This window comes from Gorilla gorilla, chromosome 8 (genome assembly GCF_029281585.2).
Source record: "Gorilla gorilla gorilla isolate KB3781 chromosome 8, NHGRI_mGorGor1-v2.1_pri, whole genome shotgun sequence".
In the NCBI taxonomy this organism is placed as follows: domain Eukaryota; kingdom Metazoa; phylum Chordata; class Mammalia; order Primates; family Hominidae; genus Gorilla; species Gorilla gorilla.
The window spans coordinates 112,712,040-112,855,282 of record NC_073232.2 but is presented as its reverse complement, the minus strand read 5'-3'; the positions used below and the strand labels follow the sequence as shown (position 1 = coordinate 112,855,282).

General features: G+C 44.9%; 4 protein-coding genes across 4 annotated transcripts; 2 read left to right on the top strand and 2 right to left on the bottom strand.

The window, feature by feature from the left end:
* Positions 1-48,303: 48,303 nt before the first annotated feature.
* HIF1AN (hypoxia inducible factor 1 subunit alpha inhibitor) lies at positions 48,304-63,532 on the bottom strand. The gene is made up of 8 exons (XM_004049950.5): positions 62,166-63,532; positions 61,639-61,889; positions 57,520-57,668; positions 53,225-53,370; positions 52,256-52,362; positions 51,723-51,786; positions 51,054-51,164; positions 48,304-50,209 (listed from the first exon to the last, which is right to left on the bottom strand). The coding sequence occupies exons 1-8, from the start codon at positions 62,340-62,342 to the stop codon at positions 50,165-50,167; spliced, it is 1,050 nt and encodes a 349-aa protein (XP_004049998.3). The 5' UTR covers positions 62,343-63,532; the 3' UTR covers positions 48,304-50,164.
* Positions 63,533-68,443: 4,911 nt separating this feature from the next.
* NDUFB8 (NADH:ubiquinone oxidoreductase subunit B8) lies at positions 68,444-74,373 on the top strand. The gene is made up of 5 exons (NM_001279724.1): positions 68,444-68,528; positions 68,789-68,915; positions 71,226-71,325; positions 71,746-71,901; positions 74,281-74,373. The coding sequence occupies exons 1-5, from the start codon at positions 68,444-68,446 to the stop codon at positions 74,371-74,373; spliced, it is 561 nt and encodes a 186-aa protein (NP_001266653.1).
* Positions 74,374-78,287: 3,914 nt separating this feature from the next.
* On the top strand, positions 78,288-111,587 carry SEC31B (SEC31 homolog B, COPII coat complex component). Its single transcript, XM_063710421.1, is given in 26 exon segments — positions 78,288-78,880; positions 81,258-81,344; positions 81,992-82,115; positions 88,708-88,903; positions 89,117-89,212; positions 90,180-90,323; positions 90,664-90,806; positions 91,810-91,909; positions 92,029-92,190; positions 92,736-92,870; positions 95,754-95,984; positions 98,645-98,719; positions 98,985-99,083; positions 99,441-99,540; positions 100,039-100,217; positions 100,453-100,579; positions 100,970-101,115; positions 101,819-101,992; positions 102,707-102,868; positions 107,355-107,532; positions 107,913-108,227; positions 108,474-108,532; positions 108,839-108,985; positions 109,263-109,379; positions 110,140-110,211; positions 110,443-111,587. Coding segments are annotated over 25 exon segments (3,540 nt in total). The 5' UTR covers positions 78,288-78,880; positions 81,258-81,265; the 3' UTR covers positions 110,623-111,587.
* Positions 111,588-112,789: 1,202 nt separating this feature from the next.
* Positions 112,790-135,114, bottom strand: WNT8B (Wnt family member 8B). Its single transcript, XM_004049949.5, has 6 exons — positions 135,047-135,114; positions 119,164-119,197; positions 118,237-118,375; positions 117,109-117,234; positions 116,180-116,322; positions 112,790-115,963 (listed from the first exon to the last, which is right to left on the bottom strand). The coding sequence occupies exons 1-6, from the start codon at positions 135,112-135,114 to the stop codon at positions 115,418-115,420; spliced, it is 1,056 nt and encodes a 351-aa protein (XP_004049997.1). The 3' UTR covers positions 112,790-115,417.
* Between the last annotated feature and the right edge of the window lie 8,129 nt (positions 135,115-143,243).

The window sequence follows — 143,243 nt, the reverse complement described above, 5'->3', positions numbered from 1 at the left end:
AGACCTTGGGAAAGTTATGGAACTTCATTAAGCTTCAGTTTCCTTATCTATAAAACAGGATGATCCTACTCTCTTCAGGTAATGATTAATTTAGATATATATAGAAGCCAGCCTGGGCAACATGGCAAAACCTAGTCTCTACAAAAAAATACAAAAAAAAAAATTAGCCAGGCTGGTAGTATGTACTCGTATTCCCAGCTACCCAGGAGGCTAAGGTGGGAAGATTGCTTGAGTCTGGGAGGTCAAGGGTACAGTGAGCTGTGATAACAACACTGCATTCCAGCCTGGGCAACAGAATGAGACCTAGTCTCAAAAGAAAAAAAAAAAAAAGCCAGATTTGTGGCTCACATCACATCTGTAATCTCAGCACTTTGGGAGGGCAAGGCAGGTGGATTGCTTGAGCCCAGGACTTCAAAACCAGCCTGGGCAACAGAGTGAGACTCCGTCTCAAAAGCAAACAAACAAACAAACAAAAACAAAACAAAAACAGCCTGGGCAATATGGTGAGACCCCATCTCTACAAAAAATACAAAAATTAGCTGGGCATGGTGGTGCATGCCTATAGTCCTAGCTACTTGGGAGGCTGAGGTAGGAGGATTGTTTGAGCCCAGGAGGTCAAGGCTGCAGTGAGCCAAGATTGCACCACTGCACTCCAGCCTAGGTGAGAGAGCGAGACCCCATCTCTCTTTTTTTTTTTTTTAAGATACATATAGAAGCATTTAGTATGGTGCCTGGCACAGACTAAGCACTCAATAAGTTTTAGTTATTATTATTGATATTATTAAAATAGAACTTTTAAAACAACCTGCACATACCTGGCTCACTGGCTTAAGTGACACCATCAATCCTCTGTTACACATACTGACTTAACACTTGTGGCTTATCAAACGTTCATGGGCTGGGACGCCGTGCGCTTGTGCTCCCCCATTTGGTTGAATTCCATGCGTACTCAGAGTCTTTTTTTTTTTTTTTGAGACGGAGTCTCGCTCTGCCGCCCAGGCTGGAGTGCAGTGGCACGATCTCCGCTCACTGCAAGCTCCGCCTCCCAGGTTCATGCCATTCTCCTGACTCAGCCTCCCGAGTAGCTGGGGCTACAGGCGCCCGCCACCGCGACCGGCTGATTTTTTGTATTTTTAGTAGAGACCGGGTTTCACCGTGGTAGCCAGGATGGTCTCGATTTCCTGATCTCGTGATCCGCCCGCCTCGGCCTCCCAAAGTGCTGGGATTACAGGCTTGAGCCACTGCGCCCGACCAGAGTCATTTGTTTTTAACGCAGCCTGTTTATGCCAGCTGCACATACTATTCTTATCTAATTTAACTAAATGTTACATAAACCAATAAAATACAAGTGCAAAACTAATGTTGCTGTTTGGAAAGATTCCATAACACCAAGTTGCTTAAAGTTTTTGTTATCAAATTATGTATTGGTGAGACAACTGGAAAAGATGAGGAACAATCATAAAAAAAAACCTAGGAATTTCACTCATATTGGTTCTCAAATACTTTCCAATTCCCAACCAATGTTAAAGAAATCAAAGCTGAAAATGGCAGTCAGCACATTCTGGGTGTAGCTCATTAAAGAAAGATGAGGCTGGGTGTGATGACTCATGCCGGTAATCCCAGCACTTTGGGAGGCTGAGGCAGGTGGATCACCTGAGGTCAGGAGTTCGAGACCAGCCTGGCCAACATGGTGAAACCTCGTCTCTACTAAAAATACAAAAATTAGCCAGCTATGGTGGCGGGCACCTGTCATCCCAGCTACTTGGGAGGCTGAGGCAGGAGAATCACTTGAACCCGGCAGGCAGAGGTTACAGTGAGCCCAGATCGCGCCACTGCACTCCAGCCTGGGCGACAAAGTCAGACTCTGTCAAAAAAAAAAAAAAAAGAGAGAGAGAGAGACGAAAGAAAGAAAGGGAGGAAGGAAGGAAGGGAGGAAGGGAGAAAGAGAGGGAGGGAGGGAGGGAGGGAGAAAGAGACAGAGACAGAGAGAGAAAGAAAGAGAGAGAGAAAAGAAAGATGATGGTGAAATGTCAATCAGTGCGTCCATACACAAAGAAAGGTCTTGGTCCTACATGAACAAAGTGGACAGCAAATATTCCTTTATTTGTTTTAAGTTAAAATAAAAAAAAAATTTATGGTATGTAAAGGCAAACTGTGAAGTGGCCCCAGCCCTCCAGAAACGTAGGGTTTAGAGAGGGAAACTGATAAGAAAGTTATTGATCTTACTGGATTATAATGGAGGTTAATGGGACAGAGGGGAGGGGATGCCTAACTAGAGCAATGGCTGTAGAGGATTCCTGGATGGGCTGGTCTCTAAACTGGCTCTGCTCTCCCTCACATCTATCCCACAGCTCCTTTCAAATCTTCCTGCAGCATAAAAACTGAAGACTTGCCTTCTAGCTTTGTCCAATGGCCCCCTTAATTTCAGATCCCCCCCCACCGCCTCTTTTTTTTAAAGACAGTGTCTCTTTCTTTCACCCAGGCTGGGGTGCAATGGCACAAACACGGCTCACTGCAGCCTCTACCTCCTGGGCTCAAGTGATCCTTTTGCCTCGGCCTCCCATATAGCTGGGACCACAGGCATACACCACCACCCCTGGCTAATTTTGTTATATTTATTTATTTATTTGTTTGTTTGTTTATTTGTTTTTGTAGAGATGTGGTCTCACTTTTTTGCCCAGGCTGGTCTTGAACTCCTGGTCTCAAGCAATCCTCCTGCCTTGGCCTCCCAGAATGCTGAGATTACAGGTGTAATCTCATGCCTGTAATCTTATGCCCACATCCCAGTATTGACATAATCTCCAAGAGTGTTAGAGGGGAAATAGCTGTTTTCCCTGGCATTAAAGGGGAGCCTCAAAGATCACAGAATGCTTTTGGGAATTTCCATACATGCATTTACTTCAACCTTTTTTGATTCTTTTTTTGTTTGTTTTGTTTTTTTGAGATAGAATCTTGCTCTGTCTCCCAAGCTGGAGTGCAGTGGTGCGATCTCGGCTCACTGCAACTTCTGCCTCCTGGATTCAAGTCATTCTCCTACCTCAGCCTCCCAAGTAGCTGGGATTACAGGCATGCATCACCATGCCCAGCTCATTTCTGTATTTTGGTAGAGACGGAGTTTCACCATGTTGGCCAGACTGGTCTTGAACTCCTTGCCTCAAGTGATCCACATGCTTCAGCCTCCCAAAGTGTTTGGATTACAGGTGTGAGCCACCATGCCCAGCCTTTTTGATTCTTGATATACTATTTCAGCTGTGCTCCATCTCTCAGGGTGAGGTCTATGAAGAACTTGTGCAAAACAAGTTGTACTAATTTTCTTTTATTGTTTCTTAAAATTAATCTTTCTATTTTGAGGCAATTTTAGATTCATGTGCAGTTGCAGGAAATAAAACAATACCCTTTGCACAGTTTCACCTGCCTAATGGTAACATCTTACAAAACTGGAGCACAGTATCACAAGCAGGATATTGACATCAATAACAGCCAAAGTACAGAACATTTCGATCACCACTGGGATCATTCCTGTTGCCAATTTGTAGCCACACCTTCTTCTGCCTAGCCCTCACTCCCTTCGTAGCCACTGGCAACCACTAATCTGTTCTCCATTTTTATAATTTTGTCATTTCAAGAATATCATATAAATGAAGCCATACAATATGTAACCTTTTTTATTTTTTATTTTTTGATAAAAAAATAAAATCCCACTCTGTCACCCAGGCTGGAGTGCAGTGACGCCATCTCGGCTCACTGCAACCTTAACCTGGGTTCAAGCAATTCTGGTGCCTCAGTCTCCCAAGCAGCTGGGACTACAGGTGCACACCACTACAACCGGATAGTTTTTTGTATTTTTAGTAGAGACGGGGTTTCGTCATGTTGCCCAGACTGGTCTCAAACTCCTGACATCAAGTGATCCGCCTGCCTCGGCCTCCCAAAGTGCTGAGATTAAAGGTGTGAGCCACCGCGCCCAGCCAGTGTGTAACCTTCTGAGACTGGCTTTTTTCACTCAGCATAATTCTCTGGAGAATCTAGGTCGAGGTCACTGCATGTACTATTACTTCATTCTTCTTTATTACTGGGTAGTATTCCTTGGCATGGATGTACCACCATGCACCATTCACCCACTGAGGGATATCAGGATTGTTTCCGGTTTGGGGTTATGATTAATAAAGCTGCTATGAACAATTGTGTACAGGTTTTGTGAGGACATCATTATAAACATCCAGGAGTACACTTGCTGGATCCCATGATAAGTGTATGTTTAATTTTTTTAAGAAACTGCCAAACTATTTTCCAAAGTGACTATACCATTTGACATCCCCACCAGCGACGTGTCAGTGACCATCCCTGCATTCTTGCCAGCATTTGGGATTGTCACTTACATTTTTTTTTCTGTTTTTAAGAGATGGGGTCTTGCTATATTGTCCAGGCTAGAGTGCAGTGGCTATTCATAGGTACAATCCCACTACCAACAGGTGTGTATGATATCTCACTGGGTTTTTTAAAAAAATTATCCTAATGGCTAATTTTTCTGAACACCTTTTCGTGTGATTATTTGCCATATGTATATATCCTCTTCAGAGAAATGTCTCTTCATGTCTTTTGCCCATCTTCTAATTGGTTTATTGGTTTTTGTTTTGTTTTTACTGTTGAGTTTTAAATGGTCTTTTTAAATTTATTTATTTATTTATTTATTTATTTATTTATTTTGAGAGAGAGTCTCACTCTGTTGCCCAGGCTGGAGTGCAGTGGGCGTGATCATGGCTCACTTCCACCTCCACCTCCCGGGCTCAAGCAATCCTCCCACCTCAGCCTCCCAAGTAGCTGGAACTACAGGTATGCACCACTAGGCTTGGCTAATTTTTTCAATTTTTTGTAGATATGAGGTCTCACTATATTGCCCCGGCTGGTCTCAGGCAATTCACCCACCTCAGCCTCCCAGTGTGTTGGGATTACAGGTGTGAGCCACTGTGCCTGGTCTAAATATTCTTTATATATTCTAGATATTAGTCCTTTGTTGGACATGTGGTTTGCTAATATTTCATCTCAGTCTCTAGTTTGTCTTTTCATCCTCTTAACAGAGTCTTTCATAGAGCTAAAATATTAAAATTGATAAAGTCCAATATATCAATTTTTCCTTATATGGATCATGCTTTTATTTTAAAAAAATTTATTTTAAAAATTTTATTTTAAAAAATTTAATATCTTTTTTTTTTTTTTTTTTTAGAGACAGGGTCTCACAGTGTTGACAAGGCTGGTCTCAAACTCCTGACCTCAAGCAATCCTCCCACCTCGGTTTCCCTAAGCACTAGGATTACACGTATAAACCACCATGCCCAGTTTCTGGCTCATACTTGTGGTGTCAAGTCTAAGAATTCTTTGCCTAGTTCTAGATTCTGATGATTTTTGCCTATGTTCTTTACTGAATGTTTTATAATTTTATATTTTACATTTGTGCACTTGAGTCTGTGATTCAATTTTTTTGTTGCTGTTTGGTTTTTGTTTGTTTGTTTTGAGACAGAGTTTTGCTCTGTCACCAGGCTGGAGTACAGTGGTGCGGTCTCGGCTCACTGCAACCTCCGACTCCCTGGTTCAAGCAATTCTCCTGCCTCAGCCTCCTGAGTAGCTGGGGTTACAGGCATGTGCCACCATGCTCAGCTAATTTTTGTATTTTTAGTAGAGACGTGGTTTCACCATGTTGACCAGGATGGTCTTGATCTCCTGACCTCATGATCTGCCCACCTTGCCTTCACACAGTGTCGGGATTACAGGCATGAGCCACCGCGCCCAGCCTGTGATTCATTTCAAGTTAAACTGTGAATAAGGTGTGAGACCTTAGGTTGAGGTTTTTTTCCTTTTTTTGGTGGGGGTGGGGGCAGGGGGTAGCTACAGATATCCACTTGCTCCAGAGCCATTTGTTGAAAAGACCATCTTTCTTCCATTGAGTTATTTTTGTACTTTTGCCAAAAATCAGCTGGGCATATTTGTGTGGCTGTATTTCTGGATTCTCTATTCTGTTTCATTAATCTATGTGTATATTCCTCTACCAATCTCTTGGTTACTATAGCTTTATCCTTCTTTTTCAAAATTGTTTTTAGCTATTTTAGCTCCTTTGCCTTTAACAGATAAATTTTAGGATAATCTTATCTATATTTGCAAAACATCTTGCTGTGATTTTCACAGGAATTTTGTTAGACCTGTATATCAACTTGGGAAGAATCAACATCTTATTGTATTGAGTCTTCCAATTTTTTTTTTTTTTTTTTTGAGACAGCGTCTCACTCTGTCACCCAGGCTGGAGTGCAGTGGCATGATCATGGCTCACTGCAGCCTGGAACTCTTGGGCTGTGGAGAGATGATCTTTCCACTTCAGCCTCCTGAGTAGCTATGACTGCAGGTGCGCATCACCATGCCTGACTAATTTTTTTGTATTTTTTGTAGAGATGGAGTTTCGCCATGTTGCCCAAGCTGGTCTCCAACTCCAGGACTAAAGCGATCTGCCTGCCTCAGATTCCCAAAGTGCTGAGATTACAGGAGTGAGCCACCACACTTGGCTAAGTCTTCCAATCTGTAAATATGGTATGTCTCTTCATTTATTTATTGGATCTTCTTTTATTTATTTCATCAGCATTTTGCAGTTTTCAGTATACAAGTTCTGCATGTTTTGTTGTATTTACATGTGAGTATTTTATTTTACTTTTAGTGATTGTAAATAGTGTTTCATTTTTAATTTCAGTGTCCATCTGTTCATTGCTAGTATGTAGAAATACAATCAATGTTTTTGCGTATTTATCTTGTATTCTTCAACCTTGCTGAACTCACTTTTTAGTTCTAGAACTTTTTTTGTAGATTCCTTTGGATTTTCTCAGCAGAAAAGAATGTCTTCTTTTCTGATCTGTATGCTTTTTTTTTTTTTTTTTTTAACAGAATCTTGCCAGGCTGGAGTCCAGTGACATGTTCTCAGCCCACTGCAACATCCACCTCCCAAGTTCAAGCGATTCTCGTGCCTGTCTCCCGAGTAGCTAGGACTAGAGACATTTGCCATCACGCCTGGCTAATTTTTGTATTTTTGGTAGAGACAGTGTTTTGCCATGTTGGCCAGGTTGGTCTTGAATTCCTGGCCTCAAGTGATCTACTCGCCTCGGCCTCCCCAAGTACTGAAATTACAGGTGTGAGCCACTGTGCCTGGCCTGATCTGTATGCTTTTTATTTCCTTTTCTTGTATTATGGCACCGGTTTAGATATTCCAATTTGATTTTGTCAAATGCTTTTTCTGCATCAACTGATATGATTATGTGATTCTTCTTCTTTAGTCTGTTAATAGGGTAAAGTACATTAGTTGATTTTTGAATATTGGATCAGCCTTTCATCCTTGGAATAAACTCCAACTACTCATGGTATCTAATTTTTATTATATATTGCTGGGTTCTATTTGCTAGTATTTTCTTGAGTGTTTCTACATTTATTTTCATGAAGAATATTGGTCTGTAATTTTCTTTTTTTTCTTTTTTTATACCATCTTTGATGATGGGTAATATTAGTTTCATAAAATTAATTGGAAAGTGTTCCCTCTTCTTATATTTTCTGGAAGAGATTACATAATGTTGTTCCTTCTTCTTTAAACATTTGTTAGAATTCTCCAGTAAAACCATATAGGCCTGAAGATTTCCTTTTTGGGGAGTTTTTAAATTATGAATTCAATTTCCTTAATAGAGGGCTATTCAAATTATCTATTTCCTGTTGGGGGAGTTGGGGTAGTTTGTATTTTTAAAGAAGTTTGTCCAGTTCATCTAAATTGTCAATATTTATATGTGTAGTTTTTCATAGTATTCCATTATCCATTTGATGTCTGCAGGGTCTGTAGTGATATCTCTTGTTTTATTCTCGATATGGGTAATTTGTGTCTTCATTCTTTATTTCTTTGTCAGTCTTGCTAGAGGATTATTAGTTTTATTGATCTTCCAAAGAACTAGCTCTTTGTTTCACTGATTTTCTCTATCATTTTCACATTTCTAGTTTTGTTGGCTTTTGCTCTTTTCTTTATTGTTTCCTTCCTCCACTTGCTTTGGATTTCCTTTGCTCTTCTTTTTCTAGATTCATGAAGTAGAAGCTTAGATGGTTGATTTGAAATTTTCTTCTTTTCTAATGCATAAATTTGGTGCTATAAATTTTCCTGTCACCACTGCTTTAGCTATGACTCACAAATTTTAAGATGTTGTATTATCATTTTTGTTCAGTTTGGTGTATCTTTGTGACTACCTCTTTGACCCATGGATTATTTACAAGTGTGTTGTTTTGTTTCCAAGTGTTTGAAGATTTTCTTGCAATCTTTCTATTATCAATTCAATTTTTTAAAAATTCCATTTGTGGTCAAAGAACACACTCTATATGATTTCAATTCTTTTAAATTTGCTGAGTTTGTTTAATGGCTCAGCATATGCTCTATCTTGGCATATGTCCTATGGGCACTTGGAAAAAATGTGTATTTTGCTGTTGTTGAATGGAGTGCTTTATAAATGTCAATGAGACCCTAATAGTTGATGGTATTGTTGAGTTATTTTGGTTTTCTATCTATTTAGTTCTATCAATTGTTGAGGGTGTGTTGAAGTCCTCAACTATGTATTTGTCTGTTTCTTCCTTCAGTTCTATCAGGTTTTGCTTCACATATTTTGCAACTCTGTTGCTTGGTGCATAGACATTTAGGATTGTTGTGTCTTCTTGATGGATTGACACTGTTATAATTACATCACATCCCTCTCCATCTGAGATAATTTTCTTTGCTCTAAGGTAGACCTTATCTGATATTAATGTAGCCATTCCTATTTTGATTCACATTTGTATGATATATCTTTTTCCACCCTTTTTCTTTCAGTCTGCTTATATAGTTATACTTGAAGTGAGTTTCTTATAGGCAGCATATAGTTGGATCATAAATATCAATCAATTCTGCCAAGCTATGTTTTTTAGTTTATGTACATAGGCCATTTATATTTAATGTAATTATCAATATGTTAGGGCCTAAGTCTGACACTTTATTTTTTGTTTGTTGTTATTTCTGTTTTTTATTCGTTTTCCTTTTCCTGCCTTTCTGGGGTAACTTGAACATATTTTAGAATTCTACTTTTATTTTTCTGTATTGTTTTTGAGTGTATCACTTCGTATAGCTTTTGTAACATATATATATATATAGCTTATCACAGTCTATTGGTCATTATAATTTTACCAGTTCAAGTGAATTGTAGAAACTTTATCTCCCTTTACATCCCTTTATCCTCATCTATTTATAATTTCTTACATATTGCCCCTACATACATCAGATAGTGTTATAATTTTTGCTTCAATAGTCAAACACAATTTAGAAAATTTAAGAGGAGAAGGAAAGTTTATTGTATTTATCCGGTTTTAGCTTACTGTGTTCTTTCTTCCTTCCTGACGTTCCAATATTTTTTTTAATCATTTCCTTTCTATTTAGAAAACTTCCTTTAGCCATTATTTAGGGTGAATCTGCTGGTAATGCATTCTCTTAGTTTTCCTTCATCTGAGAATGTCTTCATTTTCCCCTCATTTCCCTTTTTTTCTTTCTAATGGATGAACCTACATGGATTCGTCATTATCACCCAAAGTCCATCATTTACATTAGGGTTCAGTCTTAGTATTGTGCATTCTATGGGCTTGAAGAAATATATAATGACATGTATCTACCATTATAGTATCATATAGAGTATTTTCACTGCCCTCAAAATCCTCTGTGGTCTGCCTATTTATCCCTCCCTCCCCCAAACCCTTGGCAACCAGTGATCTTTTTACTCTTTCCACAGACTTGCCTTTTCCAGAATGTCATATAGTTGAAATTTCATAGTATGTAGCCTTTTCAAACTGACTTCTTTCACTTAGTAATATGCATTTAAGTTTTCTTCATATCTTTTCATAGCTTGATCAATTATTTCTTTTCAGTGCTGAATAATATTTCATTGTCTAGATGTACCACAGGTTATCCATTCACCTACTGAAGTACATCTTGTTTACTTCCAAGTTTTCTCAACTATGAATAAAACTGCCATAAACATTTGATATAGGTTTTTGTGCATTTCAACTCCTTTGGGTACACAGCAAGGAATGTGATTGCTGGATTGTATGGTATTGGTGTGTTCAATTTTGTAAGAAACTGCCAAACTATCTTCCAAAGTGGCTCTATCCCCTTCATTTCTGAAAGATATTTTTGCTGAATATTTTAGGTTGACTGTTCTTTTATTTCAGAAAAATGTGTCACCACTGTGTTCTTCTGGCCTCTATGGTTTCTGATGAGAAATCCACTATCGTTAAAATTGTCTTTTTCCTGTAGGTAAGGTGTCATTTCATTTTAGCTGCTTTCAAGACATTTTTCTGCATCTTCATTGTCAGAAGTTGGACAAGATGGTCTTAGGACAGATTTGCATTTGTCTTGTTTGGGATTCACACAACTTCTTGAATCTATTGATTCATATCTTTTGCCAAATTTGGGGAAATTTTGCCATTCTTTCTTTGAGTCCTTTTTCAGCCCTGCTCTCTTTCTCATTTCTTCTGAAACTCCAATGGCACAACTGTTAGATCTTTTATCATAGTCCTGCAGTCTATTTTCAGTGTATTTTCTCTCTGTTGTCCAGATATGGTAATTTATATTGTTCCATTTTCCAGTTTTCTGGTTCTTTCTTCTTTCCTTTTCATTCTGCTTTTGAGTCCATCCATCGAAGTTTTTACTTCTGTTATTATATTTTTCAATTTAATGTTTCTATTGTTTATCCATTATATATTCTGTTTATTTGATGAGACTCTTTTTTCATTTGTTTCAAAGGTGTTCATAATTGTTTTATAAGCATTTTTGTGGTGATTGTTTTAAAATGTTTGTCAGATAATTCTAACATCTTTGGCATCTATTGATTGTCTTTTTCCATTCATTTTGAGATCTTCCTGGTTCTTGGTATGATGAGTGATTTTTAATTGAAACTTGGATGTTTTGGGTATGTTATGAGACTCTTGATCTTATTTAAACTTTCTTTTTTAGCTGGGTTCCTCTGACATTGCTCTAGCAGGTGAGGGGGCTGATCACAGTAGGGTAGAAGTTCAGATTTCCCATTTGACCTCTCTTCTTGCTGCTGCTGGTCAGAGGTAGGAGTTCCAGCTCCCAATCAATGTCTCCACTGATACCTCCCTGGCTGCGAGGGATAGCAGTGCCTTGTTACTGCTACCCATATGGCCTCCATTGACACCAAGGGTGTGTGTGTAAATTCCTGACTCTACTAGGCCTCCTCGGTGATGTAGAGGAAGGGGTGCCTCATCACTGCTGGGTGGGGTAGAGTACAGGCTTCTCACATGGTCTCCACTGACTTTTGTTCCCACAAGCAGAGATGAACATCCAGGCTCTCTACTTGGCCTTCCCTGAATACCCTGCAGGGAGCTGGCATGCCTTACTACAGCCTGGTGAGGGCAGAAGTTAAGGCTCACCACTTAATCACTCAGCCTTTGCTGGCCTGAATGGGGATGGGGCTACAGGTTTTTCTGTGGTGTTTGACTGGAGTAGAGTGGTTATTGTCTAAAAATACTCTCTCTAGGCTACCCACTTTCTAGCCCTTTGACTACAGAGAGAAGGCTTTTTGTTGAGGCTTTTATTTTGCAGGGGTGGGGTGGGGTCTGTACTCAGCATTTCCAGGTTGCTGGCTTATTTTGCTCCAAGTCTGGGATACATGAGGTGAGGCGAAAACAAAATCCAGGAAACTCACCACCATGTTGTTCCTTAGATTCCAGGGTCTCTGGCTGGTCTGCCTTCTTCTCTACATGTTTCAGAGTCTTCTTGTGTTTGCTTTATACATATTGTCCAGGGTTTTTAGTGGTACTTAGTGGAAAGACTAGAGAAAGTATGTCTACTCCATCTTCCCAGGATGGAAACCTCTTTTTGATCATTTTCATGCCAATCATTCTGCTGATCCTTCAGGACATAGCAGGCACTGTGTAGGCTCTGCAGGGTGAGCAGAAATAAACAGGTCATGGCTCCTGTAAGCCAGGACCTCACTACTCAGTGGGACAGACAGCTGTGTCTCATATAGCTTGACACTCGATCACAATTAAGAGCATGGCTTCAATCAGACAGGACTGAGTCCCAATTCCAGCTCTGACACTTTCAAGCTCTGTGACCCTGAATAAGTTAGTTAATCCCTCCGAACTTCAGTCTCCTAACTTACAAAATATGGGAGAGATTAGTCCAATTTCTTTAAGTTTTTCTTTTTCTTTCTTCTTTTTTTTTTTTTTTAGACGGATTCTCACTCTGTCGCCAGGCCAGAGTGCAGAAGCACGATCTCGGCTCTCTGAAACCTCCGCCTCCCGGGTTCAAGTGATTCTCCTGCTTCAGCCTCCTGAGTAGCTGGGACTACAGGCATGCACCACCACACCTGGCTAATTTGTGTATTTTTAGTAGAGATGGGGTTTCACCATGTTGGCCAGGATGGTCTCGATCTCTTGACCTCATGATCTGCCTGCCTCAGCTGCCCAAAGTGCGGGATTACAGGCATGAGCCACCACGTGTGGCCCGATTAGTGCAATTTCATAGATTGTTGGTGGATTAAATTAAATGAAATAGTGCATTTAAATCACTTTGCATGGTGTCAGCACATGGCAAGTGCTTAGTAAATATTAGTTGTTGCTCTTAAAAGGCAGGCTGGGCCAACTGTAATAATTTTTTTTCAGCCTTGTCCATTACAGACAGAGGTGTCCCCGTGACTTACTTTGTGCTTACTGCTTCTCTTTTCTCTTTAATCAATTGTGGGAACTTTTTCCACCTGTCTCTTTAGAGGGGTTAAGATGAATGGGTACACAGGATGAGGGGCAAAAGAATGTTCACTTTCTGCTTTTATTCATTCATTCCTTTATTTATTCATGCATTACTGCATCAAATCGTTATAGAACACTAACCCTGTGCTTGGCACCATAAGGAGAACTGAAAATCTAGCTAAATAGGCAGCAAAGTAATGATAATTCTGACAGACTCTAAGTCCCAAGAAGGATACAATCAAAATACTCTGAGCTCAGAAAGAGGAGAAATCACATTTGAGTGGAAGAATCAAGGAAGGATTCTTGGAGAAAGGGGCATCTGAGTTGCACTTCAATAGATAGACATGGAGAATGGGCATGAGATGAGCAAAAACTTAGGGACAGAAAAGCAAAAGTTGTCTCCTTAGAAAACAAATAGTGAAGTTTGGCTACATGTGTATTTGTAAGGGATAGAATGAGAAGAGGCTGGAAAGTATGCTGGGGCTACTATTTAGAGCTTTGGATATAAGGTGTATAAGTCAGGATTAGAGTTGACTACAAGCAGTCAAATTACAATAGCTTAGACACATAAGGATTTATGTTTCTCTGGTATAATAAGTTCAGACTTTGACAATCTGGGATTCGTGTGGCAGTTCTACTGTCACCAGGAACCCAGACTCTGTAGATCCTCAGCAAGTGCTTCCATCTTTAAGGCTGGCCCATAGTCCAAGATGGAGCTGGAGCTCCAGCGCACCAGGCAGGCAGGAAAAAGAAAGGAAAGACAGGCAATCTATCCAACTATCTACCTTCTTTATGGAACTTTTAAAGAATCCTCCAGGAAGTGGTACCTAACAACTTATATTTATATTTTATTGGCTGGAACTTAACCACATGGGCACTTATCTGCAAGGGATGCTGAGAAATAAAGTTCTTAAAAATCTGGGCATATTGCTTTAGATAAGATATGAGTTCTATTACCAAAGATGAAAAGGAGAATGGATACTGAATTGGCAACTGGAAAGTTCTGCAAAATCAGAGTAAGGAGTTTAGACTTAATTCAGTAGGAAGTGGGAGCCCTGTGGTGGATTGTTTAGCAGAAGACAGGTACGATGCAAATTGTTGACTTGAAAGATTAGTCTTGGAGTGTGGAAAACAGATTGCAGTAGAAAGATTAGAGGCAGAGAGATCAGTTAGAAGGCAATGTTACTGGTCAAGGGGGGAAGTGATGAAGATATGCAATAGAAAGTGAAAGGGACAGAGGGGAGACATATTTCAGGAGTGTATTATTAGATTGGCAGCTGATTGGATGTGAGTGTTAAAGTAAACCGTAGATTGATTTTTCAATGGAAAACTTCAAACAGTTGACCAATGGACATGGAATTGAATGGTAGGGCCATTTCTGGAAAGAGGGAAATCAGTAGAAGAGCTTATTTGAGGCAAGGCGATGAGCTTGGTTTGGAACAAAAGGCTTAGGCAAAACATTTATGTCAATGGTCCTCAAAATGTGGTCCCCAGACAAACAGCATCAACATCACCTGGGGATTTGTTAAAAATGAAAATTCATAGATTAGATGCGAGTCCTACTGAATCAGAAACTGTGAGGTTAGGGCCCAGCAATCAGTGTGTTTTAACAAATACAGATTGTATATCCATACATTAAAGCAATAAACAATAGGATATTAAATAGAGATGTTTAAAACATTTCATTTACAACAGCATCAAAAATATTGAATATTGGCCAGGCACAGTGGCTCAGGCCTGTAATCCCAGCACTTTGGGATGCCAAGGCGGGTGGGTCACTTGAGCTCAGGAGTTCCAGACCAGCCTGGCCAACATGGTGAAACCCTGTCTCTACTGAAAATACAAAAATTAGCTGGGTGTGGTGGCAGGTGCCTGTAATCCCAACTACTCAGGAGGCTGAGACAAGAGAATCACTTGAGCCTAGGAGGCAGAGGTTGCAGTGAGCCAAGAATGGGCCACTGCACTCCAGCCTGGGTGACAGTACAAGACTCTGTCTCAAAAAAAGAAAAAATTAAATATTTAGGGATTAATTTAATCAATAATGTACAAGACCAGTATCCTGAAAACCATAAAACATTGCTGAGAGAAAGTAAAAGAAGACCCAAATAAATGGAGAAATATGTTCATGCATTGGAAGACTCAATATTGTTAAGGTGCTGATAATCGCTAAATTGATCTACAGATTCAATGCAATCTCAAAATCCCAGCAGGCTTTTTTTTTTATTTGTAGAACTTGACAAATGGATTCTAAAGTGTATATGGAAATGCAAAAACAACTTTGAAAAATAAAGTTGGAAGGCTTACATTACCTAATTTTAAGATTATAGAGATACTGCAGTGCCGTATGATATTGGTATGAAGACAGAAAAAACAGATCAGTGAAACAGAATAGAGTCCAGAAATAAAATCACACATAGATGATCAATTGATTCTTGAAAAAGCACCAAGGCAATTCAATGAAGAAAGGATAGTCTTTTCAACAAATGATGCTGGAACAACTGAATACACACGTGCAAACACACACACACACAAATAAACCTCAACCCTTACCTCACACTGTATACTAAAATTAACTAGAAAAGTATCATAGACCTAATATAAGAGCTTAAACCATTAAACTTCTATAGGAAAACATAGGAGAAAATCTTAGCGATGGGTTTCGCAAAGATTTCTTAAATGTGACCCCAGGCTGGGTGCAGTGGCTCACATCTGTAATCCCAGCACTTTGGGAAGCTGAGGCAGGTCGATCACTTGAGGCCAGGAGTTTGAGACCAGCCTGGCCAACATGGGGAAACCCTACCTCTACTAAAAATACCAAAAAAAAAAAAAAAAAAAGCCAGATGTGGTGGCGCACACCTGTAGTTCCAGCTACCTAGGAGGCTGAGGCAGGAGAATCGCTTGAACCTGGGAGGCAGTGACTGCAGTGAGCCAAGATCACACCAATGCACTCCAGCCTGGGTGACAGAGTGAGACTGTGTCTCAAAAAAAAAAAAAAAGAAAGAAAAGTGACCCCAAAAAGCACACACCTAAAAAAAAATCAATAAATTGGATTTAAATTTGAAAATGTTTGCTCTTCAAAAGATATTGTTTTAAAAAATGAAAAGGTGGCTGAGCACAATGGCTCACACTTATAATCCCAGCATTTTGGGAGGCCGAAGTGGGTGGATCATTTGAGGTCAGGAGTTTGAGACCAGCCTGGCCAAGAAGGTGAAAACTCATCTCTACCAAAAATATAAAAATTAGCTGGGGGTGGTGGCACATGCCTATAGTCCCAACTACTCAGGAGGCTGAAGCAAGAGAATCACTTGAACCCAGGAGGCGGAGGTTGCTGTGAGCTGAGATTATGCCACTGCACTCCAGCCTGGGCAACAGAGGGAACTCTGTCAAAAAAAAGAAAGAAAGAAAGAAAGAAAAGGTAAGCCACATACAGGGAGAAATTATTTGCAAAACATATATCCAATGAAGCACTTGTGTTCTAGAATACATAAGGAACACATTTAAAAAGTACAAAGACAATCCAACTTTTTAAATAAGCGAAAGATATGAATAGATACTTAACCTAAGAAGACAATGAATGGCAAATAAGCACCTGAAAAGCTACTCAATATTATTGCTCATTAGGAAAATGCAAAGTAAAAGATATACCACTACATCCCCACTAGAATGGCTGAAGTTTAAGACTGACCATACTAGATGTTGACAAGAATGTGGAGCAATTGAAATTTCATACACTGCTGGTAAGTGTGTAAATGGTACAACCAGTTTGGAAAACAGTCTTGCAGATCCTCATAGAGTTAAACATATACTGACTATATGACCTAGTCATTCCCCTCCCAAGAGAAATAAAAGCACAAAGATTTTGACATGAATATTCTTAGCAGCTTTATTTGTAATAGCCCCAAACTGGAAACAACTCAAGTGTCCATCAACAGGTGAACAGGAATACAAATTGTTGTATATTCATACAATAGATAACTACTTAGTAATAAAAAGGAATGAACTATTGATACATGCAACAATGTGGATTAATCTCAAAATAACTATACTGAATAGAATAAGCCAGAAACAATAAATAGTATATGTAGGATTCCATTTACATAAAATCCTAGAAAATATAAATTAACGTATAGTGACAGAAACAGGTTAATGGTTGCCTGGAGATGGGTTTGGATGTTGAGGGGAGGAAAGAAGGGATTACAAATGAGAACAAGGAGATTCCGAGGGGATGGTGGTAGTGTTCACTATTTGGATTGTGGTGTTGTTTTCATGGATGAATTCATATGTCAAAACTTATCAAATTGCTTATTTTAAAGATATGCAGTTCATTATATATCAATGATATGTTAATAATGCTGTAAAAAATACTCCCTGACCCTGCCCCAGGTCTACTGAATCACTCTGTGGTTAGGGCCCAGCAATCTGTGTTTTGACAAACACTCCAGGTGATTCTGATACACAGTAAAGTCTGAGAACTGCTAACTCCCAGCAGGTGGTTGAAATAAGGCTCTGGACTAGAGTACAAACTTGAGAGTTACCTGGTTGGAGGTCAAAGGTTGAAGTTGTAGGAAGACGGGATTTAGAGAGTAAAGAACAGAAAGCAAGAGGTGGAGACTTAGAGAACACCTCCACCTCAACCTCATGATTCCTCATCTTACACATAAAGAAACAGAGGCCCAGTGGGGGTAAGTGATGTACCCAAGGTCAGAGGACTGGTAGGCACTCCAAGTTTGAAAGCACATTCTTCACTTGGAATCCATGAACCAACTGGGCAGGTCCATGGTGGGTCTTGCGGGTTCTGTGAAACTCCTAAAGTCACGTGCAGACTGGGTAAGAATGTGATGTATTTTCTGAGCAAGTGTCCATTATCTACAATGGCATCTCCAAGAGGGCCAGGATCTAAAAAGATTATGAACTTCTGCTCAGAGGTCAGCTGTGTTTATTTTTCCCTAAGTTTCTTGATTCACACCTTCCCATATTCTCAGCCACCCATCTTCCTATCATACATCTTCTTCCAGAACATAGTTTCACTCTCTCTCTGCTGACTGACCAGTCTGCAAACCAGGGAACTTGCTTCATGGTCTCAACATAGATCATTCATTCACTCCCCAAGCAACTGCTGATCACCAGTTCTACACTGGCACAGGGGAAAGGCAGATGAAGATCCTCCTTTGAAGGAGCTTACAGACCAGTAGAGGAGATAGGGCAGGAACAGAGATAAAAGGCAGCCTGTGGCCAGAAATGTGAGAGAAGGAGCACAAGTAAAGGTCATTTGGGAAGACCGCATTTGGACTACTTGCAACATGGACCCCTGGGAATCTCTCTATCCACAGGTCTGTCCATTCAGAAATGGGCAACCTTCAGCTTCAGCTTCATTCTTCAAACTGTCACAACCTGCCTACCACCAACTACTTTGATGAAGTGCTCATCTCAAAGTCAGCTACCAGGAAACTCTTGCCCTCTTTAGCAGACTCTGCCACCTTTCTCTTTCTTGCTTTCTGTAGTGTTGAGCCGTGCTGGCTGGCACCTCCTCAGGTCTCCTCCTTCCCTTGGCTTTCATGCCAACAGCAGTTCCAGGTCTCCTCCTCTTCTCTAGGGACTCTTCTATTTCACTCACATGCCCCCTTAATGACTGTGTTGTCACAGCTCCATCCACAGCCCACACCCCCTCCTTCCCACACACTCACCCTGGTGACCTCATCCAGGCCCAGGGCTCCCTTGACCACACTGGCACTTCTTTTTTCCATTCGGACCTCAGAGGTCAGCTTGGAATATCTGCATCTCCTGCTGGAAGTTCCTCAAGAATCTCAATCTCAACTCATCTACAATGAACTCACCAAATGTCCCTGCCCCAAATCTATTTGTGTATTCCCAGAGGCAGCCACCCAAACTGGAAACCCGGGGGTCATTGTGAATGCCATCTTTTCATCACCCCTTTCATCTAAGCAATCGCTAAGTCTTGTGAGTTTTCCCTCTTGAGAGCTTTTCAACTGGCCTCATCTACTGCTTCTGCCTTAGCTGTGGCCTTCATTTTCTCTGCAGTACCCAGCAGTAGGCTTCAAACTCTGCCTTCCAGTGGTCTCCTCTAGCCCCAGTCCAGTCTGTTACAGTGAATAATAGTAACGAATCTTCACTAAGGGTGTTTTCACATGCCAGCCTGACCTATACAATCTCACTTCATTCTTGCAACAACCCTAAGAGGCAGGCACTATTATTATTCCCATTTCACAGATGAGGCGATCAAGGCACAGAGAGGTTAAGTAAGTTGTTAGCAACACAGCTAGTAAGTAAGTGGCAGTGCCAGGATTATTCCATAATGCAAATCTTAATTATGTCATATATTGTCCTAAAATCCTTTATGGGCTCCCCGTCCCCTTAATACAACGACTCAAATTCTTTAGCCCAGCAGACCTATCCACCTCTCCTGTGCCATCTTTACCTCTGGGTTTTAGTACATACTGGTCTTTCTGCCAGAAACTCCCTTTTCTCTCTGTCTCCCCTCCTGACTTTTTGTGGCCTGTGTAACCCCTACTCATTCTTCTAACCTCAGCCCAGGCATTGTCTCACACTGAAACCTTCTTTGATGCTCTGCTCTCTCCAGTTTGGGTCGGTGCCTGTGGTGAACACTACAACGTGCCACTCAGATCCCCTTCAGTGAGGGACTTATCACCAGTTGCTCAGAGGGCTAGCAGACAGGCCTCAGCTGTCAGCTCCCATAGGAGAATGGCTTCAGCGGAAGAAAGCTCCTGGCCCAAGGTTATACCCACTTCCTGGGCCCACCCTTATCCCTGACCCATCAGCGTCAGAGTATAAAAGCTGAGCCCTCAGGCCACAACTTGGGAAAAAGCTGAAGGGCCATTCCAGCTCCAGAGTAACCCAGAGGGCAGGTCTTGGCCCAACCTGACTCCCTCCTCTCCCTTCCTCAGGTTCTTATCTCCAGAGCTCCCTGCACATTAATCTCCATCTCAGAATCTGCTTCCTTGTGAAGCCCCCAGTGCTCATGTCCCCCCAGCTAGGCTCTGAGCTCCCTGCAGACTCTGATAAAGGGCTGGGGTGCTACCGGAGAAAGGCGCAGTCCCCCATGAGCCCTAGCCCCAGGGGTAGCTCTTTAAACATGGGGCAATACATGACAAAACTTCTGCCTTCATCGATTCACCTGCTCACAGCTTCTTAATCAGATAATTCATCTCCAGGTGGCCTTGGACTTCCTGGCCCCAGGTGAGTCATTAATTTGGTGACTCTTGCTGTCCTCCAGTACTCCCAAGCCACACCCCCAGTAACCCCCAAACTAGACCATGAGGCCAGAGCCTTGAATCTGTGAGGTTTCAACACCCTGTCACACACCGGGACCACTCTGAAAACAAGTTACTCACACTAACACCACTTTCAGCTGTGATAGTACGAACACCCAAAGCATGAGCACTCTCGGACTTCACATCCTTGAATTCCAAATTCCAAATCCCAATCCCTGATCCTCACATCAAAGAAACAGCGCTGTGTCTTAGAAAAGGCATGACTTTAGAAGCAAATGAATCCGAGTTCAATTCCTGGATCTTCCCCTTATTGGCGGAGACCTTGGGTAAGAAACTTTAGATACCTGGCTCGGCATGGTGGCTCACACCTGTAATCCTAGCACTTTGGAAGGCTGAGGCGGGCGGATCACCTGAGGTGAGGAGTTCAGGACCAGCCTGACCAACATGGTGAAACCCCATCTACTAAAAATACAAAAATTAGCCAGGCATAGTGGCGCACATCTGTTGTCCCAGCTATTTGGGAGGCAGAGGTTGCAGTGAGCCAAGATCGGGCCACTGCATTCCAGCCTGAGCAACAGAGCAAGACTCTGCTTCAAAAACAAAAAGAAAGAAAGAAAGAAAGGAACTTTAACTACCTGAAGCCTTCATCTCCTCATCTGTGGAAGAGATGCCATGACAATCCCTTCTCATGAGGATTTGGTTTGTTTTTCATTAAGATACCATCTGTAAGACCCTCAGCACACAGAGGCCACTTGGTACCTGTTAGCTCTTTTCCTCTAAACTTGAGAATCCTGAGTCTACAGAGCCAAAATAATAATAAAATGGTAACTCTTGCTTGTATAGTACTGACTTTATGCCAGGGATTGTTCTAAGCAGTCTATTCTAACTCAGTCCTCAACAATCCTGCAAAGTACATACTAGTATTAACCTCATTTTGCACTTGAGGAAATGGGACACAGAGAAGTTAAGTAGAATGTAGCCTTGAGAGCCACATTCAAGGAGCTGTCTAGGGGTCAAGACCCTGAGGAAGCATCATTTACGGGTCTCAAAGGTCTGCTAAACATCAGCTGAAAGCCTGTCCAGGGAGCTGAAGAAGGGGAAGAATGGGAGCCTGGAGCAAGAGGAATATTTGTGAATCACAGGACTCAGTAGTTTGCCCAAGGGCACGCAGCTAGAAAGAGGTCGAATTAGAACTTGGGCAGTCTGGCTCCAGAGTCTGTTATCTAGGTGTGGAAGGGCCTCATCTGTGAAATGGGATCACCTCCTCTGTAAATGGGAATAATAATAGTGCCTGCCTCTTAGGGTTGTTGTAAGAACGAAGTGAGATTGTATAGGTCAGGCTGGCATGTGATAAGTCCTCAGTGAAGATCCACTACTGTAATTTACTATACCCTGCACATAGTAGGTTATAAGGAAACTTGTTGATGTTGAGGAGGAGGAGGAGGATGAAGGGCAGGGCAGGGGAGGAAGGAAGATGCCACTGTCTAGGCAGGTAATGAAGAAGGTTGAGGGAACAGGTTGGGGCCATGACCCAAAGGACACTCCAGGGCTTGCTTGGACACACTGGGGCCCAGGGGAGTGTGGAACTCAGAATATGAAAGAGTCTTGGGGGTGAGCTGTCCACGAGCCCGGAGGAGCCTCGAACTCTGACCAAGGCAGGGTGGAAAGCACAAGACATGGCCATGAACTTGGTACTGATGTCAACCTTGGTTGCCGGCAGGTCAGTATGCAAGCATAAAAGGGCGTGTTTGGTGCCTGTGGGTCTGAGTTGGAGCCTCTTGTAGGGGCATCAAGGAAGACTTCTTGGAACAGGTGACTTCTAAACGTGGCTTTAAAAGCTGTATTAATATAATGTGGATGGTGGTGAAGCAGGAAGCTGCTAGCTGTCAGGGAAGGTGGCCAGTCTTGAAGGTCTTGTGGGGGTGGGAGTAGTGGAATTGGAAGGGGTGAGTGGGGCCCATATGGTGCAGAGCTTGGAATGCCACACGGAACCATCTTTGCCAGTGGGGCACTTGCTTGGAACAATGCTTCAGAAAGAATAGCCAGGCAACAGGAGATGGGGGGCAAAGATGAGGAGGGAAGCCATAACAGCCAGGAGGAATACATCCTGGGGTCACCCTTTGCCTGCATGCTTGTGAAGTCATCTCCTACATTCCCCTGGTCCCCTGACAGATTGATTATCCTGGTTGAAAGGAGAAGGGGACCATCAAAGAATCATTGGTCCCTCGGGGTTTCGTGTTCTCCGAAAGCACGTAACTCTCATCATCTTGCTGCAGTGTAAGTGGGACCTGGAGATGGACAGTGCAGGGAGAGTGCTGATGGCATGGAGAGAAGGCGGAGTTAGAGGAGGAAAGCAAGCCCAAATACATGGCGTACAGTGCCTATCCTATGAATATTTCTTGATCAACTGACTAAGAGAAAGACAGAAACACCCAAAGAGAGATACATACAAAGGGAAGAAGAAAAAGAGAAGATTCCTCCAGAAGAGGAATGTGTCTTATTTCTCATTTGTCTCCCATGGCACCAGCCAGTGCCTTGTACAGAGTAAAAGCTTGATATTTATTTGTTGAATTGAGAGACTCAGAGATTCATAAAGTGGCCAACAACTGAGATGAACACAAAAACGGGGAGAGCCAAGTTTTTTTGTGGGGGGTTGGTGGTCCTCCCTGCCCTTGCGGCCATCTGTTTGCCATCATTTCCATGCCCCATAACAAAAATGTAAGTCCCGGCCGGCGCAGTGGCTCATGCTTATAATCCCAGCACTTTGGGAGGCCAAAGTGGGTGGATCACCTGAGATCAGGAGTTCCAGACCATCCTGGCCAATATGGTGAAATCCTGTCTTTACTAAAAATACAAAAATTAGCTGGGTGCAGTGGCAGGTGCCTGTAATCCCAGCTACTCAGGAGGCTGAGGCAGGAGAATTGCTTGAACCCGGGAGACAGAGGTTGCAGTAAGCCAAGATCGTGCCACTGCACTCCAGCCTGGCAACAGAGCGAGGCTCCATCGCAAAAAAAAAAAAAAAAAAAAAAAAAAAAAAAAAAAAAAAAAAAGCAAGTCCAAAGGCTGGACTCAAGCCTGAAAAGTGAACAGGTCTCAAAAATGACTTACTTCAGAGGTATAACCCCAGGTCCTTGGAATCCTGGCAGGAAGGAAGAGGGGGTGGTCAGGAAAAGAACCCTAGGCCAGGACTTAGTTGATGGATTTGGGGGAAAGACTGTTTGAGCTCGCCGGGCATGGGGTAGGGGGTGGAAGGAGGTACTCTGCCTTCCCATGGTTCCCAGCCTCTCCCCTCATCATCCCAAACCCAGGCCCTGCTCAGAGGCAGCCTGTGACACACAAGTAAATGCCTTATTATGGGAGGCAGAGCTGAGCCATGCGTATGGGGACTCTTAGAGACAGAAGCAGGTAGATGGGGGAGGAGGAGGCAGAGAGGGAGGGTAGGGGAGAGGGAAAAGGAAAATAGAGGGGAAGAGGCAGAGAAGGGGGCAGAGAGAGGAGAGAGAGAGGAAGGGACAGAGACAGAGACACAGAGAGAGAATGTTTTTCCCAAACTAGAAAATCACATAGTCAATACAAACAAGTATGTAACAGGTGCTAAACATAAACATCAGGGGCTCAGAGTCTGATGATCTTTCCAACTGTCAGCTCCTCAGTTTACCTGTTTATCTCTCTGATTAATGTGGCCCCATGGCATCACCAGCACCTAGATTCCTTTCACATCTCTTCTCTGTCATCCTTGGCATGTCAGCTTTTGAACTCAGGCTGAACCTCAGGGTGTCAAAAAGGCTGGAGCAACTCAACACATTACATCTTCACATAGCAAAGTCGAGAATCCAGAAGGAGGAAAGGGGCACATCCCTTCCATCTATCCTTTTTTAAGACTGCGGTAAAATTTCCCAAAAGGCTTCGTAATAGACTACCTCCCACATATCGATGGTCAGAATTGTATCATAGGCCAGGCGTGCTGGCTCACACCTGTAATCCCAGCAATTTGGGAGGCCGAGGCAGGTGGATCACCTGAGGTCGGGAGTTCAAGACCAGCCTGACCAACATGGAGAAACCGTGTTTCTACTAAAAATACAAAATTAGCTGGGTGTGGTGGTGCATGCCTGTAATCCCAGCTACTCAGGAGGCTGAGGCAGGAGAATCACTTGAACCCGGGAGGCAGAGGTTGCGGTGAGCCAAGATCGCACCATTGCACTACAGCCTGAGCAACGAGAGCAAAACTTTGTATAAAAAAAAAAAAGTTGTATCATATGTCCATTCCCAAATCATCCATCCAAGATGAATGGAGTTACCATGATTTTCCTAGAACAATTAAGAGTCACCTGTTGGACAAGTGAAGGGTTTAACTTTCTCCAAAGCACTGGACTTCAAACCCACGAAAGTGGGTTCCTTAACAAAGAACGATGGAATGTGGGGCCTGGCTGCGGAGTAGGCCATCAGCAGAGCTGGCTCCATTCTGTGTCCTGAGCTATGCATCCATCTTCTCTGTGCAACCAGCTGTCCATCTGTTTGTCTATTGATTTGTCTGCCTGTCTGTTGGTCTATCTCTCAGTCACTCCTCAGGACTGTCTGCCTGCCTGCCTATTCATGACAGTCTGTGTGTCTATCTGTACATCTATTTATCTATGTCTCTATTTGTCTTTTGGTCTATCTAGAAATAAATATATCCACCAGTTGGTGTCTTTCGTCAGTATGCCTATCTGTCGCTATCTATCCATCTTGAGTTTCCGTCCACTACTGCCCTTCTCTCCCTTACCTGTCCCATGTTTAACAAGTGGACAGGTCTTTTGTTTCCTTCCCCCTCCCCATGCCGGCCACACAGAATGGTCTGAAATAACTCATGAAACTCATTACCTTAGACAGAGCACAGACCACAGGGCCCCTCATAGCAACAGCGATGGCAGCAAGTTGGCCAGAGTTACTATGTCTCACCTTCCCAGGCCCCACCCAGAGGCTGAGCTGCCACGGTCTCTACCAGTGATCAGGCCCTCCTATACCTGAGATCCCTGAGGGTTTCTATTCATTCATTCATGCTTGGATAAATATTGATTGAGTACTATGTGCCAAGCCCTTTGTTAAGTGATGGGGATACGGAAGTGAATAGGACAGGCATGATCCCCCCATGCGTGTGCACACACAAGTCCTCAAATATACATTTGCAGACATACACTGCCGCGTCAGGTACTGCCAGCCTCTGCAAACATTTGTTGATCCTAGTATGTGGATGGCACTTAAGCCAGCGTCGTTCAAAAGCACATCTTACACACACACAAACACACACATACACACAGTGTTTAGTGCCCTGAGGCCCCCATACGAGGGCACAGGATTCCTTATTTCTGTTCCCACATCTACTCTTTTTTTTGGGGGGGGGGGAGGGAATCTCACTCTGTCACCCAGGCTGGAGTGCAGTGGCACGATCTCTGCTCACTGCAGCCTCTGCCTCCCAGGTTCAAGTGATCCTCCTGCCTCAGCCTCCCGAGTAGCTGGAACTACAAGCACATGCCACCATGCCCAGCTTATTGTTGTATTTTCAGTAGAGACGGGGTTTCACCATGTCGGCCAGGCTGGTCTCAAACTCTTGACCTTGTGATCCACCCACCTCGGCCTCCCAAAGTGCTGGGACTACAGGCGTGAGCCACTGCGCCTGACCTTTTTTTTTTTTCTGAGACAGAGTTTTGCTCTTGTCACCCAGGCTGGAGTGCAGTGGCACGATCTTGGCTCACTGCAACCTCCACCTCCTGGGTTCAAGCAATTCTCCTGCCTCAGCCTCCCGAGTAGTTGGAATTACAGGCCCCCGCCACGATGCCCAGCTAATTTTTGTATTTTCAGTAGAGACGGGGTTTCACCATGTTGGCAAGGCTGGTCTCGAACTCCTGGTCTCAGGTGATCCACCCTCCTTGGCCTCCCAAAGTGCTGGGATTACAGGTGTGAGCCACTGCACCCAGCCCCACGTCTTCTCGACTCCCTGCATGACCTTGAGTAATCATTTCTTGACCATACAGTGTTCCCTTGTACAAAATGGGGCACACCTGGCCCAGGGATCAACCCCCCGACTCATTCCCCTGGACTACTCAATTCACATTCCTTTACAGCATAGAAGTTGCTTCCAAACTGTCTCTCACCGTGAACATGTCTCTCTCCTTCCTCCTATCTCTGACCACCTGCTTCCTTCATGTCTCCAGAGGTTCTCCTCTGACAGTGCTCCTGGTTCTCTTTCCCTTTGGAGTATCTGGGAATGGGTCTCTGTCTTTGTATGGTGTTTCAGTGTGAATATTGAGTGGCATAAGGGTAGAGTGCTTGAGTTCGTGTCTGAGTATACGTTTGAGCTGCTGCGTATTTGTATGTGTGTCTGCTGCGGGTCTCTGTGTGTTTTTATCCAAGTGTGCACACACACGCGCGCTCGGCTCCCCTAATATGCTGAACGGGCCATTACGCCTCTTGCATGCGGGGCTGGGGGTGGATGGGTGGGGGGGCAGAGGGAGGCAGCAGGATTCTGTAAGAACATTAAATCCCAAATAAAGTAGAAAATATTTTTTAAAATTACCGACTTCCCGTTTTCTCCGAAATGGAGTGAAACGAGGCTGGTCCCGAGGTGGGGGCTCCATAGGGCCAGCCACTGGAAAGGGGCAGCGCTTTATTTTTTATTTTTGTAATAAGAGGAACTGAATTAGAAAAAACGGGGAAGGAAGAGCAGAGTCAGATTGTTAAAGGATTCAATGAGCTGTGGCCAATGTATTCGAAAGGTGCTTAAGGCAGCAGAGCCGCTCACCAAACACACACACACACACACACGCTGTCACACACAGTCACACACAGCCACACACAGCCACACCAAGGCACCACACATGCCATCACACTCACAACACTGAGACAAAGGCACATTCAGTCACACTCATGTTGGGACACACACAGGGCACAAAGACACACCAACCCCATCCCCACACATCCCTCACAGAGCCAGCACACACTCCATCTCAGTCTCCAGGGCAACTCGGATGTACCCCAAGAGACACAAAGGAATCCAGTGCAAATAGTTACACACAATGATAAGGACACAGACATTCACAAGCACACAAAGACTGACACTCACCACTTCCGGATCCACACCAATATATCCACATAATTCAATACAACTGCCAAACACACATCTACACACCTGTCCACTCACGATGGACTCACAGCAAACAGAGCTCACACTAACAGCCTTGTCCTCTCACCCAGACACCCACTGTGACTGACCCACAAAGAGCCCCAGGCCCCCAGACACATCCACATCATCACACACAGTCACCCAACACACCCGCATTCAATTATTAACAACAACATTGCATACTTAGAGACTTACAGTCAGACATTTCCACCGACTGAAGACTCACACTCATCCTGTGAAACAGACACCCTTATCTTGACTTAGAGACAAGCAACACAGCACAGGGCGGATAAAGGACCTACCCGAAGCCGAACATGAACAGCAGGCCAAGCCAGGGCCCAGTCTCTTGCTTTACCATTTCAATTCCCACACACAGAGAGCTGAATACACACGCACACACACACACACACACATACATACTGCCTTGCTCATTCTTAGGCACTCGGCCTCACATGCATTAATTTACGCACGTCCAGTCCACACCCTGGACAGTAATACACACACACACAGCCATCCCTTTCTACGTCCCTTCTGCTTTTCTGTTTCCCCAGCTGCTGCCCTATCCTGCCTGTCCAAGACAGACTGAGCTAAGGTGACGTTTTAGTGGGAGAGGGAGGTGGCATGGCCCAGGCTCTTCCTCTCAGTTACACCTACGCGTGCCTCTCGCCCCACCAAAAAAACCCACTTCTAGCAGCTGACCCGGCCCGCTCCTCCAGGGCCTGGGAAAGGTGAGCTCTTGATTCCCTCGCCCCACTCCTCCCACACATTCTAACCAAGGGGACATTAAAAAGTGCTGACAGGGCCAGGAGAGGCCACCTGCCTGCCCGCCAGCCGGGACACTTTCATCTCGGCCGCCTCCCGCCGCAGCCGCCCGCCCTGGCCTTCCCTCCCCCAAGTCCCTCTTTATTAATCTGGCCCCGTCTGGCCAGCCCTGGCCCCCCAGGTTGCCCCCATCTCCCCTCTAGCTCTGCGGGGGAGGTTCCTGCTCTCCAACATCCCATGCAGAGAGGCTCCACTGCCTGCATTAATCATCCCAGGGGCCATGAAGAGCGCCCCCAACAGTCCGGGGGGAGCTCATTCGGCTCTGGATTTACAGCAGGAGATGGGGTCTCCGGTGCCACCCACAGACGCTTCACACCCACCAAGTGTCACCCGGTCAGGGCACACATGCTGACAGTCGTACACTCACACTGCACAGTAACACACACAACCACACACCACCTCAGCCACGTGATGCTGTCATATCAAGTCACACACAAAACTCACTATGACAGTCACACGTAATGACACCTACAACAGACTTACACCAACAACCATACAAGAACACAGCTACCCATGTGGTCAGTCACTTAGAGCACATGGTTAATACATTCACACACGACACAATTCACCAACGTTGCACACACAGACACACAATCACTCATGATGTTCGTTGCCCATAATGATAATTTGACAGTATCTGCTTCATAGCGGCACTTAATAACTTAATATTTATTGAATGATACAGTGGCAATACATTCACAGACTAAGATACACACATATGTACCTTAGAGCTGAAATAGATACAGCACTAAAAGTGGAAACAAGCCCTGCTAAGAATGTCCCAAGCAGAACGTGACTAGTCAGAGAAGCAGACCAAAGAAGGAGACAGAATGAAAGGAACCCACCTCCGTCAGGGTTGGGGACAGGGCATTCAGTTACCCTTTGCAACTGGAGACATCTTTTTGAAACACAAATCTAATCCTAGAATAAAGCCCCAGCACTACTTAACAGCCTGCACAGCCCATCTGGTATGTGGCCCCTGCCTGCCCATCTGGCCATGGCTCCTGGAGCTCTAGCCACACCAGCCTTCTCTCACCCCTTCACCCCATCTCACTCCCTGCTGCCACAGGGGCTTTGCATGTGCTGCTGCTGGATCTGTTGGAACACTCTTCTCTCTTCTCCTAGTTTACCTTTAGCTTTCAGCTGTGGGTTACTTTCTAACTAAGTTAAATCCCCCATTAATGAGCCCTCTTTATCATACCATTGATCTCTCCTTTGTGGCACTTCTCACACATGAAGTTTTTCAGTCCCTACCACTAGACTGAGAGCCCTGTGAGGGCAGACAGTGTCTGTTTTTGCTTCCCATTGACTCCTAGGACTTGTACCTAATAGTCTTAAGGGCAGACTGTGTACTGGGCACATAGTAGGTGCTCAGTAAATATCTGCTGTGTGAATGAATGAAAAACACAAATTACATTTTTAAAAAACACTACAGGGAGAGCTTGGCTGGATGTTAATAAGTCCTAGAATGCTAGAATTGGGAATTTGGGGAATCCTGAGTTTTTGCTCCTGCTGTGTGACCTTGGGAGAGTCCCTTCACTTCTCTGGGCCTTTCTCATATGTAAGTGAAGAAATTGGGCTTTCAGAATGTGCTCCGTGGAGCTCTAAGGGTTCTCAGGAGTGTCTAGGGCTGCTATGGGTAAAGGTTAGAGCAAGGGTAAATTTCAGCCAACGTATTTCTGCTTTTCTCTCTCTCTCTCTCTCTCTCTCTCTCTCTCTCTCTGTGTGTGTGTGTGTGTGTGTGTGTGTGTGTGTGTGTGTGTGTGTGTGTGTGTACATTCAGAATTGAAGGTTCTAAGGTTAAAAATATCCTTGGAAACTCCTGGACTAGGTGAGCTCTAGTTCCCTTACAGAATATTACAATGCAATAGAGGCAAAAATGGTTCCCAGTCAGATAGCAGAGCACGAGCCGCTTTTTATCTGCAAAGTTATCTAAGTGGACTCCATATCTGCAGACTCAACCGAGGAAAGGAGCAATAAGAATTGAATAAGCCCAATTGGAGGAGGATTCCTAGAGGAGAGGAGTTTTCAACATCCCATGCAGATTCCTAACTCCGGTGACAGACTCAAAGAGACCAGGGAGCTGGTGGGGGAGGGAGTCGGGGCGCCACTTCTCAGAAGGGACTGTGATCAAAGCAACAGCCAAGAAAAGCCTAGTTGGGCCTGAATAGCAGTGGCAGATGATGACTGGGGGAAGTGGGAGATGCAGGGTGGCCCACACACTGTTTGAAAGCCCATATGCACTGAGGATGGCAAATAGGAAAAACTCTAAAGTCAGGTCACCTTAGGGGAGCAGAGCTTTCTCCTAGGGAAGGGAATGCTGAGGGCAGAGGAGGCAGGGAATCCCCTGGAGCCAGATGAGTGAGGACACAGGCTATTTTTCTCCATGTTCCTTGAGGCCAGGGCAGAGGAAATAGCCTCAAATTAGGGGTCAAGTGTGTGTGTTGCAGGGAGGTGGAAGTCAGAGAATAGAGCCTGGAGAAATCCACTACTTTGGACCTGAGGTTGGCTGAGGTTGGGGGTGGTTCCCTGTGAACCCTAGTTCAGGGAAACGCTCTTCTTCTGCTCCCTTCCCCTCTGCAGGCCTCAGTGTTTCCGCACCCCACCACCGCCCCGCTCTCATGTACACACCCCCTTCAACTTGCCTCCTGAACCACGGCTCGGTCCACTCTCCTTGAACTCCCAAATTCCTCCCGCCCCTGAGTCATCTTCACCCTCAGCAGCTCCACTGTTCCTGGCTTCCACCCTGCTACTCTGCCAGCTCCTAGGCCTCTTCCCTGCAGCCAGCAGCGCTGGCAATGCCCTCTCCTAGTTCTCCAACCTCTCGCTGACTCTCCCAGCAGCTCTCTCCTCACTCCCTCGCTATGCAGAAGGGGCCCAGCCAGGCTTAGGATGCAGGTTTCCAGTGCTTTACCCCTCCGCTTTTTCCTATGACAAATTCGTCTGCAAGCAAGACTTCAAATTAAACTAGCAACCCCATAGGAATGACCCTCCAAGGGGCCCTATTTTATATGTGTATTGAGTGTCAGGGGTACTCAATAGATGTGGAAAAATGACTCCCAAATTGGTACTTCAGTCCTAACTTCCAACTGGCATCTCTAGCCCCTCACTAGACAGCTCCCAGACTCCCCAGCATCACCTGAAATTCACTGTGATCACCTTGAGTCCCCGACCAGCCCATCTCTCCCAGAATTCCTTCCCAGGTCATGCACCTGCTAGGGCCAGCCCAGCCCACTCACCACTCCTTCATCTTCACACGGAGTTTTCCTTCAAATGTGCCTCAGTGTGGTCTTTTATCTACATGCTCCAACCCCAAACCCCAGACCAGCCCAGGTGTCTTTACCGCCTTAGGGGTTGTTTCCAATCCCCAAATGGGCCCCCTTTTTATCCCTCTCTAACCCAACCTCTTCCCTGGCTGCATGAGTGATCTCCCCAAATACATCATGTCCCTCATCCAGAACCCCATGGCTCTCCATTGCCCCTGCTTACTGTCCAGATCCCTCAGCCTGCCTCACCCCCACCCTCCCCTCCAGGAAGCCTTGCCCCCTCCTAAGTCTGATTCTTTCCAGCCCCTCACAGACCTCCAAGCTCATTTCCATACCTTTTGCAGCTGCTCCAATAGCTGGAGCTGCAACTCTTCTGAGGAGTTAAATCCCAAGCACCCTTTCCAGCTGAACTTCTCCACACTCTCAACTGGGTATGAATGACCGCTTTTAACACTCCTGGCTCCTGCCACCAAAAGTCAGTAACTCCCTGCTGCCCCACCCCATTGCTCCCTCTCCCTACCCCCACAAAAAAAGTCAGTAGTTCCTCCAGGCCACTGTTACAGCAAAAATGTCCCTTGTTGAGAACCACTGGTTGGATGCTACTCTCTTGCCTTTCCCCATGGGACCTTCTCTAAATGACTAATATGCCTCAGGACTTTCTTTCACCTGCCTGTAAGTCCTTAGCTTCTGGCTGGAGGCTGTAAGGAGTGATGATGATGAGGAGGAGGAGGAGGAAGAGGATGCTGGCAATGGCAGCACCCTCTTAAGCAGCACTTTCTATGTACTAGACACTGTTTTTTTTTTCAAATCCTCTACATATATTCATTCATTATCATTACAACCATATGAGATAGTGTTACTATTATCCCTGTTTTTCAGATGAGAAAATTGAGGGAGAAATTAAGTAACTTGCCCAAGGTCACCTACCTAGTAAGTAGCTGATGAAAAAGCATAGCAGAAAGTCAGACTTTGGAGCCACTTCTCAGAAGGGACTGTTATCAAAGCAACAGAAAAAAAGCCTTTCGAAAACCAACTGTCACCAACTGGCTGTGTGACCTTGGCCAAGTTACTTCCCTTCTCTGAACCTCAATTTCCTAATTTGTAAAATGATAAAACAGTACCTAGTTCGCGGTGGTTTAGAAAGGACTCGTGAATATAGAACACTCCTTGGCATGAAGCAAGCACTCCCTTTCTGTACCTCCTCCTGTCCTTCCCTCCACTCAGAGCCTACCTCAGATACTTAAAAATCATGACAATGACAATGCCTCACATTTGAACTCAGGCTCTTGAGTCCAGGGTCCAGGCTCTTGACCCCACACACTGCATGGCTGCCCATACTCGTCTATCGGGCCCTCCTGGGCCAGGCTCTGGCAGTTGTCCCTCCTTTCCCCATGGAGGCCCCTCACTGTCCTCATCGTGTCCTGGCCCCTAGGCCCCTCAGCCTGGCACTGAGCCTATCATTTGTAATCAGGTCAGACCATGGCTTGCTTACTCCATCCTGCCCCAAGATGCAGCATCAGCTTTACCCAAGGCAAATCCCAGCCCAGCTGCACTGCACCTCCGCCCTACCAGGCAGTACATCACAAGCCTAGATTGCTCCTTTGACTCCCAAGCAAATTCTTCACAACAGCACTTCCACCCCTCCCTCTGTGTCCGTCCAGCCCAGCCTCACCCTGGCCACCCTTACCTGAAGAAGCCAACTTCAACCTTTACTCTTACTTTTAGGAGATCAAAACCTGGGTCCAGGTTGAACCCCATGACTTCCCCTCCTTCTCCCCATTTCTCTGAGGCTTCAACCTCCTGCAGGCCCTGTCCCCCCTTCCCTCTGGAACTCAGCTCCTTCAAGTGTCTGCTCTCTCTGGTAGCTTCCATCTCCCCCTCTCCAGTGGCCCCTTCTCCTATGTCCTCTGTTTACAGATTTGCTCCTCTTCCCCTGGCTAAAAAAGCGTTGCTGCAGTTTTCTTTTCAAAACCCCAACCTGTCTCCAGTCCTCTGTGTACTTCTCAACAGATAACCTATAGCAGTTTACACTTGCTATGCCCCCATTTCCTCTCCACCAACTCACCCTCTAACCCCTACCATTCTGCTGACCTCTTCATCCCCAAATCTAATGACCTTCACTAGGGCCTCACTCCTGTCTCCTGCACTCAAACCCCTCTTAAGAGGTGACCCTGGTTCCCACCCCTCCTGTGTCCTTCTTCCTCCCTCCCTCTCACTGAACTCCACCCTCAGTTCCACTCCTATTTACCTGGGAAATGACTCTCAGGCATGTTCACACCTACCCCCCACAAACCCTCTTTTCTCTCCTTTTCTGCTTGGGTGTTCTCATCTGCCTAATCCTCACTACCTCTATGAAGCTGAGCCCAACCCTGTTTCTTTCCCCTGGGTTCCAGCCTCATACCTCCTGTTGTTGCCAGATACTTTCTGTTGCAGCCAGACCCCTCTGCCCTATGCGCTCACTGTGCTCCAACAATGGTCAGAGCTGTCCTCTTCATCTCTTCACTGCCCTCCAAACCTCAGGAAATTCAGGCCTCTGTAGCTTTGCTCCCCTGAAGACCAACATGTCACAGTGTTCCATCCATATATACATATTTTGGAGACAGAGTCTTGCTCTGTTGCCCAGGCTGGAGTGCAGTGGTGCAATCTTGGCTCACTGCAACCTCCACCTCCTGGGTTCAAGCAATTCTCGTGCCCCAGCCTCCCAAGTAGCTGGGATTACAGGCATGCATCACCACACCTAGCTAATTTTTGTATTTTCAGTAGAGACAGGGTTTCACCATGCTGGCCAGGCTGGTCTCAAACTCCTGGCCACAAGTGATCTGCCTGCCTTGGCTTCCCAAAGTGCTGGGATTACAGGTGTGAGCCACCACACCCGGCCCCAATATATTTTTTCTTCATTTTCATAAATTCATAATCAGGGGGAAAAACACAAAAGATAAATTTTCCCCATTTAAAGATGCAGCTCTAGCTTCCCTCCTTCAAGGGGCCTTCTTTTATAGGCTCCTACCCACCTCTGAGCTCCCAGGTGTTCACCATCAAAGCTCACCACCCACCGCTTGACTCTGCTGTGTCTCTCCCTTCTCTAGGCAATGCACAAGTCCTGTCTCCACACCAGGTACTGGGATCCTCAGAGGCTTACGAAGCTCGGCCTTCACTTAAGGTGTCTACTCTCCAAGACCAAGCTGGGGAAGACAGCATCAGATGGTTTGTAAGTTCTCTTCCAGCTCCAATATTCAAGGATTTGGAATTTGAGGGTTCCTTCTATAATGTTCCTCTGGGAAAGTCTTCAGAGTGTCTTCAGTTAGCAGATATCCACATGTTTGTGAGCTGCTGACAAGAGTGCCCCTCTTTTGGGGAGTTGAGGCCCAAGAGAAACCAAGAGGATCATAAGATACTGTGTGTGGATGTAGGGGTGAGGGAAGTGTCCTGGAGACGAACTCCCTTGAAAATCTCCAATATGCTAACACACACACACACACACACACACACACACACACACACACACACACTGTTCACCTAAACCGATCATAAGATACTGTGTGTGGATGTAGGGGTGAGGGAAGTGTCCTGGAGACGAACTCCCTTGAAAATCTCCAATATGCTAACACACACACACACACACACACACACACACACACACACACACACACACACACACACACACACACACACTCTGTTCACCTAAACCCCCTGGAGGCAGAAACGTTCCCCTAGAAGCTCTTAAGGAGCATCCTCTTCCCCTCTTTCTCCAAAAAAGGGAATAGTCGGTATCCTGGGGCTCAGTGCCTCACCACAAACCACAAAGCATGGCTGCCCCCATGGGGCTTCACTGAGCATGGCAGCCTCCATTACACGTCCTCCTGCCCCCATCAGGACAGAACCAACCTCCATCTCCAGCTCTCCAAGAAAAGGCCAACGTTCCTCCAGTTCTTTCCCCTCTCCCACTCCTCCCAGTAGGCTGAGTCCACTCCCTGCAGCAATCCATCACCCTCAACACGCCCGTCCACCCACACCCCCACCTCCCCGCTCCTGAGCGGCACCCACACACATGGACGGTCTTCGGTTCATCTCGCCCTAGGTCTCCAACGCCCATCTGGAGCTTCCAGGGTGCGCCCGGATCCCAGCCCCGGCCGCCTCCTCCCGCCACCCGGGCCAGAGCTGCCTGAAGAGCAAGCCAGTGTCCTCGGCAGCCCCGCCCCGGGCTCTGAGGACGAGATCTCATCCCTAAACGAGGTCAGAGGACCACGGACCTCAGACTCACCTGGGAAACTGGTCACGAATACAAATTCCTGGGCCCCATCCAGAACTGCCGAATTATTCTGGCGGTGGAACCCGAAACCCGCCCTGCCTGCAGCCCCTCCGGCGAGCCCGAAACGGTACAGACCCAGGGCCCCGTCCGACGCCCGACCCCTCGCCCCAGTGCCCCCGAACGTGGCCGCCACTCTGCTTTGAACAGCGAAGGAACTCGAGACAGAGCCAAGCTGGGCTGCGGCCAGCCCACGGCCAGTCGGTGGAAGGTCGGGGGCCCCAGGCTCTTGCGCGGCCCCACAGACCCTTGCGTCAGAAGAGTGGCCCCCCGCGCCATGGGCTCCGCGGCCAGGAGGCCACGTGCGACGTCGCTCAGGCCGGAACACGTGGCTCCAGCAGAAGCCACATCTGGATTCTACGCGTGCTGGGCTGCGAGCGAGGTTCTTCCACACCACAGGCGTCTTCTTGCCACCCAGGAGACCTGGGCCGGCAGCTTCCCTGCAGTGCGGGGCCCACGGGCTCCCCGCAGTGGGGAGTGCGAGAAACGCATCTGCGACCTCGCCGCGCACTCCGCTTCCGCCATTGGCTCAGGATCCCTGCGTGGAGCGAGGGCGCCACGCTGCGACTGCAGCAGGGACGGCACGTCCCAGGGGAGGGCGCGGGAAATATGGTGCGTGAGGTCCCAATTTCCAGGTTCCCTCCCACCTCAATGACTCGTTTTATAGCCGCCCCCTCAGGCTGACCTCTACCCTAGACCCCGTCTAACTAATCGCTAATCCCCTGACCTCAGGAAGGCCAAGGATGAGAGTCACAGGCCAATGCCTCTGTGCAGCCATAGGAAGTGAGGAAATGCAGACCCCAAATTTTCCCCTAAATCCTAGAAATATGCTCCAGATAAAAGTCTTTGCCTGGGTTCAGATTATAGACTCCTGTCCTTCATTCCAGAAATTTCAGCACCATAGAATCACTGGCAAGTCTCGGACAGTATTCAGGCCCACTGCCATGGTGGCTTCCTATCAAAAATATTCTCATTTGTCACTGACCTTAGCAGGGGAAAAGACCTCAGAATTGGACCCAGTGCTCAGAGGTGGCCTGACCATCTCAGAAAGCAGTGGAGTAACACCTCCCTTGATCTGGCTGCTCCGTTTGGTTAATGCAATTCATGGCTGTGTTAGGATTTTAGCAGTCACATCACACAGTTGACTCATATTGAGCTTGCAGTCAACTAAACCCCCCAGGTCTTTTCTTCATGAACTGCTGTCAAGCTGGGCCAGCCCCCACAACCGGTACTTATGTCATTGATTTTGTTTTAGCCTAAGTGCAGGACTCTACATTTATCCCTGTTAAGTTTAATCTTGTTGGTTCCAGCCCAGTGTTCCAGCCTGTTGAAATCGTTTTGAATCCTGACTCTTTCATGCAAAGTATTAACTGCCCCTCCTAGCTCTATCACCTGCAAACTTGATGAGCCTGCTGCTTCGGTCAGTTGTCAATAAAAATGTCAGAGAGGACACAGGCCCAGACTGAGCCCTAAGGCATACTGCTGGAGACTTCCCTCTAGTCTAGGCTGACATGGATCCATTAATCAACCCTCACTGGGTCTGACTGTTTCACCAAGCTTCCTAGCCATTTGGTTCAGATGCTTCTGCCACAACTAGATAACATGAGAGGCTTTGTCAGAAATTTGTCAAAGGCTTTTTTGGAAATTTCTCTTGCCCAGGCTGTGGCCCCCACATCAAGCTTAGGCCTTCTTTCTACCCTCCACACCCCACCATCATTTGTTTGCTCGTAACTTTAGGGGATTATATTTCCAGTGGTGCCCCCTCCTGCATGACTTAATATTTCTGAGCTTCAGGATCACCTTGGGTGTGCCTTTGCTATTTCATATCCCATCATCCTATGCCTCCTCTGAGACCTCATTCTCTTAAATTCTCTCTCCTGCCACCTTCTCTGCCTATAAATGTGCAGTGGCCTCCCTTGCCTAAAAAAGCCCTCTACTAGCTGCCTCCTTAAACTGTGGTTGGCTTCTGCCTCTGTCCTTCTTTTGAAAATCCAAACACTTCCAAACTCACCTTTCATGTCTCCTAAACCTTGAGCAATCTGGGCTGCCAATCTCTCAGCTGAGCAACCATTTTGCCCAAGCAGTGGACAGTGATGGTGGAGATGGAAGCAGAAGATTCACAACCACATCACAAAGATCAGATATGGTGGCTGCATAAAGCAGAGAGCCCAGGACCCCTCACAGACCAAAGTCAGGCTGCGGTCAAACTAGGCAGGTGACCAGAATGTTCAAAAGGACTGAGACATGAGGTCAGAGCCTAGGCAAAGTGCCTGGTCACAAACAAGAGCAGTGAACACTGAGAAGCCTGAGCCTGGGGACTTCTTACACAGTTGCTATAGGGGTTGGAATCAGTCCTGGAGCCAGGTCAGCTGGGAAGACAGCCTGGCTGGAGGGGGGAATGATGTCAACAGAGAGAGGTAGGGCCTACACTTTTCCTAAGCCCTTATTCTAGGCTGCCCAGCATCAGTTGTTAGCAACTCCAGAGTGCCTCAAGTTCAGGGCCATACCCTCAAATATCTATGTGGGCCAGACAGGTCACGTGAGTGAGATCTAGGGTACAACAGTGAAGAGTGGAGATTGACAAACTGAAAGGAACACAGCCAAGGGGGCAGTTGCTCTTCAGCTCCAGCCAACTGCTGTCACATGGGAAAGGCGATTTCATTACTGCCAGATCTGATTTTCCAAAGAGAGAAATCTTTTTAGGTGCAAGTTTCTGATCTTTAATGTTGTCAATTTTTTAAAACTTTCAAAAACTTGTATTGGCCAAACAAAACCATGTCTGTGGCCCTGACTGGACTAGCGGTGGCCATCTTTTAACGGCTGCTAGTTACGTGGTACTTGTAGAGGCTAAGTGACTTGGGTATGTGGTAATATTACATTTAGAACCCACTCTCTGAGTTTCTTAATGTCAATGAGAGTGACTTTGGGTTATATAGAAACAATTTATATTCATAAATTACTTTGGTTAAAAAATATATTCAAGGCCAGGCACAGTGGCTTATGCCTGTAATCCCAGAACTTTGGGAGGCTGAGGCAGGACTGCTTGAGCCCAGGTGTTCGAGATCCGCCTGGGCAATAAAGTGAGGCCCCTGTCTCTACAAAAAATAAAAAATTAGCCAGGTGTGGTGGCATGTGCCTGTGATCCCAGCTACATGGGAGGCTGAGGCAGGAGGATCACTTGAGTCCAGGAGGTTGAGGCTGCAGTGAGCCATGCTTGCCCCACTGCACTCCAGCCTGCGTCAAAAAGCAATGCCCTGTCTCAAAAAAGAGCAAACTATTCACCTCTTCAAAGTTACATATCCAAAATCCTATCTCTTTTCTAAGCTTTTAAGTCCTGCTAACAAATCTTATTATTTTGGTTATAAAACAAAAAAGTTTAATGTTTGATCCAACTTACATTTAACTAAACTCATTTAAACACTTAAATGGCATTTATATGATTAATGTATTTGATTTCCTTAAGTACTTAATTTATCTGACCAAGACAAAACCTGATCAAGTACTTGTATTTCCAATAAATTAAGTTTATAAATACAGGAAATCTTAAGTCGTTCTAAATGTTCTAAAACTACAGAGAGACTTAGCAATGATTGTACCACTGTACTCCAGCCTGGGCAACAGAGTGAGACTCCGTCTCAAAAAAAAAAAAAAAAAAAAAAGAAACTTAGCAAAATTTCAACTTAAAATTCGAGTATAAATACACACTTTTTAGTTGGCATTACAAAGCAAACCTGTTACTCTCACAAATGCTCTTCCATATGTCAAGGACTTAAAATACAAACTGCATAGATCCTTACAGCAAATAGTAATGATATGGGGGTTTGATGTTTTTAAACACACCTGTTCTTCATCCTAAGTCCTCCATCATTAAAAGATGCACACCTACCAAGGAAACAACTGATGCCACTGCATGTATTTTGGAGGTTATCTTCTCAGATGACTGAGATTGCAGAACAACCAGATATGTTGGTTGGGCCACTGACTAGACTGTGAAAGGACCCAGAAAGCGCTATTTGTGGCCTCATAAAGCCCTATCACATGGCCTCCATTACATAAAAAGGCAGTCAGTCAGCTCACATCCCTGAGTTTGACGCTATTCAGGGCCTAACTGCACTTTCTCACAGAAGTCTAGAATCCCATCTAGGCTGTCAGATACCTTGTCTCAGTGGCAAATTTCCTTGGCTGTCAAAACACAAAATGTCTTCTCATCTTGATGATTTTTGCTTTTTATTTCTAGGTGAACCACCGCTCTTAAGAGTGTTTGTTTTTTCAAGAGATGGGGTGTCACTATGCTGCCTAGGCTGATCTCAAACTCCTGGCCTCAAGCCTCCTCCTGACTCAAGCCTCCCAAAGTGTTGGGATTACAAGTGTGCACCACCGTGCCTAGCAACTCTTAAGTTTTTCAGATGAAACCTGGTTGAATGCAGGATTGCTCTAACAACTTTGACTTCTGGTCACAATTCCTAAGGTTCTCCTGACAGAATGCTGGCCTCCTCACCCTTAGTTCAGGGTCTTGTCCTCCGCTCCTCATTGCCTATCATCGTTTAGCTTTCCCCTCTAGAACACCCATCTTCTTTCTTGAGACTCTCACCTCTTAGCATCACCCTTTCTGCACCACACCCCCATGCCAACGATTCCCAGAGGTCCCTACTCCATCTCCAGTACTGTGGAGTCCTGCTCCCTTCTCCATGATTCTTCCCCATTCACACTCATGCTCCCTCTTACAGAACTGATCTCTCCTCAGAAAAGGGAAATCTGATGTTACTTGTTCACACTAAGACATGCACAGTTGAGTCCTCCTGTTTATGCTGGGTAAACGATGCTTCCTAAGAAGAAATGGAGGAAAAGAAACTAACATTTATTGAGCACTTACTAGGCACTAAGCTCTGAATTAACTGTTTCACTTGAGTTGTCTCATTCATTCTCAATAGCCACATAAGAGGACCTATTAAGAAATCCAGGGCCAGGTGTGGTAGCTCGCACCTGTAATCCCAGCACTTTGGGAGGCCAAGGCGGGCAGATCACCTGAGGTCGGGAGTTTGAGACCAACCTGACCAACATGGAGAAACCCCATCTCTACTAAAAATACAAAATTAGCCAGGCATGGTGGTGCACGCCTGAGTCCCAGCTGCTCGGGAGGCTGAGGCAGGAGAATTGCTTGAACCTGGAGGGGGTGGAGATTGCGGTGAGCCAAGATCACGCCACTGCACTCCAGCCTGGGCAACAAGAGCGAAAACTCCATCTCAAAAAAACAAACAAAATCTCCCGAAACCCCCACTCCCAATATCTCAACAACCAGCATTTATATAGTGCTCAGTTTACATAGTATTTCCACACACATTGGCAGGTCGTCATATTATTAACCAATTTTTTTAAATGAGGGGACCAAAGCATGGCAAGATGAACACCCCCAAAGGCACCCAGCCTGTGCAAAGTCCACTGACATTCTCACTTAGGTTCACTGGCCAGAAGCTTGTGTTCTCTCCACTCAGCCACACTGTGTCCTCCACAGACATCCTCCTGCCCCATTTCCTTTATTCTTCTGGGAATCAGATGGCAACCCAGAACCAAGGTCTCTGTTCCTGTTCCTCAAGACCCTGCCCTATTAAACCCTTTCTGTCCCCAGCCCAGCACTTCATGGACTTTCAGTCCCTTCCACAACTTTATCTTTTCCATCTTGCTTTTCCTGCTCCAGTCATCTCTTCTGTGATTTCACTTCAAGCACCATTATCTTGAGAGTCAGAGTAGGATCAGAAAAGCCTTGCTGCTGTAGTTTCTCTCCAGACACTAAGGAAACACTTTTCAGAGACACTTGGTCTTCATAATAAAACATTTTCCTGAGTGCTTGAGCCGGGTGTTTTAAAAACATTATCATGAGCCCTTATAACAATGCTACAAGTTATGTGCTATTTCCTACCCCTCACAGAGGAAGAGGTTGAGACCCAGAGACACTGACTTACCTAAGGTTAGAATTAGCAAGTGGCAAATGGTGATTCAAACCCAGGAGTCACCTCCAAAGCCTCTGTTCTTGTCAGTGCATCACACAAACCCTTGTGAGAACAATGACCATGCAGACTGTAGGTGGGGTTTTGTTCAAATAATATGATCAAAAATTCACAATTCAAAAACTTGGAGGCAACGTTCTTAAATCCATGGTCCTACCTCTAGACTAGCAAGGCAGACTCTGTGACAATCTCTACCCATCAGTAACCTCTGACTCTTACTAGCATGGCAGCCTCTGTGACAATCTCGTCTCCTGCATCCTTGCGCACATCCCAGGGTCTCCTTCTTGCCTTCTGACTGTGCTGCTGGCTCATACAAACCTTCAATGCCTCTTTAGGAACTGTCCTTTTATCTCCTTGGGGAGCAGCAGCTCCAATGTCTTATTTTCACCCAGTATGTTTCAGGTATTTTTAGTATTGTTAAAAATATTTTTGGAAGGTCATTCCCCACTGATGGCATAGGTGATAGTATCCTTGTAAGCATCAGAGGTTACTGACAGGGGTAGGAACTGGTAACACGAGCATGAGTTGACACTTATACCTCTGCTCTGCTCAGGAGCTGACAACTAGATATGCCCTGAGACTAGAAACAGGAACTTAGTCAGAAAGCTAGATGGGGAAGAGAGGTAAAGACTGAGAGACACAGAAAGACTGAGCCCTTGCTATGGACCGGTCATTCTGCTAAGCCTTACCCTGACAATGTAAATGATGTCTTCCCCATACATATAAACAAGTCAAGTTTCGGGCAGTTTTGTCATTTGCCCAAAGTCATGCAGAATGGCAGATCCAGGTATGCAGACTCCACTCTCAACCACTACACTATATTGCACTATATATATTCAACAGGTAATAAAAACCTGGCCCAAGCTTAGCTTAGATAATGGGTTAAGGAGCACAGCTTTCCTGATAGTTCTGACCTCAATGACCAAGTGAATAGGTTTTAAGTAAACGGAATAAAACAGCAAAATTAGCTAGAGCCAAAGAGAAGGTTTCCAAGGCCCAGAGCCAGTTATCTAGAAGGAAAGACGTGACTGCAAGGTGACTACAGAATGGCCTGTAGCCCAGAGGGATGGGTTGGCACAAGCTAAAGAGGTATCTTCTTCACCCACAAGGCTAGGGACCAGGGTCTGAGGCAAGAGGATCTGAGTATTTATAGAGAACTGCAGGGAGACTTGGCTTATAGTGAGGAGGAGAGGTGGCTGGGGGTGGGGATAGATCCAAGAGATTAATGGGATCATGATGTGGAAAGGGCTGAGAATTCCAGCCAGCCATAATACATCTCAGGCTGAAGTCTGAGTAGCTTGATTCAACATTTCTTCCAAGTAGGGTCTGGCAGGGTGGCTCCAGAGGCCAGAACACAAATGAGAACGGTGGAGGGCTACAAATAAGCAAGTCCAATCTACGTCCACTCCAGGACAAATCTGAGCCAGCAACCAAGACTTTCAGATTTCTGTGACTAACCAAAGGGTTTTCTTCTTGGGATCTACTGTCTCACCCATTCCCTGGAGTAAGGTATGACAAAACCCTTAGGCATTGGGAAGCAGTGTTTGTTTTGGACTGCTGGACTGGAAGAAAGAGAAGCTAAGGGGGAAACCCCCCAACCCCTGGTTAATTATTCATCTTCCACATATCAGCTTGGACTTACCACTTTCTGCAGGAAGCCTACCATAAAAAACTGGACATGGTGCAATGCTTCTCCTCTATACACCATAATTCTAACTGCCTGCCTGTCTCCCCTGCTGATCTGAGAGCACCACACGGGGACGAACTAATACAGTGCCTGGAACAGAAGTGTTCAACAAATGGTAGCTATTAACATCCCACTCATATTTTTCTGAATTTTGATTGCCCTTCTCCCCTAGAACAATCTTAACATACTCATAATTTTTTTTTTTTTTTTTGAGAGGGAGTCTCACTGTAGTCACCCAGGCTGGAGTGCAATGACGTGATCTCAGCTCACTGCAACCTCCGCCTCCCAGGTTCAAGTGATTCTCCTGTCTCAGCCTCCCGAGTAGCTGGGATTACAGGTACCCACCACCACATCTGGCTAATTTTTGTATTTTTAGTAGAGACAGGGTTTCACCATGTTGGCCAGGATAGTCTCAAACTTCTGACCTCAGGTGATCCACCCACCTCAGCCTCCCAAAGTGCTGGGATTACAGGCGTGAGGTAATCCTCCCAGGTGTCTGGTCCATATTTGTAATTTTTAAAAAATTATTTTCAAAAAAAATTATTAAGAGAAGGGGTCTCACTATGCTGCCCAGGTTGGTTCGAACTCCTGGGCTCAAGTGATCCTCCTGCCTCAGCCTCCCGAAGTGCTGGGATTACAGGCGTGAGACACCACACCTGGCCAACACTTATATAATTTAAATACATGGAAAGGCATGGACTAAAATTGAATCAAGAGGGGCCTGATTTGACTGCTATTGCATTTCATGGTGTGAGGAGACAACAGCTTCTCCAGGTGTAATAAGGACTCATTCGGCTCCATGGCCTCTCACACAGTGCAAGGGGAGCTCAGACCTGAAACCTTCTCACCCAAGGCCCTGGGCTGGTAGTACAGCAGTAAAGTCTGGCTGCCCAGGCAGAAGAGGCATAAGACACTTCCTGTTTCTCTTCCTCTAGGGTGAGTTTAGGTACTAGACTCTTCTGTCTACCCTCAACTCAATATGGTTTATCTGAGGTGTTTCTCGTTTTTCCCTATGCTTTTCTTGAGAGAGAAAGAACCACTGGAAATCTGTTTAGAGATCACTGAAACCAAGTTTCTGAATATATCACATAATAAATATAACCACCACCACCACAGCCATTTATTAAGTGCTTGCCAGGCACTGTGCTAAAGCTTTACAAACATTGTTTCAGTTATTCCAACAACCCTGAGGTAGATATTTTCAACATGCCTCCCTCCACCCATGTTATTATAGTTGAGGAAACTGAGGCTCAGAGAGGTTAAGTAAATCAACCAAGGTCAAACCCAGCTGGTAAGTAGTGAAGCTAGAAATTCAAACCAACTATATGTGACTCCAAAATCCATGCCTTTAAACACTATCCTAGATTGTTTACCATTGAAAGTTAAAGGACATATGCTCCTTCCCAAAATATGAGAATAGATTTTAAGTGGGAAAGCAGAGGGGAGCCCATATGTAAATTCTTTAATCAGCTATGGGACTCAAACTCTTGGAGGAGTGAAGAGATAGTCTGGGTATAAGCTGACCACTAGGTCCTCTCATCTCTCCAGCTGCCAGGGCCTTTCTCATTAAGATCTCTACTCCTGACATCTGACTACGCAATATACTGTTTCCCTTTCAGCAACCACTGGGATGCAGAGGTCAGGCACATTTGGTGACACAGAGCCAAAGACACCTCAGAGAAATTAGGAGATACTCAAGTCCACCACCCCTGAACTACTGGTCCCTAAGGCACACAGATGCATTTAGATGGAAACCCTCCATGAAGGGGACATGTTCCACGTCATGTTTGATGCCCATCACCACCCTGCAAAGGGGATATTGGTATCTCCTTCTGACAGCTCAGTTCTTCCGCACCGGCTTCCCGGGCCTGACACCATTCTCAGAAAGTCTCCTCAGCAACCCCTGCACCTCTCCCCTCAACTGGCCCTTGTAGGTGCCCACCCCTAACCCACCTCTGGAGGCCTCACTGACCACACGCCCCCAGGCCTCAAGACTTCCCGTTTCTGAGGTTGTGCCCAACAGAAATGCCCTCAAAGTGCTCAGCAAGGTTCCATTCATCCATGACCTATGAGGATTAAACCAAGATGGCTGAAGACAAGCAGAAGGGGCTACCACAGTGAGACAAGCTGAACCAGGATGTACAGAACTGACAATGGAAGGGCAAGAACACACAGCAGACACAAAACAAGAGGACTAGCCATGGGCAAAATAAACAGAGCTGTCAAAAATCAGAAAAGGGAGATGGCCCTAAGATGATCAGGGATGACCAGAGAGAGGGATCCTAAAGACAAGTCTATTCAACACTTGCAGCCATGGAGTTTCTGAGGGAAGGACAACTGTTTAGGAAAAAGGGTCTTGGTAAGGAGGCCGCTGGAGAGACTAGGCAGGAGACAGCTGAATAAGGGAAACTGCAGGCAGCTCTGGAGAGGGAGGCTGGAACATCCCTTTAGAGCCAACAGTTTGAGAAGACATCAGAGAAGTATGCAGGCAGTGGAAGACAAGCAGCTGAAGGTCTCAAAGGGGAGTAAGACACCAGCTGAAAGGCCAGACTCTGGAGCCCTGAGCTACTTCTAGGCATACCTCATCATCTACCCCATCTGGGTGAAACTGGTCCCTGAGGGTCATTCCCTGCAGCCCCTGCTAAATTCTGTACCAGATTTTGAAGAGTGGAAGACCCAGAGGTAGGGAACCTACTGAGAGGCGAGACACAGCCCCATTTTTGGGAAGTTCCCATTCTGAAAGAGAGAACCACCAACCCGCATTCCTTCATCCTTGAGGGATCCTCTCATCTAAGGCACTCACTGCATTCAAGTCACAAAACTGAGGAAGAAATACTAGTATAAATTAATACTGTCCTTGAAGTTTGAAAGGACAGCAGAATATGAGAAGTAACACAGAGACATGGGAAGAGCCAAGGTGGGCTGCTCCACACCTGAAGACTCATCCTATTACTGAACCTCAGCACTGTTTACACATCTGGCCTCAGAGGCCTCAGAGCCCCTCCACACAGCCACAGCTGCACTGATGTGAGGTTGTGGGGACATCAACGTTGCTAGGAAGCGTAGAGTAGCGAGGCCCTCTCGGGGGAGCCCAGAGGCTTACAAGGAGCCTGGGTAGAGCTTTGCTCTCTACTGGTTTCCTCCTCTCTCAACAGTCCCTAATCTTGTCCACACAGGGTGCACGATATACATGTGTGGCCTTATAACCTCTGGTTGCTTCATGTAATTTCTTCCCCAACTAAGCAGAAGCTCCTGGGATTTGATAAGGATCAGATTTTCCTCACGCCCTACAGTGCTGGAATGTAACAAGTACTTGTCACAGGTGGGCTATCAGGGGTGTTGACTATTACAAAAACTTTTTCCACAAATGGCAAACACATGTCAAAACGTTTCCACTGTTATTCTTTGCCTTATAGCTTGTACCTGACACTTATCTATTTCTATCTTTGTTGGCTCATGCCCAAAGATGTCTGTTCCTATATCCATCTCAGGCTGGCGACTGGGTCCCTAGTCTTTGTTAAGAAATACAAGCTCTGCCCACTTGTGGCAATACTGAGAGGATGTAGCCCAGGAGTCTCTGGGGGCAGAGGGAGGGAGTGTCTCCCCATACTGGGCTGGCCCACTGATAAGGATCCTTCCCCTCTCTGTCTCCTAACAGATTCAGATTAATGATCGCTCATTCCTAATTGTCAAATTTCTTTTCCTTCATCCTGTGTCTAATCACCAGTGACAGAAACCATTACGCAAATGAGAGCAGACGACTTCCCCCAACTGTTCACGTTGGTAAAAACCTTGTAATTTAGAGCTCTGATTTGTAGGGGAAGCTGGTCTCCCCCAGGCATCCTGGGCATCTGCTCAACTGATGCCCAGAACAGCCCCTCCTCCAACCCCAGAACTCCAACCCCCAACAAATATTTGACTTTACAAAACACTAGTTTTCTCTGTACTTGCTGGTGTGAATAGATGAGCCTGCAGCGTGGCTGACCTCTATACAGGCCCAAACCCCCACCTTCACTTGCTGTATGTGTGTGTCCCACGCTGCCAGCTAGGATAGAGATAAACAACTACAGCAGAAATGTTTCCTCTGTGGCAAGCAGAATTTGAGCCTAAACATCCCTCAAAAGGTAATCAAAGGGGAAAAACCTCATCTTTTCCTTGGGGGGAAGCAGCAGCTGAATATGAACCAAGACCCTTAGTGCCATCTAGAACTACAGCTTCAGTTCAATAGATGCAAAAGCATGCCGGGAGGAGTTATGGGTCCTATTCAAGGACACATAAGTAATGCAATTAGAGATAGAAGTCAGTTCCCCCCACAGCTTCTTCTAGCACTAATTCATAATATGGCTTCCCAGGCAGTTTTTCCAAGACGTTGTTAGCAGGAGCCCAGAAGAACTTTCACCCTGAGCTGTATATTCTGCACCATCTTGGGCTGGGTCTGCCTTCAGATACTGCCCAGTGGGGTGATATCTTAAGGACAGAACCTGTGGTACAAGGAGGGAGGTAAGGAAGGAAAATCAACATAGTTTGGTGGAAAGGAAGGAGCAAGGGGTTTGCAGCCAAACAGTGCTAAGTTACAACTGATTGTCACTAATCACCTAATCTCTCTGAGCCCATTTATTCATCTGTAAGTGAGAATACCTACCTTGCAGGATAGTGAGGAACAAAGAGAAAAGCACTAGGCACGTATCAGGTGTCTAAAAATCAGGCATCACTCTTGTGTTACCCAAGGGTCAAGGCCAATCCTGTGAAGTTTCCAAGATTAGCCTTCTCCCTCCCACCCCTCAGCCACCTTAGTGAGACCTGTGTCAGCAAATAACTCAGCAAGGACCAGCTGAGTGCATGCCTCCTTGACACATCACCCACATCTTTGAGCGCTGAGCGAGGAATACAGCAGACCTGCTGAGGAGAACGAAAATAATCTACTATCTTTCCAAGTGTGACTGTGGCCAAGTTTTTCCTCCACTCCTGTGCTCCTCTTTCCCGAAAGAAGTGGAGAGATAGAGATCACTGCAATCACATTTCCCAGCATTGACTATATTTGAAAGAGCTACACTTGAGAAGGTACCATGTCTTCACATCCACACTGCATCAGAGAACCCCAGAATGGGGTATTAAAAATAAACACCCCTCCCCAAAAAACGCACTCAGGCATGCACACACATCCACACGCATCCTCTCAGTTCATCAGTGCACTATAACTGAGCTTCGAGGGTGAGAGCCAGAGCTCAGATGCTGGAAGTAAACCTTTGGCAAAAAAAAAAAAAAAAAAGAAAAGAAAACCAGAGACCTTCCAACTCCTCTTCCCTTCCAGAGAGAAGGTGATGAAGACAGGAGCAGAGGTGAGGAGACACAGGGCCACCACATTGCCCAATCCCAGGGACCCCACTCCCACTGAATAGATGTGAATGATGGCCCTTCAAGTTGTGCAATCACAGCTGCCCACCTGTAAGCTGCAGCCCTGAGAGGGGTTCCCATGAGTAGCTCCTAACAGAAAAGGAAATTCGACTTCCATGCTCTACCAGTTGCCCTGACTATTGAGGGTGTTGTGGCACATTACAACGGGGTCTGGCAGACAAGCTGGCTTTAAGACGCAAGCCTATGTGTTTGCCCGTGCCCTGAGGTGGATCACAGGTAGGTGAATGAGCTGCCTGGGCTTGACCCCATTTCATCTACTCAGCCAGGAAGCTCAGCAGGAATAAAGGATATGGCCTGGGCAGGGAGCATCATAGGGCCTGGAGGCTCTAGCCAGTTAGCCTCGGGCAGACTGCAGTGAGACCTGGCCAACATATGATGGCTAAAATCCAAGTGTAAAAGCTTAGGATAGGTCAGGCAGTACTTCCCGGGGGCTCACACTGTACTGTCCCACTGGAAAAGGTAAGCAGTGGAGAACCTTGGTAAGTAGGGAGGCTGGCCAGTGTGGATACACACACACACACACACACACACACACACACACACACACACACACACAGAGGCTTGCACCCCTAGTGTGGATACGCACACACAGACACACACACACAAACACACAGAGGCTTGCACCCCTAGAACCTAGAGAAGCCACAGCTAGGAGAACTCCCTTGGTACCCAGCATAGGGGCAAGAGCTGGTGCTGAAAGAGAGAAACTGTATGTGTCTCTAATTTGGAACTTATGCACAATCATTGGTTCTTATGTCCCAAGGTCCTTTTATGTATGGCTTGAGCTTGTAGGCCCAGTTGGAACCCTATCTAATCCTCTCTCACAGGAAGGCTATCTAGGCTCTCAAAGGCAAGCCTCCCCTCTCTTTCACCCCATTAGAGTCCCAGTAGCCATTCCCATACCGCCTAGAGCTTGACTACGCAAAAACTGTCAGGAGGCAGACTGACCTAATGATCAGACTAGCTCTGGCCCTGCAGCCCAGATGCAGTGGGGAGTCCAAGAGCATCTCATCTCTCTCTCAGGCTGAGGCACTGAGGTTGCAGGAGATAGGGCTGAGAGCCGGAAGTGACAGCCTGACCCAGAAGGAACAGGGAACAGATACACACATGCGTGTGCATGCACACACACGCACACATTCCAAAGTTGACAGACTAACATACATACAGACATGATGACAACCAAAAGCTGGGACTCCACACACTGAATGCAGGACTTTAGGCGGGGGGCAGAGAGAGAAGGTGCTGGGGCACAAGAGGCAAGGGTATGAAGTCCCTCCAAATAGGAGTGGAGTGCCAACTGCCCTGCCTCGCTCCAAACACCTGCCTCCTGGGCCATGGCAAGAGTCCAGTCCATTAAGTGCAGCGTGCAATACTAGCGCTTGGAGTCTCCTGTCCTCATCAATGAAGCGGTGTGGACGGGATAGCAGTCACCTGGCAGGAGGCCTTGACCCCTGGCAGGCTAGTTGTATCGGCCCTTGATCATTGTGTTCAACAAGGGCCCCACCTGTAAAGAAACATGAGGAGCCAATCAGAACTGGCTGTTCCCTGGCCCTGGAATTGGACAGGGTGTGTCTGGAGACATCAGATGTCCAGCCAAGGACAGAGACGATGTTTTCATACAATCTTGTGAATCCTCTAATCACCTATCTTCCTGAAGGTCAACCCAGTATTCTGGGACATAGCCTTTCCCTCAGGGGTCCATCTTGTACTATTATTCTTCTCTCGCACAACACCCTGTCTCTTACCATAATCTGCCCCAAACGGACAGACATGGTCAGAGAAGCTAATAATCCCCGAACACCCAAGAGTGCCTGCATGTTTCTCCAGGATGTTAACTGCCTCCATATCCTCAAAAAATGATCACCTGCAACTGGGGCTGATGCTATCTCCCAACACCACAGGTGTCTGTGGATGCTGAGGTTACCTCCAAGAGGCAAGCAAGAACCCTACAAATACAAACCTCCCCCATTTACCCAATGGGCCACTGGCACACCTGCATGGGAAGCAGGTCTCTCAACATTACCTACAGCAGCCCTGGCACAGCTGGGAAAGTGCAAGGAGATGCGTTAGTGCTCGCTTCCTGTTCCAGAAGAATCCCCTCAGGGGGTCCCCAGATGGTACATAATACCCATGGGGAACATTACTACTAGCATGGAACTAATTATAATTGATCTGCCAGTCAAGCCCAGCTATCACCAGAAAACAAGAATTTTTCTGAACATACCCATAACCTCTATGGAGAGAGATGACACCAGATACTGAAACACAGAAGCTGTAAAGAATGTCGCTCTGATCCTGACTTTCCTTGGTCAACCCACCCACTGAGCCACCTTGGGGCAGTCACATACCTCTTGTGGGTTCCCCAAGGCCTCTCCAAGCATCTTCTCAATGTTTCTCATTATGGCCACTTTCTGATGAGCTTTGAGAGGATATTCAATTCTCTTAGGGGTGGGAGCCCCCTACAAAGGAAGCAGTAGCTCAGGAAATGCCTTTAGCAGCAGGCGTCAGTGTCACTCTACTGTTCTTAGTACCATCCTCCCTTCTAAGAAACCCAATTCTTGCCGGGCACGGTGGCTCAGGCCTGTAATCCCAGCACTTTGGGAGGCCGAGGTGGGTGGATCACTTGAGGTCAGGAGTTTGAGACCAGCCTGGCCAACATGGTGAAACCCCATCTCTACTAAAAATACAAAAATTAGCCAGGCATGGTGGTGTGTGCCTATAATCCCAACTACTCGGGAGGCTGAGGCAGGAGAATCACTTGAACCCGGGAGGCAGAAGTTGCAGTGAGCCGAGATCACGCCACTGCACTCCAGCCTGGGGAATAGAGCAAGACTCTGTCTCAAAAAATATATTTAAAAAAAAGAAACCCAATTCAATCCTGTCCCTTTCATCTCCCCAGACACCTGACAATCACTTCCAGGGATAGTCAACCATCCCATCCAAAATCATTTATTATACCTACCTCACCCAAGAGCCAGTTCCATCTGGAAAAAACAAAAAAAGCAAACCATATTCACCTTATACCAGAAGTTCACAGTGATGGTAATCCCCCCATTTAGTAATGACTCTATGTGATGCCACCTGCAAGAAAACAAACAGGCTCCTGTTTACTACTGATACTTTTAGCGGGGGCGGAGGGGCGAGGTGCGGGGGGGCGGCAGGGTTGGGCTGAAAAACTAGGTGGAGTCCAGTTATGGAAAATAGTGAAGACAATATCTTTACACTCATCCTGTGGAAAAAAACACACACTTGGGGGTTAGAGGTACTGGTGTTCAGTCTCTAAATACCAAAGAGCCAAGAACAGTTTTTCTAGGCTCAAGCCTCTGGAATCTCTTTGGACTTGAAGAACTGTCATCCTGTCCTAGAGACAGGGCTATCATTCCCCCCACTATCCCCCACAGGTTCAGTACGCTCATGTCTGGATATGCCAACCTTCCTATAGACCACATAAAACCAATCATGCCATAACTCAGAAGCGACACAGACAAGGCTTTCCAGGGAATGGAAAAGAAAGCTCCCAAAAAGCCCCCAGCCCTAGCCCCCTTCTCACCAGTACATTGGGATATAAAGAACATCACCAGGGCCAACCACTGTTTCGTAACCAACCACATTTTGGAAATTAGGGAACCTCTCGTAGTCGGGATTGTCAAAGTCCACCTAAGAGGTTCAAGAGAAAGAAAAAAAATATCAGTCAATCACCAAATCTTCACCAGTAAAACTACTATACGCCAGTTTGGCAGTAAAAACAAACAAACAAACAAACAAAAAAAACCAAAAAAACGATGCCTTAAAAAAAAGTCTTTGGAATTTATATCCAGCAGAAGATATAATGCACATTAAACCCTGAGAGAGAACAATATAAGACAGTCCGCATTTGAATGTTAAGTGATAAAGAATCCTAGGCTTCAGTGCTCCTGAGGTCAGATGACCTACTCCACAGCTGAGGATATGAGGAATTAGGAATTATCCTCCACCTAAACCTTCAGAAACCTTTCCCAAAAACATATTCTAACCAGCAAAGACTCCCACATGAAGTAGCTAGACAGCTTTCTGAAGAAAGGAAAGGATATCTTTGGCTGGCCACAGTTAACCACATACCTCACTTAGATCCAGGAAATACATTAAACAACATAGCTCAGTTTTATTCACCCTTCTTATCAAAAAGAAATAGCATCCATGACAAAAGCAAACAATGATTAAATCCAATGGAGACATACACATTTTGTTCCATAAACTTATAAGCCAATCAAACAGAGTAACCAGAGTCCATCAGCATCAATGACAGTGTCTGTCCTGAGAATTAGCTCTGTTGGGCTAGTTATACTTACAAACATCTGGTGGCCACTCCAGGGAGCCTGGAATATGTGAGCTACAATGAAATTACCCTCTTCGTGGGTTAAGGCAAGAACAGCCTGTAATCCGAACCTGGCATATCACTACGGGGAAGGGGAAAGACATTCCAGCCTAGGCATTACTAGAATCTAGAGTTCTATACCCTTCTCAGACCACACAAGCTCACCTGGCTCTGTCTGTCACATGGGTGATGAACAGGGTATGGGTAGAGGCACTCGAACTGATCCGGAGGGAATAAGATGCATCGTTTGTAACCTTTTATCTGAGCAAAAAAGTTCTGCTGCTCATCATAGTGAGCAGGTGTCACATTTCCTGTAAGAAGAAAGGTATTTTCTTATGCAGAGCAGTGGTTCTATTGCACAAGCTGGAATACAGGACCCAGTGCTAAAGAGAAACCCAGCCTGCTCTCCCAGCTAAGAGTTCCAAATCAAAATTTAGGCAGAATCAGGGAAATTCCAATTACAACTCTCAGAAAATTAGGTGTTAAGCTTGTATGGTAATAACTCTAGCAAACATCACTGGTTAAGGGTCCACTATCAGCTAAGTCAACTTCCCTAAATGAAGGCTGCTACCCTTACTGGAAGCAAGAGCACATCAAAATGATCCTCAAAAATCAGGTAGGGTAATCAACTGTGTATACCATGTACTCTTCTTGACTACAGCAGGAATTCAAGGGAAGCAAAACAGAAATGACTGGTATCAACAACATATACATGAGGAGTTAACCAGTCATTCTAAGTTGTATGATTATGTAGCTCTGTATTTATTTTGGGTAGCTCTGTGGAACTCAAAGATTCTCAACCTTTCCTCCCACTTCAATACACCTAACGAATGCAATACTTGTTTTTTTAAGAGATGGGGTTTCACCACGTTGCCCAGGCTGGTCTCCAACTTCTGGGCTCAAGTGACCTGTCCACCTCAGCCTCCCAAAGTGTTAGCATTACAGGCGTGAGCCACCACATCTAGCCAAGACAACACTTCTTAAAGCAACATTGGGGCTCACTGGTGCAAGTGATTTTCATTGGAGGAAAGAATATCAAATGACTGAAGAGAGTGCTGTATAATTTAAATATGGCACATTATTTTAAATGCCACCTTGAATTAGTTGTGCCCTAGTGTATGTTCCATCTACTCCTTTATAACTAGGACCACATCTGTTGTTTGGCCTTTGCACAGTCCATGAGTTGAACACACACTTTTGCAGGGCATGGAATTTAGACAATCTTCCCCAGCTCTGTCTGGGTATGCCAAGACAGATGCTTTCTTAAGTGATGAGAGTCCACGTGCATCCTCAAAGGAGACTTGCTCTCTCATCTCTACCTGAGGGATCCACTTCCATGCACCCTACCACAGGAAACGCAGGCAACAGAAAGACATAAGAGTCAAGTAAACTGCCGGGTGCAGTGGCTCACGCCTGTAATGCCAGCACTTTGGGAGGCCGAGGCGGGCGGATCATGAGGTCAGGAGATCGAGACCATCCTGGCTAACACAGTGAAACCCCGTCTCTACTATAAAAAAATTAGCCGGGCGTGGTGGCGGGCGCCTATAGTCCCAGCTACTTGGGAGGCTGAGGCAGAAGAATGGTGTGAACCGGAAGGCAGAGCTTGCAGTGAGCTGAGATCACGCCACTGCACTCCAGTCTGGGCGACAGAGCGAGACTCTGTCTCAAAAAAAAGAGTCAAGTAAACCAGAACTGGCTCTTTCTTGGCAGGTCAACCAAGAGTTGGTTTCAAAGGGGCAGGTAAGACCAGCCACAGTGGCTCACGTCTGTAATCCCAACACTTCAGGGGGCCAAGGTGAGAGGATCACTTAGGGGGCCAAGGTGAGAGGGGGCCAGGAGTTCGAGACCAGTCTGGGCAACATAGGGAGACCCCCATCTCTACAGAAAAATACTTTAAAAATTAGCCAAGCATGGTGGCTTATGCCTGTAGTCCTAGCTACTTGGAAGGCTGAGGTGGGAGGATCGTTTGAGACTGGGAGGTCAAGGCTGCAGTGAGCCCTGATCATGCCACTGCACACCAGCATGGGTGACAGAGCGAGACACTGTCTCAATAAAAAACAAAAACAAAAACAAAAAAAGAGGCAGGTGGTGTCAATTCACAAGCCACATGGCTGGAAATCTTTATTAGTACCAGCAGCAAAGGATCCAAATCTGAAGAGCAGACAATCAAACGAGAAGAAACCAAGGAGCTAAGTGGTGAATGACAATAAATAACTTCTCTGTTTCCTTGTTCAACCCAGGTTATTCACCATTTACTAAGTACCTACCATGGGCCTGGCATTGAGCTACTGCGAGAAATAAAAATAAGAATGAGACAATGACCCTGCCTCATAAAAAGCTCTCATTCTCCTGAGTGGAGTTTAAGGGCCTCTCCTTTCATTCAAAAGAAAAAAAAAAAAAAAACCAAAAAAACACATTCACATATTTATTAGCGTATGCATAAATTTCTCTAGCAGAAAACACAAGCAACTAATAATATGCAGTACCTCCAGGGAGGAAATTGGGAGGCTAAGAGACAGGGGTGGTTATCACTATGTACCTATTTACACCTTTTGAATTTGAACTCCATGAATGTATTATCTATTTAAAAGATAAAGTTGAATTTGCCAGGCGTGGTGGCTCACGCCTGTAATCCCAGCACTTTGGGAGGCCGGGGCAGGTGGATCACGAGGTCAGGAGATCGAGACCATCCTGGCTAACACAGTGAAACCCCATCTCTACTAAAAGTACAAAAAAAATTAGCCAGGTGTGGTGGCAGGCGCCTGTAGTCCCAGCTACTTGGGAGGCTGAGGTGGGAGAATGGCGTGAACCTGGGAGGCGGAGCTTGTAGTGAGCCGAGATCGCGCCACTGCACTCCAGCCTGGGCGACAGAGACTGTCTCAAAAAATAAAAATAAAAATAATAAAGTTGATTTACACTAAAAAAAAAGTTTCTCCTCTTTCACAGGGATAAAAATTGTCTGAATATAGACAGATCTAGTAGAGAAAAGTGGTACAGTCATGTGCCACATGATGACATTTTAGTCGACAACAGATTGCATCTACGATAGTGCTCCCATAAGATTATAATGGAGCAGCCCTATACAGGTATACCGTTTTTTATCTTTTTTTTTTTTTGGCAATAAAAAAATTCCCAAACTACCATTTTTTAACCTTTATATATTTTTTTCTTTTGTCACCTTTTTCCTGCAGTATTTGATACCGTACTTTTACTATACCTTTTCTATATTTAGGTATGTTTAGATACACAAATACCATTGTGTTAGAACTGACTATAATATTCAGCACAGTAATATGCTAACACCATGTAGTACATGGTTTAGTCAGAGGCTACACCATATAGCCTAGGCATATAGCAGGCTACACAATCTAGGTTTGTGTAACTATACTCTATGGTGTTTGCACAATGATGAAGTCACCTAACAACACATTTCTCAGAACATATCCCTGACATTAAGCATCACATGCCTGTATTTCAGAGAGGTCCCTAATATCTCAGTATACACCCTCACATAACAGCTGAGGAAGGGAAAAGGGAACTTTTTAGAATACACGAAACTAGCTTAAAGACTCGACATAAGCCGGGTATGGTGGCACACGCCTGTAGTGCCAGCTACTTGGGAGCTAAAGCAGGAGAATCACTTGAACACGGGAGGCGGAAGTTGCAGTGAGCCGAGACCACACAACTGCACTCCAGCCTGAGCAACAGAGTGAGACTCTGTCTCAAAAAAACAAAACAACAACAACAAAAAAAAACAGACTCGACATACATTATTTCATTTAATCTTCACAACTTCACAACTATTTACAAGACATTATCATGTTTCATTTCTTTCCATTTTTCTTTTTTTAAGCGATAGGATCTCACTCTGTTGCCCAGGCTGCAGTGCAGTGGTGCAATCATAGTTCACTGCAGCCTCAAACTTCTGGCCTCAAGCAATCCTCCTGCCTTGGCCTCCCAAAGTGCTGGGATTACAAGTATGAGCTACCATGCCTGGCCCTATTATGTTTCTTTTTCTTTCTTTTGAGACAGAGTCTTGCTCTGTCGCCAGGCTGGAGTGCAGTGGCGTGATCTTGGCTCACTGCAACCTCCACCGCCTGGGTTCAAGCAATTCCCCTCTCTCAGCCTCCCAAGTAGCTGGGACTACAGGCACGCACCACCATGCCCAGCTGATTTGTTTTCTTTGTATTTTAGTAGAGACAGGGTTTCATGATGTTGGCCGGGATGGTCTCCATCTCCTGACCTCATCATCCACCCACCTTGGCCTCCCAAACTGCTGGGATTACAGGCGTGAGCCACGGCATCCAGCCCCTATTATGTTTCTTTTAGAGCTGAGTAGGCTGAGGCTTAAGAAAGTGAAGTGGCTTGTTCAAAGTCATGGAGCTAATAAGCGGTGAAGACAGGATTAGAAATCAGGTTCATATGACTCCAAGCCATGCTGCTTTTGAAAGATTTCTTACCTTCCATGCCAATGAGCAGCAGGTTAGAGGTAAGCTGCCCCCAGCCACGCTTTCCCTGTTGCTTATTAATCCAGTTCCAGTTAAAACCCAAGAAGTCCATGACAATCTTCCTGCCCACAGTGTCATTGAGCGTTTGCTGCAGATACAACCTATGTTCCCCAAGAAGAAAATCCTATTAGTGCATGCACACACAGCCCCTGGCATGGCCTCTCCACATCTGAAAATCCAAGCCCAAATCCATACCAGCATCTCCCACAGAGAACAGATGTAGTCAGGCAAATTTTAGCCAACATGGATTCTCATACAACTGAATTCTTACTTATCCTTCATTGAGTTATGTTCAACACCAAATTTTTTAATTTACTGGTTTTTCTTTGTTTTGTTTAAAGAAACAAGGTCTCAATATGTTGTCCAGGTTGGTCTTAAACTCTTGGGCTCAAGCAATCCTCCTGCTTCTGCCTCCCAAAGTGCTGGGATTACAGGTGTGAGACACTGCATCTGGCTCCCAAACTTTTTCTTTAAAGAAGTGATGCTTAACCTTTTTTGGGTCACAGAATGACTCCTTTAAGAATCCAAAGAGTAGGAGGGTGAGATGAAAAATAAAATTAAAAAAAAAAGAAAGAACCTGGAGAGGAAGTCCCAGCTACTCAGGAGGCTGAGGCAGGAGAATCACTTGAACCTGGGAGGCAGAGGTTGTAGTGAGCTGAGATCGTGCCATTGCACTCCAGCCTGGATGACAAGAGCAAGACACCATCTCAAAAAATATAAATACATAAACAAATAAAAATAAAAGAATCCACGGAGGTTCCCCATAAAAATGCACATACACCCAGAACTTTCACACAATTTCAGACTCCTAGAAGCCTATCCACAGACCCTAGAATGATGAATCAGTCTTACTCCAGAGACTCGCAGAGCCTGAGAAATCTCCGTTGGCCCTCGATGACCACTGTGGTAAATTGTATTACTGTTCACCAAGAGCTGGTTCCCTCAGTGTGGGAGTTTTCTTTCACATCCCCTTGAAGCCAGGCTTGCTTATTTACGCTGCTCTGGCCAAGGAAATGTCCACAGAAGCGACTTGTGTTGTTTCCAACTGTAATTTAAGAACAAGTCACCACTACCACATCTCTTTCCCTCTGCCACAGCAACTCCAAAGTTCTAGATAGTAGCTGCTGGGGCAATCTGGGTGCCAGAGCGAGTAAGATGATGTAAAGAACAATATGACATTACCCATGATCAACATGTAGTAAGTGAGAAATAAGCCTCTGTTGTTTCTAGCCCGAGCTCTGGCTTGAAGCCTAGTTTATCTTAACTGATTCAGCCACCTATCCTGTTGCAGCCTTCTACAGCTAAAGTAAGGAAGACAGCTTATTAGGTAAAGGCCTCAGGCTCCTAACACACCTGACGAAGGTCATAAGTTACTTAAGAGATATGAAAACCCAGACACACTTGAACAAGCCCACAAGAGACATTTAATAAGTGTGCAAACCTAAAAAAAAGAAGCATCTCTGTCCTGGTCCTGAGATCATTATTTCAAAAGGCTCAAAGAGGACAGGTGCGGTGTCTCATGCCTGTAATCCCAGCACTTGGAGAGGCCAAGGGAGGTGGATTGCCTAAGCTCAGGAGTTCGAGACCAGCCTGGGCAACATGGCAAAACCTTATGTATTTAAATAAATAAATAGTTTATTAAAAATACACAAAATTAGCTGGGCATGGTGGTGGCAGCACATGCCTGTGGTCCCTGCTACTTGACAGGCTGACGTGGGAGGATCGCTTGAGCCTGGGAGGTGAAGGTTGCAGTAAGCTGAGATCACACCACTGCACTCCAGCCTGGGTGACAGAGCAAGACCCTGTCTCAAAAAAAAAAAAAAAAGAAAGGTTCAAAGGCATCTCATCTCACTGCCTAGAATCACAATGTTTAAGGCAATGTTAATCAGAAATCTTTTTTTTTTTTTTTTTTTTGAGACGGAGTCTCACTGTCACCCAGGCTGGAGTGCAGTGGCGCAATCTCGGCTCACTGCAACCTCTGCCTCCTGAGTTCAAGCAATTCTCCTGCCTCAGTCTCCCAAGTAGCTGAGACTACAGGCACGTGCCACCATGCCCAGCTAATTTTTGTATTTTTAATAGAGACGGGGTTTCACCATGTTAGCCACGCTGGTCTCGAACTCCTGACCTCAGGTGATCTGCCTCCCGAAGTGCTGAGATTACAGGTGTGAGCTACCATGCCCAGCCTTAATAGGAAATCTTGATGAGTTGGAAACACTACCTTTGTAGGAACATGAAATCCTCAAGACTCAATGCAATGCTCCCCAAAGATAATAATTATATATTCACCCAAAAAATATGCAAGTAACTTTGGAAGAGTCAGTGATACTCCCCATATATGAATCTAAACAATATTATGATTACACCAGAATGGTTAATGCTCAAAATAGCTCAGAGGATCCTAATACGTTTCACCCCACAGTCACCACAACCTATCCAATCAGGTTGAAGTGAAACTGACTGGTGAAGCTGGTCGGTGCTAAAGTCAGCTGATAGGGTAAAACTTCCAGACAATTAAAGATTTTCCTTGAAAACTCTTTAATCACCCATAAAGTACAGATTACACTCATTCTTATGCAAAATGCTCTCACTATGGGACACAAGAAACTTCAAGCGACTGAAGAACCACAAGATTCACATATCTTATGCTTATTCTTGGGTATATGTTCATTCAATGGAATTACACACTCCAACAACATCATTTAAATCAATCTTTCTCTCAATGTTGGGTGTGTGTATATGGAAGTGTGCACACACACATTGTGTTAAATTTTAGAAAATTAATTCATGAGATAACTGATCCAATATATTAAGACATCATGGACAGATCGACCACAGTTCATATCTTGGAAACTCTTCTGGTCAAAAATCCCATCATTATGACAACTGCTAAGTGTTAAGAAGAAGAAAAAAAGATATTTCAAATCTATTCACTTAGCCACAGACTGCTGATAAGGAGTCAGGAAAAGGAGTGAGTGAAGCAAGAGACTAGAGAGAAACCCAGGGTTGGACACCAAACGCGAGAGGGTCATTCACCGTGAAGTACTGAGCGAAAGCAATTCCCCAGAGGCAGTGTTATAGTGTGGGACTGAATACTGTCTGGGACCTACATAAGAGGCTGTCCTCATAAGCAGGAATAAAAGCAGAGAGGAAGAATCACTGTCTTGTGTGTCTTGTGTTGCTGTTGTGATAGGAAAAACAAATTTAATCTGATCTTCCCTAAGCTAGAGAATCCTGACCTTCTTTACTGCAGAATCACAACAAACTACACAACTTTTCAGGTTGAACTATCCTCAGTCATCACAATACTTAAGGACAATGGCTACAAACAGGCATTTTCAGAGCTAAATCCAGTGACAAACATTTTTGTTTGGCCCCCTGCAACTTTTTTTCTTTAAATCTGATTTAGTTGCTCCATTTAAAGTCAAAAGATTTTAAATAAAAACCCTGATTTTGAACTTCTCTTGAAAATCGGAATATCTCGCAACCCTAGAACTGAACTCCAAAACTGAAGCAAGCAGAGTCAAGTAATGACCTCTCACCATGGTTTTTTGTTTCAGTTTTTAATTCTGTAGAGACTACCTCTCACCACGTTTCCCAAGCTGGTCTTGAACTCGTGGACTCAAGCAATCCTCCCGCCTCAGCCTCCCAAAGTGCTGGGATTACAGGCATGAGCCACCCCCGCCGGCCTTGGCTTCTCACTTTGAACAAGGCTTATGCCTTCAGCTTCATCACTGATTTCACACAGACAATATTACTCCTTCCATTCACCTGCCTGACCCTTCTAGGCAACTAACTCTTTATGAGGAAGAAGATGGGAACACAGAGATTCACAGCTCAAGTTTAATCATTCCCTCATCCCTCAAGCTACAGAACTAGCTGGCTGTAGCACCAAGAACCACTAAGAACTCAAACCCCTTAAAGGCTGGAAGACCAGACTACTCCTTCAACAGGAATCCAGAGATGGGAGAGGCCAATCTCTAATTGACCCAATTCTGCCACACCTTCAAACAAGTATAGGAAAGAAAAATGAGTGCCCTAAATCCAACAGAAAATTAAGCTTTGGGAATTTACCTCTCTTCCCCTCCTCGCTGCTGTATATCCTGCAGTTTCTCAACGAACTCATGAAATTTCATTTCTTCCCTGTTGGACCTCGGCTTAAAGTTCTGGAAATTGGCCATCTTCTTCTCATCATAGTACAAGAACTTGTGGGTGCTGGCACTGTACACAGAGAAGTCTCCACTGCCAATATTCTCTTGCAGGTATTCAAGGTCCCATTTCAGGGCAGGATACACAAGATTTGTGTCGGTCAGCACCACAGGCTCCTAAATGAAAACAACAGGTGAAAAACACCAAATGAAGTAATGCCAAGGAGCCGGTGGGTTGGCCTCCATGATCCCAACTACTTCTCAACTTCAGAATAATTTCTCCTGTTAATCAGCACGAACCCCTCAAGTTCCGTATCTCCTCGCCTTTCTCTCCATCTTCCCATAGGCCCTAGTCTAGAGCCCTGCCAGTCTCCCATCTCTTTCACCATTCACCTCTGACCTCTCAACCGGGTACCTTCCTCCTCTCCCTTTAGACGCGGCCCCGCCCCCCACCTCATTCTCAATAAGCTCCTCAGCCCGGGGGTCGCTCTGACTCAGACGCGGAATGGGCCTAGTCGGGAAGCTATAACTGCGCAACTGGGATTCATCCCAGGCGGGGCCGAGGGCTCCAGCCTCCTCCCGGGGCTCTCCAGAGCCAGAGGCCACAGCCTCCGCCGCTGTCGCCGCCATCTCCGCCGCCAGGGACGGCCCCCACCGGAACCGGAAGCTCCGCCTATTCCGGACCAAAAAAAAAAAACCATACACACAACGGAAACCATAGAGATGAGCTGCGAGAGAGAGCGGTCCAGAGACATAAAGAACGCGGAGCCGAGGCCTGAGGGTGCGCCTCCTAATGGTAGTATGCAGCTCTACATCCTAGGCTCCACTGCTGAAGAAATGGGGCTAGACACTAGTCCCACGGAATAGGGATGACCTGGTAGAGCAAAACACAAAAAAAGTTGCCCCATGTGCCCAAGTCTACACAAGAGTCAAAGAAGGAAGCAAGTTCAGTTAGGCATTAAACTTTACACTCATGAATGGGGAGAAAAGCAAACTCTTGACCCACCTAAAGAAGTCAGAAGGAAAAGCAGTGATCACATTGGTAGATGTAGAGCAAAGGCTGACTGAAGGCTTAGGCAAAAGATATATAGCAAGTTGAATTCTTTCAAAATCAAGGACGGTTTTCTTTTGTTTAGCATCATTTGATTTTTCTGCCTATATCACCATCTCTCCTACTTGAACATATGTTTGCCGTGAAACGAATGTTATTAGTGGCCAACCATGGACATCTCACATTTTCAAACAATCTGTACTGATTATAAAAGGCCATATTAATACCTCTATTGCTTACTTGGACAGTTCTTATGGCTGGCTGTGAGAGGCCCAATTCTAAGATGTATCCCAAGATTTGTACCCTACGGTGTACACATCCTGTATACATTTCTCCCCTTAAAAGAAAACACGACTGTGAATATGATAGAGCATCACTCCTGTAATTAGGTTAGCTTATATGACAAGGATGTAATTAAAGTCCCTAATCAATTAACTTTAAGGCAGTCAAAAAGAGGTGATTTATCCTGGTGGGCTTCATCTTATCACTCTAGCCCTTTAAATCAGGGCTAGAGGTCAGAGACAGAATCTAAGAGATTTGAAGCCACAGCACAGCTGTCCTGTTCACCTTGAAGGAGCAAACTGCCATATGGCAGGAAATGGCAGGTGGACTCTAGGAGCTGAGAAAGGCTCCTGGGTGACAGCCAACAAGAAAGTGGGCACCTTAATCCTACAAATGCAAGTAACTGAATTCTGGCAACAACCACTGAACTTGGGAAAGGACACACACGGAGCCTCAGATGAGATCGCTAACCCAGCCAACACCTTGATTTCAGCCTGATAAGACCCTGAGCTGAGGACTCAGCCAACCAGTACCTGGATTCATGGAATATGTGAGAAAATAAATTGGTGTTTTGGGCTGCTAAATTTATAGTAATTTGTTATGCAGTAATAGAAATGAATGCACTGGCTTAACTATGTAATTATGCTACATAGTAACCATGCTACACCAAACCGATAATAGGGCTACCTCTGTGGAAGTGTTTGAGGCTGCAGGGGGCAATCAAGGCTTTCCTTTTATCTGCAGTGTTTGATTTTTTTTTTTTTTTTTTTGAGCTAGAGTCTCACTCTGTCACCCAGGCTGGAGTGCAGTGGTGCAATCTTGGTTCACTGCAACCTCCACCTCCCCAGCTCAAGCAATCCTCCTACCATAGCCTCCCAAGTAGCTGGGACTAAAGGCACACGCCACCATGCCGGACTAATTTTTTTTCTTTCTGTAGAGACAGGGTTTTGCCATGTTGCTCAGGCTGAATGTTTGAATTTTTACAAGAATGTATTAATTCATAACCTTGGGAATTAAAAATAAATTAGGCCAGGCATGGTGGCACATGCCTGTAATCCCAGGACTTTTCAAGGCTGAGGCAGGAGGATTACTTGAGCCTAGGTGTTCCAGATCAGCCTGGGCAACATAGCAAGACCTCATCTCTACAAAAAATTTTAAAAATTAGCTCGGTGCGTTGATGCATGCCTGTAGTCCCAGCTACTAGGGAGGCTGAGGTAGGAGGATTGTTTGAGCCTGGGAGGTGGAGGCTGCAATGAGCCATGATCATGCCACTGCACTCCAGCCTGGATGACAGAGCAAGATCCTGTCTTACTAAAAATAAAGAAATAAATTAAGATCAAGAAGATTAAAAGAACTAAAATCAGTAATGAAACAGGGATATTACTACTGACTTTACCCCCCAAAAAAAGCATATAAGGACATACTGTAAACAACTGTATGTCAAAAAATTACAGAACCTAGATGAAATGGACAGATTCCTAGAAAGGCACAAGCTATAATAGCTGATTCAAGAAGAAATGGAAAATCTGAATAGACCTGTAACAAGACATTGAATTAGGAATCAAAAACATCCCATAAAGAAAAGCCCAGAAACTGGGCATGGTGGCTTACATCTGTAATCCCTACACTTTGGGAGGCAGAGGCAAGTGAATCACTTGAGCCCAGAAGGTCGCGACCAGACTGGGCAACATGGAGAACCCCTATCTCTACCAAATCTCCCCAGCCAAAAAAAAAAAAAAAAAAAATTAGCAGGCATGGTGGCACGCCTGTAGTTCCAGCTATTCAGGAAGCTGAAGTGGGAGGATCACTTGAGCCCGGAATGTGGAGGTTGCAGTCAACTGAGATTGCACCACTGCACTCCAGCCTTTTGAGACAGAGCTAGGCCTTGTCTCAAAAGAAAAGAAAAGGCTGGGCACAGTGGCTCATGCCTGTAATCTCAGAACTTTGGGAGGCCGAGGTGGGGGGGACCACCTGAGGTTAGGAGTTCGAGACTAGCCTGGCCAACATGGTAAAATCCCCATCGCTATCAAAAATACAAAAATTAGCCAGGCATGGTGGTGCATGCCTGTAGTCCCAGCTACTTGGGAGGCTGAGGCAGGAGAATCGCTTGAACCCCAGAGGCGGAGGTTGCAGTGAGCTGAGATCATGCCACTGCACTCCAGCCTGGGCAACAGAGCAAGATTCCGTCTCAGAAAAAAAAGAAAAAGAAAAAGGAAAAGAAAAAAAAAAGCTCAACACCAGATAGATTTACTGATGAATCCTACCAAACATTTTTTAAAAAATTAACACTGGTCCGGGTGCGGTGGCTCATGCCTGGAATCCCAGCACTTTGGGAGGCCACAGCGGGTGAATCACGAGGTCAGGAGACCGAGACCATCCTGGCTAAAACGGTAAAACCCTGTCTCTACTAAAAATACAAAAAAATTAGCCGGGCATGGTGGCGGGTACCTGTAGTCCCAGCTACTCAGGAGGCTGAGGCAGGAGAATGGCGTGAACCTGGGAGGCGGAGCTTACAGTGAGCCAAGATTGCACCACTGCACTCCAACCTGGGCAACAGAGCGAGACTCTGTCTCAAAAAAAAAAAAAAAAGAAAGAAAGAAAACTATAGACCAATATTTCTTATGAATATAGATGCAAAAATCCTAACAGAATACTAGCAAACTCAGTGTAACACCATATAAAAGAATTATATACTATGACCAAGTGGGATTTATTCCAGGAATGCAAGGTCAGTTCAACATCTGAGAATGATCAATATAACACACCATGTAGTAATCAATATTTTATTGATTAATATTTATAATCAACATAATACACTATATTAGTAAAAGAAAAAACCCTACATGATCATCTCAATAGACACAGACAAAGCTTTTGACAAACTCCAACACCCTTTCCTGATAAACGAAGGGTTCCAAATGATACTGTAAAAAAGCAAAAAAACCTACAGAGTCAGAGAAAATATTTATGAATTGTGTATCTGATCAGGGAATTGTATCTAGAATACATAAAGAATCCTTGCAACTCAACAATAAAAAGACAAACCAATTTAAAAATGAACAAAAGGTTTGAACAGACATTCCTCCAAAGAAGGTATACCATGGCCAATAAGCACATGGAAAGATGCTCAGCATTATTAGTCATCAGGGTACTGCAACTGAAAACTGCAATGAAGTACCATTCACAGGCACTTGCATGGTGATACTAAAAAGAGACAATAACAAGTGTTGATAAAGATGTGGAGAAACTGGAACCCTCTCACACACTGCTAATGGGGATGTAACATGTCACAGCTGCTTTGAAAAACAATTTGGCAGTTCTTCAAAAGTTAAACCACAGAGTTACCCTATGACCCAGCAATTCTACTCCTAGGCATATAACCAAAAGAATAGAAAACATACATCCAGACAAAAACTTATACAAGAATGTTCACAGCAGCATTATTCACAATAGCCAAACAAGCAGAAACAACTCAAATGTCCATTAACTGATAAATGTATAAATAAAATATTGTACTGTACATTCATATAATGGAATATTATACAGCCCAAAAAGGAATGAAGTACTGATATGTGCTACAACACAGACAAACTTTGAAAACATTATTCTAAGTGAAAGAAAATGGACACAAAAGGCCACATATTGCATGATCCATTTATATAAACTGTCTGAATAGGCAAATCCATAGAAACAGAAAGTAAATTAGTGGTTGCCAGTGGGTAGAAGTAGGGGCAACGTGCTAATGTGTATGGGCTTTTTCGGAAGTGATAAAAATGTTTTAGATAGTGATGATGATTGCACAACTTTGTAAATGTACTAAAAATAACTACTGTACACTTTAAAAGGTTTTTTTGTTTTTGTTTTTGTTTGTTTTTTGTTTTTGAGACAGTCTCACCCTGTCACCCAGGCTGGAGTGCAGTGGCGTGATCTCGGCTCATTGCAACCTCTGTCTCCTGTGTTCAAGTGATTCTCCTGCCTCAGCCTCCCGAGTAGCTGGGATTACAAGTGTACACCACCATGCCCAGCTATTTTTGTATTTTTAGTAGAGATGGGTTTTTGCTGTGTTGGCCAGGCTGGTCTTGAACTCCTGACCTCAAGTGATCTTCCCACCTCAGCCTCCCAAAGTGCTGGGATTACAGGCGTGAGCCACTGCACCCGGCCTAAAAGGGTGAATTTATGGTATGTGAATAATATCTTAATAAAAATAAATAAATTAGATGAACTCTGTTTCTTGACCTAAATTGGATCAGGGTTTGTTATTGGTTGAATGCAGATGTTGTCCAATTATTCTGAACATCAACTAGTGATGCTCATTTACGAGACAGCAAGTTGCTGTGTAGTCCTTCCCAAAATTTATATATTAAATAGTATATATCCATATTTGTTTACTTTTTATAACTTAAAAAAAAAGAGACGAAGTCTCACTATGTCACCCAGGCTGGTCTCAAACTACTGGTCTCCAGCCATTCTCCAACCTAGGCCTCCCAAAGTGTTGGGATTACAGGTGTGAGCCACAGCTCCCAGCTTATATGCATTTTTATTGCTCTGATATATACTTGAGAATGTTTATAATAATAGGTTCTGCTCCAAAACAGTGGTCACCTGAAAAGTCACTGGAAATACGTGCATATTTATAATGTGTAAGTTATTCAAATCCCAAGTGAAAGCATTCATATGCAAACAATAATGTCTCCAATTCTTCTGTTGAGTTAAGAGTTTGTTCATTATGGGCCGGTTTGTAATTTGTTTTATCCAAGTCATACCAACTCCGAGGCTTTAAGCTGTCTCTGGAGAGCTGCCTCTGGTGATAGGTTTAATTTGACATTTGTTGGGTTGAGGTGACTGAGACATGCAGATGGAAACACGGACTGAAACTAAGGAGCCAATTCAGGGCCGAATTGTGTGTTGCACTGGCGTCTAAGTGAAGATCAACCCATTTGGAGAACAGAACAAGCAAGACCAACAGGTGAATTTGAAGAATGATCATGTTTGGGGATGGAAGGAAGTGCCCGTGAAGGAGAGGAAAGCAAGCAGCCAGAGAAGAGAGTAAGACAGGCTCATTTCACTAGTACAGCTCCTGGGGGAGGTGGTTAAGCTGTCTACCTGAGTTGCTCAGGTTCCGAGTTCCCATCATCCCTGGATGGGTCTAAGTCAGCTCAGGGAGAAAAAGGACACAACATTCTGAAATGTCAGAGACCTGCCTGGTTTTCCCTTCTTCCCGCTTATCCTTCCCAGCCTCTATCCAACCCTTGGCTTCCCAACTCCGTATTTAAACCCCGCCCCTGTTGAACCCTTCGGCTTTTCTTCACTCCCGGCTTCCTCCGTCACGTTTGGCCCGGCTCAGCCGCCGTGACAGGCCTTTGCGCATGTGCAGAAGGGAAACGTGAAGAAGGTGAAGATGGCGGTGGCCAGGGCCCGGGTCCTGGGAGTCCAGTGGCTGCAAAGGGCATCCCGGAACGTGATGCCGCTGGGCGCACGGACAGGTCCGCGAGAACGGGCGAGACCTCAGTGTGGGAAGGGGGTACCTGAAATTTGGTGTATCGGGAGGGGGGATCGTGGATGCCGCGGCGGCAGCCTCCGGGTAGGGAGTGGAGGTGGCGTTGATATACCCAGAAAATGGGGTGGAGGGTCGCACTGCTCCTGCGAAGTCCCGGGCTCGGACCTCTGCAGCCCCTGCGACTTGAAGCCTTCGGAGCGGCTGGAGAGCGGGCTCGCTTCTGACCTGTTCTCTTCTGCGTTCTAGCCTCCCACATGACCAAGGACATGTTCCCGGGGCCGTATCCTAGGACCCCAGAAGAACGGGCCGCCGCCGCCAAGAAGTATAATATGCGTGTGGAAGACTACGAACCTTACCCGGATGATGGCATGGGGTGAGACAGAGAGGGTCTGCTCGCACCCAAGTAGTGATGGGAGAAGGCCGGCTGGGTTGGGTGGCTTGACTGTGACCCTTTCTCCCGAACCTTCTCGTGACCCCTCAGAGTCAATGGAGTGGGTGCTTTTCTCTGTGGAGGGAGGTGGGAGGGGGTGGGTGAGCAGCTGCGGCTGAGAGGACTTCAATTTTCTCCTTGGCTCAGGCTGTTTCCTCAAATGAGGAAGCCGAGGTTTTAATGGCTCCCTCGAGGACCCCCGAATAGCAGGAGCCTTCCTTGGCTCTATCCAGAGCGTCGAGTTTCATTTAGATTGAGCATCTGCTGCGCTCAGGTGCTGTCATCCAGGCATGTGACCAGGCTGGAGCTGGACTCCTGTCATGAGAATCTTATTTGTAAACAGAGTACTGTATATTTGTGTGTATGTCTCTTTAAAAAAAAATGTTTTTCTGTTAGTGCTGTGGAAATCGTAGCAACTATTAAGCAGATTAAACAGCCAGCCCCCTTACTTTTACTCCAGTTGATGTTATCCTATCCCTTCCACACTCTTCCGTATCCATACCCACATAACATCCCAATGGTTAATTATCTGAAGTGATTATCATCGCCTTTATTTCCTGTCCTAATGTCACTCTTTCAATCTTGGTTTCAGCAACTTCTATTCTTCTTGTTATACACTCATTTTCTGTAGCATATGTTTAGTTGTCATCATTTCCTGTTTTTTCTTATGTTGTGGACAAGAGCAGCCTTGTTCGAAGCCAGTGTCAGATGAACCTGGATTTGTTGGGGAAAACCCAGCTTAGCAAGAGGTCCCATGAGGTGTCTGAGACGCGGAGATGAATGCCAACTGGGTGGTCAAGAACACAGTTATTACGAGAAGAGTGCTTTTCTAATCTGTACCCTTTTTGTTTTTATTCCAATTAGCTGGGTGACTTTGGATTCAGACTCTAAACTTTAATTTTTCATTTTCTATCTAATGAGGGAATCAGAGTACAGTCATATGTCACTTAACAACAGGGATACATTCTGAGAAATGTGTTGTTAGGCGAGATCTCCTCATTGTATGAACATCAGAGAGTGTACTTACAGAAACCTAGATGGTATAGCCTGCTACACACCTCGGCTTTATGGTATGGCCTGTTGCTCTGAGGCCACAAACCTGTACAGCATATTGCTGTACTTAATACTGTGGGAAATTGTAACACAATGGTATTTGTGTATCTAAACATAGAAAAGGTACATAAAAATATGCTATAAAAGATAAAAAATGGGCCAGGCACAGTGGCTCACGCCTGTAATCCCAGCACTTTGGGAGGCCAAGGCAGGCAGATCACGAGGTCAGGAGATCAAGACCAGCCTGGCTAACATGGCGAAACCCCTGTCTCTACTAAAAATACAAAAATTAGCTGGGCGTGGTGGCAGGTGCCTGTAATCCCAGCTACTTGGGAGGCTGAGGCGGGAGAATTGCTTGAACCCGGGAGGTGGATGTTGCAGTGAGCTGAGATTGTGCCATTGCACTCCAGCCTGGGCAACAAGAGCAAGACTCCGTCTCAAAAAAGAGAAAAAGATAGAAAATGGTACATATGTATAGGGCAGCTTTATTATAAACTTATGGGACCCTCTTCGTGTATGTGGTCCGTCATTGACCGAAATGGTATGTGGCACATGACTGTAATCGATTGCTAAATTCCCTTTCATCTCTAATATCACACGATTGTGTGACTTTTTTTCTTTTTATTGAAAGAAGTTTGGGGAAGCTGGGTTTTTTTGTTTTGTTTTGTTTTTTTCAGACAGTTTCACTCTTGTTGCCTAGGCTGGAGTGCAATGGCGCGATCTGGGCACGCTGCAACCTCCACTTCTTGGGTTCAAGTAATTCTCCTGCCTCAGCCTCCTGAGTAGCTGAGATTACAGGCACCTGCCACCACATCCAGCTAATTTTTCTATTTTTAGTAAAGGTGGGGTTTCGCCATGTTGACCAGTCTGGTCTTGAATTCCTGACCTTAGGTGATCTGCCCACCTCGGCCTCTCAAAGTGCTGGGATTATAGGCATGAGCCACCACACCTGGCCCAGGGAAGGCTTATGTACATTAAAATATTTCAAAGTTTGCCATGAACTTTTAAATACAATTTGGACTTCTATGTTAATTCTGTGCTTAGTGACTAGAAATTGAGCTCTTGCCTTGAGGTTTAGTTCCTTTGTCCTTAGGTGAGGCAGTTATCTCTCTCACTTTGTTTCTCATCTATAAGATGAGGAGACTCTGAATTGTCTGAGGCTGCTCACAGCCCCTTCCAGAAGTTCTTGCTGTCTTTCAGGTATGGCGACTACCCGAAGCTCCCTGACCGCTCACAGCATGAGAGAGATCCATGGTATAGCTGGGACCAGCCGGGCCTGAGGTTGAACTGGGGTGAACCGGTAAGAGAACCATATGTCATTTGACCTTCCTTCTCTCTTTGTCTTCTTGGCAATTCTTTAGCTCAGATGGCACTTCTTTGACCAAGTAACACTAAGCTTTTCTGCTCAAGGAAGCAAGGTCCAGTGATGTGAGATCTGAGATTGCATGTGGCACACTGAATGGGACGTCTGGGAATCATGAAACTCTGTACTGTGAAAGTTGTGCACTTCCATGATGGAGCTGTCCCTATTCAGCAGAACCTAGACAGAGGCCAGCATCTAATCCTATAGGGCAGTGTGCCTCAGACCTGGTTCTCAGCATATTGTCCCAGGGCAGTAGAATGCTTCTGTCTAGCCTTGTATCAGGCTCTAATCACTGGGGACTTGCCTGCATTTTGCAGGAAGAGTAGTATGTGACAGCTATTTGTCTTTCTGCCTCAGATGCACTGGCACCTAGACATGTACAACAGGAACCGTGTGGATACATCCCCCACACCTATTTCTTGGCATGTCATGTGTATGCAGCTCTTCGGTTTCCTGGCTTTCATGATATTCATGTGCTGGGTGGGGGACGTGTACCCTGTCTACCAGCCTGTGGTGAGTATCTGAGAAGTGCTCCCTTAGGCACGCTTGCTTAGCCCCATTTCCTGAGGGAGTGAAGTCTCTGGGGTAGGAATCCAGTCAATACCAAGCTTGGCTTCCTGGAGTCTTAGGAGATAGGAAGATAGGAGGGCCTTGACCCATTGGCTTGCCACAAGTACCAGAGCACTTCTCCACCCCTACTTCTTGGACCAGTCTGGGTGAGTAGATACACTTGAAGACTAGATGAGCAATGAGTATGTGGAAACCAGCTAGTCACCAGAGTTGCCATTTGGGGATTATATTTATTAACAATATTTCATTAAGTGATCTTTCACAGTAGAGTTAAGGAATCTTGAGTGAAAATCTTATCCTTCGTTGGACATGTGAAGGGCACTTCCTGTAGTATATTGGAAGCAATTAAGTGTCTACTACAGGCATAGACTTACATTTTGGAGAATGTAAAGGACATAGAAAATGAATTCTCTAGCTTTAAGGAAGTTTAGTTAAGAAAATTTAGATAAGTTACATGAGCAACATTTGAACAGATATATGGGAATTCTATACAATCTATGTGTAGATATGTGTATAGCGAATGTATGTGCTTAGTGGTATGAGTTACTGTCAAGGAGAAGGGCTACCTAGATGCTAACACACACACACACACACACACACACACACACACACACACACACACACACAGGCTTTGGGTGGTGGGAAGTTGGAGAAAACATTTGGGGCAAGAGAAAACAATGAAGGCGGCCAGGTATGGTGGTTTGCACCTGTAATCCTGGCACATTGGGAGGCTGAGGTGGGCATATTGCTTGAGCTCAGGAGTTCAAGACTAGCCTGGGCAACATAGTGAAACCCGGTCTCTACAAAGTATACAAAAAAATTAGCCAGGCATGGTGGTGCATGCCTGTAATCCCAGCTACTTGGGAGGCTGGGGCACAGGAATCCTTTGAACTTGGGAGGCAGAGGTTGCAGTGAGCTGAAATCACACTACTGCCCCCCAGCCTGGGCAACAGAGCAAGACTCTGTCTCAAAAAAAAAAAAAAAAAAAAAAGAAAACAATGAAGGAAAAGGAGGGTGAGTTAGCTAGAGTAGAATAGAGGTATAGAATAGTTCCTAAATAACCAGCTGCATTGGTTTCCTGGAGACTTGCTAAAAATCCAGATTCCTAGGCCCCGCTTCTTGGTGCTCCTAATTCAGTAGCATCACAGTAGGGTTCTAGAAGCGGTATTTTTAAGAAGCTCCCAGGTAATTCTGATGTGCACCTAGATTTGGAAATCACTGTGTTAAAAAATATTGTGAGGTAAGTTGGTCAGTTAGGTTGGGCAGCTTTTATTTCATTGCTAAGGGATTTGGACTTGATGGTGTAATAAAGCATTAATTGAACAAATATTTATGGAGCCTCTACTATGTACCAGATGCAGACTGTGCTAGCGGTTGGGGATACAGTGATGACTTGGTCTGCCTCTAGGTGGCAGGGAGCCATTTTGGGTTTTCGAACAGAAAAGTGACATAACGAATGCTGAGTTCTTAGGAAGATTAATCCAGGAGTAGTCTCCAGGATGTACTGGAAGGAGAGAAACTGAAAGCAGGGAGGCTGCTGTGTTTGTAGTTGGCTGCCCAGTGCTACCTCTGCAGAGACAATCAATGTCCTGAAGGTAGCTGGTATGTCTGTGTGCACTGACACGAGCCTTCCTACCAAGCCCCAGGGGCTCCATGCTGGAGAATGCACGTAGAGCTAGGGTGAGCACTAACTTCACTTCAGGAGAGCAAGAAACAGTGTGGCTCTTCCATTTTTCAGTTCTGTAAGCACATCACCCTTTTCTCCTCCCCTTGAGCTGTGTTCTCTGACAGCTGTTTGTTGGTAAAGTCAGCAGCCCCTAAAGCACGTCCCAGCCTTGTCTCCTCTGTGCTTTCCCCCACCACTGCTCCTGCACGCCTCATTTGCTGGGCCACTTTAGTGGTGGAACCATTAGAGGCTGAGTGACTTAAAGGAGATTGAGTCTGTCTCGACCCCGAGAGAGAGTGGGATGGATGGATGCATCGTCTCATTTAGAAAGCGTTGCCTCTGACTCTAACACACTCTCTCTATTTCTTTACCTCCCTCCCTGTCTTCCTCCCTTCCCCTCCTTTCCCTAACCCCCTTCCCTCCCCCTTTCTCCTTCTCTCTCACAGTGTAGGCACCACTTCTCTTACAATTTAGGCTTTCTCTCTGCCTTGGGCTGAGTGAGGAAGAGGAGTGCTGTTCCTGCCTTCCTAGCCCAGCTGGGTCTGACCAGAGGCTACTGTGTACCCATTTACCATGCGTGATTGTTAACTCAGAGTGGGGTGTAGCCAGGTGTTGACTGAATGTATGTTCTTGCTGACCTGTGTTTTTTTCCGTAGGGACCAAAGCAGTATCCTTACAATAATCTGTACCTGGAACGAGGCGGTGATCCCTCCAAAGAACCAGAGCGGGTGGTTCACTATGAGATCTGAGGAGGCTTCGTGGGCTTTTGGGTCCTCTAACTAGGACTCCCTCATTCCTAGAAATTTAACCTTAATGAAATCCCTAATAAAACTCAGTGCTGTGTTATTTGTGCCTCATTTCCCCAGGAATAGTCACTGCCTTGAGGAACCTCATCCTTTTCCCTTTTTTCCTGCTTGATGTCTGCTGTCTTCCCTGTTTTCTTATTCTGAAATTTAAAGGATAAGAGGGTGGGGTGGATGGGGACTTAGGCACAAAATGTTAATTTGTTAATTTCACTTGGGTTGTGAAGGTACTTAAGGGTTTTAGCTGTGTGGAGGTGTTAAGGGTCGCTCCTTTTCCCATTTACAGGGTCAAGGAAGAAATGTTCCTAACTTTCCAAGTTGGAACAAGATTTATTTCACATAAAAAACCTTTCTAGTCTGGGTCCGGTAGCTCACGCCTATTATCCCAACACTGGGAGGCTGAGGTGGAAGGATTGCTTGAAGCTCAGGACTTTGAGACTAGCCTGGGCAACATGATGAGACCCCATCTCTGCAAAAAAAAATTTCAAAAAATTCGCTGGGCACAGCAGTGCGCGCCTGTGGTCCCAGCTGTGCAGGAGGCTGAGCTGGGAGGATCATTTGAGCCCAGGAGCGTGCAGTGAGCCATGTTTGCAACACTGCTCCAGCCTGGGCAACACAGCAAGACCCTGTCTTGAAAAAAACCTTGGCATGGCGTGGTGGCTCAGCCTGTAACCCAGCACTTTGGGAGGCCGAGGCGGGTGAGTCACTTGAGGCCAGGAGTTGAAGACTAGCCTGACTAACACAGCAAAACCCCGTCTCTATTAAGAATACAAAACATTAGCCAAGCTTGGTGGTGTATGCTTGTAATCCCAGCTACTCCAGAGGCTGAGGCAGGAGACTCCCTTGAACCCAGGAGGTCAAGGTTGCAGTGAGATGGTGGCACTGCACTCCAGCCTGGGAGACAGAGCCAGACCGTCTCAAAAAAAAAAAAAACCAAAAAAAAAACTCCTTAATAATAGTGGTTACTTGGAAAAAAATGTGCTGTAACGTGTTTCAAGTATATTACAGGACTGATAAGTGTTTTTGTCCTGTCTGCCTAAGGCTGTGACTGCCTCTGATCTTATTTCCGTTGTAAGAGTATTCCTTATTCCAAAGCAGCTTCTGAATCATAGCTTCTTAATAAGTTGACATTACCTGTATTTATGAATTGGAGGACAGTCAGTGAGTTACTACTGAACATGTTCATAGCTTTGATTACTTTTAATGACTCATCCACACTCCTATAACAGTCTTAGAGAAAAATTGTGTTTTTGAGAGTCTATCATTCATCTGTTTTTTGTTTTATTTAGAGATAGGATCTTCCTCTGTTCCCCAGGTGGAAGTGCAGTAGCACAATCATAGCTCTCTGTAGCCTCAAATCCCTGGGCTCAAGGGATCCTCCTTACTCAACCTCCCTAGTAGCTAGGATTACTGGTATGTACGAACCTAAGTTTCTTATTTTTTGTTGAGGTGGGATCTTGCTATGTTGCCCAGGCTGGCTCGAACTCCTGGCCTCAAGCAGTCCTGCCTCAGCTTCCTAAAGCACTGGGAATACAGGCAGGAGCCACTGTACCTAGCCCTCATGTCTATTTTTAAGTGAACCAACCCATATTCCTTTGGGGACATATTCTTAAGTTACAGTATATTGCCGGAAAACCTGTCCCATAGAAAAGCATACATTTAATGTGACCAAAAGAAGCAAGTTCATTCAAATTAGATGTGGAGTCTTAGTTGTGCAGGCAGTGAGAGACCTTTTGTGAGGTCAGGGAGTGGATACTTGTGGAATGCTATTCTTTGAAGGTCCCCACTGGCTTTTTATCTGTCTTCATTCTCTATAGCATTTGATAATCATTTCCTTAACAAACACCTGTGTGTCTAATATGTATCAAACACTGATAAGCCCTGGAGATATAAAACTGAGCAAGACAAAGTAATCACCTTCAAATATTACATAGGAGACCAACAGTTATAATACAAAGTGAAAATAATTCTTTATCATTATTACTATTGAGACAGGGTCTCACGCTGTTGCCCAGGCTGCAGTGTAGCAGTGTGATCACAGCTCACTGCAGCCTTTACCTCCCAGGCCCAAGCGGTCCTCTCACTGTAGCCTCCCAAGCAGCTGGGACCACAGGGATGCACCACCACACCTGGCTAATTTTTGTATTTTTTGTGGAGACAGGGTTTCACCATGTTGCCCAGGCTGGTCTTAAACTTGTGGGCTCAAGCAATCCACCTGCCTTGGTCTCCCAAAGTGTTGGGATTATGGGTGTGGGCCACTATGCCAGGCCAAAAAGAATTTTTTTTTTTTTTTTGAGACATGGTCTCACTCTGTCACCCAGGCTGGAGTGCAGTGGCATGATCTCAGCTCACTGCAACCTCTGCCTCCCAGGTTCAAGTGATTCTCGTGCCTCAGCCTCCCGAGTAGCTGGGATTACAGGCACATGCCACCACGCCCAGCCAATTTTTTCGGTATTTTTTGGTAGAGATGTAGTTTCACCATATTGGTCAGGCTGGTCTTGAACTCCTGACCTCAAGTGATCTGCCCGCCTCAGCCTCCCAAAGTGCTAGGATTACAGGCATGAGCCACTGCTCCCAGCAAGAATTCTTAAGAGGTGTGAGTTGAGAAAGTGCACTTTTAATTTGGTTTAATCATGTCCTACCCGAAACTGTGACTTAAGCTTCTGGTTCAAATTTCTTTAGGAGTATTCCATCAGTAACTCTTCTGCCTCCTTCTCTGAGGTTTAGTTTTCAACCCTGTTTACTTTTCCTCAGGCTTCATTCCCTGTTGTGCCAGCTAAGAAGTTTAGGAAATACTTGAGTACTTAGTAGGTAGGAAGCATGGGCTAGGCACAGATAATGCACTGAATTACCTTCTGTCTAACTTCAAAATTGCCAAATCCACATGGAAGGGAACTGGAGTCGTGTCACAATGAGTTGGGCTCCATCATGATAACTTGGCCCCCCATCTTTGGAGGTGTATCAGGCAGGAATACAGAGAATTCATGTGTTAAGCATAAGTTTCTAAGATTTAAAGCTGCCTACAGAATTTTTTTTTTTTTTTTTGAGATGGAGTCTCTGTCACCCAGGCTGGAGTGCAGTGGCGTGATCTCAGCTCACTGCAACCTCCACCTCCCGGGTTCGAGCTACTCTCATGCCTCAGCCTCCTGAGTAGCTGGGACTACAGGCCTGCACCACCATGCCCAGCTAATTTTTATATTTTTGGTAGCGACGGAGTTTCACCATGTTGGCCAGGCTGGTCTCGAACTCCTGACCTTTGGTAATATGCCCACCTTGGCCTCCCAAAGTGCTGGGATTACAGGTGTGAGCCACTGCACCCGACCTGTCTACAGAACATTTTTATTTGGAAGTGGCACAATTTCTTCAACATAAAAAATACATTATCGGATGGAATAGCACCTGTGTTCTTGCAGCTCCAGAGGATAACACCCCTCCTATGTTCCTCAAATATTTCAGGAAGCCCCTGGCCCTGTAGTCTCACCCTCCATACACTTATAGCCCTTAATTCAACCAAGTTTTGGGCACCAGTTTCTGCTGGACTGCAGTGCAACACTCACTGCCATTTACAGCCTCGATTGCTTTTTACGTTTTCAACTAAATGGATTCCACTGAGGGCTCCTGGGGCCAGGGCCGGGTCTTCTCCCGCTTCAATACATAGATAATGAGTTAGTATTTTCCCTTTTCAGAGACTGGCCCTAGAGCCTGGCTCAAACTGAATAGACCAGAACTTACTGGTCCAGATCTGACCCACTGCGCAATCACAGGGTAGGTGAGGGAGGCCCGGTTAAAAGCTATAATCCTGTTTGGAAACGTTCTCCGTGGGTCTGTCAGTGTCTCGGGCTCGGCGCCCGCGGAGCGGGTTTCCGGCGGTGCCCTGCCGGGGTCCGCGCCGCTTTTGGTCCTCCGCAGCCGCCGTCCACAGCGCCCGGCTCCGCGCGAGAGCCCTGCCGGAGGACCGGCTCCGGCCGCCGCGCCTGACCCTTGTCCGGGGTCTTCCGCAAAGGTTGGTTCGCCCCGCTGGTCTGGGGTCCCTGGTAGCAGAGATTGCGCTGGGGACCCGGAGCACTGCTCCTTTCTCGGCAGAGCGCCGAGGGGAGCCCGCTTGCTGCGGAGCCCCCGGCCCGCGCCTGCCCTGCCCGCGGGTCCGGGCCCCGGGGGCCTCCACTATGTCTACCCTTGAATTGGATCCGGCTCTACTGTCCCTGCCGCACGGGAACCCCCAGCCGGATGAGGGTCTCCCTGTTCAGCGCTGCCTTGCGCCTTCCCATCCGCCTTGGTCCTGACCTGGCCCAGCCGAGGCCGTCCGGTGTCGCTGCGTTTGGGCTGGGCGGGAAGGCCTGTCATTGCTGACCCTGGCGCGCCGCGCTTCGGCGACAGCGGGAAAGAGGCTGTGCTGACCGTCCTCCCTAGGGACTGGACTGCCAAGGGTAGCTGGTGCCCTCCTGCACGGCAGGTCTGTCGAGCATTTCATTGGTCATCTCCCCCTCACGCCCCCATGGCCAATCTGAACCCAGCGGGGGCCCTTTTTTTGTGAATAGATGCCTCTTAACAATGTGAATTAAGAGCCCATTTTCCCAGTTCTTAGACTTGTCAGCGATTAAAACACTTTCTAGGGTTTACTTGCGACTAGTACAGTGGTTAGAAATACGGGCTCTTGATGCTGATGGGGGTTCACATCCCGGCCTAGCCAGTTGTCGTCTCTGGAAAATGGGCATAATCGTAGTACTTACCTGATAGGACCACTGAGAGAATTAACTGAGATATGCACATCAAATGCACAGCTGCTTATCGCAGCTCCTATTTTTGTTATTAGGGAATCTTTTCCCAGAAACATTAAAATGGCTGTGACCAGCAGGTGGCACTGGTGACTGTACAGTAGAGTGTTGAGCTGGTCACAGGATACGTGATAGTAGCCACAAGTGTTTAAAGGTCCTTTGGAAATCTTGGCTTAATGGGCAGGCTTAAACTTTCTTCACGCTGGAAAGTACCTTAGAGATTAAGTAATACTATCTCCTGTTTTTGTAGGTGAGACTGATCTGACTATAGCTTACTCAAGCAGGTCACAGTAGGTCCCAAGCTTTCTCCTCAAGTTCAGTGTATTTTTTAAAAATCATTTCTACCTGTTTGCTAGCCTGTTGGGATGGGACCTTGAATATACATTGGAATTAGATCAGAAACCACAGAGTTAAAATGGATGTCCACATTCGAGCTTTTACCATGTGCCAGACATTCGTTTGGAAACTACTTACAACATGGTGAACAAAAGCGGACACAGTGTCAGCTCTCATGGAGCTTGCATATTAGTGGAAGAGACTGACAATGTCAATGTAAATAAATATGTAATTATAAATTACTAGGAAGAAAAAAACTGAGGCTTTTTGTGATTGGGTAGTTCACTTATTTGGGGAAGTAAGAAGCTGAGCCCAGAAAGATAGGATAAGGAGCCAGTCATGTCGAAAGTGAAGGGAAGAGCATTGAAAGTATAGGGAACAGCATTTGTAAAGGCTCTAAGGAAGGAAAATGTCAGGAAATTAAAGGCTAGTGTGGCTGAAGCACAATGCATGAGAAAAGTATTAAAAGATGAAGTTGAAGTGGTAGGCTGGAGCCTTTGGGCAGGGCTCAAAGAAGTTTGAATTTTATTCTGTGTGTGATAGAAATCGTTGAAAGATTTTAAGCATGGAATGCCAAAATTATTTTTTATTTTAGAAGTTCACTCCTGCTGCTGTGTAAAGAACGAATTGGGTAATGGCTTGAGTAGAAAGGGGATAGCTAGTTGGGAGACTGTTGGAGTACTCCAGGTGAGAGATGATACAATCAAAAAGGCTGTTGACAGCGAAAATAGAGAAAAGTAGACAGATTAAGATATATTTTGGAGGTAAAATCAGGGAGACTAAATGATGGATTAGAAGAGAATGAGGGAGAAAGAGGGATCAAGAGGGATTTTCAGGCTTCTGGGTTGAGCAATTGGGTGGATAGTGGAACCATTTACCAAGATGAAAAAAACTAGAGGAAGAACAGAAGAGATTGTGACTTTGCTCCTTTCTGAAAAAAACAAATAAAAAAAACAATAAAAGATGGTAGAATAGAGAATTCCATTTTAGACAGACTAAAATGGGAGTTCCCTCCCCCATTAGGTATCTACTATATCCAAGTGAAATATTTGATTGGAAATTGCATATAAGCGGCTGATCACTTGAGGTCAGGAGTTCAAGACCAGCCTGGCCAACACGATAAAACTACGTCTCTACTAAAAATACAAAAATTAGCCAGGCATGGTGGCACATGCCTGTAATCCCAGCCACTCGGGAGGCTGAGGCAGGAGAATCACTTGAACCCAGGAGGCAGGGGTTGCAGTGAGCTGAGATCGTGCCACTGCACTCCAGCCTGGGTGACAGAGCAAGACTTTGTCTAAAAAACAAAAAGAAATTGCATATAAGAACTTGGAGCTTAGAGAAGAGATTTGTGATGGTGATATAAATTTGGGGATCATCAGCATATGGATGCTATTTAAAGCCAAGGAAATGGACAAAAATCACTGAGAGATTGTCTGGTTTGATGGTTATCACCACTGGACCTGTGGTAGCCATTGTGGTTGAGTATCATTTGAGGTTTAAAGCATTACATTTCAGTAATTGGGTGAATGAACTATCTTTAGATCTGCAGATGGTCATGTATTTGTCACTCTGTGTTGCCCTGAAATGCCCTATCTTGTGATGGAGAAAGACAAACAAGAACTCTTGTCCGCAGATGCTCCCTGGATCTGGCTGTTAAGTTTGCTGGTTTCTATTTTGAGTGGGCTGAGGGCCATGTCAGTTTTCTGCCACCTACAGGATAGACCATGAAGCTGAAGGAACTTGAGCGGTCAGCTGTCCAGGCATGGAGCCCAGCCAGCCAATACCCTTTGTATCTGGCCACAGGTATGGTGACACTGTGAATTAGGATCTACTGGGAGTACATAAGTTGAGGGGAAACTTAGTATCTAGAATTATTTATTGAACATCAGAGAAAGCTCTCAGATCATAGAAAGATAGGGTGGCTCACAGCATAAGCAAGGAGATATTAGGTGTTTTGGGTACCTGAGGGCTGCCTAGGACTATGGCTCAAGGTTAGGTACGTCTTTTTTTTTTTTTTTTTTGAGACAGAGTCTCACTCTGTCGCTCAGGCTGGAGTGCAGTGGCGCGATCTCGGCTCACTGCAAGCTCCGCCTCCTGGGTTCACGCCATTCTCCTGCCTTAGCCTCCTGAGTAGCTGGGACTACAGGTACCCACCACCACGTCCGGCTAATTTTTTTTGTAGTTTTAGTAGAGACAGGGTTTCACCATGTTAGCCAGGATGGTCTCGATCTCCTGACCTTGTGATCTGCCCACCTCGGCGTCCCAAAATGTTGGGATTACAGGCGTGAGCCACTGCGCCCAGCCAATGTTTTCTTGCTTTTGTGGAGTTACCTTTGAGAAAGGGTATGCCCAGCCCTCTTCTGTTCCTTCTCTTCTTCACTCCTTAACCTTGTTATACCTGAAATCCATGCATATATTGTTGCTCATATGCTGCCTTTTCTTGTGCCTAGGAACATCTGCCCAACAGCTAGATTCCTCCTTCAGCACAAATGGCACATTGGAAATATTTGAGGTTGATTTCAGGGACCCTTCTCTGGACTTGAAACGCAAAGGAGTCCTTTCTGCCTCGAGCAGGTATTGTCTGATCTATTGATGGGTATACAGGGTAGATACTGATGTGGAATCCTGGGAGCAGTGTGTGTTTCTCAGGGCTCATGAGGAGCCAAGTGAGGGAAGAAGGAGCTTTGCCAAGTTGGAGAGAAGTTAATTCTGGGCTTATTTTGCAAAAGGATTTAAAAAACAACCACCCCCACCTTTCCAGTCAGCAGCAATAGCAGCGTCAGGCTGAATGCATGTGATAGAGATGCCTCAGACAAGCCTGGACCCACGTGTACCTGGTCTGTCTTTGAACCCAGAGATATTGGCTCCTTCCTCCCTTGGCTCTTATGAAGATAAACACCTTACACAATATCACCCTCTCTGCCAACAAGGAAGAGAACGAATGATCCTCTCCTCATTGCTTTTAGACACTGATTGGTTCTCATGGATTTCATGGCTCTTGCAGGCTTCCAGCGCTAGATACTATCATTCATTGAGCACATGTATACATGCCAGACACTGTGCTAGGGGCTCTGTACATTTTATTTATTCCTCATAATAAACCTAAGTGATAAGTACCATATTTCCATTTTACATAGGAGGGAACTGAAACTCTGAGAAGCTAGGATTTAAGTCAAGGCCTATCTGTGTCCAAAGCCTACCTTCTTTCCATTATTCTGCCCTTCTTCTAAAGGTCTTGTAAAGTTGGGGCTTACAATCTGAAGCGATGGTCTCCAAATTTTTATATCATCAGAAAAAATGTGAATATTCATTATACTCAAGTTATATATTCAATATAAATGTATACATGTACTACTATACCGTTTTTGTTTTTGTTTGGAACAGGGTCTTACTCTGTCGCCCAGGCTGGATTGCAGTGGCACGATCAGGGCTCACTGCAACCTCCACCTCCTGGGCTCAAGCAGTCCTCCCGCCTCAGCCCCCTGAGTAGCTGGGACTGCAGGCATATGCCACCACACCGAGCTAATTTTTTATATTTTTAGAAGAGATGGGGTTTTGCCATGTTGCCCAGGCTGGTCTTGAACTCCTGAGCTCAAGCGATCAGCCCCCTTGGCCTCCCAAAGTACTGGGACTATAGGTGTGAGCCACTGAGCCAGCTGGCTCTACTATTTTTTTTTTTTTTTTTTTTTTTTGAGATGGAGTCTCACTCTCTCGCCCAGTCTGGAGTGCAGTGGGGTGATCTCGGATCACTGCAACCTCTGTTTCCCAGGTTCAAGGGATTCTCCTGCCTCAGCCTCCCAAGTAGCTGGGACTACAGGTGCACACCACCACGCCTGGCTAATTTTTTTGTTATACTACTAATAAAGTGTAATTTCTGTTAATTTTTTTATATTAGAGGTTACTGGTCTAGAAGGCAACATTCCTTCTGATGATTGATGAACTCCTTGTGCATTTCTTGGTCCCTCTAAGAGATTAGTTAAAATATTGAGGCAGAAGTACCCTCTTTCTTTTCATAGTTTAACTTCATAATGAAAAGTTAGTTGTTGTTTTCCCTTTCTTGAGCTCCTGCATCACTTTATGAGAGCATCTCTTATTTTGCAGGTTTTTTTTTTTTTTTTTTTTACATCTCTTTGTATTTCCAGTACCTGTATCCTTTGAAGAGCAGGCACTTGAGGATTTACTGATGATGATTAGGTACTCTTAGCCCCTAACCAAACATTTCAGAAGGGTCCCCTCAAAGGGGTGAGCTAATTCAAGATGTTTATATGCTGGAGCTTAAAAAAGGGGTTCAACCTGAGAAAGCTAATAGGAAAAGAAAAAAGGGTGAGGGGGCACTAGTTCTAATCCTAAGCAAGCAAAGCAACAGCTTCAGCGTAGCAGTGGCTCCTTAGGGCTAAGGGTTCTTAAGAAAGAGGCAGTATAATCTTATAAACTGAATTTTGAGATCCATGTGGGCAGAGATTTTAATGGCTTTTTGTTTTGTTTTGTTTTCTGGAGACAGAATCTCACTCTGTCACCCAGGCTGGAGTGTGGTGGCTCGATCTTGGCTCACTGCAACCTCCACCTCCTGCATTCAAGCAGTTCTCCTGCCTCGGCCTCCCGAGTAGCTGGGATTACAGGTGTGCGCCACCATGCCCAGCTAATTTTTGTATTATTAGTCAAGATGGGGTTTCACCATGTTGGCCAGGCTGGTCTCGAACTCCTTACCTCAGGTGATCCAACCACCTCGGCCTCCCAAAGTGCTGGGATTATAGGCGTGAGCTACTGCACCCGGCCGAGATTTTAATGTTTTACTCATTGCTGTATCTCCAGGCACTTAGAGCAGTGCCTGGCATTATATTTAATAAATATTTGTATTTAATAAATATTTGTTATATGAATGAGTGATATTAGAAACTTTTAGTTTACCAGCCAGGTGCGGTGGCTCATGCTTGTAATCCCAGCACTTTGGGAGGCTGAGACGGGTGGATCGCTTGAGGCCAGGAGTTCAAGACCAGCCTGGCCAACATGGTGAAACCCCGTCTCTACTAAAAATGCAAAAATTAGCTGGGCGTGGTGTCACACACCTGTAATCCCAGCTACTCGGGAGGCTGAGGCACCAGAATCGCTTGCACGTGGGAGGCAGAGGTTGCAGCGAGCTAACAAGATGGTACCACTGCACTCCAGCCTGGGCGACAGAGCAAGACCCTGCCTAAAAAAAAGAAAAAGAAGAAGAAACTTCTGGGTTACCATACAGCATTCAAATCCAGCACTTCAGTTACAGTTAGTCTTAGTGTCTTAAGGGTTTTTCAAGCTGTTAGTTTGAATTTGGGAGTCATGAACTTTACCTCATACTCCTGCTCCACTCTGTAGGGATTTGGGGCCAGTAATCAGAATAAATAGTACAGTTAACCCTACTGATAAGTATTTTACCTTGCTTTCTTTTCCCACCTCTGTAACTGTGTTGGAAGATTAAATCACATTCCCAAAGACCTCAGTCCCAAAGGGATTACCTTTGACACAGCCCTGTTGGGGCCTTTCTGAAGAAATCATCTTAGACACCCAGGGTCTAAGACACCCACTTCATTCTGTTCCAGTCTAGGTTAGGTCACATGCTCAAAAGTCAGTATCATAAACTATTGACCTAGATGATCAGGGCAGATAGAGGGACACTCGTCCTTTGCTTTCTGTCTTCCTCTCTCTTTTTTTCTGTGTCTTCTGCATGCTGTGGCATAAGGCACAGTTGTGTGGGGCTGTAGCATTGGCCATAATACTAATAGAGCTGTGTGACTTGGGCAAATCAAGTCAGTTATCTTAGGTTCTCTCACTTATGTATAAAGAAGAGATTGTACCAGATGACTTCTAAGAAACTAGCTGAGATCTGAATTCAGGTTTCATGTTCGGTCTCTTATTCCCTTTTATTTTCTAGTAGTCTTCCTCATTTTTCCATTTTTAAACCTCTTCCTATATCTCTTTTTTATCAACTAAACATGCACCTTTCAAAATCTTCCCCATTCTCTGCCTGCTCTTTTCTCCAAACCCATGCCTCAACCAAATTTGGATCCTGAAGATCCCCTTATCCTCAATCTTTGATGCATCAGAGAAATATTATCTACCTAGAAATATTTGACTGAAAGAAAAATGTTCTGAAACACCAGTATGGGTATAGATAAGGGACAGCCTCAAGCTATAAATAGACTGAAGAGAGTGCATGGATAAATGCCTCTGGATGCAGTCAGAATCAATATGGTTTAACATGTGCAGTGAAGCAAACAGTGTTGGGTTTGTTAGATGAATTTCACTCAAAAAGAAAGGTTTCTGGGAGAATATCACACTGTTTATATCATTGACTGAGGACATAGCTGCTGTGGGTAAATGAGGTGAGAGACCAATGTGTGGTCTGCTGTACCTTACCCTCTCTATACACTGAGTTTCTAGCTCTCTGGAGTGGCCCCCATAACCTCTGGAAGAACCATCCTCAAGTAACATGGAGAAAGTAGAGGATCTGTCTTCTGTCATTCTACCTTTATCTCAATTCTAGTTACTTGGGGAGCACTGTGTCCTCTCTTTGGGGGCCTTCTGTAAGGGACAACATCAAGCAGAAAAAAATCATTTGTGTACTTCTCTCAGTTTTCCTGTTCTCAAGACTTGCCTTCTTTCTAGAGGCATTAAGATAATAGAGCATGGGTTAGTTGTTGGATAGACCTGAGTTTATATCCCAGCTCTGCTTCTTGCTGTCCTCTTGGACACTTTATCTAACTTCTCTGAACCTTTTTTTCCCACTGTAAATTGAGGATTCATAGTAGATGCATAGGCATTCAGAAAAGTAGCTTTCCTCTCAAACAACCAATGCTCCATTCATTCTCCAGCTTGGAGTACTGCCTTAATCACTCTGTTTGACTTCTAGGGAGGCTTGAGTTTCCCAAGTTATTTTGGCTTGAATGTGGACAAACTCTTTTCACTTTAGTTCACTAACATGAAGCTAGGATTTTTTTTGAAAAGAATCTTACTAAGAAAATGAAATAATCCAAACCAAAGGAATGAATAAATCATGGAAACAATTTATACAGCAGATATTTCTTTCATTTTTAAAAAAATAGACATAGGGTCTCACTTTATTGACCAGGCTGGCTTCCATCTCCTGGGCACAAGTGATCCTCCTGCCCCAGCCTCCTGAGTAGCTGGGATTATAGGTGTGAGCCACTGTGCCCAGCTAGACCACCTTTTTTGTTTTTCAACTTTTTATTTTTTAAAAATCCAAACTTACAGGAAAGTTGCAGAATAGTACACACCCACCCATCTCTTGTTCCGTTTTCATTTGCAGAGTAGAGATGGGAACACTCCCTGAGCACCCTGAACCATCAAGTCTCCTTCCTCACTTAACTCCACCTAGGTGTTAAACCCATTCGCCCAGGTTTGCTCTCTATCACAACCTATTCAGGCGCCAGCTTTACCCTTGCTAGTGATGTGGTTAACCACAGAAATGTGCTTTCTATATGCATACAGAAAGAAAATCATTTTGTCACACCCTGTATGTGGCAAACTGAAGTAACTGCCACTCTGAAGTAACTGCCCTCTTTTCCAGCCGTTTGGTGACTCCCCCTTGAGGTCTCAGGTACCTTTTACTGTGCTCTGTATGTCATGTGTTCCGACCATGCTGAGGTCGCTGCACCCTCTGCATCTTCATGTGGGTTTTTCACTGGACATACCCTCTGCTGGTTCCTGTGTGACCTACTGTGGGCTTCTCTAGCTACTCAGTTGACATGCCCTCTACCCCTGCTGAGCTCCAGTCCCTGGATGACATGGCAGCCTCTTGAGCCTGTATGGAAAAACATCCTGCTGTATTAAGATCATTGCAACCTTAGAAAACAGCCTTTCTGGCAGTAGCCTCTTAGCTAGCATTGTGTTGGCTCTGCTGTTTTGCTTCAGATGCTGACCTGGTCTGAGGTGGTTCTCCATACTTTGCTTCTGACCAGTTGGCTCTGCTCCAGTGACTGGCCTAACAAGTTCCTGCCTATCACCTACTCAGTTGCTTTGCTGACTGTTCGCAGGGAATATTTCTTTGCAGTTGGAGATCTTGTAACCTCATTTGGCGTGATATCTGGCTTCTCCAAAGGGCTGTGGAAATGTCCTTGGCTAGCAGCTATGAAGTGAGAGACAGACCACCTATGAGGCTTCAGGGATTTCATGTGTCTTCTGTAGGGGCTTTGCAGAGGACCCAAACTTGTCTAGAAGGGATCCAGGGATCCAAAGGGATCTTTTTCTCTGGGGCAAGACATTGGCATTATCTTGTTAGAAGCATCCTCAGAAATCCAGAAAAGTATTTCCTGAGTGGGAGTGTATCCTTTCATGCCTCTGTCTCCAGGTCTGGCCTTTTGCATCCACATGGTCACTCCAGTGGGCCAGCCACATGGGAGAGGCATGGGGTGGGGAGGCCATTGGGTCTTTTCTCATTTCCAGTTTGAGAGTGAATTGTTGGTCTAGGGAGCCTGCTTCTAATAGTTACAGAAGAGTTTGGATCTTTCTCTCAATAGGAGACAGTATTTTATGATGTTAAGAGCTCAGGCTCTAGAATAAGATGGGCCTGACTTTGAACCTTGACCCTGCTGCTTCCTAGTATTTATCCTAAAATGGGGATAAAATTACTACCTCTGTGTATAGAAATTTTATAACTTCTTTGTGCCTCAGTTTTCTCAATTGAAAATGGAAATAATAGTAATACTTCATGAGGTTGTTAAATGTTCAGACAGCTAATACACCTAAAGCACTTAAAACAGTGTCTGATACATAGCAAGTATTCAGTCAGTGTAAGTGGTAGCTATTATTACCTGACTATTTGAGTTGTGAGGATTATGTGAAGTAATCTGTTTGAAGTATATATCACCAGCTTATATAACCCCAATGTTAACTTAAAAATGTGCATATATATGTATATATATACACCTCCACACAACTCAGAGGCAGTGGCTTCCTGGCTTCTGGTGTAACGTAGATGAAACATTTTTTCAGAGAAAGGGCAGGACTGGGCGGAGGATACATCCCTTCTGTCTGGGAAATGAAGGAGACAGGCAAGTTCCAGCTAGGGGTGGGGCTGCCTGCATAATGGCAGAAGCTGACAGAGATGCCCATCCTGTGGTTACTGACATGAACCTAAGTTTGTACTGATGCCAGTTCCTCCTCTTTATAGGTTTCACAAGCTGGTCTGGGGGAGCTTTGGCAGTGGGCTTCTGGAAAGCTCCGGGGTTATTGCAGGCGGCGGGGACAATGGCATGCTTATTCTATACAATGTGACCCACATCCTGTCTTCGGGGAAGGAGCCTGTGATTGCTCAGAAACAGAAGCACACGGGGGCTGTCAGAGCCCTCGACTTTAATCCTTTCCAGGTACTACATTTCAGTTAGTCAAACATGGCCAAGCCAGGGAGCAACAGATCTGAGTGGAAGCATTCATTTGTGGCCTCCAGTCTGTAACTCTGACCCCTTTCCAGGCTGTTTCAGGGGAGGCTTTTGATAGCCCCAAATTTGGGCTTCTTTCCTCCTTTCTTGCTCTGTTTCTTCCTAGGGTGGTATGTCTCCAAACACCTTTTATTCATACAGGGCAACCTCCTGGCTTCAGGGGCCAGTGATTCTGAAATCTTCATTTGGGATCTGAATAACTTGAATGTGCCAATGACCCTGGGATCCAAGTCACAGGTGAGCAGCACCCCCACTACCCAACCCTGGAGTGTGCAGCTGATTCTCCTAAGTAAAAGTCTTGAGTTCTGGAGCCAATCGGAGCTCAAGAGATATCAAACTTTACCACTGGAGGGCAATAAAGCTCCACAGACTAACATGCTACCAGCCAGATAAGAGTGAGGATGGCCGGTGGGTGGAGGGTGTATGTGGGGTAGTTGGTTTGTGCTCATTACTCGTTCTGAGAGTTTCTGGGAGGCAGATGAAAGGTGGGGAGAGCAAAAGACACCACAAGAAGGGATGGGAGTGCTGTTTATCACAGTAGAGCTTTCGCAGGGTTGGGTAGGGCATTGGGCCCAGCAAAGAGGGAGCAAGAGTAGGACCCCAGACATACCATTGTACTTTTTATGGGCGCGGGGGGGGGGGGGGGGGTCAGCTTTGTTCTCCCTGTATGTGGCTCTCCCATGCCGTTGGGGGTCTGGTCTTCTGTCTTGGAGAGCCTGTCTGTCAATCTGTAACTGGGCCCATCTTTTTGCTTCCTGGCCTTTTCTCTTTCTTCTGTGCTTACAGTATCATGAGGTAAGTTAAGTTTCAATTTGATAGCATCTTGTGGTTTTTCTCTTGGCCTCACTCTCTCTTGGGGTCTTGGGTATCTGTTTTCCTCCCTCCCTCATCTTCCTTCTTCTCTCCCTCTCTTTTTGTCCTAGACAAGAGGGCTGTTTTTTAAAATCTTGACTCTATCCTCTTAGTAAAACCTTGGGTAGGAGTAAAACTTAGATGTGCCTGCCATCCCCTCTGCTTCTACACTGATACCCTAAAGGATCCTCCCTGGAAAATTCAACTCCCAGCTTCGCAACACTGTCTTAGTTTGGGTAGCCCCATGTCTATTCTTGGACTTGCTGTGGGTGGCTGGGAGCAGTGGAACAGCAGATGTCACTTTGTCCAGGGGGTGACAAGTTGTCATCTTTCTGTCCCCATCCTGCCTTAGCAGCCCCCAGAGGACATCAAGACATTGTCTTGGAACCGGCAAGCCCAACACATTCTGTCTTCTGCTCACCCCAGTGGCAAGGCAGTTGTGTGGGATCTCAGGAAGAATGAACCTATCATCAAAGTCAGTGATCACAGCAACAGGGTGAGTATTGGAGGCCAGAACACAGGCTTGGGCTCTGGCTTCTCTCTCCTGCCTAGCAGTTAGAGCTGCTCTGCCCCAGGCCAGAGTCCTGCTTTCAGCTGTCGGACATGTGGAGTCAGCCGCTTAGCACATTTCCTATTGAGAGTGAAAACTTAGGGAAGCTAAACAGAGCTGATCTGGAAGCTTCTGCTGTTCCTTACTTATTCCTGGCCATCACTCTCTGATGCCTGTGGTGTTCCCAGTCACAGAAGAGACAGAAAACTTGCTCTCAGAGTGGTCCCATTTCAACTGGGCAAAAGAGTCAGGTTACAGCACCCATTGGGATCTGCTTTGTTCACAGATGCACTGCTCAGGCCTGGCCTGGCATCCTGACATAGCCACCCAGTTAGTGCTGTGCTCAGAGGATGATCGACTTCCCGTGATTCAGCTGTGGGACTTGCGCTTTGCCTCCTCGCCCCTGAAGGTGCTGGAGAGCCACAGCAGGTAGCATCTCAGACGTCATCCATATCCTTGGGGGGATGGTGGATATAACTGGCCTGGGTAGGAGGCAATGTATCCCTCACTTTAGCTACTAAACATCCTCCCTGGCTTTAAAGCCATTCCGGTCAACATATAGTCACCCAATACCAACTCCAGCCTTAACCAAGAGGAGGCCCTTAGACCCTGAGGTTATGGAGAGGAGGCTGAGATTCCATCTAAATTCCAGAGATGGGAATGGAATGGGGTAATGAGAAATACTGGAACCAGTGTTTAGTCTCCAGACTCTGATATGAGGATAATGTTCATTTCTTTAGGTGATGAGCTTGCCTCCTCCAGGATTTCTTCATAAAAACAACTTGACTCCTGTCTATCCTGTGGAGGCCTCTATCCAGCCTCCACAATCTCTTCTTTCTAACCAAAGGGCCATGGTGCCTTTGTATCTCCTTGGGGACCTTTATTTTTTTAGGCCAGTTCTTGCTCTGTCACCCAGGCTGGAGTGCAGTAGCGTGATCAAGGCTCACTGTGACCTCGATCTCCTGGGCTCAAGTGATCCTCCCCGCTCGGCGTTGCAAAGTGTTGGGATTACAGGCATGAGCCACTGTGCCTGGCCTCCTTGGGGACTTTAGATGGTTAGGTCTTTACTACCTCCTGGGCTAAAAGCACCCATAGTGATGCGTGTTTGTGTGATTCATACTGATTCATAATCTCTACTGTCTAATCAGTGAAAAGAAGCAGGCCATCCTGCAGTGATCTAAGAGAGGCAGAGTGGTACATTTCATAGTGCACAGGCTCTGAGGTTTGGTTTGGGTTCTGACTCTGCAACTGTTGGAAAGTTACTTAATTTTTCAAAACCTCATTTTCTTCATTTGTAAGATAATATCAGACCATGCATTTTATAGGGCATGGATGGTCTGATATGCCCTATAAAATGTATAAAAGACTATAAGGTACCCTACTCATAGTAGGCATTCAACAAATGCTAGTTCCTCTTCCCTTCTCTTTTTAGGGGGATCTTGTCAGTGTCATGGAGCCAGGCTGATGCTGAGCTGCTGCTCACTAGTGCTAAGGACAGCCAGATCTTGTGCTGGAACCTGGGGAGCAGTGAGGTAGGCTGGCCCTTCTGTGGGCATGCTGGGATGGGAGAGAGAGGGTAGAAGAATCTCAGCTGCAGCCATGTGTTTTGGGTTTCATGGACTGTCCCTAATGGTGTGTTCCCTCATATTAGGTGGTATATAAGCTACCAACACAGAGCAGCTGGTGCTTTGATGTGCAGTGATGCCCTCGGGACCCTTCAGTGTTCTCTGCTGCCTCCTTCAACGGCTGGATCAGTTTGTACTCTGTGATGGGTAGGAGCCGGGAAGTCCAGCACATGAGACAGGCTGACAAGGTTTGAAGGGCTTGGTAGAGAATGCTGGAGGGAAGGGGCTGTCTCTGTTTGTGGGAGAGAGACATATGGCTTGAGAAGTGGAGATATTGGAGATTGGGAGACCAGGGCCCGGGGTTTGGGAGGGCTGCACCTTTTGCCCTAGTGCCCATCTTCCTGAAAGGATGTCAGTTTCTGCCACAGTGTGAAGAAGGCCTTCACCTTGACTCTTGTTATTGGATGGGCCCTGTAGTATTTCAGGGACCGTGGGACCCCTTTGCTGGGACAGTTATTTCAAGAGTATGACTCTTATCTTTCTCTCTTCTATAGATCCATTTTGTGCCACACTCCATTATAGACTTTGAATGTAGTAGTCTTTCCAAGAGCCTACTTGCATGGGAGTCCCACCCTCGCTACCACTCACTTCCCCATCCCCTGGAATATGGGAGTCTGACCTTTCTAGGTCAAATTGGGTGTCTCAAGGATTCCTCCCAAAATGGAGTTTGTAGGTGGAGTTCCTGACTAAACTGCCACTTTAGGATGGCGATGCAGGTGTCTTTTCCCCCCAGATCTCCTCTTCCTTCAGCAAAGGCCAGCCTCTCCCACCGCTGCAGGTGCCAGAGCAAGTGGCACAAGCATCACTGATACCTCCCCTGAAAAAACCCCCCAAATGGATTAGAAGACCAACAGGTGTTTCATTTGCTGTAAGTGTAGTGGATGTATAGGTGTGTGTGTGTGTGTGTGTGTGTGTGTGTGTGTGTGTGTGTGTTTGTGAAGCCTACCATGTGCCCAGCATGGAGCTAAGTTTTGTAGCAGACGTATTCCCACTGCCTCTGTCTCAGAATGGATCGCACTTTACCTCTCAAGGAAAGAGTTACTATAGCTTCCCTCTCTTCACTTCACCCATTCTGTATCTTCTGCCAGTCCTGTCTAAAAGGAGCTGACTGCCTTAGAACTCTTGGTTGTGGAGAAATAGCCTGAGATTCCATCTTTTCTCTAACCCTTACGTGTCTGGACTGGTAGTAAGGAACTACAAAGAAGGCAAAAAAAAAAACGTTTTATTCTGTCATTTCTCTGTTCAAAAGTTTGAGCCTCCCATTGCTTTATAGACAAGGCTAAATTTGCACAGGGATCCACTTACCTTTCCATTTCCGTCTCATTCTCATACGTTCTCTATGTTCCAGTTACATATGACTTCTTTCTGTTTTGTAAATAACTCCTCAACTCTTCCTGTCTCTGCTTGTACCCTAACCTTCAGCTTCTGTCCTGGGCCCATTGAATGCCACCACAGCCTTTCAAGGCCCCTCTCTTAAATGCTATCTCCTCCTTGATGCCTGTCTTTAACCCAAGTCAAAATTAACCTCTCTCTATAATCCCACAGACTTATACTTTGGTAACGATACATTCTAACTATACTAAAGTTATTTATATACATATATGCATATTACCCTGCTAAGTAATAGACTCCTTAAGGATAGGGACTATGTCTTGCTGATTTTTATATCCCCAAAGCGGTGCTTCACAAACTATTAATGTGCATCCACATCACTTGGGGATCTTATTAAAATTCAGAAACTGGTTCATTGAGTCGGAAGTAAGGCCCAAGATTCTGATTTTTCACCAGGCTCCCAGTTGATGTCCTTGCAGCTGGTCTGAGGACTAGCACTTTGAATGACAAGGCCCTGAAGCACTTGGTACAATGCTTTAAATATTAGGTTTGAATTGAAAACAGATGTATAAAAGTGGAAGTTCTTGTTTTCAAAGCCAACGGTTTTACTGGGGAGGCAAGACTAACACATTCAATAGGCTGTGAGCTTAAAAAGAAAAAGAAGTAGGGAGGTAAAGAATTCTGAGGTCAAGAGGCCTGAATTCTTATCATAGCTCTGTCATTTATTAGCTGGGTAACCTTGAACAATTCATTTAACCTCTCAGGACTTAACCGTTCTTATCGGTAAAATAGGGATAGTGATGCCTGCCCAGAAAATTAACATGAACCACAAATAAGAATATATGTACAAACTTTGTAAAACTATCAAGTACTATATAAATCAAAAGTTAAAATGGTTTTGTTTAGCACTAATCTGTGGTGTAGATTTTGTGCTGCAGAGGTCACGGTAAATAAGAATTCTGACTGGGAGAGTTCATTAGGAGGTGGATATTGGGAAAAGAAATGGTGAATAGTTAGGGAGTAAAGCAATAGTTATCAACCCCAAATAATCTGTACAACAAACCCCCATGACACAAGTTTACCATGTAACAAACATGCACATTTACTGCATTGGATTGAATTTTTTTAACCTAAAGTAAAAGTTAAAAAAAAAAAAAGTTGTCGGCCAGGCGCTGGTGGCTTACTCCTGTAATCCCAGCACTTTGGGAGGCCGAGGCAGGTGGATCACCTGAGGTCGGGGAGTTTGAGACCAGCCTGACCAACATGGAGAAACCCCTGTCTCTACTAAAAATACAAAATTAGCCGGGCGTGGTGGTGCATACCTGTAATCCCAGCTACTTGGGAGGCTGAGGCAGGAGAATCGAGTGAACCTGGGAGGCGGAGGTTATGGTGAGCCGAGATCGCGCCATTACACTCCAGCCTGGGCAACAAGAGCAAAACTCCATCTCAAAAAAAAAAAAAAAAAAAAAAGTTGTCAGCCTTGGATACACATTGGAATAACTTGAATAATTCAAAAAATACTGATGCCTAGTCCCACCCCCAGAGTTTCTGATTGTATTGTCTGGGGTGTGGCCTGGCAAGTCTGGATTGTTCTCCATATGGTTTTAATATGCAGCCAATGTTGAGAACTGCTGGAGTAAAAAGGGTTTTTCTAAGGTCCTGTTTTGTGCCAGATGCTTTATATAAGGCATCTAATTTGGTGAGACGGATACTCCAGGTGGGGGTGTTGTGGGTAAAGGCACAGAAGCAGGAACACACCAGGCATTTTAGGGATGTGGAGCAATTATAATAAACAAGCAGGGAGAGAGATGCTGGGAAAGATAGGTTTGGCCCTGATTTTGCAGAGGTTTGTGCACTGCAGGCAGGGGAGCTTAAGCTCTTTCCTGTGGCCTTGTGAAACCACACAGGCTCCTGAATAGCAGCAGGTTGGTACAAGCAATAGAAGGATAGTCTAAGGCTTAATTAGAGGAGGGAAAAGAACGAAGGCTAGCAAACTATTTTAGTAATCTGGGTGTACTAGCACTGGCAATGGGATGGAGGGGACCTGCATGAAAGACAGTGAACAAGAATAGGTAGGACTTTGTCGTTGCTTGGCTATAGGGGGTATGAAGACTTTGCTAATGCTGAGGTATTTAGCCCAGGTGACTGGGAGAATGGTGGTACCAGGACAGGTTAGCAGAAGGTGAGTATTGTGTGGTGAAGTTTGAAGTGGGTGGTCCTAAGAGTGCAGAAGTGGTTTTGGTAGGGAGACACATTCAACACTAAATTCCTGATCCTATTCCACCCCCCAGGAACTCTCTTATTTTATTTATTTCCTAGCCTAGGGTCAGCCATTAGATAGCCTTCTCTGTGAACCTGACTTAGTGTTACTTTTTGGCTTGAAGGTATAACCTTTACCCTTCTTGCTTTTCCTCACCAGTTTGGAGGGAAGCTGGTTACTTTTGGCCTCCCCAGCACCCCTGCCCATCTGGTGCCACAGCCTTGTCCCCGCCTAGTCTTCATCAGTCAAGTCACCACAGAATCTGAATTCCTGATGCGACCAACTGAGCTGCAGGAGGCCTTGGGATCAGGAAATCTACTGAATTACTGTCAAAACAAGAGCCAGCAAGCTTTACTGCAAAGTGAAAAGATGCTGTGGCAGTTCCTGAAGGTGGGAAGCCTGAAGGCTAGCTGCTCAGAAGTGTCTCCCCAAAGCCTGGAACTCCAACCTCTGTCAACTGCAGGAGAAGCACAAGCACACTGGGACCCAGATTACAGAGGCCTTAACTCCCATTAGTTTTTCCCCCACACTACACCCACCATCTGGACACAAAACGTTCACCCTTTACCAGAGGCTCAAAGGCCATTTGGGAAGAGGCTAGGAAAGATGGGGAATACACGAGATGTTTTCCTTCGTTGCTACTATGGCTGATGTCCTAGGTACTTTACCAGGGCCAAGGCAAAGACCTTCACGGTATCATGCCAAAGGGCAGATAAGGTAATGGGAAGGAAGAAAAAAGGGAGGAAAGAGAAAAAGAGGAGAAAGGAAAAACATTAGTTAGCAGGACATATTGTCATAAGAAGGCTTTGAGTTGGTTTCAAGTAACCCAAGGCAAGTCCCTGGAGTGGGTCCTAGGGTTCAGGTGCCACTGTACACTGGAGGCATGGGTTCAGTTCCAGTTCTCATTTAATTTCAAGTTTCCTGTGACACCAGGAGGAGTACTATACCTATCAAAGGAAATGAGCAAGTGAGAGATCTGAAGGAAGAAAGGGAAGTAGCTGACTGGTCAGTCAGTGGGATGATTGTGCAAATTTTTGGAATTGTTTAGAAGAAAGCAAAAAGGATTGGGCCTGTACCAGGGCATCTGAGAGGGACTTGAAATTTGAGCTTTAGGCATAGTAGAGCTTTATGAAGGTGGACATCAGGAAGTTAGAGAAAGAGGATTTGAGAAAGATCTTGACTATACAGTGAAGCCAGAGAATGATGTGGGAAGAAAAGAATAAGAAATGATGCTTTTGTCATAAGCAGGATACAAGTTCCAGGAATGGTGAGATGGGAAAGAGAGGGAGTGGTCAGGAGTTCAGCCTTTACTCCACTAAACAAAGGAGACAGTGGTACCTATAGGACAGAGGGACCTATAGGACAGGGCATTCTGGGTTTTTTTGTTTTTGTTTTTTTGAGACAGAGTTTCACTCTTGCCGCTCAGGCTGGAGTACAATGGCATGATCTTGGCTTACTGCAACCTCTGCCTCCCGGGTTCAAGCAATTCTCCTGCCTCAGCCTCCTAAATAGCTGGGATTACAGGCACCTGCCACCACACCTGTATTTTTTTTTAGAGACAGGGTTTTTTTTTTTTTTGTATTTTTTGTATTTTTTTTGTAGTAGAGATAGGGTTTCACCATGTTGGCCAGGCTAGTCTCGAACTCCTGAACTCAGGTGATCCACCCACCTCAGCCTCCCAAAGTGCTGGCCTTATAGGCGTGAGCCACTGCGCCTGGCCAGGCATTCTGGTTTAAAAGCTACCCAAGAGCTGTGCATCATGATGGTTCCTGGTTGGGTGTGGTGAACATTTCCAAGGGAAGGGCATGGAAGGATAAGGGTGCCCAGAGAGACTATGAGAAAGGTATGGTTAGAAATCATGTTTCAGTGTGGAATAAATTAAGGGCCTGGGACAGCTAACCAAGATTACGGGGGCTTCAGAAAGGTTTGCTCCTTGGTATTTGGGACATTGAGTGGGAAGCTGACTTTGTTTACTGTACCTGTGCAACTTCTACCAGAGGTCTTCTCAAAGAAACATTTAGACTTACAAGGCTGGGTGCGGTGGCTCACGCCTGTAATCCCAGCAATTTGGGAGGCTGAGGTGGGTGGATCACCTGGGGTCAGGAGTTCGAGACCAGCCTGGCCAACATGGTGAAACCCTGTCTCTACTAAAAATACAAAAAATTAGCCGGGGTGTGGTTGAGGGCACCTGTAATTCCAGCTACTCAGGAGGCTGAGACAGGAGAATCACTTGAACCCTGAGGGTGGAGGTTGCAGTGAGCCGACATGGCGCCACTGTACTCCAGTCTGGTCAAGACAGTGAGAGTCTGTCTAAAAAAAAAAAGAAAGAAAAGAAACATTTAGACTCACAAGACTACTGTAGGCTACACTTGGCAGCAGACTCCTCGGAAGGATATGGGATAGGGACCACAGCAGGGTAGCATCAGGCAGGTGTCTTCTGTGGGAGCCCTTTCAGCAGTCATGCAGTAATTCAGAGTTCTCTTCTTCAGCCCCCCAGAGACAGCTCAGGTACAAGGAGATGAGACTATACATCAGGCAGGTATGTAAGTTGCCGTGACTTAGAAGCTTCTTGCCCACAAGAGCCAATATCTCTTGTACCAATTCTAAAAGCATAGCTTCCGGAGTCCCTGCAAGGAATCTGTCCAGTTACAAGAGCCACTGCAATCAGGGAAATGCATAGCATGTTGTTCACATTAATTATTTCTAGGTTACATAGTTCCAGTCCAGATGCAAGTTACCAATCACAAGCATATTGCCTAGGAACAGCTGACATTTTACTCTCACCAGACTACCAGGGTAACAGAGCTAGGAAGTCAATGAAAGGTCAAATTCTCATGCACAAAGGGCAGGGGGCTATGTTAACACTGCCGATAGCCCATCAGTAAGTCAGATCCAGGGAGGAAAAAGAGATGGCATTGGACTACTGAGGGCACTTCTAGTAGTACAAAGAACTATATTGGGTATACTGGCACAGATACCCAGCTTGTTGTAGGAAGAGCGTCATTTATGTTCATTTAATGGAATCTTTTCTGTGTTCTGTGGTTTCTTAGGTGACCTTAGAGCAAGACTCCAGAATGAAATTCCTAAAGCTTTTAGGATACAGTAAAGATGAGCTTCAGAAGAAGGTAAGCTGCTTTTCACATCAGAAACATGTACTTGTTGAAGAGAAGAAGAGAATGTTGCCAGAGTAAACCACCTCAGAATACCTCTTCCTGGCCTTATTATTGCATATGTGAGCATTTTACATCCTGGAGTTTGTTTTTTTCTCAGAAAAAAATAGATCAGGGATCTTAGAGAATACAGTTGGTGGGGTATGGAGATAGGAAAAGAGGATAATGCTTACTTGATCTTACGCTGGAAAGAGCGGTTTTCATAGGTCTCTCCCTGCAGGTGGCCACATGGTTGAAGAGTGACGTGGGGCTAGGTGAGAGTCCTCAGCCCAAGGGAAATGACCTCAACAGTGACAGACAACAGGCCTTCTGCAGCCAGGTGTGGTAGGAGTCCAGTCAGCCTGACCTATGGTAACACAGGAAACCTGCCTTTTGGGCATCTTTCCCTTCCTGGCCCTTTTCTTTGCTCTCTGTAAGTGTTTAGCATCTGTAGAAGTCTTCAGACTCCTCACTCTCTTAGAACCAGAGTGAGACACAGAGTCCCTAAGCTTTTGGGCTGGGAGTGGAGAGCTGTGTCTTAACCATGAACTATGGCCCTTCCCAAACCTTACCTGGCTATTTTTTTAGTTTTACCCATTAACGGCCAAATAGTAGAGCTCTCAGAGCTACTAAGCCAGCTCTCTGTCTGTCTTCTGGGTTCACCCCTAAGTAGTCACCTCTGTCCTTCCTCATACAGGCCTCCAAACACACCACAAAGGAAGCCTCTGCTTCCTCAGCCTTCTTTGATGAGCTGGTCCCTCAGAACATGACTCCTTGGGAGATCCCCATCACAAAAGGTACCCTGACCCTGAGGGAGAGAGAGAGTCTCTGCTTAGGACTAGGTGGGCACGGAGGTTTTGGACTTGAGACATTCCCTTCTTGTCCCCTGCCTCGTGCCTTCCTCCCACCATCTCAAATGCTGAGTGAGTCGCTTACCAGTTAGAGCTCTCTCTGGTTGTAGATTTTCATGGATAGGTCCTTCCTATGGAAGGCCTTCTACCAACAGATTTTATTCTATCCTTCTTGCTGAAAGGACTGTGGCCCCTGCCCACTGTGATCAAGCACACCTCACACTGTGCTACTGCCACATCAGTTCCCTCCCTTGTCTTGGGCCCTGTCTTTAGACCTGGGCACCAAAATACATTTTATTGCCAAGGAGTGAAACTTGAGGATTTAGTTTGGAGCCAAGCACACTGAGTGATATAGAGATATAGAGGGTGTGCTGTGGGCCCTGCAGGGGGCAGGAAGTTGGGGTTTGAGAGCAACTAATGCACAGGGGATGCTTCTGCCTGCAGATATTGATGGACTCCTAAGCCAGGCTCTCCTGCTTGGGGAACTGGGTCTGGCCGTGGAGCTGTGTCTGAAGGAGGAGCGCTTTGCTGATGCCATTATCCTGGCCCAGGCTGGGGGTGCAGATCTGCTGAAGCAAACACAGGAGCGCTACTTGGCCAAGAAGAAAACCAAAATCTCCTCGGTAACTGCCCATCATGCAGGAGAAGAAGGGAGGGGATTACTTGGACCTTGTGAGGTGGATACCCACACCTTGGGACCCATGTTTGAGTATCTGCCTGCCTCTCTGTTTCTACTCTAACCACCCCCACCTCATCCCTTGCCCCTACTCAGGGCTCTAACAGGAGGCCTGTGCAGGAATCCTGCTGCCTATGCTGGATGGATGGCTGATGGCCTCTTTCCCTCTCTGCCCATTACAGCTTCTAGCCTGTGTTGTGCAAAAGAATTGGAAGGATGTGGTGTGTACCTGTAGCGTGAAGAACTGGAGAGAGGCACTGGCTTTGCTACTGACATACTCAGGCACAGAGAAATTCCCCGAGCTCTGTGGTAGGTGTGGTCCCAGGCTTCAGGATGAAATGGTGTGACTCCAGCATGGAGTCAAAGGATGCATGCAGGAGGGAGGTGGAGGAGCAGACTGAGCTGTGGGAGGCCAGGCAATGTTGTCAGGGCTAGAATCTGGCTTAGCCAGGAGGCAGGGACCACAGTGCATGCCCCTACTTTCAGAGAGGATCCTTTGTTGTCCTGTTTTACCTTGTCTTGTCACACCATGATGTGAGAACTTTCCCCTTCTCTGTACAGCAAGGTGAGTCTCAGTGTTGTCTTAAAGCCACTGCAGCTACTTGTCCCAGGCTCATGGTCCTCTCCCTGTTTCCAAACAGGAGAAGGAGAGGCACACAGGGCAGCTGTGCCATTAATGAAATTTCCCTCTCTCTGCAGACATGCTGGGAACTCGCATGGAACAGGAGGGTAGCAGGGCACTAACCTCCGAAGCCAGACTCTGTTATGTGTGCTCAGGGAGTGTGGAGCGGCTGGTGGAGTGCTGGGCAAAATGCCACCAGGCTTTGTCCTCCATGGCTCTGCAGGTACCCCTTCTCTGCAGGGTACTGGCCACTCCACACCAGGCCCTTAGGAGGCTAGTGGTGGAGATGTGCAGAGCTAGCAGAGGCGAATCTTCTGGGACAGGCTGGAACCACAGTGTTAGGGAGGAGCGAAAGGTCCTGAATGTCTGGGATCTTCTCCTCTTCCCTCAGAGAAGACTAAGCAGCAGCTGCTTCAGTGTTAGTCTTCATAATTTTTTTCCTATTTCAGGTTTGGTTTTACAGATGTATTCAGTACTTGAGTAATTGTGGCTTGGCCCTTCTATTAGCTACTGTGGAAAGTTCTGTGGATCTAAACTGCCAGGTGTTCTGTGGGTGACCACAGAAAGTGGGGGTCACAGACTCATGGAGAGACAAAAGTCGCACATGAAACAATTAGTATGACAGAGTCTGTGGTTGGTGATGTATAAGCAGAAAGGGTAGAAAAGCAAAAGGAAGAGGTAGAGATGTACAAAAATCTAAGACCCAGATGAGTCCAGTTAAATCCAATCCTAACAGCTCGGGAGGTGAGGCCAGGTGGCCCTTCTCTGTCACAGTTCTTACATGTCATCATCTGCTGCCTTCACCTAGGTATGGCCAGGTGCCCTCATCTCTACCCATAGTGGGAGATCCCTGAATGAGCTGCGTGGACTTAGAGAGCAGGATATGCCTCATTGAAGGCTTACCACCCTCATCCTTGTCCTTACAGGACCTGATGGAGAAGGTGATGGTTCTTAACAGGAGCTTGGAGCAACTGCGGGGTCCTCATGGGGTGAGCCCAGGCCCTGCCACAACCTACAGGGTCACTCAGTATGCCAACCTCCTGGCAGCCCAGGGCAGCCTGGCCACTGCCATGAGCTTTCTACCCAGTGACTGTGCTCAGGTAAGTGGGGCCATGTGGAGAGAGCAAACCATTTCATTCAGTCATCTAACATTGATTGAGCACTTTCATATTCCAGGCACTATGCTAATGCTGAAGCTCCTAGGATAGATAAGATGGAATCCCTTAAGCACCTCACAATCTACTGGGGGAAGATCAAATGTTGATGACCTATAGTGCCATAACAGAAGCTTATACTGAGCACTGTGGGAGTCCAGGGAAGGGACTGATTTTTGCCTGGAGAAGTCAAGGAAGGCTTCCCAATGGTTAAAACAGCTGAGCTGGACCTTCAAAGAGAAGTAGCTTACCAACAGATGTAGAGCATTCTAAGCAGAAAGAATAGCAAGGAGGGAGGCATGCAAGTGTTTGGCAGGGATTCAGGAACCTTGAGTCATTTCTAAGGGGGCTAGAGTATAGAGCGGAGGTGTCCAAGGGTCAGAATACAGTCGTGGGTGCTTAGTTTCTGTTTCTGGTTGGGCCAGTAAAGCCCCTTCCTCATCCCTGTTTTCCACTTATCACTAGAGACAAACCAAAAACCATGGCTTCAGGCTGCTAAAAGCCTAAAACAAAACAAAACAGAACAGAACAACAACAACAACAACACAATAACACAGGTTGGACAAGCTTGGTGTAGAGGGTCAGCTGAAATTTGACTGCTACCTGGGGCCTTGATTGTTTTAATTTCTTGACACAGCTCTTCCTCATTAAAACTTATAGCCACCAGTTCAGCAGCTAAGAGATCGGCTTTTTCATGCTCAAGGTTCTGCTGTCTTGGGCCAACAGTCTCCCCCTTTCCCCTTCCCCCGGATTGTTGTGGGAGCTACCCTCCACTCTAAAGAGACATCATCTTACAGATTGGGATCCCAGCCTTCTCACCAGGTAAGACCTCGTTTGTTCATTCATTTGTTCATTCAATAATACGTGCCAAGCATGGTTCTGGGCACTTGGAATATATTGTGAACAAAACTGATGAAAATTCCCAACTTCCATAGAACATAGATTCAGTTCTTTTTGTAATAAATAACTGTTTATTGAACTACTAGGCTCTTAGGACATAAAGGTGCAAAAATCGTGATACTTGCCCTCAAGTAGCTCATAGTCTAGTGGAAAGATAGATATGTAAAAAATAGCTACAGTAGGCCTGGCGTGGTGGCTCACAGCTGTAATCCCAGCACTTTGGGAGGCCAAAGCGGGCAGATCATGAGGTTTGGAGTTCGAGACCATCCTAGCCAACATGGTGAAACCCCATCTCTACTGAAAATACAAAATAATGATCTGGGCATGGTGGCATGCACCTGTAGTCCCAGCTACTCGGGAGGCTGAGGCAGGAGTATCACTTGAACCTGGGAAGCGGAGGTTGAAGTGAGCCCAGATCATACCACTGCACTCCAGCCTGGCAACGGAGCGAGACTCCGTCTCAAAAAAAAAAAAATAGCTACAGTAAAATTCATAAATACCATGATTGGGGTATGGCAAGGGGCTATAAGATCACACAGATGAAAGTAGTTTACTCTGTATGGTGAGGTTGTGGGGGCAGTCCAGGGAGTGTTTCAGAACAAGTCGGATGTTTGATCAGAGTTTCAAAGATTAAAAGTTTTTAGGCAAAGGAATGAGCAAGTGAAGACTGTTTCAGGCACAGAGAATAGCATGTACAAAGGCACTGAAGCAAGAGTAAGCCGAAGCCTTTTGAGAATTACTATTATTTAATTGGGGCTGCAACACAGGTGTTTGTGGCTGTGAAGTTAGATGAAGCTGGAACAACAGGTAGGAGTTAGATCACTAAGGACCTAGCATTCTGTGCTAAAGAACTTAAACTTGACAGGGAGGAGCTATTGAACAGTTTTAGGAAGAGTGACATAATTAGCTGTATGTTAGGAAGGGCCAGGCTGGAGGGAGTTAGGCTATAGTAAGGGATGATGAAGACATGAAATAACTAAAGCTAGCCAGTGAGGTTGGATTTGAAATACTAAGTACTTAGTAGATAGAACTGACAGAATTGCTGATAGTTTGGAGAGGTGTGTGTGTGGTTGGGGGGACTGAGGGAGAGGAAAGAGGTTCTGGCCAGAGTGCCCGGGGGGATTGGATACTGTTAAGATGTGAGGCCAGAAGCTTGCTAGAGCTGCTGGGGAACAGAATCCAGGGAGATTTGGATACAGTTACCAGGCAGAAGCTCTGATGGCTCATCTTGTCCCACCTTCCATCCCCACCCTAATTCCTTTTCTTTTTTCCCTCCCTTTCCTCCCTCCCTTTCTTCCCTCACTTGTCTCCCCTTTTCCCCTTCCCCTCCTCTCCTCTCTCTCTCCCTCTCCCCGTCTCTTTTCATTTAAAAATAACCATGGGAGGTGGCAAAGAAATGTACTGGGATGTCTCCTGCATCCCAACAACACCCTGCCCTGTGTCGGCATCTCACACAACCACAGTACACTATCAAAACCAAGAAATTGCCATTAGTACACTCCATGGATTCAGATTTCAGATTCAGTCTCCACCAGTTTTACATATTGTTATGTGTGTGTTTATGTGTGTTTATGCAGTTTTGTCACATTGTGGTGTGTAACCACCACCAAAATCAAGATACTCAATTTTACCATCGCCACAAGACTCTCTTGTGTTACCTCTTTTATAGCTGCACTTATTCTGCCTCCCTCATCCTTGGCTTCACCAATATGTTCTCCAGCTCTATCATTGTTATTTAACGATTGTTACTTAAATAGAATCATGGCAATATGTATCCTTTTGAGATTGGCTTTTCTCCCTTAGCATAACTTCTTTGAGGTTCATTCAAGTTGTTCTGTGTACCAGTAGTTCACTCATTCTTATTGCAGAGTAGTATTCCATGGTGTGAATGTACCATGGTTTTAATTTTTTTTTTTTTTTTGAGATGGAGTCTCGCTTTGTTGCCCAGGCTGGAGTGCAGTGGCGCGATCTTGGCTCACTGCAAGCTCTGCCTCCCGGGTTCACGCCATTCTCCCGCCTCAGCCTCCCGAGTAGCTGGTACTACAGGCGCCCGCCACCATGCCCGGATAATTTTTTGTATTTTTAATGGAGATGGGGTTTCACCGTGTTAGCCAGGATGGTCTTGATCTCCCGACCTCGTGATCCGCCTGCCTCGGCCTCCCAAAGCGCTGGGATTATAGGCATGAGCCACCGCGCCCGCCCCCAGTTTTAATTTTTTTAGCCATTCAAACTTTGAAGGACATTTGGATAGTTTCCAATTTGGGGTATTATGAGTAAAGCTGCTATGAGTATTCAAATACAAGTTCCTAACTGACATCTTTACTAGGTTCAGCCTTTCAGTCCATGAATGTGGCATGTTTCTCCATCAGCGTTTTATAATTTTTGTCACACCAATCCTGTACATATTTTGTCCAGTTCATACTTAAGTATTTAATTTTTTTATATCACCTGTCAGCTCATGCCTACTAAGTATTTAATTTTTTTCTTCAGCAGTTTAAAATCAAATTTCTTGGTTTCCACTTGTTCATTGTGAGTATATAGAAATGCAGTTGATTTTTATGTGTTGATCTGGGTATATCTTGTGACTTTCCTGAATAGTTATAGAAGTTTTTTGTGGATTCCATGGGGTTTTCTATTAGACAGTCATGCTGTCTGCAAATCTGCAAATAGTTTTCTTTCTTTTCAATCTATATGCATTTAATTTCTTTCTTATGCCTTATTGTAGTGACTAGAACTTCCAGTCTCTGTTAAATAAGAATAGTGAACATAAGCCAGGCGCGGTGGCTCATACCTGTAATCCCAGCACTTTGGGAAACTGAGGTGGGTGGATCACCTAAGGTCAGGAGTTGAGACCAGCCTGGCCAACATGGTGAGACCCCATCTCTACTAAAAATATAAAATTAACCGGGCATGGTGGAGCATGCCTGTAATCCCAGCTACTCAGGAGGCAAGGCTGGAGAGTCGCTTGAACCCGGGAGGTGGAGGTTGCAGTGAGCTGAGATTGTGCCATTGCACTCCAGCCTGGGCACCAAGAGCGAAACTCTGTCTCAAAAAAAAAAAATAAATAGTGAACATGAATGTTCTTGCCTTGTTCAGTCTTAGAGGAAAAACATTCAATATTTCAGCATTAAGCATGATGTTAGCTTTAGGTTTTTCACAGATGCTCTTTATGAGACCAAGGACATTTCCCTCTATTCCTCGTGTCTTAATCCATTTTGTGCCACTATAACAGAATACCACAGACTGGGAAATTTATAAAGAACAGAAATTTATTTCTTATGGTTCTGGAGTCCAAGATCAAGCCACCAGCAGATATGGTTCCAGCAGGTACGGTTCCACCCTCTAGTTCCAAGATGGTGCCTTGCTGCTATGTTCTCACATGGCAGATAGCAGATGTGCAAGAGAAAGCAAACCCACTCCTGCAAGTCATTTTTGTAGTGGCATTAATCCATTAATGAGGGCAGAGCCCTCATGACCTAAACACTTCCAAAAAGTCCCACTTTCCCAACACTGTTGCATTGAGGATTCAGTTTTCAACACATGACTTTGGGGAGCATATTCAGACCATAACACCTTGTGTACTAGATCATGAATCGGTGTTGAATTTTGTCAAATGTTTTTTCTGCATCATTTCTGTCATCATATTATTTTCATTCTTTAGTTTGTTGGTATAGGTGATTAAATTGATTGGTTTTTAAATATATTGGATCAGCTTTGTATGACCTGGAATCAATCCCACTTTCTTGTGGAATATTATTTTTTATATACATTATTTAATTTGCTAAAATTTTGTTGAGGATTTTTGTGTCTAAGTTCATGAGAAATATTGATGTGTAGTTTTATTTTCTGCTATCTTTTTCTGGTGCTGGCATCAGGGTAATACTGGCCTCATGAAATTAGTTAGGAAGTGTTCCTTCTATTTTCTGGAAGAGATTACATAAATTTGCATTAATTCTTTGACTGTTTGGTGAAATTCTCCAGTGAAACCATCTAGGCCTGGAGATTTCTTTTTTGGGAGCTTTTAAATTACAAATTCAATTGCTTTAATTGTTATAGGACTATCCAGATCTTCTTTCATTGTGACTGAGTTTTGGTAGTTTGTGGTTCTTGAGGAATGGGTCCATTTCTGATAAGTTGTCAGATTTATGAATGTAAAGTTTTCTGTAGTATTCGTTTATATTTTTAATGGCTTCAGGGTCTGTTGTAATATTCCCTGTTTCATCTCTAATGATGATTTATATCTTCTTGCTTTTTATCTTTATCAGTTTTTAGATGTTTATCAATTTTATTGATTTTTTTCCTCAAAGAACTAGTTTTTGTTTCATTAATTTTCCCTATTATTTTTCTGTTTTCTATTATTTACCTTTCTCTTTCCTTTCCAAGAGCTGATGTTTTTTTCTCTTCATAGGTTCCAACTCCATCTCCAAGGCCAAGGGTTTTCACCCCTCAGTCATCACCAGCGATGCCCTTGGCACCTTCCCATCCTAGCCCTTATCAGGGTCCCAGGACGCAGAATATAAGTGACTACAGGGCACCTGGGCCCCAGGCCATCCAGCCTTTGCCTTTGAGCCCTGGGGTAAGGCCTGGTGAGTGAGTCACTGAAGATCTATCTGGGCAGAGCACAGAGGTCCCAGGAAAGCAATTGGCTTGGCCAGCATGGATTTGGGAAGCTGTATGTCTGTCTAGTGAGAGGAGCTTGGAAGTTGAAGTCTGAATTCCTAATGCTATCACTGGCTTCGTACCTTTGGCAATATACCAAAGTGTTGTGTTGCTTATTTCAATGCTATGGGATTGTTTTGAAGGTCAAATAAGGAATATAGTTAAAAGTATTTTGTAAATTATAGATTTCCATATACATGTATTAATCATTTATTTTTTTATTGCAATCCTATTTCTCCCTGATATGCTCTGAGTTGCTCCTGAATTGAAGTTTAGTGACAAATGACCTATTTCTGTTCTACTTCAGCTTCATCTCAGCCACAGCTATTAGGAGGGCAAAGGGTGCAAGCTCCTAACCCGGTGGGATTCCCTGGGACATGGCCTCTTCCTGGTTCCCCTCTACCCATGGCATGCCCAGGCATCATGCGACCTGGCTCTACCTCCCTGCCTGAGACTCCTAGACTGTTCCGTCTGCTTCCTCTGAGACCACTAGGTCCTGGCCGCATGGTCTCCCACACCCCAACCCCTCCTGCAAGCTTCCCTGTGCCATACCTTCCAGGGGACCCAGGTGCCCCATGCTCTAGTGTCCTCCCAACCACTGGCATCTTGACTCCTCACCCAGGTCAGTCTTCCTTCCATGGATCCCTCTTCTGGGTTATTGCCTCCCCTGCCCCTCTCACTACTTTGGGAGTCTTTCCTCAAGTCAGAGGGCTAGGGCCCTGTTGGGTGGAGGGTGGCTGGGAGTGTAGATGGTTTGCAGAGGGAGGTATGGTGGACTCCAACTCAAAGAATGCTTCCAGCCTTCAGATAAAAAACTTCCAGTGTTTTTCACTATGCGCCAAAAAACCTCTATCTTTTTATCCTATAGGACCTCAAGATTCGTGGAAAGAAGCCCCAGCCCCCAGGGGAAACCTCCAGAGGAACAAGGTCAATGCATCTTTCCCTACCCACTCCCTCGCACATTCACCAATGACCACGTTCTAATTCCTTAGAGGATTCAGTCAGTCCTTCCCCTTCTCAGACTGTCCCCGCCCTCCTCTCACTTACTCTTCTTTCCTCAGGACCCTCTTCTTTCTCTTTCCCTCTTACACACATACACCAGTCTCCTCACTTCCCAGTTTCCCACACTCACTCTTCTGTCTCCTTGTTCACTGTCATTCCTGCCACTCCCCAAAACCAGAGCCATGGAGTCTCTCAGCTTAGACTCATGTGTCTTTCCTTCTGTCTCTTTAGCTGCCAGAGACATTTATGCCCCCAGCACCAATTACTGTTCCAGTTATGAGCCTCACCCCTGAGCTACGAGGGATTCTTCCCTCACAGCCCCCTGTCTCCAGTGTGAGTCATGCTCCCCCAGGAGTTCCAGGAGAACTCAGCCTGCAGGTGACAGGGACAATGTATTCCCCTCCCTTGGGAAACCTTCCAGCCCTCCTTGGGTGCAGGTCATGGTAGATGGGCCTCATTCCTCAAGGCATGTGCTGAGGGAGACTGGGGGCAGGTACCAGGTGTCCTTACTGCAGAGAAAGGGAGGCTGCTCATCTCCCCAACTCTGCTGTAATGGGAACAGTGTGACTGTGAGTCACTGGGGACTAGTCCTTAGGGAAGCCATGAGAAGGACAGCTTGCCCCTCTGGCCTTTCTCCCTGCTTCTTTATCAGCAGCTTCAGCACCTGCCACCTGAGAAGATGGAAAGGAAGGAGCTGCCCCCAGAGCATCAGTCCTTGAAGAGCAGCTTTGAGGCACTTCTCCAACACTGCTCCCTGTCTGCAACTGACTTAGTAAGTCTGAACCTTCTTCACAGTGCCCTCCTCGCACCCCTCGCTGGCTCCAGGACCCCTCAGCTGTGGACCAGTTCCTTGTGTGACTCTCTTCTCACTGCCCCTGGACATGCTGTCTCTATCTTGTACTTAATTGACATCCATGTGGAGCTGGGGAGAGACTTTTGAGTCTGGTCTGAAGTCCAGCTCCTTGATGGTAGGACCCAGCAGCATTGAGACCTAAAGGCAGCAGGGGTACTGGAAGGAGGGTGGAGGCAGGAGTGAGGAAGTCTGCCATTCCCCTGCTGGCTGTGTCGGCTTGAGCAAGTCACTTACCCTTCTTGGGCCTTCATTCCCTCCTCTGTGAAATGAAGCCATTCTAGCTCTAATATGCTGTGATTTTTTTTTTTTTTTTTTTTTTGAGATGGAGTCTCGCTTTGTCGCCCAGGCTGGAGTGCAGTGGCGCAATCTCGGCTCACTGCAAGCTCTGCCTCCCGGGTTCAAGCCATTCTCCCGCCTCAGCCTCCCGAGTAGCTGGGACTACAGGTGCCCACCACCATACCCAGCTAATTTTTTGTATTTTTAATGGAGACGGGGTTTCACCGTGTCAGCCAGGATGGTCTCGATCTCCTGACCTCATGATCCACCTGCCTCAGCCTCCCAAGGTGCTGGGATTACAGGCGTGAGCCACCATGCCCGGCCTAATATGCTGTGATTCTTTATGGCCCTGTGTGGTGTTAGACTTAGGGGCTAGGGTTGGAATCCATTTCTTTCCCTGCAGAAGACAAAAAGGAAGCTGGAAGAGGCAGCCCAGCATCTGGAGTATCTATATGAGAAGCTCTGTGAGGGGATAGTAAGTACAGCTAGCTGTGCTCCCACTGCCTCCTACACTTCCACCATCACCATGGCCAAAGGAAGCCCAGTGTCTTTTCTTCCCATAGGTGTCACTGACCTGGGTTCCCCACAAAATACGTGCATCTTGCCTGGACTGGGCCCCAGAACTTAAGTCTTCCCTTATCCCTTCCATGCTGCCAGGGTAGGAGCTGGGTTGGGCTCACTAACCTAAGGGTCATTCCCTCCACAGCTCTCACCTCATGTCGTGGCTGGGCTCCATGAGGTTGCCCGATGTGTGGATGCAGGAAGCTTTGAGCAGGGCCTCGCAGTGCATGCCCAGGTGGCGGGCTGTAGCAGCTTCAGCGAGGTGTCCAGCTTCATGCCTATCCTGAAGGCTGTCCTCATCATCACTCATAAGCTGCTGGTCTAAACCAGGCAGCCTCTCTTGCTAGGAGGCCACTTCTGCTGTTACATAACTCCTCCCTGCAGAAGAGGGGACTCCTGCAACAGATTCTGTTTGTTCTTCCCGACTCTTTTCCTTGCTGCCAGTTATGTGATGCTGTAGGCTTGGCTCCAAACCAGCTGAGTGCCTGCTTTTTACTCCTTTATGTCTGGCCTTCTAGGATCTGTCCAAGACACTCTCAGGCCTGGAGGCAGGGCATAGAATCAGTTCTTCACTCTCCCTAATACTATGTAAGGACCTGGGGCAGGATATCTTCTCCCCCAGGGATCTTCTATTTAAGTGGCTTCTGAGAGGGTGAACAGGATTGTTACTTTTAAGCCTACCTCTGCTGTGACCCATCATGTGGGTCTTTTGTTTCTCCCTTCTGTGGTTTATGAGCCTGCCCTTACCTTTTCCCTGCCTCTGACTTCGTATTTCCAGGTCCGTATTTCTCTGTAGCCCAGGGTCTGGGGTAGAGCTGACTGCTGTTCACCCTTTGAACAACTCATGGACGTGAGGGATGGGTGATGAGCAGAACCAAGAGAGGAAACTTTGGCACTGTTAAAATGGAATTTCTCATCTGCCGGCATTATTAAGGGTGGGCTAGGTTGGATGGAAGGTGAAAGGGATGAACTGCCTTTTGCTGGAAGCTGTCTTAGGCTGTGAGACAGGAGCAGGGGAACCACAGCCTATGGGGAACTGCCCTTGACTCCACCTATGTTGGAGCCTTAGCCCAAGGCCATTCCTTCTGTGATGATAAAGCCCAGTTCTGGAATTGGAGCCATATTAAGGAATGATTCTCTTCCAGCGCTGCTCCTCAAGGGTTGGGGGTCCTTCTCCCTCGCAGCCACCACATGTCTCAGGGCTACCTTCTCCGACTGGATTTGCATTTGTGGCACTGTATTTGATGCAGTGATGTACTTAATGGTGCAATAAAGCTGCTTCGATTTGGTTTCCTCTGTCATCTCCCAGTCATTGCCTCCTCTGGGTTCTATTTTGCCATTACCTTTCTAGTCCTCTTTATTCTTGCTTCCTGCACCCTAGTAAGGCAGGGGAGAGGCTTAGGGAGAGATAAATCAAGAAAGTTAAAGGAAGGTGTCCAGTCCCACTGAATTAGGTTCTCTCCTTGCAGCATTTGTGGTCACTCTGCTAGGTGTGTTGAGGGTGGGGGGATTGTCTCCCTTCATCCGTGCCTGGTGTTCAGTTCCACGGTTTTCCCCACCCCACTTGGGGGCTGAGCTCAGCTATACAAAGGGACTGGGTGTGAAGCCAGGGGATGCTAGCCCTAATCCTGTTGTAGATCCCATCATGTCTGCGGGCTAGATGTGTGTGTGTTTGGGAGGGAGGGATTGTTAGGCAGTATTTGTTTGTAAAGCCACTTGCTCTTCAGATAATACTTGCACTAACTTCTATTGATGAAGCAGTGTGAGCCCTAGCAAAGTCCTTTCCCAAAGTGTCTTTGAAGCCAAGAGCCCATTGAAGGGAAGAAAGGCCGGGAGAGGGGATTAGTTTGTTCAGCAGCTGTGAATTTCAGTGGGAGGTTGATGAACTCTGAAGTCTTTGTTTAAATTAAAGTGGGGGAGAAAAAAGCCGCTGCTGGAGCGAGAGCCCCACTTGGGGCCCTGAACTAACACAAGGAGAAGTCTGAGCGGCAGGGAGCTGTGTACTGACTGCAAAGACTTTTCCCAAACACTTTCGGAAAAGGTGTTGTGAGAAGACAAGGGGGCGGAGTGGCGGATTAGCATGTGAAATGAAGTTTTCATTGACTCCAGTGGGGGTAGAAGGCTATTTTAATGGCATTTTGTTCTCCTATTTTCTCTTCTTGAGCTCTTTAGAGATATTGTTTTGCTAAGACAGGCTTTCTTCCCCCTTCTTTCCAGTCTGAGGATTGCCTCTATGGGAGCCAACATAAATATTTCTCCTCCAGGAATGCGGGTTAATTAAAAGGAAATGAATGAGTGGAAGCATCCAATCCAGACCTACAATAGGCGAGTGCCCTGGCCTGCCCTCCCCTCCCACCACCGCCAGCACCACCAGCGCCGAAGACGACCCCGTCTCTGTCTTTGCCCTAACCTGCTGCTAAGGCCAGTTGAGGCTGCGATTCTTTTCAAAAAGAAAAAGCTCTGCCTGTGTTTAGGCTCACAGGCCAGGGACAGGAAGGAGACAGTGTTTTGCCCACACCAACCAATGTCCTTGTCACTTCTCAGGACCTCCCTCTGTTTCTGTCTTCTGGCTGAGACAGATGGGCTCCTGAAAAGCACACAAGAGGTGGAAGGGGCCTGTGCTCTGCACTCTCCCCACAGTAACTTACTAGTTGGGGGAAGAAGCCAGTCATCTTTCTCAGCATCAGTTTAAATCTGTAACACAAAAGGTTTGACTAGCTGACCTCAAAGATGTCTTCCCAAGCACCAGTTCTGGAGTTGTCTACTTTGTAAAGGGACCACGGCCCTGGCAATTGAGTGTAAGATGAGAACTTAAACTCCATGATGCAGCAGTGGTGGTTGTTCACCACTATCTCTACTCTGGTGTTTGTTGAATGAACAAATGAACAAGTGGATATTGCAAAAGGAAGGGAAAAGCAATACAGATCCAAGGCATCTCAGTCGTGTTTTCTTGGTAGAACTGGAATGAATCTGGTATCCATTTGGGGATATAAAACAATAACCTATGAAATAATGTTCTGGCGGCATGACGTATTTAGAGTGCTGACCTGGAGTTACCAAATATGAAGCACAATAGTTCTGCTTTTATGCTAAGAGACCTGGAGAATGTAGCTTTACTTTACAACATTGTGCTTTTAAATTTTCTAGCTGCCTTGCCAAACTTTCTTCGTGTACATTATAAAGTAATTCTGCAAAGTGGGACAGGTAGGTTAGTATATGCTGCTTCTTGATTAAGGAGAAAAGGTGAGTTGGGAGATTCAGGAGGTTCAGATAAAAGCAGAGGGAAGGTGTGAAGGGCCTTTTGCTGAGAAAGCTGGAAATGAAGCACTAGGAACACCTGAAAGGAAGTGTATCCCTGGTCAGGAAGGGGAAACTCTCTCCTCAGTAAGTGTTGGTAAGACCAGAAGGTGTGTGGGTGAGGCCAGGGGTTTGGGATCTGACCTGGCCATTGCCTTAGTTTGGAATACGGGAACCCTTGACTCTTACAGGTGAGCCCCTAGAGTCTTGGCTTTTGTTACCTGGAGCCAGCCACACTGCTTTCTCCTACTCTGGGAGAGGAAGGTTGAGGTCGTCTAGCATCTGACCAGTTCTGCTCTAGAAGAGCTGCCCAGCCCCAGACCTGGGACTGTCCTAGGGCAAGGAAGCTGGCTGGGAAGCCCCTTGGGCTACAGAGGGTCTGTCAGGGATTGGTTCTTCCCTCCCCAAGGTCTTGCTCTGTTTCATAAACAAGTCCCTGCTGTACTCTCTGAGAATAAAACCAGAAGACTCAAGTACCACAAGCAGCAAGCTCATGGCTATTGAGTGAATGTATTAGAAGATTTATATAGATGATTTACTAATCCTTGGCAGCTTAGCCTCAATCCAGATAACTGCTTGGGCCACCAGGGAAGTGAGGCTTTAGGGAGGATGGTATCCTGCCAAGACGGAAGGGAGGAGAGAGCCTACAGGTTGTATCTGTTACCACAGCCCACCCGAATATCCTCAAGAATAAGTGCAGTACCTAGAAAAAGAGCACATATCACAATGACTGCAATAAATTAAGGTTCAAGGTGCTGAACTTCCTATTAAGCAACAGTTTCATTACAGGAAGTTTACTCATCGAAGGAAGATATCCAGTGCTCTGAATCCTGCCTGTTTGAGAACCAGGTTAGTGAGAAGGAAGGGTCTCAGTTTCTCCTTCTTAGGACCTGCCTCTAGAGGTGCAGACCAGGATCTGAAGAGGAAAGTGGCTTTATTTACCTTAGTCTTGGCTCAGAGGAACAAAGATCCTTTGGAGAAGAAGAGGTAAAGTTGGTTGCTAGGAGGAAGTAGGTCAGGAGAAGGGAGAAGTTACCTTTAAAGGGTAGGAAATGACTGTAATCTGCCCTTAACGTATTTCCTAGACCTTCGGGGTATGTATCTGGAGTCCCTCGGGTTATTGTCTAGGAAGGTCATTGCCCCACTAGTAAAGTCCATTCATGACATGATACCACAGGGATGAGTAGCACCCTTGGTGTTCAAGTTAGCACTCCAGAGCTCCCTCTTCCATCTTCAACCTCTGCCTCTAGGAACCAACCCCAAAGACATGCTTTTCCGGGGCCAGTTTCCTCAGTTTTTCTGGGAAAGGAAAGGGAGAAGAGGAGAGAAAGCATTCAAGATTTCTGGGGAATCTGGCTCAGCAGGTAGCAGGGGAGGAGCTGTGCAGAAGAGAGGTGCAGCAGTGGGTGAGCCCTGGTAGCAGACAGTGGGCAAAAGGGCAAAGCTTTGACTTTACCTGGGTCCTGCGTGTCTGAGAAGGGTTCTTCCAGCGCCTAAGGCTTGATAGGCTAGGTCAGACATTAGGGCTGCTAGCAGAGGGGAGGAGGAACACCTGTTCTCCTAATCCAAGGAAGATCGGTAGCTCAAAGCATGAGTTCTCAGACCTAGGTGTGGCTGCGAGGATTCAGACAGAGCTCTAGGAGAGCACAAAGGAATTGGGGAAACAGGCTGGAAAATGGCAAGCTTCGGAGAAATTGCAGTCTCTCCGTCTCAGGATCCCTAGGTCTGGGAGAGCGGGTTCCCCATTCCCTAGGTTCCACAATTACCGGGGTCTCTAAAGGAAGCCAAGAACCAGTGGGAAAAGGAGGGGGCAGAGGAAACCCTTAGGGTTTTCTCCCGGGTTTGTGCGCAGCGCCCCCCCGCGGCCGCTCTGCGCGGCTACAGAAGTACTTGGTGACCCTCCGGCGGCACTGCTCGCAGCGGACTGCGCAGCACCAGTGGAACTTGCAGTTGCAGCTGGACACGGTCTCGGCCCGGCGCTCCTCCACCGCCAGCCCGCAGTCCCCGCAGAGCCGGCGGCAGCTGCGGCGTTCCCAGCGACCCAGGGCCCGCCCGCGCCTTAGGCACTCTCGGCCTTCGGTGCCCAGCAGCCCTAGCGTTTTGTTCTCCAGGCAGTAGTCCGGGGAGTCCTCCAGGTGCACCAGCTCCCGGGTAGAGATGGAGCGAAAGGTGTCGGCGATGGCGCCGCGGCCGGCCGCGCTGTTGCCAGCACCCTGCAGCAGGTCCACCTTGAGTGCTGCGTGGTACTTCTCCTTCAGGTGCGCGCCCACCTCGCGGAACTCGGGCAGCTGCAGCCAGCAGGTCTGCGTGGTGCAGCTGCCAGACACGCCGTGGCACTTGCACGTGCGTTTCATGGTGCCCTTCACCGCCTGGGGAGAGAGCTAGGAGTGAGAGGCCCGGGATTAAGCGCGTGGCGAGTTTAACTGCCCCTGCGGGAGTTGCGAGAAGTCTAGTTAGTCTACTGGGCCAGCCCACTTGGTACCTCATTTTGCCAATCTTTTAAATGAACTGAAGAGTTGTCCGCACCTGGAGCTGGTAGTGGATATAGCCAGCAGCTGCCTATTTCCGAGGGCTGCGGGACTCACCTTGCGGCCAGCCTCGTTGTTGTGCAGGTTCATGGCTGCCCGTGCATCCTGTCCTGTTTCCAGGGCATCGACAAACTGCTTGGAAATCGCCTCTCCGAAGCCCACATTGTCACTGCAGCCTCCCCACAGCCAGCCTTGTCCCCCTGGAAAAGTGCAGAGGGAGGACAGGTCATTGAGCAAGCGGGTGCAGAGCCTCCTGGGCTGCTGTTTCTAATTGGGTTGGGGGTGGGGGGGTCCAGGATAGGAGAGGATTAAGGTTGGGCGAGTGCCCTGTATCCAGATGAGTTGCCGTCTAGATTTGTTTTTGCCACTTTTACACGCCCACTTCCAGGTTCAGCCAATCCCCTGCTGAGGGCTCAACGACGTAAGTAGTTGCCGAGTGGATTCTTTGCAAGATGCCAGTACACTCCTCTGCCAACAGTGCCTCTTCGCATGGGCAGAGGGTGCACGTGCCCTGCTGGTGATTGAGGTCCAGAAGGGACAAAATGGTGCCAAAAAGATGAGGAAAGCTCGAGCATTGAGGGGGAAAGGGGTACAATTGAAATATGGAACAACGATGTTGGAAATTGGTTAGGAGGGCTCAGGAGATTGGAGACGGCACTGGAGGTAAAGAGTGGAAAGTAGACGGGGATAGGCAACACGGAAGGAAGTTCCCCTTGTGTTTGAGAGAAGCAACAGAGGAATCCCCAGAGTGTTGTTTCTTTATTTTTATGTTTAAATTAAGGAAACTACTCAATGGGAAAAGAAGGTTCTAAGCTACATTTAGCCTGGCTTGTCATTGTAGGGCTTGGGATCAAACTCGTTCACCCATCTTCTGCATGATTTTCTTCATATTTAGAAGAATACAGCTCTTCTTCATCTCCACCAGGCTTTTCATTCTTTATGTGCGTTGGCTGGCCTATGGTACCCATCCCTACATTACTACTTACCCAGTTGCCCGTTGCGGGAGTCATCACAGCCACAGTTATCAAAATCTCCAAGGCTGCAGTTTCTAGTCAGGGTGTACATGACTCCAGCAGAACTGATGGCATGCACAAATGCTGTCTCCCGATTGGCTAGCAGGAACCAAAAATCCAGAGTTAGAGGGAGGGGTTTCAGCTTAAAGAAATACCAGACATGCTACCTTTCTTTGATAACCATCATTATATCCTCTTTCCCTAGCTCCATCCTATTTCCCCATCTTTATTATTATTTTTTAACTTTTATTTTTTTGCAGAGAGTCAGTCTCACTATGTTGCCTAGGCTTGTCTCAAACTCTGGGCTCAGTCTTCCTACCTCGTCCTCCCAAAGAGCTTGGGATTACAGGCTTGAGCCACTGTGCCTGGCCTTCCCATCTTTATAGTGTATCTTACCCTCTTCCATGGTCTGCCCCATCCCTGGCCTTAGCCCTGCTCTTCTCACCTCCTGTCTTTTCAGGTCACACATTTTATGACCAAGTGGCTAGGGTACTGTTGACACACATGACTGTAAATGATTTAGATTGGAAAGAGCCTGAGGAAGAAATGGGGAGGGAGATGAATCTGAAGGCTAGGTTGTAAAGAACCCATCCCCACTTCCTCCTGGAACACTTAGGGTCTAAGAGTCATGTGCAGTTAGTCTTGAAAAGAACCTCTGATTGGTAGCTCTTTCATTTACTGGCATGGCCACTCTTTATCTTCTCCATGGGAATCTGGTCTCCAAGTCAGTCTCCACTTGCCCAGTATCTCTCTGCTGAGGAAGGGGCTAAGAGGTCTGAGGAATTATGACCCCTGCCTACCTCCTGATATTACTTACATTGTGAGGAGACCTTTAGCCAACTGGGAGGCCAAGGATGGTATGGGATTGGGAGTAAGGCAAGATCCATTTGTTGAGCAATGAGAGTGTTGAGAAAGAAAGAAAAAAACTCTACAGGTGGGAAAAAGGAAGTAGAAAAGGAAAAGAGAAGATCCTGGAGAGGGAGATGACCTAAGAGAAGAGAGCAGGTGAGGAATAAGGGTGTCGAGGAGGCAAGGGGCTATCCCTGGGGCTCTAACCTGTGACCAGAGGGTCCAGGGAGCTGTGGCTGAGGCTTTTCTTACCACTGCGAAGCCCACCGTGGCTGGACAGCTGCAGGGCTCTCTCAGGGCAGTTCCAGCGGTCCCAGGCAAACTGATACTTGCATTCTTCAATACCACTCTGGGCACCAGCTGCCACACTGCTGGAGTAAATCAGGTAAGCCTGTAGGGACATAGGGGTAAAAATTCAGACTGAACTTAGGAGGCATTTACCCTAAACTGACCAAACACCCCTCTTCCTGCTCACTCTCCCATCCCTCCAAAATAATGGAGTAAGCCTTTAAATATGCTGTCTCATTTGACATCACAAATAACTTGTGAAATAGGCACTATATTATAGATCAGGAAACTGAGGCCCAGGGAGTGAGCTAAAGTAATTTCCCCAAAGTCCCAGAGCTAGCAAATGGCAGAACTAGAAATGAAACTCAGTTTTATCAGACTCTAGGCCCTATTATCCTTTATTCACCTTTCTTCACTATACTATCCTGTCTCTCCAAAATGAGCCCAAATCACCTAATTCATGAAATTTAAGGAGTTCTCATCACATGACCATCTTAGAAAACAACATTTTGGAACTGAAAATGCCCATGAATGTAAAGATCATGTAGTACAATTCCAGCATTTTAAACATGGGAAACTGCATCCCACCATGGGGCACTGAGAAGGATGTGTGACTTTGCAGCCTGACACCTATAAAAGGCTGTTGACTTTTATGGCTCTGGAAATTCTAGCCATAAATTCAGTGCTCCTGCGTTCTTATCTTGGGTCTGACAGTGGTTTGCTATGTGGTTTTAGATGTGTCCCTAACACCCTCTGGGTCTCAGTCTTTCTATCTGTAATATATACAGCATAATAAAATATGTGGATATAATGAAAAATCTGCATTTATCATCTTTAGTCAACAGGCTAAGATTAGTGAAATCCATATCAATTAATGGAATTTGTTCTTACCTTTGGACCAGTCATCAGGAAATTGTTCACTGACCTATAAGGGAAAAAAACAAAAACAAAAACAATATAATGCAGAGACACCAACTTGTTTCTGCTTCCAAGAGTGGTAAGAATTACTTCAGCACATGTCATTAATAGGAAGAAAGGGAAACTAGTTTTACCCAGGAAACACTGTGCATAACAAACCTACTAAAGATAATTTACAGCCAGGTGGGGTGGCTCATGCCTGTATTACCAGCACTTTGGGAGGCTGAAGCAGGTGGATCACTTGAGGTCGGGAGTTTGAGACCAGCATGGCCAAACATGGCGAAACCCCGTCTCTGCTAAAAATACAAAAATTAGCGGGACATGGTGGCAAGCGCCTGTAGTCCCAGCTACTCAGGAGGCTGAGGAATGAGAATCACTTGAACCTGGGAGGTGGAGGTTGCAGTGAGCCGAGATTGCGCCACTGCACTCCAGCCTGGGCGACAGAGCAAAATTCCATTTCAAAACAAAAAACAAAACAAAACACACACACACACAAAACTTAGTAGAAAAAACATGAATAAAAGTAGTATCATTTCCTTGCATTGTTAAAGCCAGGTAAAATTTCCAGTACCATATACCTGATAGTAATGGTTGCTGATTATTCTGCCATGAAGTGGGGGAGAGAACTAGCATTAACTCCTGACTATGTTCCTTATGCTCTACTCTTAGTATTTTACATGTTGATCTTGTTAAATCCTTACTGTCTCAGGCATTATTATCTCTATTTTGCAGACAGGAAATCTGAGACTCCAGAAAAGTTAAACATGTGTTCAGGCTCACCCAGCTAATAAGTGAGTGAAGCAGGATTTGAATCCACGTTCATCTGACTCCGTGGGACGTTAGAAGGATACTTCTCTAATTAGGAAGAGGTAAACAAACAGTGGAATATCTCTCTAGGGATTGAGTCATAATAAAACTCTAAAAATAAGTAATGCGATTTGGAAAAATGGTTTGGCTGCCCCTTTTAAAACTAAAAATGGGCTGGGCACAGTGGCTCACACCCATAATCCCAGCACTTTGGGAGGCTGAGGCAGGTGGATCACCTGAATCCAGGAGTTCAAGACCAGCCTAGGCATCATCATGGCAAAACCCCGTCTCTACTAAAAAAAAAAAAAAAAAAAAAAGCTAGGCATGGTGGTATGCGCCTGTAATCCCAGCTACTCAGGTGGCTGAGGCACAATAATCGCTTGAACCTGGGAGGCAGAGGCTGCAATGAGCTGAGATTGCACCACTGCACTCCAGCCTGAGCAACAGAGTGATATTCTGTCCCCCCCAAAAAAAACAAAAAACAAACAAACAAAAAAAACTAAAAATGAACTTGTCATATGACTTAGCAATTGCACTCTTGGGCATTTATCCCAGAGAAATAAAGACTTACTTTCACTCAGAAATTTGTACCTGGATGCTCATAGCCACTTTATTAATAATAGTCAAAAATTGGAAACTACCCAATGTCCTTCAAAGGGTAGTTTAAAAAACTGTGGCCAGGTGCGGTGGCTCACGCCTGTAATCTTAGCACTTTGGGAGGCCAAGGCAGGCAGATCATGAGGTCAGGAGATCGAGACCATCCTGGCTAACACGGTGAAACCCTGTCTCTACTAAAAATACAAAAAATTAGCCAGGCGTGGTGGTGGGCACTTGTAGTTCCAGCTACTCAGGAGGCTAAGGCAGGAGAATGGCGTGAACCTGGCAAGTGGAGCTTGCAGTGAGCCAAGATCGCGCCACTGCACTCCAGCCTGGGTAACAGAGCGAGACTCCAACTCAAAAATAAAATAAAATAAATAAATAAATGAATAAAAAATAAAAAACTGTGGTACATTCGTACCATGGAATATTACTCAGCAATAAAAAGGAATGATATGTTGATACATGCAACAACTTGGATGAACCTCAAGGAAGTTACGGAGTGATTAAAGTCAATCTCAGAAGGATACATACTGCATGATTCTATTTACATAACAATAGTGAAATAATAAAAATTATATAATTATAGAGCTGGAGGACAGATCAGTGGTTGCCAAGGATTTGGGATGGGGGATGGATGTGGCTGTAAAGAGTAACATGAGAAAGTCTTGGGGGAATGGCCAAATGTCTTTACTGTGGTTATACAAGGCTACACATGCCAAAATTGCATAAAGCCACATACATGAGTACATGTACACACAAGTGCATGTAAAAATGGTGAAGTCTGAATAAGCTTCATGGATATCATACTAATGTTGTAAGATGTTCACACTGGGGGAGGTTGGGGCAAGTGTACATGGGACTTCCCTGTACGTTTCTTCCCTGTACATGTCTTGCAACTCCATAATTATCTAAAAATAAAAAGTTAAACATATATGTACATATACACATGATCTGCAGGGCTAAAGACTTGGAGAATGACTTCAGTATAGGCATTTGAAAATCAGAATCTATTATCTATTATCTTTGTTTTTCCATTATAATGTGAGAAAGTAATACGGGAATCATTATGTATTGTTCCATGAAATCTGGTGTACCCCTGCAATTCTGAAGGCCAATAAGATGCTGAACATCACCAGAAAGGGGATTGGAAATGAAGTAGACCAAGAAAGTTTCTTGTCAGGCCAAAAGAGCTTGGCTGACTTTCTTCATACAAAACGCATACAACACCAAAAATGTGAGTAGTTTTTGAAAACCAGTATTAACAAACTAAGAAGCTGCCATATGAGAAGATGAAAAAGATTCTAAATGAGTTGTAATAGAATTTTAGAAAATCAAAAATACTATGAAGTCTATCAAAACTAAGGCCTATTTTTTTTTTTAAGACGGAGTCTCACTCTGTCACCCAAGCTGGAGTGGCACCATCTCGGCTTACTGCAACCTCTGCCTCCCAGGTTCACACCATTCTCCTGCCTCAGCCTCCCGAGCAGCTGGGACTACAGGCACCCGCCACCATGCCCAGCTAATTTTTTTTTTGATTTTTTTTTTTTTTTTTGCGTTTTTAGTAGAGATGGGGTTTCACTGTGTTAGCCAGGATGGTCTCGATCTCCTGACCTCATGATCTGCCCTCCTCGGCCTCCCAAAGTGCTGGGATTATAGGCGTGAGCCACCGCGCCCAGCCACTAAGGCCTACTTTTTAAAGCTTGGTAGGCAACCTTAAGTCAACTGAAAAGAAGCACTGCTTGATCAGGTGTAGTAGCACCAGCAAAACACAAAAATACAATTCAGAATGACTTAAATGAATTCGCAATTTCCAAAGCCGTTATAGGTTTGGACATGAATTTCTGATCCTTAAAGACATGTCAGAGGAGTCAGCCAGGCCCCTTTGCTTTGGGGAAAGGGGCCTGAGCTTGTTCCCACTCAGAAAGGCACTTTTTATGTTAGGAATAACATTCAAAGATTTTGGACATTACCAAGCCTGACAGAGCTAGTTCCCATTTTCCATAAGACAGAAATTATCTGGAAAGAAAACAAAACAACAAAGCAAATTGAGTGACAAAGAAAATGCTTTGCCATAGCTGGGGTGAAGAGTCTTCCTGTGAAAGGAGTCTAAGCCGGAACTACAGGGAGTAATAGACAGAGATTCTAGAGAATTCTTTCCTGGAAGATCCTACAATATGCAAAGATTTGTATGATGTCCAGGTCAAGCCCAACTGATCAATGAATGAGACTTAATTGAGCACCTGTCATGGAACAACACTATAGGCCTTATTTGGACAACATTCCTATAAAGTGACTTGTGTTTTTGGTTTTTTTGTTGTTTGTTTTGTTTTGTTTTTGGAGACAGAGTCTCACTGTATCTTGCTCAGGCTGGAGTACAGTGGTGTGATGTCGGCTCACTGCAGACTCCGCCTCCCGGGACTTGTGTTTTTTTTTTTGTTTGTTTTTTGAGACGGAGTCTTGCTCTGTCTTGCCCAGATTGGAGTGCAGTGGCATGATCTCGGCTCACTGCAGCTTCCGCCTCCCGAGTTCAAGCAATTCTCCTGTCTCAGCCTCCTGAGTAGCTGGGATTACAGGCGTGTGCCAACACACCCAGCTAATTTTGTAATTTTTGTAGAGATGGGGTTTCACCATGTTGGCCAGGCTGGTCTCGAACTCCTGATCTCAGGTGATCCGCCCACCTTGACATCCCAAAGTGCTGGGATTACAGGCGTGAGCCACCACGCCCGGCCAACTTGTGTTGTTAACCTCCGAGTTATTTGCAGACATATTTGAACCTTATGGCTGGCTTGTTCATATCTAAAATATCCTATATTAAGAAAAGACTTAGCTGGGCACAGTGGCTCACGCCTGTAATCCCAGCACTTTGGGAGGCCAAGGCAGGCAGATCTTGAGGTCAGGAGTTTGAGACCAGCCTGACCAACATGGTGAAACCCCGTCTCTACTAAAAATACAAAAATTAGCTGGGTGTGGTGATGCACGCCTGTAATCCCAGCTACTCAGGAGGCTGAGGCAGGAGAATCACTTGAACCCTGGAGGTGGAGTTTACAGTGAGCCAAGATCGTGCCACTGCACTCCAGCCTGGGCGACAGAGCGAGACTCTGTCTCAAAAAAAAAAAGAAGACTGTCCTGTAGTGAGTACCAAAGGAGGAGGATCTTGTTCTTGGTCAATGAAACAATGACATGATTTCCTTTTGGGGGTAAAATATAGATTGCAGAAAACATAGTGAGTGTGTATTGTGAGAAGATGCAAAGAGAATCAAAAAGGAAGGAATTTAAGTGTTTGTATGGGTGCCACCTATATGTGGCAGTTATGTGATTGAAGGAAAGATGCTAACAAACACTGAAGATGTAAATTTGTTTTAAGATATAAATTTTGTTTAACAAATGGAGGCTGCTATATAGACAGAACATGGTAAAACAGTATACTCCCAGATGGAGGTACAAGCTTCCCATTTCCCATGAGGTTGTACAGTTGCTGACAATATTACCCAGATTCAGGACCATTCAAAGGGTTCATGACTTCCTGAACCCTCCCAGCTCTTCTCAGACCTTTGCTTGAACTCTAGACTTTTATATCCGACTGTATTCTTGGCATCTCTCCTTCAGTGTCTAATACGCATCTCAAACTTAACATGTCCAAAACTGAACTCCTGATCCTCGCTGCCACCACCCAAGCCTACCCCTTCTGTAGTCTCCATCTAAGTAAAGGACTGTTCCTCCTAGTTGCTCAGACAAAAATCATGAAGAGTCACCTTTTTTTTGTTTTTTAAGACAGAATCTTGCTCTGTTGCACAGGCTAGAGTGCAGTGGCGCCATCTTGGCTCATTACAACCTCCACCTCCTGGGTTCAAGCAATTCTTGTGCCTCAGCCTCCCAAGAAGCTGCGATTACAGGCATGCACTACCATGTCCAGCTAATGTTTGTATTTTTAGTAGAGATGGGGTTTGGCCACGTTGGCCAGGCTGGTCTCAAACTCCTGACCTCAAGCAATCCGCCTGCCTCAGCCTCCCAAAGTGCAAGATTACAGGCATGAGCCACCATGTCTAACCCATAATAGAATATTTTTTGACCATAGAAAGGAATGAAGTACTGGATACAAGCTACAACATGGATGACCCTTGAAAATATCATTCTGAGTGAAAGAAGCCAGACACAAAAGGCCATAAATGATATGATTCTATCTATATCAAATGTCCAGCGTAGGCAATCTCATGGAAACTGACTAGATTCACAGTTTCCAGGGACTGAGGGGAGGAGGAACGGGGAGTGAATGCTAATGAATAAAGGGTTTCTTTTTGAAGTGATTAAAATGTTCTAAAATGGATTGTGGTGAAGGTTGCACAAATCCATGAATTGGCTAAAAAAAATCATTGATTTGTTAAAGGGTGCCTTTTATAGTATGTAGATTATATTTCAATAAAGCTATTATTTAAAAATCTCACTTATTCTTGAATAAGTACTAGTGCAGAAGCCACAACCAGCACACCTTGAAGCCTCACAGCAACTTTTCTCTGTTTCATATGAAGGTTTCCCTTTCCTCTTTTATACTTAAGTATGGGCTGCCTTAATTATCTCTGTATACCCTCCAGTTCCTAATCTAGTACTTTGAACATAGTAAGTGCCTATAAAAGTGAATTGAATACAAGGATTTTGAAATAAAAAAGATAGACCATCAGATGCAGCAGAAAATGTAAGGAGAAAAAGAACTGCAAAAAGATTTTGAGAAATATAGGAAGCCTGTGGCAAGCCAGTGCACCCACTAATTTTTTAGTGTAGTGAGCAGATGACTGTGCCACGTTAGCAGATGATCACACTACAAGAGTGACAGAGTGAACACTGAGCATATGTACACAGAGGTTAGTGCTATAATCAAATCTTTAGCAAAGTTAATCTGACACACTTAGTGCTGCGCATAATTGTTATTGTGCTTCATAGTAATTAGGCATAAGTGGTAAGCAATTTACATAAATAACTGTGGTTAGTTGTGCTTTTACACTGCCAAGTCAAAATTTTACAATTGTTTCTTCTCCTTGTGTTAGCTGTCCAGTATACGTGTGTGTGTATACACTGATATAAAGTTTAATCATATCATGTAATAATAACTAGCATTTATTCAAGTATGTGAGGAACTCTTCTAAGTGCTTTACCTGTATCATCTTTTTAAATTTCCATAGCAACTCCATGGGGTGGGTACTATACTTTTCATTGAGTGTTTATTCTGTGCACACGAAGTACTTTTATTTATTTATTTAGAGAGAGGGTCTTGCTCTGTTGTCCAGACTCAAGAAATCTTCCGGCCAGGTGTGGTGGCTCATGCCTGTAATCCCAACACTTTGGGAGGCTGAGGCGGGTGGATCATGAGGTCAGGAGATCGAGACCACGGTGAAACCCCGTCTCTACTAAAAATACAAAAAATTAGCTGGGTGTGGTGGCGGGCGCCTGTGGTCCCAGCTACTTGGGAGGCTGAGGCAGGAGAATGGTGTGAACCCAGGAGGCGGAGCTTGCAGTGAGCCAAGATCGCGCCACTGCCCTCCAGCCTGGGCGACAGAGCAAGACTCCATCTCAAAAAAAAAAAAAAAAAAAAAAAAAAGAAATCCTCCCACCTCAGCCTCCCGAGTAGCTGGGACTACAGGCACATGCCACCATGCTGGCTAATTTTTGTATTTTTAGTAGAGATGGGGTTTCATAATGTTGGCCAGGCTGGTCTTGAACTCCTGACCTCAAGTGATCTGCCCACGTCGGCCTCCCAAAGTGCTGGCACGACAGGGATGAGCCACCGCGCCCGGCATATTTTTATTTTGTATTTTTTGTAGAGACAGGGTCTCGTTGTGTTGCCAGGACTGACCATGTACTTTGAAGTGTTTTACATATTTTAAGTTCATATAATGATCACAATTATATGAGGTAGAAACTACTATATCTTTCATTTTACAGAAACAGAGACTGAAACATAGAGTGGCCACCCAGCCTCACATAGCTGGGTAAGTGGTGAAGCCAGGACTGGAGCCTAGGCAGTCATACTCTAGAGCATGCACTCTACCTGCTGTGCTTTTCTGCAGCCCGTATTTCCCTTGCTCTTATTCCCACTGGCTAATCCAGGACTCCTAATTCCTGAAAAATTCTTGGTAAATATTTCTGAGAGGCCTAAGCAATGTTTTGCACACACTCATGAATACACTCAGTTAATTATCACATTGTCTCTGCTACTTTTTTATCCTTTCATTACACCAGCCTACTGCTTCTATGTCCACAAAACAATCACATCTGCCAGGGCACAGGCCCTGCTTTATCTGGGTAGCACGACATCCCCTGGGCACATTTTCTAGGCACTGTTGCTGCTCACACTGGGTTCTATGTATAAAAGAGTAGGGAGAAACAAATGCTAAAGGACACTGTAGGCACAGGTGGGGAGGGGATACAGTGTGTGGCTTCATGACAGGGATATGTTTTGAGAAATGTGTCGTTAGGTGATTTTGTCACTGTGCAAACATCATAGAATGTACTTATACAAACCTAGATGGATAGCCTACTACACACCCATGCTATATGGTAGAGCCTATTGCTCCTAGGCTACCAACCTATACAGCATGTTATTGTACTGACTACTGTGGGCAATTATAACATGATGGTAAGCATTTGTGTATCTAAACAAAACATAGGCCTGGCATGGTGGCTCACGCCTGTAATCCCAGCACTTTGGGAGGCTGAGGCAGGCAGATCACCTGAGGTTGGGAGTTTAAAACCATCCTGGCTAACATGGTGAAACCCCATCTCTACTAAGAATACAAAAATTAGCTGGGCGTGGTGGTGAGGACTTGTAGTCCCAGCTACTTGGGAGGCTGAGGCAGGAGAATCCGCTTGAACCTGGGAGGCGGAGGTTGCAGTCAGCCGAGATTGCGCCACTGCGCTCCAGCCTAGGTGACAGAGTGAGACTCTGTCTCAAAAAATAAAATAAAACAAAATAAAATAGAAAATAAGAAACAAACATTCTGAATATGAATCTGCAGAATTTGATATTTTCCTCTTACCACCCAGGACTTTCATCTTAGTGCCCTGTGATTTTGTTTTGTTCTGCCTCTCATCACTTTCCCCACAAATCTTTACATAATATTTCTGGCTTCTCCCTAACCTTCAATCCCATATCTTAATGTCCATAAAATGTCTCTGAGTCATCAGCTGGGCATGGTGGTTCACGCCTGTTATGTCAGCATTTTAGGAGGCCAAAGTGGGCCGATTGCTTGAGCCCAGGAGTTTGAAACCAGCCTGGGCAACAGAGTGAGACTCTGTCTCTACGAAAAATAAAAATAAAAATCATAATAAATGGGATGGAGCTCAGAAAAGAGGATATAATGATGATATTAAAAAGGCAATGAGACCCTGTCTCTACAAAAAATACAAAACTTAGCCAGGTATGGTGGCATACACTATAGTCCCAGCTACTCGGGAGGCTGAAGTGGGAAGATCACTTGAGCTAGGGAGGTTGAGGCTGCAGTGAGCCAGGATCGTACACTGCAGCCTGGCTGACAGAGTGAGATCCTGCCTTAAAAAAATTGTCTCTGAGTCATGAGGCTCAGTTTGGTCTACTTTAGGAGAGAGACGTCTGATTACCGAAATTGGAGTGCTGGCCCAGGGGAAAGGAGAAGTGGTAGTGAATGAATGTGAACTATAGATCTCCATCTGAAGATTTAGCACAGAAGGCATATAGGACAAAGGGCTAAAGGCTAAGGGGAGGGTATGGAGTAGGGAAACTGCCAGGGGCTATAGCTGGAAGGTGCTCCAGTGATGCAGCTTTCTCTTAGAATGAGTTCTGACAGCAGCTTTTCACTCCATAGAACTCCCAAGATGCCTTGGGCTGGGGAGAGCCCAAAGATAGCTCTTCTGAGTGAGTTTCCTTGTGACTGTCTCTGTTCCACAGCATCCACACATCTGACCTGTAGAACACATGTGCACGAGCAGACACAAAGGTATGTTCACACGTGTGCCCACACACACAGTTACACAGAAGGTAGGTCTTACTAATAACTGTGAAATAATATCCCGTTGGTCCCCAAATTTTCTTCACTACCTTATCTGATAATACCTGAGGGTATTGAACTTGAAACTATTCACTGTACAATTTGAGAGAGTTAAGTTTAAAATGCAAATATTTTTCAAGGGTGAAAAGCGTGACTAATTCTTACCTATTCCAAAGTATTGAAATCAGGCTTTCCTATTTAACTAGGGGAAGGGATTAGGAGGTAGAAGTTACAAGGTATCTGAAGTCTTAAAGGGAAGAGAAGTATTCAGACTTTCAAAATCAGATTTCCTCCTACTTAAAAATATGTCAAGAGGGAACAAAGCTAGTATCAGTGGAGGGATCTCTTTAAGTATGGCAATAGAACACAAGCCAGATTGCAGAGAGTGAAGAGTTATGACATGAAAGTAGCTAGTGCTGACTGGTTGGAGGAGGACGGCATTGAAAGAAAAAAGAGAAAGGAGAAATGATTGCAGTGGAGATTGGGGCCAGAGGAAGGTATTTTTCAAGATGAGTATAGAAAGAAAAATTCAGGAATGCGTAGCTTTTGGTCATATTCCCATAACTGTTTCACCAAATTAAAGTCCATTTCTTTCTTCAAAGGGAGTTCAGCCCTGTAAATCATTCTAAAAATATTTTTTATAAATGTGAATTTTTTATATAATGATGCAGTGCCCTAAAATATGAAGAGAAAACAAGCCTTGTAAGCCAATTGACAAAAAAATTTTTTTAAAGTTAAACAGATGTGACAATCTTAGCAGTAGTCCTTATATTAAAAGGTATATTAAAATCCCACATTATTGCAAATCCAGCCCTTGCCAAACGATTGTTGGCAAAGGCCATGTAATAGCCCACAGGACAACTCTGTACCATGGATCTTTGCAAAAGAAGCTCAGGCAGATTCCTTCACAAGCAAAGCACAAATGTTCGGGGGATCATCTTTTTCCCTGCAACTTATATGTCATTTGTATTCCAGGATATTTTATAGAGTGATAGGCTATCTTCCCTGTCCTCATTTCTTTCCTTCTTTATGTATTATAGCAAGTGCTGCTGAGAAACGCTAAGCTACAGAAAAGCACTTCAGCACTTAGCATCTAAATGAGGACTGTGGCAGGGATAAGCTATACTCACGCTCCTTTCCTTGGTCTCTAAGTGAGAGCTGCTAAGGAACAGCTCAAGCCACCATTCCCAGAAAGCCTGGGATCACGGGAACTTTTCCCACAGTCGTTATGGAGGCAGATAATTCCATTTTGTTTTCTGATCTTGTTGCCTTGGTCCCTGCAGTATAGACTTTAGAAAACATTTATGTTCTCAGTTGCATCGATGGAAACAATACCAGTTTATATCAGTATCAAGAAGGTGGGTGTACATGGTAACTCCAAGAATTATCCTGTAAAATAACTAGGTGAACAGCTTAAGGTTGGAAAATTGACAGGCTTTGGCACTTTAGTGCCATTTTTACTGCTTAATGGAATTAAATCCAAATAGATGGTAAAATGTTCTCTCCTCAATCTGATCCAACCATCAATTTCTACTGCCTTTGCTAATCAACCACAGCTCCAATAGAAATAAACACAAACATGTACTTGAATGACTTATTCCCTTTTGCTAATTTGTATTCTTGATCTTCTCCTAAGGGCAATGGGAGAAATGTACAATGTTCCCCAAACTTCATTCTAACTACTGGCCTGAATCTCTCAGATACAGGACAGATAATCCTTTTGCTATCCCTCTTCTTCCTGTTTTGAACCATGGTAGTACTTGGAAGATTTAGACTAAGAGAATATGCAGTTAAAAATGCTACAGAAAGTATAGGTGAAACATGATTGGTCAGAGATTGATAACGGTTGAAGCTGAGTTATTGGGGTTTGTTATATATGCTGTTCTCAACCTTTGTAAAAACATGTTTTTCCCATAATATGAAAATTTTAAAACAAAACCAATTATTCTGAAAAGCAATAATCTATGGAATCTGGGCTCCACCAGATGCCTTGGATTAAGGTGAGGAAATACCAGACAGGATAATGTGGACAATCTATTGATTCACTACTTAGTGTCCTGGATAATGGAACCTTCAAAGTGTGATACGATAAACCTAAAGAACCTGACTACAGAAAAAGGACTGAGATTTAGAGCAGCAAATGGTAATTGCAGTTTTGAATGAAGGGGAAATTCCTCCTAATGTAGGGTGGTGTAAATTTGGCCTGGAGAGTATAAGAATTTCATCTATGGAGCTGCATAGAAAGACTGACCTATTAGCCCTCTTATAGGGTCTTATTGGGACTACTGGAATATAGCCCCATAATGTGCTGGTACCATAGGATGCTGAAGTTGCGAAAACAACCTAGTTTTAAAAAGCGAGTTTGGACTGGTCAGATGATGGTGAATTTAAATGATCCCCTTATGATCTGATTTTCTCTTGGCTTGGAGAAAACTCTAACCTAAGAAGCATACAGAGAAATGAAATGATCAATAACAGGGGCTTACAATAAAGGTTGAGAAAAACAAACCATAAAAGTTTGGCTCATAATGAGACTGAAGCATCTGTCTAAAGTGGATGGTAGTTTCCGTTGAAAGGTCCTGGGAGTGCAGGTATATTTCAAGTGGGAGGCAATAGGGAATGTTATTTATGTGACCCAAGCTCAGTGTTTCCCTCAGCTGTTAACTTAGCTTGATCTTTTACCGAGTAAGAAAAAAAAATCCACTTTCTGAAAAATAAAGATTTATCCTAAGAAAAATTATATTGACCTCGTTCTCTAAGCCATGTGAATTCTCCCCCACTTTTCTGATGGAAATAGACAAGCATCGTTGGAGCCCAGAAAAAAAGGAATTTTATTAATAGTCCCAAGAGATAATAGTATCACCCAATATAGAGCAGCATTAAACCAATTTTCCCAGCTGGGAAAAAGAAAAAAAAAAGGAATATCTTTCCATGGAAGGAGAGGGTTTAGATTAAAACTCCTTTTCTTCTGGTCCTTTTTTAATGCCTCATTTGTCACTATGTAACAGCACACAAAGGAGATCCTTCTTTGTGTCATGTCATCCACCAAAAACTAAAACTAAATCAAAGATGCATCTTAGAGCATCCTTCTTGTCACTCACACAAACTGGTTTCATAACAAGAGCTGTAATGAAGTGTCTTTTCCCAGGATACTCACAGCCTTTGTTGTTATTAATAATTACAATAATAATAGTTATTGTCTTTCATGACAAGAGAAATAGAGATTCTGGAAAGAAACACATAGGGCTCAAGTTGTGGAGGCCTTCAATGATAAACCTGGGAATTAAACTTCTCTGGTTATGTCTCAGAGCCCTCAGGCCTTCCTACAGTGCAGCTTCTGATCTAGCCCACCTCAGAGCTACTCCACAAATCCCAGCTTTTTTTTAATGGATCAGGCACTTTTTTTTTTTATGAACCAAGGATGCTATTAAGTCACTCTTTTATACTGGTATTTTTTTTTCCAGATTCCAAAGCAGTTCCTCACACCTTACTTTTTATTTCTTTAACTTCAGGGATTCCCAGCGTCTTTGAGGATGAGAATCCTCCCCTATCGTGACAGTTTTAGTGGATCTTCACTTGATCATATATGGTTTTTTTTAATCTGTTAGTGGGAAAAATTCAACATGGCAAAAACTTATGACAGAACCCCAGTATGAATTCAGTAATTTTTAAATGAGTTTGTATTTTATTGTTCATAAAATACACTTAAAAGTAGTAGAACATAGTGTGGAGATCAATAATTTCAGCTTTATGCAATGCTTGGTGAGAATATGGATTCAAAGACCCTCCTCCAATAACTGATTCCTTTGCCAATCAGGAGTCCCACATGTCATCATCAGATGAGATTTCAAGAGCCATAGAAAGGTTACTCTATAAGATGCATGTAGAGGACCAAAAGATGATGTTTTTCAAAAGCTGCCATAAAGTCCAAAGATTTTAGGTAAATTCTTGCCCTACTGCAGAAGAGAAATGGACCCTGTTTAAATTCCTGCTGCAGACCTTTGGAAAGAAGTAGAGGTGGTGACTTCTGTTGAAGAATGAGAGCAGAGCTATAGTTTACTTCTGTATCCCAGGGCATCCTTCTGATTTGGTGACTGAGTTAGGTGGGGAGAGAGTGAGAAATGAACAGAACTGGGTAAGACCCACTGTCATTATGACATATCATTTGGAGTAAAATGGGGCCAACCAGTTAAGGTAAAACACTTTCTATGCCTGCTCATTCCAGATGAGTAAGTGCATTGGAAGGAAAATCAAATTGGTTCATCTCTGGCCACCATTATAATCATCATCATCTGCTTGGCTTATCATGCATTCTCATTCTCTATCTTTGGAGCCATAAGGATTAAGACAAACAAATTCAAAGAAAATAATTTTCTCAAGTTACTAAAAGACAGTTCTCCTTGGAAGTGTCCCAACTATAAAAAACTGTGGCAAATACTTTTCAAAGAAATCATCTTGTACTGATTTACCTAGTAAAACTGCATATTATAGGTGAATGTCATATTCTCTCCTTTTCAAGCCCAGGAATTTCTGTTGATGGACTTTTTTAGACAGTAATTTCAGGCAGGCCTACAATTGAACAGCCAAGCAGAAATTGTGGTTCTCTATTTGTTAAATGCTTTTGAGGTCCTTACATAAAAGGTTGATAATGAAGTATTAAGAGAAACATTTCAAAGGCTGTGGTTGGTCAAATTTCTCTGCATGGCATAAAGGGGAAGATGACCTTATGCAAAACCCTGATAGTTTCATTAGAAGCATAATCAATGTTTAATGTTAAATTTAAAAATCACTTTTCAAATGCCACCACAAACAGATTCTTGGTGAAGTACAAATGTTTAATTTAAATTGGGGCTTATAGGAAAAAGCAATTAAAATCTAATTGTATTATAAAGGAGATTTGTACATTTTCTCCTCAAAGTCAGGCAAGGCGAGAAGGGCTCTTAAACCCTGTTTTTTTAAATTAGAACTTTCTTTCACATCTCTTTTTCCTTTTTTCTTTTTGAATCCAGACACTTGAATTTGGACAGACAAGCAACCCAGCCACCTTTCAGTGTGGCTGTGTCAGTATCGGAATGAAATGAACATGACCCCCTCCAGCAGGGAAGGGAACACACAGTAAAGGTATTTTTTATAGAACAATTCTTCACACCGCCCTGGTGACTAGGGAAGGGAATCTCGTGTTTCTCTTTTGCTGATACTGAATCAGCTGAAGAATACCATGAACATCAGTAGAAATGCTCTGAAATAGTCTCCTCTCCCTTTTGTCTTTTTGTTCTCATGAGGGGGAGAGAAGAGAGACCTTTTTTTTAACGTTGAAATATTTAATTAAAATGCCAATTAAAAATGGACTAATTGGTGGTTCTGCTTATAATCAGAAATGTTGCAAATTATTGTATTAACTTGCAAATAGTTTTATGAAGTTGGCATACTTCTTATCAACACTCCAATAAAGACGGCTACACTCATTTATGATAAAAATGTATTTTCAATTCTCAAAGGAAGCTTATCTCAGCAAAGAAATTTCTTTTCCTGCTTCCTCAACAGTTTATGTAGCAATTGGATTTATATCTTTGTTAAATAGATGGTCAAAATGAGAGCTGATGAAGAGAGAGACTGAGCTCATATCTGAACTGGAGAGAAACTCCGAACACCCTAGCAACCTGCATTCTGTATGTTATTGTGTACTGGTGTATTTGCTAATGAACAGTTGCATGTATAGATAGTTTATGTGGTTTCCAAGAGCTAAATGAGAATGGTGATGATATTCTTTAGCATTTGTGTTTATAATTTACAAAGCACTTTCATATACGTTATCTGATTTTCTGAACAATTTAGAAATATTTGTAAATTGAACAAATTAAATACATTTCTCGAGACGTTTAGATTTCTAAAATATCTGGTTTCAAACATGTTTGTTAACCCAATGCCTGCTTAGTGGTTCAAATAAAATGTTTTATGTCTAGGAAATGATAATTTGAGCAATTACTTAGAATATCCTGAAAAAAAAAATAAAGTCAGAAAGTACAAAGTAAGATCCCATTGAATTTTGTCTCCAGACTTTACCTCAAGATCAGATTCAACACACGGTAGAACTTGCTTTGAACTACCTTCCTCCTCTCTACAATGCTGACATCAGGGTTTCGTGAAAAGGGCTGCTGTCCATTTACCCCCAAATCACTTTGGGGGAATATCTGTGGAATAGCAATTTATAAAAATAGGAACCCCCGCTCCCATCATTTAGTCCTTTATTGGTAGGGGTACTAAAGTTTTACTAAAATCAGCCATAAATTTAGGAAGAGCCCTACCCCATAGAACAGTTTTTCCTAGGAGAGATCTCAAGGCTTCCTACATTTCTGGAAATGAAATGAGCTTTACCCAACACATTACATACACTTACCTATTCCCAGCTCCAGGTAAGAGTCCAGGTTACTTACCAGCTGTGGCTGAGTTGGAGGACACAGGTGAAAAGAGAGATGTACACAGAAGGCTTTGAAAGAAACATAATCCTCTGGAGTAACAGCTAGAGAAAATTCCAAAAAACTGGGAGACGGGTAAGCAAGACAGAGAAATATTCTCCTCAGTGCCAGTGGGATGGAATTCTCAAAGCCCAACTTCCTTGGTGTGTAAGCGATCCCAAACAGAGTTAAGGGGAGGTGAAATGGAGCTGCCAAACGTCCAAAGAAGAGATTATCTACTTAATTAAAGTTTTTTTTCCCCTCTAAGTCCTTCAGCCAATCAGAACTCAAGTGCCAGAGAAAGATTGAGTCGATCAAAAGAACACTCCAGGATCCTCCCAGACAAATGCAGAAGAAGGGGACCAGGAGAAAGAGGACAAAGAAAGAAGCGGGGGGAAGAGACATAGCAAATCCCCTCCACATAATCACTGCATGGAGTCTCTTTCCTTCCTCTTGCCTATCCCCTCCCATCACACCACAACCTTTCCCCACCTATGCACACTTACACACAGACACACACACACACACACACAACACACACACACACAGCCTGGTCCCCAAAAGGGATCCAGAAAGGACTGTGCTTTCCTGGTTGTCCTCTGTAGCACTTTGAGACTGAATTTGCATTCAGGATAGCATTTTTTGGTTTGTTTTGTTTTTTCAGAAAAAAATACACCAGGTGCAGGTGAACCTCCACCCTCTGATTTGAGAATGTGGGGATGCAGTCCTACCATCTAGTGTATTCTCTGTCTAAGTTAGAAAGGCTAGAAACTTCAGGAAGCCCGATGGTTTTTTCTTCCTTTCAACTTTTTCATCATACAATTACTTACCAAATGCCTATTTTATTCTCGACACCGCCCTAGGCATTGTGGAAATTTTTAAAAACCAAAACATGATTTCTGCCCTAACAACATTTACAGCCTAGTAAGGTGACAATAAAATAATGTAGTTTAATAAAGTATTAAATAGCTACAAACTGCCTATAATAGTGTAGGCTTATTTAGGGGAGGTTTTCTGAAGAAGGTAGAATTTGAGTTTCGAAGAAGGGAAGAGATTTCAATAGGCACACAAAGGTGATCTCAAAATCCCTACTTTCTTAAACTCAGGTGGCGGAGCCAGGAGGGCACCCAGGCCCTCGCTCACACTTCTCTGGGACTCTGCTCCTTCTGTTCCCTAGGGAGGAGGGTGGCCTCAGCCACAGCACTGGGGATCCTCAAAGGGCTCCAGACTGATGTCTATGTGGCCATATAGCCCCATCTTTTTAAAAAAATTTCAATTAACTTTTGTGGGTACATAGTAGGTATATATATTTATGGAGTACATGTACATGAGATATTTTGATACAGGCATACGATGAATGCATGATAATCACACCAGGGTAAATGAGTATCTGTCACCTCAAGCATTAATCCTTTGTGTTACGAACAGTCTAATTATACTCTTAGTTACCACATACAATGAAATTATTATTGACGATAGTCAACCTGTTGTGCTACTGAATACTAGGTCTTCATTCTTTCTAACTATTTTCACACCTTCTACTTTAGCATCCACATCACCTTTCTTAAGGTCTCCCTGAGACAATGGTCTTTGTTCTTTTCTTTTAACCTTGTTCCTCTTGCTCCAAAACCCTCTCTAGCTAGACTGAACCAGAAAATAAAGAATTAATACACAAATTCACTTTCTCCATTACCTAGGCCAGACGATTTAGGGGGTCTTCACCTCAGTATCTTAACTGTGTAATTTTGTTGTCCACATGGAATCTTCTAGACCAAGTCTTTATTTGGGGCTCCAAACCTTATTGTGAGATGAGCTTGGTCAGTTGTGGCTCCTACACAAACAGCTTTAGGTCCTCCTCTCTCTTCATTCAGAAAGGGAGCAGTAGAGTCTATTTCAGGCCAAGAGTCAGGTTCTAGGAAGATAAGGAGCAATGACTCCTGGATTTCAGCCTTGACTTCTTCCCTGACCACAGTTTTTGCCATTTACTTGACTAAAGAATTCCTAAGGGATGCAAAAATTCACTGGGAGGTAGAGCAGATTTGGGCAGTTTTTGTGTAAAAAGGGAGAGCTAATTTAAAATGAGTTCATTGAGGCATTGTCCTATCCCCTTAGAATTTCTTCCACAAAGGAAAAAGTTAAGACTTTTATTGTTTGTTTATCTATCTATCTATCTATCTATCTATCTATCTATCTATCTATCTATCTATCTAATCTGTCTATCTGTCTATCTATCTATTTATTTTTAGAGACAGGGTCTCGCTATTCTGTCCAGGCTGGTCTCATACTCCTGGCTTGGCGAGATCATCCAGCCTTGGTCTCCCAATGTGCTGGGATTACAGGCGTGAGCCACCACGCCTGGCCTACTTTTATTGTTTTGCACAAAATTAATACATTCTTATAATAAAAACTTAAACATGACAGAGATAAATAGTGCAAATCCCCTTTGATGACCTGCCTTCTCCCCTCTAGGATAACAGCAGTTAAGTTTTAGATGGTCTTTCAAGAGGTTTTATATGCATACGTAAATATGTATATAAACATTTTCCACAAAATGAGATTATATAAATTATATTTTGCAAATTGCTTTTCTCATTTAGTAATATGCAACTTTCTTTTTTAAATTTTTTTAATTTTTAAATTTTTTTATTATACTTTAAGTTCTAGGGTACATGTGCACAACGTGCAGGTTTGTTACATATGTATACATGTGCCATGTTGGTGTGCTGTACCCGTTAACTCGTCATTTACATTAAGTATATCTCCCAATGCTATCCCTCCCCCCTCCCGCAACCCCACAACAGGCCCTGGTGTGTGATGTTCCCCACGCTGTGTCCAAGTGTTCTCATTGTTCAATTCCCACCTATGTGTGAGCACACACGGTGTTTGGTTTTCTGTCCTTGTGATAGTTTGCTCAGAATGATGGTTTCTAGCTTTATCCATGTCCCTATAGAGGACATGAACTAATCCTTTTTTATGGCTGCATAGTATTCCATGGTGTATATGTGCCACATTTTCTTAATCCAGTCTATCATTGATGGACATTTGGGTTGGTTCCAAGTCTTTGCTATTGTGAATAGTGCTGCAATAAACATATGTGTGCATGTGTCTTTATAGCAGAATGATTTGTAATCTTTTGAGTATATGCCCAGTAATGGGATGGCTGGGTCAAATGGTATTTCTAGTTCTAGATCCTTGAGGAATCACCACACTGTCTTCCACAATGGTCGAACTAGTTTACAGTCCACCAACAGTGTAAAAGCGTTCCTATTTCTCCACACCCTCTCCAAGGCCTGTTGTTTCCTGACTTTTTAATGATCGCCATTCTAACTGGTGTGAGATGGTACCTCATTGTGGTTTTGATTTGCATTTCTCTGATGGCCAGTGATGATGAGCGTTTTTTTCATGTGTCTGTTGGCTGCATAAATGTCTTCTTTAGAGAAGTGCCTGTTCATATCCTTTACCCACTTTTTGATGGGGTTGTTTGATTTTTTCTTGTAAATTTGTTTAAGTTCTTTGTAGATTCTGGATATTAGCCCTTTGTCAGATGGGTAGACTGTAAAACCTTTCTCTCATTCTGTAGGTTGCCTGTTCACTCTGATGGTAGTTTCTTTTGCTGTGCAGAAGCTCTTTAGTTTAATTAGATCCCATTTGTCAATTTTGGCTTTTGTTGCCGTTGCTTTTGGTGTTTTAGTCATGAAGTCCTTGCCCATGCCTATGGCCTGAATGGTATTGCCTAGGTTTTCTTCTAGGGTTTTTATGGTTTTAGGTCTAACATTTAAGTCTTTAACCCATCTTGAATTAACTCTTTTTATAAGGTGTAAGGAAGGGATCCAGTTTCAGCTTTCTACATATGGCTAGCCAGTTTTCCTAGCACCATTTTTAAATAGGGAATCCTTTCCCCATTTCTTGTTTTTGTCAGGTTTGTCAAAGATCAGATGGTTGTAGATATGTGGCATTATTTCTGAGGGCTCTGTTCTGTTCCATTGGTCTATATCTCTGTTTTGGTACCAGTACCATGCTGTTTTGGTTACTGTAGCCTTGTAGTATAGTTTGAAGTCAGGTAGCGTGATGCTCCTGCTTTGTTCTTTTGGCTTAGGATTGACTTGGCAATGCGGGCTCTTTTTTGGTTCCATATGAACTTTAAAGTAGTTTTTTCCAATTCTGTGAAGAAAGTCATTGGTAGTTTGATGGGGATGGCATTGAATCTATAAATTACCTTGGGCAGTATGGCCATTTTCACGATATTGATTTTTCCTATCCATGAGCATGGAATGTTCTTCCATTTGTTTGTGTCCCCTTTTGTTTTGTTGAGCAGTGGTTTGTAGTTCTCCTTGAAGAGGTCCTTCACTTCCCTTGTAAGTTGGGTTCCTAGGTATTTTATTCTCTTTGAAGTAATTGTGAGTGGGAGTTCACTCATGATTTGGCTCTCTGTCTGTTATTGGTGTATAGGAATGCTCGTGATTTTTGCACATTGATTTTGTATCCTGAGACTTTGCTGAAGTTGCTTACCAGCTTAAGGAGATTTTGGGCTGAGACGATGGGGTTTTCTAAATATACAATCATGTCATCTGCAAACAGGGACAATTTGACTTCCTCTTTTCCTAATTGGATACCCTTTATTTCTTTCTCTTGCCTGATTGCCCTGGCCAGAACTTCCAACACTATGTTGACTAGGAGTGGTGAGAGAGGGCATCCCTGTCTTGTGCCAGTTTTCAAAGGGCATGCTTCCAGTTTTTGCCCGTTCGGTATGATATTGGCTGTGGATGTGTCATAAATAGCTCTTATTATTTTGAGATACGTCCCATCAATACCTAGTTTATTGAGAGTTTTTAGCATGAAGGGCTGTTGAATTTTGTTGAAGGCCTTTTCTGCATCTATTGAGATAATCATGTGATTTTTGTATTTGGTTCTGTTTATATGATGGATTACATTTATTGATTTGCGTATGTTGAACCAGCCTTGCATCCCAGGGATGAAGCCAACTTGATCGTGGTGGATAAGCTTTTTGATGTGGTGCTGGATTCGGTTTGCCCGTATTTTATTGAGGATTTTTGCGTCGGTGTTCACCAGGGATATTGGTCTAAAATTCTCTTTTTTTGTTGTGTCTCTGCCAGGCTTTGGTATCAGGATGATGTTGGCCTCATAAAATGAATTAGGGAGGATTCTCTCTTTTTCTGTTGATTGGAATAGTTTCAGAAGGAATGGTACCAGCTCTTCTTCGTACCTCTGGTAGAATTCGGCTGTGAATCCGTCTGGTCCTGGACTTTTTTTTGGTTGGTAGGCTATTAATTGTCTCAATTTCAGAACCTGTTATTGGTCTATTCAGGGATTCAATTTCTTCCTGGTTTAGTCTTGGGAGGGTGTATGTGTCCAGGAATTTATCCATTTCTTCTAGATTTTCTAGTTTATTTGTGTGGAGATATTTATAGTATTCTCTGATGGTAGTTTGTATTTCTGTGGGATTGGTGGTGATATCCCGTTTATCATTTTTTATTGCGTCTATTTGATTCTTCTCTCTTTTCTTCTTTATTAGTCTTGCTAGCGGTCTATCAATTTTGTCGATCTTTTCAAAAAACCAGCTCCTGGATTCATTGATTTTTTTGAAGGGTTTTTTGTGTCTCTATCTCCTTCAGTTCTGCTCTGATCTTAGTTATTTCTTGCCTTCTGCCAGCTTTTGAATGTGTTTGCTCTTGCTTCTCTAGTTCTTTTAATTGTGATGTTAGGGTGTCAATTTTAGAACTTTCCTGCTTTCTCTTGTGGGCATTTAGTGCTATAAATTTCCCTCTACACACTGCTTTAAATGTGTCCCAGAGATTCTGGTATGTTGTGTCTTTGTTCTCGCTGGTTTCAAAGAACACCTTTATTTCTGCCTTCATTTTGTTATGTACCCAGTAGTCATTCAGAAGCAGGTTGTTCAGTTTCCATGTAGTTGAGCGGTTTTGAGTGAGTTTCTTAATCCTGAGTTCTAGTTTGATTGCACTGTGGTCTGAGAGAGAGTTTGTTATAATTTCTGTTCTTTTACATTTGCTGAGGAGTGCTTTACTTCCAACTATGTGGTCAATTTTGGAACAAGTGTGATGTGGTGCTGAGAAGAATGTATAATATCTATTCTGTTGATTTGGGGTGGAGAGGTCTGCTCGGTGCAGAGCTGATTTCAATTCCTTGATATCCTTGTTAACTTTCTGTCTCGTTGATCTGTCTAATGTTGACAGTGGGGTGTTAAAATCTCCCATTATTATTGTGTGGGAGTCTAAGTCTCTTTGTAGGTCTCTAAGGACTTGCTTTATGAATCTGGGTGCTCCTGTATTGGGTGCAATATATAAAAATATATTTAGGATAGTTAGCTCTTCTTGTTGAATTGATCCCTTTACCGTTATGTAATGGCCTTCTTTGTCTCTTTTGATCTTTGTTGGTTTAAAGTCTGTTTTATCAGAGACTAGGATTGCAACCCGTGCTTTTTTTTTGTTTTCCATTTGCTTGGTAGATCTTCCTCCATCCCTTCATTTTGAGCCTCTGTGTGTCTCTACACGTGAGATGGGTCTCCTGAATATAGCACACTGATGGGTCTTGACTCTCTATCCAATTTGCCAGTCTGTGTCTTCTAATTGGAGCATTTAGCCCATTTATGTTTAAGGTTAATATTGTTATGTGTGAATTTGATCCTGTCATTATGAAGTTAGCTGGCTATTTTGCTCGTTAGTTGATGCAGTTTCTTCCTAGCATTGATGGTCTTTACAATTTGGCATGTTTTTGTAGTGGCTGGTACTGGTCGTTCCTTTCCATGTTTAGTGCTTCCTTCAGGAGCTTTTGTAAGGCAGGCCTGGTGGGGACAAAATCTCTGAGCATTTGCTTGTCTGTAAAGGATTTTATTTCTCCTTCACTTATGAAGCTTAGTTTGGCTGGATATGAAATTTCTGGGTTGAAAATTCTTTTCTTTAAGAATGTTGAATATTGGCCCCCACTCTCTTCTGGCTTGTACAGTTTCTGCCAAGAGATCCTCTGTTAGACTGATGGGCTTCCCTTTGTGGGTAACCCGACCTTTCTCTCTGGCTGCCCTTAACATTTTTTCCTTCATTTCAACTTTGGTGAATCTGACAATTATGTGTCTTGGAGTTGCTCTTTTCAAGGAGTATCTTTGTGGCATTCTCTGTATTTCCTGAATTTGAATGTTGGCCTTCCTCGCTAGGTTGGGGAAGTTCTCCTGGATAATATCCTAAAGAATGTTTTCCAACTTGGTTCCATTCTCCCTGTCACTTTCAGGTACACCAATCAGACATAGATTTGGTCTTTTCACATAGTTGCATATTTCTTGGAGGCTTTGTTCATTTCTTTTTACTCTTTTTTCTCTAAACTTCTCCTCTCACTTCATTTCTTTCATTTGATCTTCAATCACTGGTACCCTTTCTTCCACTTGATCAAATCAGCTACTGAAGCTTGTGCATGCATCACGTAGTTCTCGTGCCATGGTTTTCAGCTCCATCAGGTCATTTAAGGACTTCTCTACACTGTTTATTCTAGTTAGCCATTTGTCTGATCTTTTTTCAAGGTTTTTAGCTACTCTGCGATGGGTTCAAACATCCTCCTTTAGCTTGGAGAAGTTTGTTATTACAGATCATCTGAAGCCTTCTTCTCTCAACTCGTCAAAGTCATTCTCCGTCCAGCTTTGTTCCGCTGCTGGCGAGGAGCTGCGTTCCTTTGGAGGAGAAGAGGCGCTCTGATTTTTAGAATTTTCAGCTTTTCTGCTCTGGTTTCTCCCCATCTTTGTGGTTTTATCTACCTTTGGTCTTTGATGATGGTAATGTACAGACAGGGTTTTGGCGTGGATGTCCTTTCTGTTTGTTAGTTTTCCTTCTAACAGTCAGGACCCTCAGCTGCAGGTCGTTGGAGTTTGCTGGAGGTCCACTCCAGACCATTTTCCTGGGTATCACCAGTGGAGGCTGCAGAACAGCAAGTACTGCAGAATGGCAGATGTTGCTGCCTGATCCTTCCTCTGGAAGCTTCGTCTCAGAGGGGCACCCAGCTGTATGAGGTGTCAGTTGGCCCCTACTGGGAGGTGTCTCCCAGTTAAGCTACTCGGGGGTCAGGGACCCACTTGTGGAGGCAGTCTGTCCGTTCTCAGATCTCAAACTCCATGCTGGGAGAACCACTACTCTCTTCAAAGCTGTCAGACAGGGAC

What these genes read in the sequence shown, in the direction of transcription:
- WNT8B (XM_004049949.5), bottom strand. Translation starts at nt 135,114, where the DNA reads ATGTTTCTTTCAAAGCCTTCTGTGTACATCTCTCTTTTCACCTGTGTC. An exon ending in CTCCAACTCAGCCACAGCTG is followed by an intron (nt 119,198 to 135,046) that starts GTAAGTAACCTG and finishes TTTCCCTTATAG; the next exon opens with GTCAGTGAACAATTTCCTGA. An exon ending in ACAACGAGGCTGGCCGCAAG is followed by an intron (nt 115,964 to 116,179) that starts GTGAGTCCCGCA and finishes CTCTCTCCCCAG; the next exon opens with GCGGTGAAGGGCACCATGAA.
- NDUFB8 (NM_001279724.1), top strand. Translation starts at nt 68,444, where the DNA reads ATGGCGGTGGCCAGGGCCCGGGTCCTGGGAGTCCAGTGGCTGCAAAGG. An exon ending in TACCCGGATGATGGCATGGG is followed by an intron (nt 68,916 to 71,225) that starts GTGAGACAGAGA and finishes GCTGTCTTTCAG; the next exon opens with GTATGGCGACTACCCGAAGC. An exon ending in GGTTGAACTGGGGTGAACCG is followed by an intron (nt 71,326 to 71,745) that starts GTAAGAGAACCA and finishes TTTCTGCCTCAG; the next exon opens with ATGCACTGGCACCTAGACAT.
- HIF1AN (XM_004049950.5), bottom strand. Translation starts at nt 62,342, where the DNA reads ATGGCGGCGACAGCGGCGGAGGCTGTGGCCTCTGGCTCTGGAGAGCCC. An exon ending in CTGTGAACTTCTGGTATAAG is followed by an intron (nt 51,165 to 51,722) that starts GTGAATATGGTT and finishes CTTCCTTTGTAG; the next exon opens with GGGGCTCCCACCCCTAAGAG. An exon ending in CCTTGGGGAACCCACAAGAG is followed by an intron (nt 50,210 to 51,053) that starts GTATGTGACTGC and finishes GTTTCTTTACAG; the next exon opens with GTGGGGCCCTTGTTGAACAC.